Raw genomic sequence first — 144,179 nt, 5'->3', positions numbered from 1 at the left:
CATATGACTTGCAGATCCTGTTGTCTGCTGAAGAGGTGCAAATGTATTGATGTTTATTCAGGACTTAAGTGACAACTAAGGAAGCTTGGGCTGCAGAAGAAAAATAAAATAAAAGGACCACAGAGGATGGATACCAAAACATGCGATAGACTTCTCCATTGAGTCTGTGGTATAACATGAACTGTACCTGTTGGGGTTTTTTTTAAAAGCATTTTGTAAACGAAATGAATGTAGTCCCACGATTCCTCTGATTTGAAAGGAACACCTTGTATTTTTTATATGCATCTCTTACCCACTGTGATTTTTTTAAAAACCAGGCTCTGTGATTCCAGAGTTTAGAATGTAGAAATGATATTCTTAGCTTTGCCTTTTCTTGGGGAAGAGGACCCCACCAGAAATGTAATTATGCTGAAATGCATTAATTGAAGGCACTGTGCGCGCTGTTGGACTGCTGACAGTAGTTATGTTACCTTTAAAGTTCTATAACTGGTCATGGCACATTCATAATCACTGTATTTTTTTGACCCTGATAAAACTGAGTTATTTTGATGGCTTGTTGGTACTGTAGATGGTGTTCTTTTAATTATTTAATAACTATTTACTGAGGTTAGGTAGTTTTATTTAGTGGTGCGTTACATACTTTTATTCACATCATCTCTTACCATTTCCTATTTTCTCTCTTCCTTTGACCCTTTTTTTGTTTTTATTAAAATAAAAACTTTGTATCTCTTACTCTGTGTATCATTGTGAAAGGGGTTAAATAATTTAATGTCATAAATATCTAGGATTTTTAGAACATTAACTTGACTTCTCTCTTGTGTATTTTTATTTTAAAAGATTATAAAATGGTTTCTCATACTTCATTACAGACCCAGAAATATATAGTTATATCCTAATGTTAAACTCACTCAAACTAATTAATATTGAACAGAATATTTCCAAAGTATAGTTTAAAATCACTTTATTTTTTTAAAATTGTAACAAAAGATTCTTTGAAGCCATCTATTAAAACACTGAATTAAAGACTTAGGTAAATATTACTTACAGGAATATAACAAGTCATAAATTACTATGAAATGGGAGTTTGAGAACCAATTTAGGATTATTTCCCTAAAAATTCTTAGTTTAGGGGGAAAAACCTTCAACAGTCTGGTATGTTCAGAAAACAGAATTCCAAGGTACTTATGACAAGAGATGACTATACTGTCATCAAAAGCCTAAATGGCATAAAACTTAAGTACAAGTATAGAATCAAGCCTCTATTATGAAAGTTGAAAATAAATTTCTTCCTGGTAATCTACAATTACAGCCCAACAAAAATATTACATATCCCTAGGAGGAATGCCCTCTCTCCCTCAGTGATCTCTTGTTACCAACCTTCTCTCCCTCAGGAAGGCAGTTTTGTACAAAATTTTAGTAGACAAAAAAGAATTAGCCTGAATAACCTGAAAAAGGTCAAAGAGTGTCATTGCCTTCAGTAGTAGTCAGAAGTACTAATAGCTGCAAGAGGTTTGGGAAATAGACTTGTATTTTGATCATTTGCTTGTGAACCCCTTTGGCCCACATTTAACACAGAGTAAAGGCAAGAATAGTTGCTTATCATCAGTGGGGAGGTGTGTGACATATGAGGCTTTATGTACAGAAGTATGACTTTGGGAATAGACCAAGTCATTGAGAATCAATCTACAAGTCAGAAATACTCTACTGGTGATACAAACTTGAGAATGAAACAGTCCCTACTCACAAGTAGCTTCCTTCAAATGAAGCTTTCAGAAATCCTATCTGAATTCAAAGTGAAAGTTTTCATTCGAATTCTAACTGCCAACCTTCTTCAGAAATGGTTGAAGTAATAGTAAGTTGGAAGAGGCATTATAAAAGGTGTCCTGAGAAAAACCAAAAATGATTATCTGGTTCTTCACACCATGCTTCCTGTTCTGTAAAAGAACTAAAGGTTACAGGTGAGGGGACTGGAAAAAATAGAAATTCATTGGTTTTGCAAAAAAATCATCTTTTTATTCACAAAATTTGAGAAATTAATTTTTAAACTGAATTAATTTTGACTCAAACTGGAATCTTAATTCTAATGTTGGGATATGAAATCCAAAATCACGTGACAGTGAGCTGTGTTATAAACTGTTAAAGAAAGATAATTGGTAACTGGAAAATTACTTTTCACCAGAATAACAAAAACAAGTAATAACAGAACAAATTCTCAAAATGTATCCTACCTATGTGAGGTTTTCTTTGCTAGGTCATGAAGGAAGTCATTATGAAAGTTGATTTCTTTTCAGTAAAACATGAACCTCCAGGGAGTTTGATGGCACTAAGATATTTTCATGTACCTTTTTTGTCTTCTATAAATTATTTCTTGATCCTGTTGCCTTAGTAAACCTCATCCAAGCTGCTTGCTACAAAAACAGAAAACTATTGATTACTAATTTTATTTTAGTCACATTCAAAGCAAATGGCTAAATAGCTTAAATCAATTATAAACCAGTGCCTACCCCTACCAAGTGTTTTATGCAAATTAGAAACCAATTGTTAATATTCAGATATTTTATAAAAAATATTCTCAAATGAAATTTTTTTTCAACTGTAAAACGGGAATAATAACATCTGTGTTGTTATTGAGGAGCAAGGTTGTTAATAAGGAGCAAATAAGGTATCTGTAAAGCACTTAGGTGCTACATAAATTCTTACTTCAAATCAGAGCATAGTAAAGTTTCTGTAACAATATAGCCGACCTCTAGTCAAAGTGACACAGTTAAGCCTATGAAGAAATTTTTTAAAAGCAGTATTTAAAATTGGTAAACTTGTTTCATTGTCCTACTCCTTAGCCTCTACAACTATAAAAGGAGACGTGAAATGACTGGAGAATCAAAATACTAAATCTAACAATGGCCCCCTACCCAATGAAAAAACTCAGCAACCTCTGATGGTATGGGTTGAACTAGAACACTCCCTCTTCCAATATTAGCCATCCACTGTTCTGAAGTGAGAATCTTAGGCGCTTGGTGCGCTGAGAGGTGGTCAATTGCTCTGAGTAACAGACAGTATGACATTTAAAACTCGGTTTTCCTCATGCAAAGAATACTCAGTATCCACTAAAGATTTTATCAGGTTTTCCTTGTAGGTTTTTTTCCCCTGGGTAATTCAGTTAAATTAAAAGGGTATTTATAAAGCACCCATTATGTGTCAGGCACTATGCTGGGCACTTTATCACATTATTATAAAGAACTTACTGCCAAATATTAATTCCCAAACAGCTTTATTTGACTCCTATTTAAACTATCATTCTGCACTGGTTTAAACTGTTTTAAAGATGTTTTTCTCATCTTCACCAAAGAACTGATTTTGTACATTTGAATTGGCATGAAAATCTTTTGTCCAGTACACTTCCATTTTACATAGCTAAGATACTGTGAACGTTTAAGCACCTAGTATGGGCTGCAGTTTAGATAATAGTCTCTGCCCTCCAGGAATTAATCCTGGTAAAGGGATAAATCTCTATCACATTCACTGCAATTTACCCAAGTACATTAGAATTGCCAAATAAAGAAAAAAAAAGTGCTGAGAGGGAAGAATAATTGATATTCATGTAACATTTTACAGTCTGCAGGAGCTTTGTTCCACAAAACCCTGTGAGGCAACAGATGATATCAAGAAAGACTTCATGAGGTTTTCTTTAGAGTTGGGCTTTAAAGCACTTGAAATTAAATAAGCAAAGAGAAGGACTGAATAACAGGCGTTGGCAACATGGAAGCATATGAATGAGCCCTTTTGCAGGTCTGAGGGCAGAAAGATGTCAAATTTGATTCCAGCATATGGCTGCAAAGGCAGGAAGACACCAAGTTAAGAGGGACTTAAAGAGTTTGAATTTTACATGGGCAACGGGGGACCTTTGAAGATTTTTGATATAAGCACAAGAGGTCATTCTGGCAACAGCAGGGAGGATGGATTAGAATTCACCCTTTTATTCATGGATTCTGTGGTCTAAAAATCTTTATTGAAAACCAATGACTCTAAGTAAATATTCCTAGAAAAGTAGCCATAGCAAAAAAAAACAAGTTATTATTGAATAAGTGTATCAGTGTGAGGGTTATATTTAAAACAAAAAGATTTTATAATTGTAACTTCTGCCTTCTGTTACAGCGATTGTTAAGAAACATAAGCTACCTTCAGTTACGTTTTCTACTCAAAAAAATCTCTTTACAGTTTTTGCAAAATTAGCAACTATGTTTTTTAGGATAAGAAACTGGAACATAAAAGACCTCCTATCCGTCTCTCAATTCTGCTGCTGTTGTTCAGTTGTGTCCAACTCTTCCCGACTCTCCATTTGAGGTTTTCCCTGGCAAAGATACCGGAATGGTGTGCCATTTCTTTCTGCAGCTTATTTTATAGATGAGGAAATGAGGCAGACAGGGTTCAGTGACTGGCCCAGGGTCACACAGCTAAGTATCTGAGGCCAAATTTAAATTCGGGTCCTCCTGGGGCACCTAGAGAGCACCAGCCCTGGAGTCAGGGGGACCCAAGTTCAAATCCGGCCTCAGACACATAACACTCACTAGCTGTGTGACTCTGGACAAATCACTTAACCCCAATTGCCTCACCAAAAAAAAAAAAAAAAAAAAATTCAGGTCCTCCTGACTCCAGGGCTGGCACACTATCCACTGAGCCCATAGCTGCCATCTCCATTCTACTGTGTAATAAAAATCTGAACATGTATACATACAGAAGTCATTGTCCTCCCACACTGCATATAGCAGAGAGTACCAATGTCATAGCCTTTATAAAATAATCTAGGCCAGGATACATTATAGAAGCCAATAGTTGAGCCCAATGGGATTAGATGCCATTCTAGTCTTATAAATTGTTGGATTATTTTGTCTTTCTTTGGGAGGAGGGAGTACAGTTGAAATGGGGAATGTAGCAAATAATGATTATAACAAGTCTTATTCAAAAGCATAAGGCACTTAGGATCACTCCAAATCTCAGTTAACCCTCAAAATTTGTTCATTCAGGGTTTTATAACACCTGCCTCCATGACAGATAGGTTGTTTTATTTTTTTTTAAACTTCAATAGCTCTAGTTTTAATTTTAATTAGCATATGAGCAAAGATATAAAGAGGGGCCAGAGGGTGAAAGAAGGAATTGGACTTTCACAACAGACTTGGATTTGGCTTCTACAACCTTTCCTCCCTCAAGTCACTTTAGTTTCTTAATTAATAAAAATTTGTTAAATTAATAACATTCCTTGTTTTAGATACTGTTTCTTAAAAGTATGTAAAAGCATCTCTAAATCAATTTCTCCTGTGAAACCTACAACTGACTTTTGTAAAGCAAAGAATCCTTTTGCAATATTCACTCACTAAATTTCTAAGTTGTAAATTTGGTTTTTAGCAGATGGTCTTCTTAAAAGAACATTAAAGCTACTCAATTGTATTACATCAAAGTTCTTTTGATCTCCAAATTTGTTAACAGCCAAAGGAAGCCAGTTTTGGCATCTAAGTTGTTGGGCTACTATTAGGTTTTCAGTTATGATTAATAAAAACCCCTTCTATTCTGATTTTCTATATTCCATTTAATTACTTCATGTGAGCAGTATTTAAAAATAGAAGATCCTATAATTATCCCAATTATGGGTAAGTTTATATTCCACTTCACTGAAAGCAAGATCGCCTCATATCTTTGCCTTGAATGTTATGTCAATATGAAATTTAAAAAAGATGCATACTTAAATTTTCTTCAAGGTACCTGGTTAGATCACAGTCAACATCAAATAGAGCCAGAATTATTTTCTTCTTAGCTTCCAAAGGGAAATGATTTGGCTACTATCAACATAGCCAACTGACTTTAGATAACTGATTTTCAATTTCATGTTTCCATATGCACCAGAATAAATTTAGAGAAAAAGGAAGCTGGGTTTTTTTCCCCTTCCCCAGAAGCAAATTCTTACTTATTACATATATGTAATCGTACCACAAATAAGTAGCTTTAGATTTTTCTTTTAGATCTACATTCTGATCTCTAGAACACCATCAAGTAACTATCGCTGATGATTTGTTTCTGTACAAAAGCAGATTTAATTTCTGGAATCCATCTTGCCATATGAGTTACATGTTATTTTTTTCCCCCAATTCAATTTGTTTTCTAGGATGGAAAATTTTAAAAGCAAAAAAAAGGTAAGGCTTCAATAATGTATGGATTGTTTTTGCAATACATTTATTTAAAGGCTCTAAGTATTCCTGCTATTTTGATTAGTCTTTTCAGGGAAGGGAAGGTGGTAAGCAAAAGAAGCTCATTGCAGAAATTACATCTGTACTCTTTACATATTCATTCACTTAAATGATATATTTAAAGCTGAAGGTGCTGTCACAGGAGAGCCGTTTTCCTTTGCATCTCCCGCACAAATCCTGACGATGAGGTCTTTTGGGATCTACATGGCGAAGTTTCACTGGGCAGGAGCATCTTGTCTGTTTACAACTCTGAAAAAAATTTTAAGCATGCTATATGTACCAAAAATTGAGCCAGAGGATTATGCAGCCTCAGTAACGGGAATGTGGCATAGAATCTAGCCTTGTAACCACATAATCTAAGAACTGGAAGGAATTCAGAGACCATCTTTCTAGCCAAGAATCCTTTCTACAACATCCCCAGATAGCCTTCTTCTGGACCAAGTTAGTATCCAAATAAAGTTAGGACCCATGTTCTCCTAGCCTTCTAATCTAATGCCCTTGTTATTATACTCCTGTGATTCCATAACTACAGTCAAGGCCACTAGCTATCAAGTTAGCCTCTTTAGAAATAAAGTACATTAAGAAAACAACCCAAATCACACCTGCTACCTCCCCTACAAAGATCCCAAAAGCATGGAAAGACTTTTTACTTGACAGGCGATATCCTCCACTCGGTATGGGTTGTAAGACTTCTGACAAGTTCTGCAAAACTGCTTGAAGTAGACCTGATACATGAGAGATTTTAAAATAAGTGTGCCCTCTCCTTCCCCCCCCACCATCCCTAGAACCTTAACATAGAAAAAATGATCAGTTACATCATGTGTCTTACCTTATTGGTACCCTGCACGCACCACACATATGCACTTTCCCATCGAATGTTGCAGTCTTTGCAGTGATAATAGCCATATTTCTGCTCTAAGAACTAAAGAACAATATTATATAACAGGGCAAACAAGACATAATATCAATATCTTCTTTCTCATATTTCAGAGATGGTGATGGGAGTTAAGGTCAACTTTGGGACTAGGTCAATTATATTCTACAAACCAAAGGAAATGAGAATGTAAACTGTTTGTACAGATTCACTTCCTAGAACATACTAGTGAAGAAACTACTGATCCATTTAACCAAGCAAAACAAAATATAATTCCAAGGGCTCAAGGTAGACAAGAGTGGGCTAGCTTGAGAGGCAAGGTGACAGATGCCAAATGGGCATTCTCAAGGGCCAAAGGGGTCAGAGAAGCTCAAAAGCCGAGACTTTCTGCAGTTTGGGATTCCTTTTAGGAAGAGAAATGACGTCCTATATAAACCCAATAAGACAGAAGGGACCCTATGTTAGAAGATACTCTCCTATGCTTTTGAGATTTAGAATTTCACACTGAAGGGACCTCAAAGGCCATCCAACTCCATCTGTACCTGAACTAAAATTGCCTCTACAACATTCTCAACTAGTCACTCAGACTTTCCCAAAGTCCTCCAGGGAAGAGGAACAGTCATTCCCCCCAGGAAGTAGTGCACATAGATAATCCACAATAGTGACTAACACAAATGACTTACTCTTGACATTGGCTCAATGTGGTAGCAAGTACTAATAACAAAGAATCAAAATCATTTTTAAGGCTGAAAGAAGACCTAGAAGTCTGAGCTAACTGGAGGTCTAGTAATTTCAAAAGCTTAAGATCATAAAATTAAGGACAGAACCAACCCTAAAACACAAGAACCTTGACTCAGAGCAGGGCTTTTGGCATCACGTTAACTTTTTCTACAACACAGTTTTGCTCTCATCCAGTATCTTTCTTCCTCTTGGAAGGGGAAATAAATATAATGTGGAAGTTCTTAGTCTTCATTTGGCCAAAGTTTGTTGAGTATAATATAAGAACTAATCAGATCATTATTCTACTTCACAACAGGATGCTCCTCAATCTTTATCTTTGATTTTTTCCTACTTCCCCTGGGTTGTAGAGTTTTTCTCCCCATCACTGCATTTTGCCTTCAAGGCCTACCAGTAAAGTGGCCCAAAGCTATTATAACTGATTAGACTAACTGCTTTTGCAACAACGAGTTGTATAGGCCCCACACCTGAATTTCTTTTTTTAAATCAAAGAAAATTCTGTATAATCATTGATCCTTACACCCTTTTCTAAAATAGACCAAAGCTGCCTCACAGTTTGAATCTATTCCCCCCCACCAGAAGGAGTGAAAGGATTGTCTGTTGAAGGTAGAAATTTCATAAAATCTAGGTTGTGATCAACTTTGCCCCAGTTGCTTAGTAAATGAAGTTAGTTTAAAAAAAAAAAGCGTCCAAGCTGAGAGGACTATCAAAAGACTTAATACTTTCCATAGCATTACAATGAAAACATTACAGAAGTGGGTAGGGAAGGTGAAAGAGAGGAATGGAAACTAAAAGTCATAAAATCCTTTCTTCCACAAAAACTGGTTTTTGTCCCGCCTAAGCACACACCACAATTGGAAATAAAGTATGGCTAACCCTAATAATATTTAGCAAAGTTGGCAAACCAAATGCAGGTTAATGTTTTTTTTTTTCCCTACAGCATACAAGTCTGTAACAAAAGGTTGTTATTCTTTCCGGTAAGAAAGCTACAGGACAGTAGCTCATTGCAACCAGCTTGTTACAAAATGGGCGGGTTGTGGGTTCTGGACCAAAGGCAGGGTCAGGGTGCTGAGGCAGCAACATTTTCAGACCAGCGGGCTTCTTTGGCGGGGATGCTGAGGACGGGCTACTCCTCCTGCATCCTCCCGATTATCTGGAGGGCGGGGTCATCGACACTCCTGGGGTCAGGAGTCTGTTATTTGTTGTTTTTTTACTTCACCCAAGCAGTGTGCTCCGCAAACAGTAGGCGGCTAGTAAAAGTGTGGGGTGGAAGGAAAGGCTAATAGGAAGGTGAGTGGGGGGGGGGGAAGGTAACCCGGCCCGCGTCCCTCACCTGGAAGCGCAGCCGCGGCTTATTCTGCCCGGGGCTCTGTGGCTGCGGGGCCTCGGCCTCGGCCTCCTCCTCCTCCTCGGGCTCCTCGACCGGCTCTCCGTCCATCAGGCCGCCGGGCCGGGGCGGCTGATTCTCCCACGCAGCTCGCACTGCGGCCTGGGCCTGGCCGCCGCCCTCCTGGAGCTCGGGCCTCGGCGCGTCCGCCGCACCCTCCCCGCGCTCGTGCTCCGGCTCGGGCCGCGCCGCCGCCTCAGGCGCCTCCCCCGCGGGGCCTACGGCCTCGGCCTCCTCCACGAAGGTGGCGAGGCGGCGCGAGGCCACGGGCGAGTAGACGGCGACGGTGCGCGGGAACCGCGCGGGCCGCGGCGCGCCGGCCACGGGGCTGCCCTGCGCGGGAGGCCGCGGCGGCGGCGGCGGCGGCGGGGACGCGGCCGTGGGCAACGGGACGTCTCCCGGCTCCCGGCCCCGGCGGACCAGGGTGCGGCGCCCGAGCGAGCACTGCACCGAGGCGTCCTGGCGCGGGTTCACCTGCACGGCCGCGTCGCGGGTGCTGGCCTTGCGGAGCCGCGGGACGAGGCCCGGGTTCACCTGCGACAGGATGGCCATGAGCTGCGCCCGCTGGTAGCTGTCGAAGTACTCGGCCGCCGTCAGCTGCCCGTAGCCCGACAGGGCGGACGCCGCCCCCCCCCGGGGCCGCCAGCCGCCGCCGCCCCCGGAGCCTTTGCCCTTGGGGCCCGGCGCGTAGGGGAAAGAGTAGGGGCTGTAGGGCGTGTACACGTAGCCGTCCAGCCCGTCGTCCCCCAGGGCCGCCATGTGCGCAGCCCGGGCCTCGGCCCGCCCGCCGACGCCCTAAATAGACGGCCCTGCGGGGGCGGCCCGGGCCGCCCGCCCACTCCCTTCTTTAGCCGGCCTGGGCCGGCCGGAGGCCCGCGATGGGCGCCGTCTGCGGTCGCCTCGAAGGCCTGCGGCCCAGGTAAGCCTTTCCGGGCCGCGAAGCCGCGTCCCCCTTCCCCTCCCCCAGCCCCCAGGGGAGCCGGGGCGGGGCTCGGGGGTAGTTGGATTGTCTGGACCCCGAGGGGTGAATGAGGACTAGGGTGAAAACCCAGGCGTTAAGTGCCTCGGGAGCGGCCCCGAAAGGGGTCACTTCTGCATCTGCCAGGTCTAATGGCTGAAGCCCTGCTCAAGTAAATTAATTTGGGGCTCCCCAGATAGTGAACACGTGGAAGGTCTCAAGAACCTCCATGTTGTCCCTGGAAGGCAGGGTGAGATTGATTGCGAGTCAGTGGTACCTGGTGAGTCCCTGTTATGGGGCCAGGAAGGGGGCTGCAGGGAGGCTGTGGAAACATGTCAGAGAACCCCCGAATTGGACCAGCTTTTGCCAAGGCCCTTTTCTCTTCCTCGCCGCTGTACCCCTTAACCATGAGGGAATTTCTCAGTGGTGGACCTGTTTCTTATTCTTCTTGAGAGTGTTATAATAATGCAAGATTTTTTAACCAAATTCGAATGGCCCATAGATAAATGTGTAGCAAGGTGTATTTGTTTAAATTATTAATTTAAGAACCACTTCACTTGGGGAGAGGCAGAATCTTAAATAATTAGCTTTTAGTACCGAGGGATAAAGAATATCAGCTTAAGTAATAATAGGCATTTTAATGTCTTTACTGATTTCTTTAATGTGATGCATGTTGAACAGACTAGACATTGTTACACTGTTTTTATTTGACTGAGCTCAACTCTGAGTACAAGACAAATACTACATTTCTTTTACAATGAATACATATGATTTGATTATGTTCTTACTTATGTTTTTACTCACAGTGCACCAAAATTTTATGTTTGAGAGGTCATGGTTTCTAATAGCTTCCCCATTTTAGAAGAATAATTTAAATAGGCAACATCAAAAGCATGAACAGACATTAACTTCACTTCAACTTTGTGTTGGCAAACTGATGTATAGGTTATGACATTGAATGTACTTAAATTTTTAAATTTGAGGAAATGTTTGAGCTGACATTAGTGAAGCCATGATCATCTTACAATGGAAGGGGTACTATAGTTATAGTTAGAAGAATCCTGCTATATTAAAGCCATTTAATACTGCTTGAGCATACCACAGACCATAAATAGGAGGTAAGGATGGAAGCCCCTGTGTTGCTCTACATTAAATGTAATCTACAGTGAAGTCTGGGTGGGCTCCATCATTATTGAATTATGCTCATCTATTTTAACTGATCCATATGACGTATCTGCCATTTCTTCTTCCTTCAGTTTCTTATAAGAAATATCTGTATCATCTTCATCCAGAGGATCTTGCTTATGCACAATTTCCCTTCCATACATCTTATATACTAATACAAAAATCCCTGCTTCTGCAGACTGGAAAAGAGCATAAAGCAAAGGAAACATGTACATACTTCCTATGAGCTGTGGAGGAAAGGTTAGTTTTAGAATAGCAGTACAGAGTTGTACATTCTGACTACCTGTTTCCAGAGAGACAGTCCTCTTGCAGTTGGATGGAAGATGGAATAAGGTAGCTAAACCATATCCTGACACATATCCAGCCAAAGGCATAAATATGGCAACAATATAAACAGTTGCAGGAATACTTGCCAACAGTTCAGGTCCTAACATAGTGCCAGTCATAATGAAAAGGACCACCAGAGTCACTAGCAGAGACCACAGGGAAACCTTGTAATAGAAAATGGATAAATCAGTTTTAAAATCAGATAAAATGCAGGAAAATTAAATAAATAAATTATAGATATTAGCATATACAGCAAGTGAATAGTAATGGACTAAGAGTAAGGAAGGCCAGGGTTCAGATGTGCTTCTGATATTTATTAGCTTTGTGATCCTGGGTAATCACTTGACTTCTCCCAGGCTGACTCCTCATCTGTAAAATAGGAGTGGTAATACTTGCCTTACAGCGTTGTAAACTGCTTGGCAACTTTAGTCAGCTATTGTCAGGCTTATCCAGTCAGTTTGCTGTTAGTGAACAGAGATATGTTTTAGTAAATCCTTCCTTTATGTCGAACTGAACTTTCCCTTCTATAGTTTCTACCAGTTAGTTTTTGTCCTGCCACTTGAAGCAAAACAGCTTCTTCCATATAACTACCTTAAAATAGGCAAAGATCTGTCATCCTGTCCCCCCTCCACTCTTCTCCACACTGAACATCCCTAGTTTTTTTCAACTGTTAATCATATAACATAGTTTCTATATTCTTACTACCTCTTCTAGAGTTTCCTGGTTCATTTCACAAATCTCCATTGTCCCTCTTAAAATGCAGCACCTCGAATTGAACATAGAATTCCAAATGTGGTCTTACCAATAAAATATATAGCAAGGCTTCCTGAACATCATTGCTTTCTACATGAGAACTAGTCTTGTATTATGTCTGGGATTAAATGAATAAAATATTATAATTCCTTTTGACAAGCAATATTTTTAACACTTGGGATTGTATTTCACATTCCAAAGGATTTTTCATAATATTGAAACATGACATCTTTTAGGTTTTATGATGACAAGAATGTAAACGTGCTAGTGTCAAATGTAGATGTATTTCTTTTACAAAGTTAAATTGAATCTTCCCATATTCTGTTAATTCTTACCTGTTAGACTCTAAAACAGCTTCCTATGATATTTTATCATCATCATAATAAGCAGCTTGTTTATACATTGCAGCTAGCACTAAATATGTTTTTCTGTGTTACAGGACACTGTTGTCTTGGTATCTTGCCAGATACTGTTAATTCATTCAAGTAAAATAGACTGTATGATGAGAGTAGTGGGGAAAAAATCCTTTTGCTACAGACTGTTAGCAAAGATTTTAGATAGTGCCTTTGATGATCCATCAGATTCCTAGATAGTTGTGAAGAGAGTTTCATATGTGTGATTAGCATACTTAATATTACTTTAAAAAAATAATTGGGGGGCAACTAGGTGGCCTAGTGGATAGAGCACCAGCCCTGTAGCCAGGAGGACCTGAGTTCAAATCTGGCCTCAGACACTTACTAGCTGTGCGACGCTGGGCAAGTCACTTAACCCCAATTGCCTTAAAAAAAAAACTAATTGTAATTTAAATATATATATTTTAGCTAGTAACTTTTGAGTCAAATCTCAACATTAAAGGATTCTAAAAGTATGTTCAACATACTTTCAAACAAGATATAGGTAGAAACTAAACAATCATATGATCCTTATAGCTTAAAATATGAAAAACATTGTTCCATTTGAATTGTCAGTACAGATGGAAAATCAGTACAGAGAAAATAACTTTTGTTTACTTTGATATATTGAATTGTAGAGTTGTCTCTGCCTTCCAACTACTTTAATTCTTTTGGTAATTACTGAGATTTGGTGCTGATTTTAAAATTGTATAGGTATCTGACAATATTATTAAATATCTTACCATTACATTTTCCTAAACTAACTCACATTTAAGGAAATTTAAGAATCAACTCTGACATAGTAGATCAAGAGTTGGCTTCTGTATAGGGAAAACCTGGAGGTTCAAGTCCTGGCTCTGACTGAGCTATATCTGGTAGAGGGAGCAGCTTCACTTGAATTCCCTTACTGGGATGAAATCACAGATCTAGTCCCCCCAAACCCACTCACATTTCATTATCATTTTTTGAAGTTTGCTAAGTACCTTTAAAGGGGACTTCCTGCTAGTTTGGACTTAGCAGTCCATGTCCCTTAAGGCAAAGTGACTTTAAGGTTTGAGAAGTATTTCCTCAAAGCAGTCCTCTAAGATGTAGCTAGTTGAAAGTATTATCCCTGTTTTAGAGAAGAGGAATCTGGGGCTCTAGGAAATTAAGAGATATATTATATAGCTAGCTACTGAAAGTATCAAGTGAAATTCAGATCCATGTCTGCTGACCCCCAAGTCTGGCATTCTTTCTACCATGCCAGTTGGGTCACCAGCTTCACATTAATCTCAAATATATTCACTTATTTTTATTTAAGTGATTAAAATTGTTCTGTTTTTAGCATGCAAACTGCTAATTTGACTTTTGTCGATTAAGTTATGGAGAAAATTTAACCTTTTAACACTTAAAAAATTAGGTATAAAATCCATTTTAAGGCTATATATGTCTTCATAAGACTTTTGAGTTGAGTATATGTGCAAAGAGAAGACATAATTATTTTTGACAATAAATTTAGGCCTTCTATATAATAATATAACCTTAGGAAATAAAGACATTGCTGATGACAAAGCAAAACAAATGAACTATTCTCAAATGTCACATAATTGAAACTTTATCATAGAGTTTCCCATTCAATATCTTTGTTTTTGTTTAATATGTTGACCGTTTTTGTTGATTTGACTAAATATTGGTATAGAAAACTTTATTTATTTATTGGAAGAGCTGGTTCAGTAGCTCTCCCACAGAGAAAAGTACTACTGTTGGTGATTATTATTTATAGTTAGTAGATTGTGTCTCTGGATTTTTTTTTGTTGTTGGAGGAATACATTTTTTGGAATTCTTACATTTTTCTCCTTTTCTCTAAGGTATTAGAAAACTCTAACTACAACAGCCAAAAATAATGCAAGATTGTGTTTGGCCAAGAAGGAACAGCCAAGATTATGGCATAAGATATATTTCAAAAATAAAATTTTATTTTGTGTTCACATATACATATTTTGTGTTCATATAGTGTCCATTTGCTCAGTCATCATTTCTATTCCTTTAAGTGGTTTTAATGTCCAGGTTTGTTTCTGAGAATATTAAATCCCTTTATAGCCTGAAAAACATGAGAACTGGTTTAATTTTTTTTTTCAATAAGCTATGTTTAGATAATGTTCTTAAGGACAATTTTTGTGAGCTTTACAAAACACAGTAGATTGTTCCTAAGGTTTCATACAAACCATATTTTGATAGTTTTATTTGATCAGCTCTTACTGTTAGAGGGAAATAGTTTTGCTGTACACAGGATTTTCTTAATTTTTTCCAGCTGTTTCTGTTTTGTTCCTTCTATTTGTGCCTTGAAATATTCTTTTCAGCAAAGCTTTTTCTATAGTGATAATTCTCCTGTAGTGGAGATGATCTTTTGCTATATGGACTATGTAAAGAAATAGCTTCTTCCTTGTAGAATGTGAAGCAGATTCTCCCCCTTGTTCAGCCCAGTTAAGGGTCAAAGAAGTGATAAGAGAATAAGTGATAAGAAGTGATCTGAGGCTCTTATAAACAAGACTGAGTTTGGGAACAGAATCTGGACCATACCTTAAGGACATAGTCAGCAACTCGTGTATATTTGTAGCGGATGAAGACACCTACACCAATAGGAATCAGGGTGCTGCAGAGGGTCAGGGTCACTGCTCCCAGTGGTAATAACTGCACCAGAGCTGTATTGATCCAGGCCCGACTATAGATCCACAGGCACAGGGGCATCAATAGCAAAGCCAGAAGTGTGGAAGAAATAGTCATGATAATACTGTAGAGATGGAAGTAAACACAATAAGCATAAACACAATAAGCATCAAGTTAGCACTAACTCACCAACCAGCCTCTGTACAGAAGGGGAAGTGACTACAGGGAAAAGTGAATCTTAATTACCCAGTTTAAGGTCTGGAGAGGGGTCCTTAAGCATCTGAGGAGAGCTTCGGGGAGAAACCAACATATTTGAGTGATAGAAGGGCAGAGGACCCACACTCCTAATGAAACAGGGTAAAAGGAATGTTAAGAGTTATGTTCCACTACTGTCCCCTGTCTTTATTTTTCCAAGATTTTAAAGTAATCCATTGATCTGGGTTGGATCTAGTTAATTAGAAGGACAAAGATCTCTGATTGTTGGATTTTTTTTATATTTCTTTGTTTTTTAGTTTTCCTTGAATAAATACTTGTTGAATTGAATTCCACAGATATTTTGTGTGGTTCAGCTGCCCAAAGAAACTAAACATCATTCCTGACACCCCCAAATTACAAAGTAATTCCAGCTTTTAAACTCATTGAAGAGTTGGAGGATCACAGCTTATCATGTTTCCTTCCCTTTCTTCACTCCCACTTTCACAACTACAATCCTTTTTTCTAATGCTTCTATTAATTTGAAAGCTTCTCGCATTAAATCCTTTCTCTACTTTTTGCCCATTTCACATTCTTTTTCACAACCCCCTTTATTTTTCTCACCTTATTGTGTAGCTAATTGGGTTGGAGTAGCTACCTACAGTAGAGATAACTGAAGCTCTTACCTGAGGTTCATGTCGCCATTCACCAGCAGAGACATAAGATTGGAAAGGTTTCCACCTGGACAACAGCCGCACAATAATACTGCTACAGCCTCCACTTCATCCAGAGAGAAGATGAGGGCCAGAAGGAAGGCCAGTAGGGGCATGAAGACAAACTGGCAGATGAGTGCCAGCAGTACCCCTATGGGCCTGCGGATGTGAGCCCCTATGTGATTCACCTCCACAGTGCAGCCCAGACCCAGCATGGTAATGCACAATGCCACTCCCACAAATACATTCAGTCCATGGTTTAAAGGGGTGTCCCAGAACGGATTGTCTTGGGAACCCCAATCCTGTGGGAGGTGAGCAAAACCTTGTGGACTACTGCTGATCTTTGACTCCCAGGTGGTGGGGGTAGGATTCAGATTGGAGCTGAGACTGGGGCTAGGGATGAGGCTGGGGCTAGGGATATAGCTGAGGCTGGGGATATGGCTGGGGCTGGGGCTGGAGCTGGAGCTGGAGCTGGAGCTGGAGTCAGGGACAATGCTAGAGCTAAAATTGGGGCTTAGGCTGGGGTCAGCAATGATGCTGGGACTGAAATTAAGGCCAGGGCTTGGGCTGAAGCTGCTGATGTTGATTTTCTGGGTGTAGTTATCCAGCTCTGAAGGAGGCAAGAACAGCAGAGTCTCATTGTCTTTGCTATCCATGGCTGAGAATCCTTGGTGGATGAGTTGGTTTGATCTATGTCCTGCCTTTGCCGCTGATTCCTTTCTCAGTCCTGAAGGCTGTGAGCTGAGCTGCAAGTTCCCTGTAGCTCATCCAAACTCTCAAAGCAGCCAAGAAGGGAGCAGCAGGTACTGAAGAGACGTAGAGATTGAAGAGACTGTCGCTCTGCCGAGTGAGATTCACTCCCTGGTGCACTCGATGTATTCCCCACCCCCAGCTGCCTTACCCAACACCTTTCTCCTTTGCTGCTGTCAACCCATACACTGGGGAGACCCGGGAGCACCCTGTAGTCCTTGGTCCTTACAGCCACTGAAAAGCACAGACCTCCCAGCTTCCAGCAGACCCAGGATTCCTGAGATTTTCTGCCTCTTATGGGAACCCTTTCCTACTCCTCGTAGTCCTAAGTATGAATCCTCCTCCCACTGTGCTTGAGAGGGCTGAGATAAGTCCTTAAGTCAGGCTTCCTTGAATAATCATGGAATTGAATCATTTGAGAGCAAAGCCAGCTCCCAGACTTTCACTGCCTCTACTTTTGTGTCCCTAGTCCCTAGGGGCAGCACTGGCTCCTCCCTTTAATCGCCATTAAGTGGTTCTGTTAGAGTGTGACCTGAGGCTGAACAAAGACTTAACATAGAAGGGGGATGGGGTGGGGAAGAAAGCTTGGTTGGGCGTTTCTGTCAGCCCAGTTTTCCTTGATAATGATGTTTGATGGTAGTTTCTCCATATAAAAACAGACAGAATATAATGCTGTTCCAATAATCTATAACATTGCTACAGATGTGTCACAGGGTCAAGTCTGAACTGCAAATGGGTATGTGACAACCATTAGAACTATTGAGCAGAAATGCTGTTATTATTCAGGAATAATATCAAGGACTTTAATGTTATTGGTGTCTAGGAACTAGATAGGGTCCCTCTTACCAAAAGAGGTGTTGTTAATGAACTAAATAATGTTTCTAAATGTTTCACTATTTATTCTTGTATCTCTTGTACTTGGGTTTTTCAGTGATCTGTGGTAGAGAGAGTATATACAGATAAGAACTTCTTAATGAGAAAAATCTTTGTGGAGGAAATGAAATTTTGAGGGAGAGAAGAAAAGATGCTTTAATAAAGAGGAATGTTTTCTTTAAAGAATGATATCCAATTTTAAGTTTAAAATTTTTTTCTTAATAGAGTATTCTATTTTCTCTCCTTTGAAATTTACCACATGCCTACAGAATGATAGTTTGTTGCTTAATTTCCCTGTTATTGACACATAGCATCACAGGGTAATTTCCTTCCTAAAAATGTTACCAAGTGTGATGTAAGAGAAACAAATTTCTTGTCTAATGATTCAAAAAAAAGTAAGAAAATGATGCCTTTTTTTTTTTAGATAAAGACAGGTCTGTATATCCATTCCTAATTTAAAAATTATTCTTTCTCCTCGAAGTAATAATTTTTAAAATCAAATCTGTATTTATTAAGTGCCTACTATGTATCAAGCACTGTTCTAGGTCTTGGGCATAGAGGTACCAAGTAAAACAATCCCTACAGACAAAAATAGCTATTTGTAGAGTACTTAAAATTAAACATCTACAAAGTGTTTTATATTTTTCTATCTCATTTTGTTCTTAACTCTGCGGGAATTTATATAGTGCCAACTACATGCCAGACACTGTGCTCCGGGCGTTACGGATATGTACGTACATGATCCTCACAATCATCCTAAGTGGTAGGTGCTATTATTATAATTTTACATTTGAGGAATTATACGTTATACCATTATATAGTAGTATACATTACACAATTGTATCATTATACAGTTGAGGAAACTAAGGCAAACAGGGTAAGTGACTTGCCCCATAGCAACCAAATTTAAACTCAGATTTTCCTAACTATCTATTGCACCACTATCTAACCTCTAGATCCAGCCAGCCAACTAGTTCTGCATGTGCGTTTGATTGTATTATTGTCTAATTAATATTTCTCCAGTGTCTCTACAAAAATAGTATGAGATCCTTCATCAAAACCTTTGCTAAAATCTTGATAAAGTATATATCCATAGCATTCCCCTCATTTGGTTTAGGAATACTATTTTAACATGCCTTCAGTGTTGTCTTTATCAACTTGCTTTAGACTGGCAGCTTAAGTTTCCAAAAGGAAGGATACTCCACTAAGGATCCTATGGGTAACCTTAAAGGGTTGTGGTTTCTAATATTGTTACTCATGAGCCCCTATCCAGTATGCCTCTGGTCCCAGTATCATTCACCCAGGGGAACCCTATTCATTTCTATAATAGGATATTTACTGAGAAAGTATGACAAAGGCGAAGTTACAGAAATATTCCCCAAACTAGGAGCACATTGTCCTCTTGCATATGTAACACTAGGTACTAAGAATATAGGACAGCAAGGAGATGCAGTGGATGGAGTACCATGCGCAGAGTCAGTTTTGAGTTCAAATCCAGTGTCAAACACTTTTTAAGTTGTGCGATCCTGAGCAACTCATTTAACCTGTCTGCCCCCGTTTCCTTATCTGTTAAATGATGATTAAAAATAGCATGTACCTCCCAGGGTTGTTGTGATGATGAAATGAAATAGTAATTGTAAAGCACCTAGCACATAGTAAGTGCTGTATAAATGTTAGCTATTAAAGTGAAATGGTCCTTGCCCTCAAAGAACTTAGAATCTGGGTGTGAGGGAGACAATATGTGCATATCTAAGAATATGCAAAATAGATTAAAGATAATTTGTTGGGGGGAAAAGAACTATTTGAAAAGAGTTTAAGAAAAGCTTCTTGTAGGGAGTGATTGAGCTGAATCTTAAGGAAAGATAGGGATTCTCTGAGATGCAGGTGAGAAGGAAGTGCATTCTGAGCATGGGGGAAGACCACTGCAAAGACTGGGAGACAGGAGAACATGTGGAGAACAATAAGAAAGCAAATTTGACTGGAGAATAGAGTGGTAAAGGTAAGTAACATGTAATAAGTCTAGAAAGTTCTGATGGAACTGGATTGTCAAGAACTTTAAATGACAGAAAAGTTTACAATTGATTCTATAAGTAACAGGGAACCACTAGAATTTTTTGAGTAAGGGAATAGTGACATTGTCAGACTTGCACATTAGGAACATGACTTTGACAACTGTATGTAAAATGATCATAGTGGGAAGAACCTTGAGGTAGTCCAAATAAGAGGCCTTTTTCTTCAAAAAAAAAAAACAGGTTTTAAAAAAATTTCTTTTTCCCCAGTTACAGGTGAAGACAATTTTTATCATTCATTTTAAAAATGTTTTGATTTCCAAATTTTCTCCTTCCCTCATTTCCTTTCTCCCTGAGACAGTAAGCAATTTGATATAAGTTATACATGTTCAATCATGCAAAACATATTACCATATTAGTCATGTTGTGAAAGAAGACATAGACCCAGAGAGAAAAAAATACAGAAAGTGAAAACCAGTATACTTCTATCTGCATTCATACTCCATCAGTTCTTTCTCTGGAGGTGAATAGCATTTTTCCTGAGTCCTTTGCAATTTTCTTTGATTATTGTTTTGCTAAGAATAGCTAAGTCATTCATTGTTGATCATCATACAGTATTGCTGTTACTGCGTACAATGTTCTGCCGGTTATGTTCACTTCAATTTGTATCAATTCATATAAGTCTTTCCAGGTTTTTCTGAAATCAACCTGCTCATTATTTCTTATATCACAGTAATATTCCATTACAATCCTATACCACACTTGTTTAGCCATTCCCCAATTGATAGGTATCCCCTCAATTTCTAATTCTTCACCACTACAAAAAAGAAATAGTATAAATATTTTTTTACATATACGTCCTTTCCCACTCCCCCTTTTTAAAATTATGTCTCTTTGGGATACAGACCCAGTAGTGATATTGCAGGATCAAAGGGTAAGCACAGTTTTGTAGCCATTTGGACATAGTTCCAAATTGCTCTACAGAATGGTTGGATTAGTTTACAACTCCACAAACAGTACATTAATGTTCCAGTTTTCCCACATCCCCTCCGACATTTATTATTTTCTGTCACATAAGCCAATCTGGTATGTGTGAAGTGGTACCTCAGAGTTTTAATTTTTATTTCTCTAATCAGTAGTGATTTAGAGCATTTTTTTCATATGACTGTAGACAGCTTAGATTTCTTCATCTGAAGACTGCCTGTTCATATCCTCTGACCATTTATCAATTGGGGAATGACTTGTCTGCTTATAAATTTGACTCAGTTCTCTATCCATTTGAGAAATGAGGCCTTTATCAGAAACGCTGGCCATAAAAACTGTTTCCCAGCTTTCTGCTTTCCTTCTAATCTTGGTTGCATTGGCTTTGTTTGTGCAAAATCTTTTTAATTTAATATAATCAAAATTGTCCATTTTATATCTAATAATGCTCTCTATCTCTTGTTTGGTCATAAATTCTTCCATCTCCTTACATCTAACAGGTAAACTGTTCCTTGTTCTAATTTGCTTATGGTATTGCCCTTCATGTTTAAATCATGTACCCATTTTGATCTTATCTTGGTATAAAATGTTGGTCTGTACCTAGTTTCTGCCTTACTCTTCTTAAGCTTTCCCAGCAATTTTTGTCAAATAGTGAGTTCTTATCCCAAAAGCTGAGGTCTTTGGGTTTATCAAACACTGAATTATTATGGTTATTTAAGAGGCTTTTCTCAAGAGGCCAACCAAGAGGTGATGAAGGCCTGAACTGTAGAAAGAACTACAGATTTGTCAACTGATTCAATATGTGAAATGAGGAAGAATAAGTAGCTGAGGATGACAGTAAGTTTACAAACCTGAGTAACCAGAAAGATGGTGGTATTGTCCATAGATATAGGAAAGTGTAGAAGAATGGTGGGTTTTAGGGGGAAAATGATTTTTGTTTTGGGACTGCAGAATTTGAGATGCTTACAGGACATACAGTTCAAAATGTCTAATAGGTACTTCATGATGGGAGAGCAGAAAAGAGATTAAGACTGAATATATAAATCTGAGAGTCATCATTGTTGAAATTATAATTAAACCAATGAATGGAGCTTCCAGGGGATGGAACCAATATGTCAGAGTAAGGGCAGGGATTCACCTGAACTCTCTCAAATTCCCCTCCAAACAACATTAAAATAATACTGCAAATTGATTTCTGGAGTGACGGAATCAACAGAAGGTTAGGGTGAAACAGTATTCTAGCCCAATACAGATTAGGAGGTGGGTAGGAAAAGTCTCTCACCAGGGTACTAATTGGGCATGGAATACAGTACAGGCCCACCTCAGCATCACCAGTAGCAGGCCTTGAAGGCAGATGCAACAGCAGTAGCACCGCTTTAGGAGCTCTCAGCCCTTAGATGGTAAGTATTAGACAACTATTCAGAAAGTGATCACAGGAGATCTTTGGCTGGTGTTGGGTTTAGTACTCCCTTGCACTGCCTTTGCACAGTTCCAAGTCACAATTCCAAAACAAAGAGGTGCATTAGCACTTGCAGTCTCAGGAGAGGGGGTCCCTGATTACAATTCTAGGATGGAGAAGAGTGCTTATGGTCGCTCACAAAGGAGTAAGGCCCTTCCTCAGTTCCAAGGCTTTGTGATCATACTACCTTGGAAACATAAAAAGCTTACAGTTCTCCCCACCCAAAAACAAAAAAAACCCAAAAACCTAGCTTTGAAAACAGCAGCAAAAAATACCTGAACCCTATAACAGTGCTCCTGCCACCGTAGGAGCAAAGCCCAACTTTAGTATAAAATTAAAAGTCAAGAAATAGGTAGGTGAAATGAGCAAACATAAAAAAACAAAAAACCTAACCATGAAGAATTACTTTGGTGATAGGAAAGATCAAGATACAAACTCAGAAGAAAATAGTGTTAAAACAGCTACAAGCAAAGCCTCAAAGAAAAAAAAAATGAGTTGGACACAAGCCCAACAAGAATTCCTGGAAACACTCCAAAAGGATTTTAAAAATCAAATAAGAGACGTAGAGGAAAAATTGGGAAAATAAATTAAAGTTATGCAAGAAAATTATGAAAAGAGTCAACAACTTGATAAAAGAGGCATAAAAAAACACCTTAAAAAAACACAGACTAGACGAAAAAGTAAGAGAGGAACAAATATCTTCTCAAGAAAATTCCTTAAAAAGCAGAATTGGCCAAATGGAAAAAGAGGTGCAAAAGCTCACTAAAGAAAACTTCCTTAAAAATTAGAATTGGCTAAGTAGAAGCTAATGACTCCATGAGACACCAAAAAATAAAGTCAAAAGAATTTTAAAAAAAATAGAAGAAAATTCAAAACTTCTCATTGGAAAAACAACTGGCAGGAAAACATATTGAGGAGAGATGATTTAAGAATTGTTGGACTACCTGAAAACTATGATCAAAAAAGAGCCTCAATATCATATTCAAGAAATTATCAAGGAAAACTGCCCTGATATCCTAGAATCAGAAGGTAAAATAGAAATTAAAAGAATCCACTGACCACTTCCTGAAAGAGATTCCAAAATGAAAATTCCCAGGAATATTACAACTAAATTTCAGAGCTCCCAGGTCAAGGAGAAAATAATACAAGCATCCAGAAACAAATTATTCAAAAATTGTAGAGCCACAGGCAGAATCACACAAGATTTAGCAGCTTTCATGTTAAAGGATCAGAGGTCTTCAAATAGGATACTCTGGAAGGCAAAGGAACTGAGATTATAAATATGAACCACATACCCAGCAAAACTGAGTATAAACTTCAAGGGGGAAAATGGATATTTAATGAAGTAGAGGACTTTCAAGTATTCCTCATGAAAAGACCAGAGCTGAATAGAAAATATAACTTTCAAATAGAAAAATATGACTCATGAGAAGGATTAGAAGGTAAACATGAAAATCATAAGGAATTTAATAAGGTTAAAATGTTTACATTCCTATATGGACAGATGATATTTGTAATGACAAAGAATTTTCTCAATATTAGGGCAGTTGCAGCAAGTATACATAGAGGGTATGGGTGTGAGTTGAGTATGATAGGATGATTTTTTAAAAATAAAATAAAGGAGTGAGAAAGAGGTATGCACTAGAAGAAAGGGGGAAGAGAGAGGAAGAATAGAAAATTATCTTACATAAAAAAGGTACACAAGGAAGAGCTCCACTATAAATTGGAGGGAAAGATGGTGAAGGGGGAAGGTAATGAATAATGCTTGAACCTTGCTCTTATTAGAATTGGCTGAAAGAGGGAATACCATACACACTCAGTTGAGTATAGAAATCTATCATATCCTACAGGAAAGTAGGAGTGGAAGGGAATAAGAAGTGGCTGGGGGGCCATTAAGAGAGGCACAAAGTGTCAGACATGACTGAAATGATTGAACAACTGCAACAAAATTGTCTAATACTAAAGAACAAGTGGGTCAAAAAACAAATCATAGAAAACAATAATTTCATTTCAGAGAATGACAACAATGAAACAACATATCAAAATTTATGGGTGCAGCCAAAGCAGTACTTAGGGGAAATTTTATATTTCTAAATGCTTACAGCAATGAAATAGAGAAAGAGCAGATCAATGAATTGGGCATGCAATTTAAAGAACTAGAAAAAATAAAGATCTCCAATTAAACTCCAGATTAATAAAATTGAAAGTAAGAAAACCATTGAACTAACATAAAACCAGGAGCTGATTTTGTGGGAAAAAAAAAAACAAACTAATATAATAGATAAACTTTTGGCTAATTTGACTTAAAAAAAACCCAAGAAAACCAAATAACTAGTATCAAAAATAAAAAGGGTCAATAAAGATGAAATTAAACAGTTTGGTGGTGCAGTGGATAGAGAACCGGTCCTACAGTCAGGAGGACCTGAGTTCAAATCTGGCTTCAGACACAACACTTAGTAGCTGTATGACCCTGGGCAAGTCACTAAACCCCAATTGCCTCACAAAAAAAATTATTAGGAGCTATTTTGCCTAATTATATGTTAATAAATCTGACCAACAGTGAAATGGATGACTATTTACAAAAATATAAATTAGGTTAACAGAAGAGGAAATAAGGGGCAGCTGGGTGGCACAGTAGATAGAGCTCTGGCCTTGGAGTCAGAAGGACCTGAGTTCAAATCCAGCCTCAGACACTTGACACTAGCTGTGTGACCTTGAGCACGACATTTAACCCCAATTGCTTCAGCAAAAAAAAAAAAGCCAGAAGAGGAAACAACCCTCTCTTAGACAAAAGAAACTGAACAAGCTATTAATAAGGTCTCTAAGAAAAAATCTCCAGAATCAGATGAATTCACAAGTCAATTCTACCAAATGTTTAAAGAACAATTAATTCCAATACTATATAAATTATTTGGAAAAATAGACAAAGCAGTAGTCCTATCAAATTTTACAACACAAATATGATATTGATATCTAAAGTAGAAAGAACAAAAACAGAAAGAATACTATAGACCAATTGCCCTAATGAACATTGATGCAAAAATTTTAAATAAAAATTTAAATAGCAAGGAGATTACAACACTGTATCACAACAATCTTACATTATAACCATCTGGGATTTTTATCAGGAATGCAGTATTAGGAAAACTATCAGTAAAAATTAATCATATCAATTAAAAAAACATCATATGATTATCTTAATAAATGTAGAGAAAGCATTTGACAAAATGCAACATTCATTCCTATTAAAAATGCAACAAAGCATAGGAATAGAGTTTTCCTTAAAATGATAAGTAGTAAACCCATCAACAAGCATTTTCTGTAAAGAGGATAAGCTGGAAGCTTTTTCAGTACAGTCAGCAGTGAAACAAAGATGCTCATTTTCACCATTTTTATTTAATATTATACTAGAAATGCTAGCTATAGCAATAGATGACAGAAAAGAAATTGAAGGAATTAGAATAGGCAATGAGGAAACAAAACTATCACTCTTTGCAGATAATATGGTGGTATACTTAGAGAATCCTAAAGAATCAACTAAAAAACTAGTTGAAATAATTAACAACTTCAGCAAAGTTTCAGGTAATAAAATAATGAATCATCACATGAATCACCAGCATTTCTATATATTGCCCACAAAGTCCAGTAGGAAGAGATGGAGAAATCCTATTTTAAATTACTGCAGATAGTATGAAATACTTGGGAGTTTACCTGCTGAGATAAACCCAGGAACTATATGAGCACAATTACAAAACATTTCACACAAAGTCAGATTTAAACAACTAAAGAAATATTATTACTGATGGGTAGTCCAAGCCAATATAATAAAAATGACAATTCTACCTATATCAATTTACTTATTCAGTGTCATACCAATCAAACTACCAAAAAGTTACTTTATAAAGCTAGAAAAAATAATAATTCATCTAGAAGAAGAAAAGTTCAAGGGAATCAGTGAAAAAAAAAATGTGAAGGAAGGTGGCCTAAGCAGTACCAGATCTCAAACTATATACAAAGCAGTAATCATCCAAACAATCTGATATTGGCTAAGAAAGAGTGGTAGATCAGTGGAATAGATTAGGTACACAATACACAGTAGCAAATGACCATAGTAATAAAGTCTAATAAACCCAAGGGTTTGAGGGTAAGAACTCAGCATTTGACAAGAATTGCTGGGAAACAGTCAAAGCGAAAATATTGCAAGCAGCCAGAAAGAAACAATTTAAGTATTGTGGAAACACAATCAGGATAGCACAAGATGTAGCAGCTTCTACTTTTAAGGGACCACTGGGCTTAGAATATAATATTCCAGAGGTCAAAGGAGATAGGATTACAGCCAAGAATCACCTACCCAGCAAAACTGAGTATAATCCTTCAGAGGAAAAAATGGACATTCAGTGAAATAGAGGACTTTCAAGCATTCTTGATGAAAAGACCAGAGCTGAATAGAAAATTTGACTTTCAAATACAAGACTCAAGAGAAGCATGAAGAGGTAAATAGGAAAGTGAAATCATAAGGGATTTATTAAGGTTGAACTATTTACATTCCTACATGGAAAGATGATATTTGTAACTCATGAAACTTTTGTCAGTAGTAGGGCAGTTGGAGGGGAAAAAATTATATGGCTTGATAGACAGATAAATGACAGGGTGAGTTGAAGATGAAGGAGTGGTATCTTGAGAATAAAATTAAGGGTAAGAGAGGATTATATTGGGAGAAGGAGAAAGGGAGAGGTAGAATGGAGTAAATTATCTCACCTAAAACAGACAAGAAAAGGTTTTTGCAGTAGAAGGGAAGTGGGGGAAGGTGAGAGGGAATGAGTGAATCTTTTTCTCATCAGATTTGACTTAAGGAGGGAATAATATACACACTCAATTGGGTATGGAAATCTATTTTACCCTACAGGAAAATAAGGGGTAAGGTGATAAGAGAGCAGGGGGATTATAGAGGGGAGGTCAAATGGGGGGAGGGGGTAATCAGAAGCAAACACTTCTGAGGAGGGACAGGGTCAAAAGAGAGAATAGAATAAACGGGGATGGGGGATAGGAAATACAGTTTTTCACAGCATGACTACTATGGAAGTGTTTTGCATCACTACACATATATAACCTGTATTGAGTTGCTTGCCTTCTCAATGAGAGTGGGTGGGGAGGGGGGAAGGGAGAAAATTTGGAACCCAAAGTTTTAAAACCAATGTTACAAATTGTTTTCACATGCAACTGGGAAATAAGATATATAGGCAATGGAGTATAGAAATCTATCCTGTCCTACAGGAAAATAGAAGGGGAAAGGGATAAAAGAAGGTGGGGGGAGATAGAAGGGAGGGCAGATTAGGGAAAGGGGTATTCAGAATGCATGCCATCTTGGGGTAGGGAGAGGGATGAGATGGGGAGAAAATTTGGAACTCAAAATCTTGTGGAAGTGAATGTTGAAAACTAAAAATAAATAAAACTAACAAAAAAAAGAATTGCTGGGGAAACTGGAAAACAGTTTAGCAGAAACTAGGTATAGACCAACATCTCACACTGTATACCAAAATAAGGTCAAAATGGGTATGTGATTTAGACATAAAATGTGATATCATAAGCAATTTGGGGAAGCATGGAAATTTTTACCTGTCACATCAATGGATAAGGGAAGAATTTTTGGTCAAACGAGATAGAGAGTATTACAGGATATAAAATGGATAATTTCAATTACATTACATTTAAAAGCTTTTGTACAAACAAAACCAGTGCAGCCAAGATTAGAAGGAAAGCAAAAAACTTGGAAAAAGTATTTACAGCAAGTTTCTCTGATAAAAGCCTCATATTTCTCAGATATATAGAAAATTGAGTCAAATATAAAAGAAGACAAGTCATTCCTCAACTGATAAATGGTCAAAGGATACCAACAGGCAGTTTTCAGAACAAGAAATCAAATTAATCTAGTCATATGAAAAAATGCTCTAAATGACTATTGACTAGAGAAATGCAAATTACAACAATTCTGAGCTACGACTTCACACTTATCAGATTGGCTAAAGGAAAATGACAAATGTTGGAGGGCATGTGGGAAAATTGGGACATGAATACACTTGGTGAAATTGTGAAGCGGTTCATTCATTCTGGAGAAGAATTTGGAACCAAAGGTTATAAAACCGTGCATGCCTTTTGACCTAACAATACCACTACTAGGTCTGTATACCAAAGAAACTTTTAAAAAGGAGGAGGAAAGGAAATATATGTAAAAAAATATTTATAGCATCTCTTTTTGTAGTGGCAAAGAATTGGAAGTTGAGGAGATACCTATCAATTGGCGAATGGCTGAACCAGTTGTGGTATAGGATTGTGATGGAATACTATTGTGTTATAAGAAATGGTGAGCAGGATGGTTTCAGAAAAACATTGGAAGACTTATATAACTGATGGAGAGTGAAGTGAGCAGAACCAAGAGAACATTTTACACAGTAACAGCAATATTGTGTGATGATCATCTGTGAATGACTTAGCTATTCTCAGCAATACAATGAGCCAAGGAAATTCCAAAGGAGTAATAATGAAAAATGCTATCTACCTCCAAAGAAAGAACTGATAGAGTCTGAATGCAGATTGAAGAATACTTTTTCAACTTCATTTTTCTTGGGATTTTTTGGTCTGTGTTTTCTTTTGCAACATGGCTAATATGGAAATATGTTTTGCATGACTTCACATGAATAATCTATAGCAAATTATTGTTGTTTGTCCTTTGTTCTTGAAAAGGACCATGACACCAAGAAGGTGATGCCATGACTTGCAAGTGAATTAGATAAATAGAAAAGTGAGAAAATCTATGCTCTCAAGGAGGTTACATTCAATTCTAATGGGGGAGACAACACATAGTAGAGGTTTCATTCAGCTACAAGTCAATATGGTGTGAGGGATTGTCTGATGTTGGCTACGTGCCACATGGGGGTTGTGGCAAGATGGGGCAGGGACAAGATATTAGGAAGTAACCGGAGCTCATGCTCCTGAGGCAGGGGGCTGTGCCATGTGGAGTTGTGGTGAACTGGGGTAGGAACAGGATACGGAGAAGTAGCCGGAGCATGTGCTCCTAGGCAGGGGGCCACGTGGGAGTGGGACGGCAGAGAACAAGCTCCCTTTGTCACGTCCTCTCCCTTGGTGCAGCGCTAACCCCAGACATCTCCTTCCTGTATCCAGGCCTAGCTTCCTGTGTCACATACTCTCCCTTTGTGCAGCGCTAACCCCAGACGTCTCCTTCCTGTATCCAGGCCTAGCTTCCTTTGTCACATCCTCTCCCTTGGTGCAGCGCTAACCCCAGACATCCCCTTCCGGTATCTGATCCTACAATCATTCACCGGTAGGCGGGCTGAGGAGGAGGGGCTAGGAAGGTATATAGGGGCGGTAGGGGTCGGAGCTCGCTCTCTCTTGCTCTTGCTTTCCTGCTTGGCCTTGCTGTGATGGCCTCTGAATAAAGTTTGAGTGCTTGCACCTCCCAATCGGCTCGTCTCTATGTTTATCCGGGTGGGCTCCGAAGACTGGTAAGTATGACCTTGGCAGCCTGCTCCTGTTAGAAGGAGAGTGCACGGCGCGACCAGCACAATATGGAAAGGTCTAGTGGATATTAGGATGCAGAGGCAAAGCAAATGGTAATAAGTCTTCCGTATCTTTCTAATGTCAGTTTACCAATCCACAAGAATTGTTCCCTTCTATGATGACTTCAGGACTGGGCTGAAAACAAGATTAGTGGTCTAGGGAGCATTGTTCCTCTTGGGGTTCTTGGGTTGTAGGCCCCAAGCTGTCCCAAGGGATTCAGCGGAGGTAGTGACCAAGGAGGTAGCTGTGGTTTGACCCACCTGGCACAATTCACTTTCTGCCTCACCTTCAAGATGCTTTAGTGCTTTGGCAAGGCTGCCTTGCCTATGCAGTTGGTACCAGTTGGTCTACAATTTCAGTGGTGGGATGTGAACTCACAAGATTATCAACTGAGAGTGTTGAAAGAAAGAAGAGGTCCCAGAGTAGAGACTAGGGTCATACCCATAGTTACTTTCTTCCTTCAGTAATTAAATGTGAAAGGAAAGATTGCCAATTATTTCAAAATAAGACATGGCTTTTTAACCAGTATATGTAAAGTTGGTACTTTCATTCTTGAAACCAAAAAATTAGAGTCAATCCACTTACAAGAACATTATACAACACTAGACAGGTGTAGTAAGTTATTTCCTATGTTTGCGTTATGTATAATTATATTGTATTTTATGTATGAAAGAAATATACTTTAAAACAATAAGTAATAATCCCATATACCCATGTTATCTTGGTGTCATGTTATCTAAACAAATCTGACAAATTAATACTGTGCATTGAATGTATTATAGAGATGGGTATTGACTGAATGTCTTAACCATTTGATTTAATACCATGGAAGGTAATATTCAATAATTGAATAGGACCAGTTAAGGATAAGAAATAGCTACATGCTCAACATACCCCCAAACACAGTGTAAATTGAACACCTAAGTAGCTGAGGTTTACCAGATTCTCAAGAAACTTTATTCTTTGAATTTTATTTTCATCATAAGATATACCTGTCTTTTGAACATTAGCACCAAAGACAGAGCTAAAACCATTTTAGCTAGGGATATTTGAAATTTACCTAAAGCTTGTTGAAGTCTTGCTCAACCACTCATTTACTGATTCACTTAATAAATAAAGGCATACCTCATTTTATTGCACTTTGCTTTATTGCACTTCACAGTTGTGGTTTTTTTGTTTTGTTTTACTAAATTGAAGGTTTTTGGCAACTCTGCCTTGAACAAGTTTATTGCTGCCATTTTTCCCATGTGCTCAAGTTATGTCTGTCACATTTTGATAATTCTCATGGTATTTCATACTTTTTCATTATGATATCTGTTATGGTGATCTAAGATCAGTGATCTTTGATGTTACTATAATAATGGTTTTGGGGCACCATGAACTATGCCCATGTAGGATAGCAAACTTAATGTTGTATGTGTTCTGCCTGCTCCACTTGTCTCTGTCCATTTCCTCAAGCCTCCCTATTCCCTGAGACACAACAATATTGAAGAATTATTACATAAACTGAGTTGATAAAATAACAGCAGGGTTTGAAAGGATTGACTCCAATTTTAAAAGAAGTTCTACTGTGGGTAAAAGGCTATCAAACAACATCACATCCTATAGCAAAATCTTTGATGAAAGGAAGAGTCAATCAGGGCAAAACTTCATTGCTGTCTTATTTTAAGAAATTGCCATGGCCACCCCAGCCTTCGGCAACCACTACTCTGATTAGTCAGCAGCCATCAACATCAAAGGCGGGACCTTCCACCAGCAAAAAGATTATAACTCAGTGAAAGCTCAGATGATGGTTAGCATTTTTTTTTTTTAGCAATAAAGTATTTTTACTTAAGATATTCACATTTTTAAGATAATACTTCTGCACATTTCATATACTACAGTATAGTGTAAACATAGCTTTCACAGGTACTGGGGAACCAAAAATTGATTTTACATTTATTTTTATTTTTTTATGTTTTTATATTTGGTTTTCTAAGTTTACTCTGCTGCTAAATAGTTAATAAGGTAATTGATTGGTGAAATGAAAGGAAAAATACAGAATTTTTTTCAGCTAGTCTTTTATGAAAAGATCTTTCATATCAGTCATTATTTCCAGAATGGTTGTACCCATTCACAAACTCAGAAACAGTGTATCAGTATGCCCTCTTCATTTCTAATCAGTCTGCAGTCCATACTCCTCCGTCATGCCCCAGAAAACTTTTCATCCTAGAAGATCATTTCATCCCTGGAATTAATATCTTGCAAGTACCCTCACTCAGCCCCTGTGTCCCCTCCCTTTGATTAGATGGCTCCTCCTTGAACTTTCATTTAAGAAGAGAGCCCTTCATTCCTTCCTTTCTGTGCTGCAATCTGGACTCCTTCATCATTCACCTTCCCTTTCCTTCCTATTTTCATTCCCCACACCCACTTCACCATCCCCCACCTCAATTAGAATGTAAATTCCTTGAGGGCAGAGACTTTCTTTTGGCTTGTATATGAATTCCCAATTCTCAACATGGTACCTGGCATATAATAAACACTAAACAAATGCTTCTTGATTGACTGACTTTTTCATAGCTCCTCCAACATTTATCATTTTGCTTCTTTTGCCATCTTTGCTACTCTGATAGGAATAAAGTAGACTCTTAGAAATGCTTTAGTTATCTTTTCTCTTGTAGTGATTTGGAGCATTTTTTTCCCTATAGTTATAGATAGATAGCCTGGATTTCTTCCTTTGAGAACTTTCTGTTCGTATGCTTAGACCATTTACCAGTTGGAGAATGGATTTTTTTTTGTGCTTTTTGGCTAGGTAATGGGGTTAAGTGACTTGCCCAGGGTCACACAGCTAGTAAATGTTATGTGTCTGAGGTCAGATTTGAACTCAGGTCCTCCTGACTCCAAGGCTGCAGCTCTATTCACTGCACCACCTAGCTGCCCCAAAGCTAGTCATTCTTTCAGATAAATGTGTATGTGTTTGCACATATATATCTTAGCTATACTTTCCATGTGTATATACATATATAAATATGAAGATGTTTAGGTGTGTATGTATATATGTATAGGTATATATGTATGTGTATGTCTAAACATATATATACTCACATACCTGAACAATCTTTTGATTTAAGGATAGCTGTTATTTGCACTCTGAAATAATGTGTGGTTAACGTTTTAACTTTGGTAATTGAATAGCATATTTGATCAAAATAATGGAGACATGTTATAAAATTCTAGGATTTACAGCTAGCAGGAAGATTTAGAGATTTTTCTTAAACTCCTTCATTTAGTTGATGAGAATACTGATGCCCAGAAAAGTTAAATGACTTGTCCCAGGTCATGTATCTCTTCAGCAGTAGAGACAAGATTTGAGTCCAAGTCTGCTGATTCCTTATTCAGTACTCTTTTCTCAGTTATTAAACTATGTGGTGACATGTGTATATATGTTATGGTCAGTTGTTTTTTTAACAGCTGTTGCTTTCCAGTGTTCCAAAGCTAATCTGTATTGTTTAAAATTTTTCTTTTGTGTTCTTACACAAACCCTGTTTGTCCTCAAATTACTTTAGATCACTGTACAAAAATTTGAATATCCCAACATCCATATCTAGAAAATTAGCAAGCTCCCTAAGAAATAATCTCCAGGGCCAGATGGATTTACAAGTGAATTCTATCAAACATTTAAAGAACAACTAATTCCAATAGTATATAAACTATTTGGGGAAATAGATGAAGAAGGAGTCCTACCAAATTCTTTTTATGATACAAATATGGTACTGATACCTAAACCGGGAAGAGCCAACACAGAAAGAAAATTATAGACCAATTTCCCTAATGAACATAGATGCAAAAATGTTAAATAAAATATTAGCAAAGAGATTACAACTTATCTCAAGGATAATACACTATGACCAGGTAGGATTTATACCAGGAATGCAGGGTTGGTTCAATATTAGGAAAACTAGCATAATTGACCATATCAACAACCAAATTAAGAGAAATCATATGATTATTTCAACAGATGCAGAAAAAGCATTCGACAAAATACAACACCCATTCCTGTTAAAAACACTAGAGGGCATAGAAATAAATGGAGTCTTCCTTAAAATGACAGCACCTATCAAAAACCATCAGCAAGCATTATATGCAATGGGGATAAGCTAGAAGCATTTCCAATAAGGTCAGGGGTGAAACAAGGATGTCTATTGTCGCCATTGTTATTCAATATTGTGCTAGAAATGTTAGCTGTAGCAATTACGGAAGAAAAAGAAATTGAAGGAATTATAATAGGCAAAGAAGAAACAAAGCTATCACTCTTTGCAGATGATATGATGATATAGTTTGAGAATCCTAGAGAATCAAGTAAAAAATTACTTGAAATAATAAACAAATTTAGCAAAGTTGCAGGATATAAAATAAACCCACACAAATCAGAAGCATTTCTATATTTTACTAACAAAGCCCAGCAGCAAGAGATAGAGAAATTCCATTTAAAATTACTGTAGACATTATAAAGTATTTGAGAGTCTACCTGCCAAAACAAAACCAGGAACTATATGAACATAATTACAAAACACTTTTCACACAAATAAAGTCAGATCTAAATAACTGGAAAAATATCAGTTGCTGGGGCAGCTAGGTGGCACAGTGGATAGAGCACCCCCAGCCCTGAAGTCAGGAAGACCTGAGTTCAAATCTGAGCTCAGACCAAACACTTGACACTTACTAGCTGTGTGACCCTGGGCAAGTCACTTAACCCCAATTGCTTAAACAAAAACAAACAAAAAAAAATGAAGAAAAATATCAGTTGCTCATGGGTAGGCTAAGCTAATATAATAAAAATGACAATTCTGCCTAAATTAATTTACTTATTCAGCACCATACCAATCAAACTACCAAAAAATTATTTTACGGAGCTAGAAAAAACAATAACAAAATTCACCTGGAAGAACAAAACGTCCAGAATATCAAGGGAATTAATGAAAAGAAATGCAAGGGAAGGTAGACTAGCTGTACTAGATCTTAAATTGTGTTATGAAGCAGCAATCATCAAAACTGCTTGATACTGACTAAGAAATAGAGTGGTGATAGAGCTCTGGCCTTGGAGTCAGGAGGGCCTGAGTTCAAATCTGGCCTCAGACATTTGACATTTATGAGCTGTGTGACCATGGGCAAGTCACTTAACCCCAATTGCCTCACCAAAAAGAAAAAAAAAGAAATAGAGTTGTGGATCAGTGGAATAGGTTAGGTATGCAAGACACAACAGTCAATGATTATACTAATCTATTTGATAAATCCAAAGACTCCAGCTTCTGGGATAATAAATCACTATTTAACAAAAACAGCTGGGAAAACTAGAAAAATGTATGGCAGAAATGGCATAGACCAACATCTTACACCATATACTAAGATAAAGTCAAAATGGGTACAGGATTTAGATATGAAGACTGATACTATAAGCAAACTATAAGAGCAAGGAATATTTTACATTTCAGATCTATGGAGAAGGGAAGAATTTATGACCAAACAAGAGATAGAGAACATCATGAAATGCACAATGGATAATTTTGATTGCATTAAATCGAAAAGTTTTTGCACAAACAAAGCTAATGCATCCAAGATTAGGAAGGAAGCAGAAAACTGGGAAAGAATTTTACAGCCATTGTCTCTGATAAAGGCCTTATTTCTCAAAAATATAAAGAACTGAGTCAAATTTTTAAGAATACAGGTCAGGCAGCTAGGTGTTGTAGTGGATAGAGCGCCAGCCTTGGAGTCAGGAGGACCAGAGTTCAAATTCAGCCTCAGACACATAACACTCACTAGCTGGTGACTTTGGACAAGTCACTTAACACCAATTGCCTCAACAACAACCAAAAAAAAAGATACATGCTTTAAAAAAAAAAAAGAATACAGGTCATTCCCCATTTGATAAATGGTCAAAGGATATGAACAGGCAGTTTTCAGAGGAAGAAACTAAAGCTATCTATAGTCATGAAAAAATGTTCTAAATCATTGTTGATTAGAGAAATGCAAATCAAAATGATGCTGAGGTACCACATCATACCTATGAGATTGACTAACATGACAAAACAGGACAATGATAATAATGTTGGAGAAGATATGGGAAAATTGGAACACTAATGCATTGTTGGTGGAGTTGTGAAATGATCCAATCATTTTGGAGAGTAATTTGGAACTATGCCCAAAGGGCTATAAAATTATGCATACCTTTTGGCCCAGCAATACCACTTCTAGGGCTGTATCCCAAAGAGATCATAAAAATGGGAGGACCCACATGTACAAAAATATTTATAGCAGCTCTTTCTGTGGTGGCAAAGAACTGGAAATTGAGGGGATGCCCATCAGTTGAGGAATGGCTAAACAAGCTGTGATTTATGAATGTAATGGAATACTATTGTGCTATAAGAAATGATGAGCAGGCAGATTTCAAAAAAACCTAGAAAGACATATATGAACTGATACTGAGTGAAATGAGCAGAACCAGGAAAACATTGTACACAGTAACAGTCGTATTGTATAATGACTGACTTTGATAGATTTGGCTCTTCAGAACAGTACAAGAATCTAATACAACTCCAAAAGACTCACGATGGAAATTGCAATCCACATCTAGAGAAAGAACTATGGAATCTGAATGCAGATGGAAGCATACCCCATTTGCTCTCTTGTTCTTTTGTTGTTTTGTTTTATTGCTTCATTCTCATGGTTCCTCCCATTAGTCCTACTTGTTCTTTACCTCAGGACTAATGGGAAAATATGCTTAATATGAATGTATAAGTAGAGCCTGTATCAGATTGCATGCCATCTTGGGGGGGGGAGTAAGAAAGGGAGAAAACTTAAAACTCAGAATCTTAGGGAAGCAAATGTTGAAAACTAAAAATAAATTTTCAAGAAAAAAATAAATAAAAAGAAAATTAGCAGCCTTTCTTTCTCTTATTTTGCTGTGAATTTTTTTAGGTGCCAGAAAATGTTTTATCAGTGAGAGTCTTTTCAAGCCTTGGCATCCATCTTAAGCTTTCCTTTTCATTTTTATTTAACTTGCACCAAGGAATCTCCTTTCCCCCTTCCCCATTTCCTAAAAATGAGATGCAGTTCTCACCTCTCAAATTGCATATTTCTCATTGATTGATTGAACCACTTGATTTGAGACACAGGGTAATTTATACCATGTGGGGCTGCTTCCATGAAATATTGCTTCTTTTATGAACTGATTATTTTTTTCAAGCATTTATTTCTCTCCCTTCCCCCTTTCCACTCTGTAAGTGAACAAATAGAAATAGAAAACTCTTGTAACAAATATGCATAGTCAAGGAAAGCAAATTCCCTTATTCCCATGTCCAGAAATGTACGCATCATTCTGCATTTTGAGTGCATCACTATTCTGTCAGATGAGGTAGCATACTTCATTTATGGGCCTCTGGAATTATGGTTAGGCATTGTATTGAACAAAGTTTTGAATGGTTTCAGAGTTGTTTTTCTTTATAATGTTGTCATTGTATAAGTTATTCTGATTATGCCCATTCTACTCTGAATCAGTTTATACAGGTCTTCCTAGTTTCCCTCTGAAAATACATTTCATTATTTCTTATAATTCAGTAATATTCCATTACATTCATTTACCATAATTTATTTAGTCATTTCATAATAGGTGGGCACCATTTTAGTTAACAATTTTTTGCTACTAAAAAAAATAGCTATTATAAATATCTGTGTGTATATGGGGCTTTTTCCTCTTTCTTTGATATTTTGATATCTGATATCTGATAACAGTATTTCTGGGTCAAAAAGTATATATAATTTTATGACCTTGAGGCATAAACTAGCATTTTCTAGGAGTGAGACACAATGGGAAAAAAAAGGAGAGTTCAAACAAGATCTCTAAAGGCAAAAACAAAAGCTGGTCAAAAGAAAGCTTAAACCTGGTACTTCAGAAGCTTTAATCTCTTGAAGGCCAGATTGAAAAAAAAAAGAAGAAGAAGAAATAAGGATAGTCAGTGGATCAGAAAATAAAATTTAAGATATATGGTAAAGGAAGAATGGTAATAAAGAAAACAAAGTAAAGAGCAACATTTTAGAAAAAAGCATTGTAACTAGTCCAACCATTCTGGAAAGCAAAGTGGAACTATACCCCAGAAGTTGTGAAACTGTACATATACCCTTTGAGCCAGCAATACCACTACCCAAAAGATATCAAAGAAAGAGGAAAAGGACCTTCATATACAAAAGTATCTTTGCTCTTTTTTGGTGTAGAAAAAAAATTGGAAACTGAGAGGATGGCCATCAACTGGAGAATGTCAGAACAAGTTATGGCATATGAATGTGATGGAATATTATTGTGCTGTAAGAAATGATAAAGGGGATGGTTTCAGGAAAACCTGGGAAGACAACAATACTGTAAAGATAACCAACTCTGAAAGACTTAGTTAACTATTACTTGTAACTCAAAGGTCTCATGATGAAACATGCCATACACATCCAGAAAGAGAACTGATGAACTAAGAGTGCAGATTGAAACATATTTTCTTCAATTTCTTGCTTTTTCTTCTTGGAATATGATTACTATAAAAGTTTGTTTTGCCTGTCCATAAAAGAAAAGAAAAAAAAAGCACAGTAAAAGAAAATCAATAAAAGTAAGTGAGAGGGAAGGAACTTTGCACTTAACTGACTAGGACATTAGAAAACTAAATAAAGAAAAATAAATTAATATTTTCAGTAAAATCTAGGAACTAGGGAATATTATAGGCTTATGGGACAAGGGAGAGAGAGCACATATGAATAAAATAGCATCTAATTTTAATCAAAGCTAATTGCAAGAAAAAAAGAAAAAGCACTGACTTAAAAGAGAAAGAGAATTTTTTTTTAAAAGATGTCCTAAAGAGACAAGTGAAGTGAATACAAGCCTAACAATCATAGCTTTAAATGTGAATAGACTAAATAATCCAGTAAAATTAAAATGAGGGGATGGATAAGAAAATAAAATCCAACAATCTTATATACAAGAAATGTATCTAAAAAGTAAAGATGCATATAGAATTAAAATGAGATGCTGGGACAGAATTTATTATGCATCAGGTAAATTAAAAAAAAACTAGTAGTTGCAATTACATTTTCAGCCAAAGTAGTACTAAAAAATTCATAATATCAATAGAGAAGAATAAGGAGATGTTGTTATGCTTTAAAAACCATAGAAATGAAACGTTGTTAATATTAAATATCAATTCACAAAGAAAAACTTAATTGCCAAAATAATACAAATAGTAATTTAATAATAGAAGACATTAATGTATGTCTTTCAGAGTTGAACAGATTTAACAGAAAGACAAGGGAAAATAAAAGATTGTTGGAGAATTTTGCACTAAAAACTTTTGGCATCTTCTCAATGAGAACATTGAAGAGTAATAGATTCTCAGTACTACATGGTACCTTTATAAAAAAATTGATCATATGGCTAAAGTACAAAGAAAATATAAATAAGTGCAAAAATCCCCCACTAAACAAATATATAACAGACCACAATATAATAAAAATAATAATTGCCAGAGGAAGTACAAGCAAAAAATAAAGACCTAAATGGTGACAGTAATTAGTGTGTCAAAGACTATTCATATATGTAATAACTTTTCATATAAAGTGAGAGTAGGACATAGTAGAAGGTTGGTGCAGATTATCCCAAGGACCTAAGAAGAAATAAGAAATGTTATTAGGTAGTATTTGCATAAGGACTATATTGGAGGGTAAAGTAAATAAATAGGCAGTTCTCAGAATTGCAACTAACCAGCAACCACTTGACAAATTGTTCAAATGTTCTAATTTGTGGAGCAGCAAAAATTTTGTGATAACACATTATACTCATTAAATTGCAAAAGACGGTTTAAAATGATGTTGTGTTATTGATTGGGCCTGTGGTGAAACAGGCACATTATTACACTACTACTAGAACTACTTGTTCAGTCTTTTTGAATGGCAGCGTGGCAATATTAAGCATAAAATTTTGCTCGTACTCTGACTCAGTGATCCTGTTTTTAGGATTACACTTAAAGGATGTTATTGAAAAGGGGAAACTAGACAAAAATATTTATCACATCATTATTTGCAATGGCAAAAAACTAGGAAATGTGTCCAAAAAGGGAGAAATGACTAAACTCGTTGTACATAAACATAATTAAAAATTACTGTACTACAAAGTAGAGTACAAAGAAACATGCAAAGAATTACATTAAATAATGTAGAATCAATAAGTTAGAATCATAATGCTAAATTCACTGACTAGAATTATGTGAATAAATTAATAGTAAAGTCCACAAAGCCTGGAAAACTACAGAGACAAAAAAGATTTTCTGAAGGTAACATGGAAAATAGTATGTTTTCATTAGTGTTGTTTAAGTAAATACACGTAAAATAAACCAACAGTAGAGTTTAGGTTTAGTTTATTGTACAACAATTTTCTATTCTTTGTGTATCTGAAAGTTTGTTTTGTTGATAGTTACTAAGTTTAGAATAAACTTTAAAACAAGAAGAATGGATTGCAAGTGAGGAGAAAGAGTAGAAGGTTATTCAAATAATTGGGGCAAAAAATGATGGCCTAAATGAGGGTTGTGAATGACTGAAGAAATATTGAAGCTGTAGAACTAGGAATATTTTGGCAGCTGATTAGATATTAAGGGTAAGGAAGAGGAAGGACTCCATGATACTGAGATTGCAGGGATGGTTGACTATTAATAGAAAGAGAAAGACAGGAAGGTTTAAGTGAAGGATGATAAGAGAGATATCTTGGATTCCTCAGACGTGAGGGACAAATGTTACATCTGCTTGGAACTCTGGAGTTAGTGGTTGAAAATGCAATTTTGAAGCTCGTAGCTAGAAATATGACTTTGAAAGTCACCTGCATGGAGGAAATAATTTAAGCTGTGGGATTAGATAAGAGGATGATGAAAGATAGGACTTGGGTTTATACTAAGACAGAGGGGAAAGAATAAGAGGGACCAACAAAAGAGGCAAAGAAAGTATTGGAAAATAATCTGAGAGTTTAGTATCATTGAAGCCAAGGAAGAAGAAATTATCAATAAGGATGGTGGGGATGATCAACTGGATTACTTAGGATCTGGGTGGGGAGATATGTTTCCCATGCTTCTGAGAGTTCAAGGAGAATGAGTACTGAGTAATAAGTTGTTTGTTTTGGTGATTAGTAGGTGATTGTTGATGTATTTGACAGTATCAGCGGGGATGGAATCCATATTGCATGGGTGCCTGAAATGAATGGGTAGTGAGGAATTGTAAATATAGGGTATAGACTACTACTGCAATTAAGTTTTCATCTTTAAAACAATACAGTAATAAAACAACTATCTAAACAGAACAATTCCCCTCCCCACACACAAAAGAATAATTCATGCCAAAATTTAAATTTTGCCTCATTATCTATTAACTTGAAAACAGTTTTTACTGTGCTACTAAAAACCAAATTATTGCTTTGGTGGTAGATACCAACTATTTCTTATGCTGTATCTGTGACTCAACAGCAGGATGTTGCCAATCATTGCTACATAAAGCAGTTTCAACAGCTCTTTTTCAAATGACCTGATGTGAGTCTGTCTAGACTGTGGATTGAATATTAAATAACTTTGTGTTTTTGCACCTAACTGGGCTGCTTTAGTCCCAGCTGCATTAAGAATGTTTTAACAAAATTAAAGTAAGTAGGAGGTGGGGATTTGAGTAGGAACGGAGAGAAAAAGGGGGAAATGGAGTGGAGGAGAGAAAAAGAGAGAAAAAAGAAAATGAATGTGTTTGCCATATTATTGGAAAATACTGATTAAAAATGAGATTGTCTTAGGTGTTTAAAATTTTTAAAGTTATGTTTAGTATTTAAATGAGGAAAAAACAAAAAAACTCCAGAAGATATATGTTCTTAATTAACAGGAGCTACTAAGACCCAAGAAATAAAAGCTGTCTCCTTCATGAACAAATTGAGACTGAGATCAATTACCTCCTGTCACTTTCTATTTTCAAACTAATGAATTACATTTTTAAAAGCTGAGCTTTCAGAGCTTCTGGGTTTGGAGTAAAAGGGAAAAAATTCCAATGTATATTTCACACAAATTAAAAAGGATTAGTTTGAGCCAGTGCTGCTGCTGCTGCTTTTGAGAGCTAACATAAATCATACTCAAAAGGAAGCATTTATCTTTATTTGTTAATACAGCATATTTGGAAGTTAAAAAAAGCCTTGTACTTAGCTGTTCAATCCAGAGCACCTAGGAACAAGACAGATACGTTTATTTCAAACCTAAAGAATGCTTCAAATGTAATTCATAGTCAACTAGGCAAAAAACTGAACACTAAAAGATTGAAAGAACTCTAAAGTTAAAATACCATTCTGGTACATTAATTCTCCTCCGTCTTGAGGTGAAATTAATTCATCTGTAAATGTGACTGAAATTGGCTGAATGGAATAATTTAAAGTTCATAAGGTGATAATAATGTCACTCATTTATAAAAATATAAAAGGCTCAACACATTTTATTTATTATAGAACCATGAAAGTGGAGTAAGATTTTTAAATATCTCTGGACCTTATAAGCTATGTGCATATAAATCCAAAGATAAACAAAAATGCCTCTAAGAAGAGTCTTTTGACCAGACAGTTAACCCCAGACCATGCATCCATGTATAAAGCCTTCCTAGGCATCTGTTTCAACATTTGATCATGTTCCCATCTGACAGGTGAAGGACTGCAAAGAGGTGGACCTTCTCTCAGTGCAGGGTAAAAAGCAAGTTTGAGGCATAAAGAGAGAAAGAGATCTGTTTTTAGATCTGTTTGGATCCTTCTGGAACATTGGATGGCTATCTGGCACAGCAAGAAGAGCATGGGATTTGGTAGTCAGAGTCCTGACTCTGCTACTTACTCTTTATATCACTTTGGGCAAGTCACGTAAGCCTCTTTGAACCTCAATTTCCTCATTTATAAAATGAAGAGGTTGGAGTAGATGACCTTTATGGTTCCTTCCAGTTCTAAAATCAGTTCTTACGGCTCTTTCTGTGTTTCTCTGAATTCCTCACATTCATTATTTCTGACTATGCAATAATATTCCATTATATTAATACGCCACAGTTTTTTTTTCAACCATTCTTAAATTGATGGATGGATATTTGCTTTGTTTCTAGTTCTTTGCTACAACAGAGAATAATTCTATGAATATTTTCATATATATTGTAGCTTTGTTTCTGGCTTTGATTTCTTTAGAGCATATGTGTTGCATCTAAAGATACAAATATTGTAAATCATTTTTCTTGCATAATTCCAAATTGTTATTCAGAATAGTTGAACCAAATCAGAGTTCTACCAACAGCATTCCCATTGTTTTTGCCAGTTTATAGGATATGAGCTAAAACCATGAGAATTTTAATTTGCATTTCTCTTACCTGTAGTGATTTGGAAAATGTTTTTAATTGGTGATATGTTGTTATAATAATAATAGCTAACATTTGTATAGTGTCTTAAAGTTTGCACATCATTTTATGTATAATTAATTTAATCCTCACAATAACCCTGTGAAGTAATAATCTTTCATCATTTCTTACTGCAAGGGATAGGCTCAGAGAAACCTGGGAAGACTTATATGAATTGATGCAGAGTGAATTATGCAGAACTAGGAGAACAATTTATAAAATAATAAAAGTATTGGAAAGACAAACAGCTTTGAAAGACCAAGTTCTGTGACCACTGCAGTAACTAATCATGTTTCAAGAGGACGGGAATACTGTCAGAGGTGATGGACTAAAGATGCAAAATGAAACATATATTTTTTGGACATAGACCATGTGGAAATTTGTTTTGCTTGACTATATTTACTACAAGAGTTTTGTTTTTCTTTTAAGTAGGGTGGGGGAGAGGCCTTGTTAGTTAAAAAAAATTAATTAAAAATATAAGAAATAAAAGGGGGTCACAAAGGACTTGAGGCCGGCTTGAATTTTTCTTTGATTTATGAGTTGTAGCAGCTAATCTACTTATGATCAGCTGTTCTGTACTTTAACTGAGTTGATTCTCATAAAACAGAAATAAGTTGACTTATTTCTCAGTATCTCAAAAAGGAAGCACTGATTACAAAAAGCCACCATGGCTTCATCAAGAACAACTCATGCCAGACTCGCCTCATTTCCTTTTTTGACAGGTTTACTAAATTAGTAAGATTAGAGGAATGTTATTGATATAGTTTACCTAAATCTTAGCAATCCTTTCAAAAAGACATTCTCATACTCTTCTGCTGAAGAAGTTAGAGAGATATGGATTAGACAGTAAAACAATCAGATCAATTATCATCCAGTGTTAATGCGGCAAAAGGTCTGTTGTAGCGCGTATCCCAGGGATCGGTGCTCGCCCCTATGCTGTCTAACATTTTATTAGTGACTCGATTAAAGGCTTGGATGGCATGCTCACAGAATCTGCAGGTATCACAAAGCAGTGGAGGGAGCAGGGTAGGGATCACATTGGATAACAAAGTAGATGACAAGATCCAAAAGAATCTTGACAGGCGAGTTCCTTGGGCTAAATCTAATATAGTGAAATTCAGTAGGAATGATTGCACCTGGTCTTTTTTAAAAAAATTAATTCCGCAGACATAAGATGGGGGTGAAAAGGCATGGGTAGATAGCAATTGTTCTGAAAGGGATCTGGAGTTTTAATGGAGTACAAGGTCAGTGTGAATCAGCAGTGTGATGTGGCAGCCATAAAGGTTAATTCAATCAGGAGCTGAATTAGGAGGAGCATAGTTTCCAGGAAAAGGGAGATGATAATCCCATTGTAGCCTGTTGTTGTTAGATCTCATTTTGAATCCTGTGTTCAGTGCTGACACCATAGTTTATTTATGAAGGGCATTGATAAGCTGGAGAATGTCCAAAAGAGGCAACTAGCATGGTGAAGGGCCTTGAGCTCCTAATATGAGGATCATTTGAAGGGACTAGGCATGTTTAGCCTGCAGGGAAAAACAAAAAGGCTCAGAGAGCACCTGATGACTGTCTTCAGATATTTGAAGGGCTGGCATGTGGAAAATGGATTAGACACATGTTTGGCCTTAGAGGATAGAACCAGGAATTGTAGAAAGAAGTTTCAAAGAAGCCAGTCTAGACTCAATATGAGGAAAAACTTGCTAACAATGAGAGCTGTTCAGAAGTAGAATAATCACCCTCCAGAAGCAGCAGGTTCCCTCTCTTTAGAGGTCTCCAAGTAGAAGCTGGGCAGCTGCTTATTGGGCATGGTGTTGGGATGGAAGTTCCTATTGTGTGTCAGCTGGACTAGATGGCCAGTGAGGAGGCTTCCAACTCTCACATTCCGTGATTCTGGCCAGAACCACACTCATAACCCCTTCGTAGTGGTTTAAAAAAATCGACAGTGCTTGTGCTGTATGTGGTCGCATCACCTTCAAGAACTTTGTCACCTTCATGTGACATGAGGTGTCAGAGGGACATTCTGTAGGGGCAGCTTGTGACAGGATCGCAGATTTAGAGATGGAAGAAAACTTAGAGCTCATTTCATTCAACCCCTTAATTTGTAGATGAAACTGAGAGAAGTTAATTAACTTACTCATCTAGGATTTGAATTCAGGCCATCTGACTAAAACTCAGCACTTCTCACTATACCATGCTGCTTTCTCACTGTCTTTCCTAAATAAAATATGGTGCCCAGATTTAAGATTAGTTATGTATCAGAGGACATGGATATCAATTCAGAAATAATACAAAAGTAATCAAAAGTACATTTTGAAGAAAGCTATCCAGTATATACTGGGAGGCGCCCAAGGTTACTAATTTGGCTAATATGCTGTGCTCAATCAAGAGAGTCTTGCTACACCCTGGCTTCAGATGCCATTTTCCCCAGCCCCATTCCCATATTGAACCCTTCCCTTGAACAAAGAAAAAGCAATCAAGCAATATTTGATCTATAAAACTACCTTATCTGACCACAAATGCAACATTTCATTTTCATAATCCCCCACTTCTATAGCAGGGTCAGGTTAAATGTGTTTTCTCTGTTGTCTGGAACCATGATTTTTCATAGTAACTAATCTGTTTGGCTGCCCATTAGTGTTTTCATTTATATTATTGTAGTCATTGTATAATACAGTTTTCCTGCTTTTCTTTACTTCATTCTACATTAGTTAACATTCACTCTGCATCAATTCTGTGTCAGAAATCATGTGTGTGTGTATGTGTGTGTGTGAGAGAGAGAGATAGAGACAGAGAGGGAGAGACAAAAAGACAGACTGACAGACATGAACAGCTGGGGAGGCTGTAATCTCTCCCCTTCCCAAGGAGGCTCGTACTCTAGCTTTTGTAGGATCATAGATTTAGAGCTAGAAGTAGCCTACTAAGGTCATTGTACTTGTTTTATTGTTTTTATTTATTTTGTTGCATTTTTCTAAAATACATTTTAATCTGAGTGTTGTGGGCCACATGCTATGTGTTTGACACCTCTAGAAGAAAAACAGCTTTAAATACTGCAGAACAGTTGTGCCATCAGAAGAATGATGTTAAAACATTCCTCCTACCCCTTGGCAGAGTAGTAATGTACTAGAGGTGCAGCGTGAGGCATATGTTTTCAGACCTAGCCAATTTATTTGTTTGAATTGACTATCCTTATTTGTCTTTTTTTTTTATTAGAAGCTTATTTATTTATTTTTAAATACATTTATTTAGTTTTAGTTTTCAATATTCACTTCCATAAGATTTTGAGTTTCAAATTTTCTCCCTATGTCCCCCTTCCCTATCCTTATTTGACTTAAAGGAGAGTTAGGAGAATGGGAATCGGAATGAGTTAGTGGAAAGGCAAAGAAAGGAAAGAACGAAGGAAGAAGCATCAATAAAACATTAAAAATGTACGTGGTAGAAAACAAAAAATTCAGAAGGGGACCCAAATAGGGCAATTTTGTTAGTACTGTGTTAAATTTCATTTACACTTTTAAAAAAACTGCATGTGATAGCATTTGATGGTTTCGTTTATTTCTCTTTTTATTCTTTGTATGTTGGAATGTTTATATTTCTTGATTGTGAAGTTTATAAAAAAAATTTTTTAAGGGAAAAAGAAAAGTTGTGTAGAGCCAGATTGTGAAGTTTTATTTTCTGTAAGTTTTTATTGATATCTTTTTTTTTTATATCGTCTTAATTTCTGAATATATCCCTTCCCACCTCACCCACTGTAACATCAAGCTGGCCTTTGTACTAAAGAGTAAAAAAAGAAAGGAGGGAAAAGTAGTTGAGCAAAACTAATCAACATATCAGCAGTCTGCCCATCTATGCAATGTTCCACACCCATAGTCACTCACCTCTGCAAAGAATAAAGGAGATGCATTTTCTCATTTTTTTTCTCAGGGGTTGAGGTGTGGGTCATTTAGTTTAATTCATGTAATGCATTTCTTCATGTTAATTTTTTTCCTGCTTCGCTGCATTCTTCATGTTCATGATTTCTTAGGGTACAGTAATATTACACTACGTTTTTGTGCCACAGTGTGTTTATCCATTCTACATTGACTGGGTATCTGCTTTGTTTCCAATTCTTCAGTAGCATGAAGAGAGTTGCTATAAGTATTTTGGTGTCTTTAAGACCTTTACATTTTAGGAATATATGCCTAGCAGTAAGATCTCTAAATCAAAAGCTGTGAACATTTTAGTCATTTTCTTAGCATAATTCCAAATTGCTTTTCAGAATGTTTGGAATAATTCACAGCTCCCCAGTTGTATATTAATGTTCCTGTCTTTGTACCAACATGGGCTATTTCCATATATTTATCATCTTTGTCAATTTGCTAGGTGCCAGGAAAAAAACTCAGAGTTGTTTTGGATTGTATTCCTTTAATTATTAGTAAATTGAAGCAGTCTTTAATATGGTTGTTAGTTTGCAGTAGGTTTTATGAGAGCTGTTTGTTCATATCCACAGACCAACCATTGAGAAATAGCTTTTGATCTTGTCCGTTTGTGTTGGTTCCCTAAGTATCTTAAACATCAGAATATGAACTTTAACTGCCAACATGCTGGAATTTGATCCTGGGGCAAGAGGAAGCCATTGAAGCTTTATGAGCAGGGTATCAGTTCAGTCAGACAGGTGTCTTAGGATTATCAATTAGGCACTTATCTAAAGTATGGAGAAGGAAAATGTTTGATTAAGATGGGGAGAAAGATTAGGAGGGTGGTGCAATAGTCTAGGGGACGGGTCATGAAGACGAGAACTCAAACAGTTGCTGTTTGAGGATAGAGAAAAGGGTGTGAGAGAGACTGTACAAGAAGAATTGATAAGATTTGGCAGCTGGGTAAGTATAAAAAGTGCTCTAGCAAGATTAATCAGGTTGCAGTATATGAGATGCATTAGAATATTAGCAAAAAACTGGCATTTGAAAACTATGGCCAAGAGATTTGGAATCTTTATTAAGAATTCCAGGAAGCTAGAGGCTCTGAGTAGTGTATGAGTCATAGGAAAGAAATGTACCCAGTTGGTGTTTTTGTTGGGGGGAAAGGGACAGTTTGGCTCTCTTACATGATGTAAGTCATTTTTCAGTAATTGAAAAAAACCTGAGGGTTTTAACTGGCCTTAAGCTTGAAATAAGCCTGCAGAATTTCAGCTACTAACAAAGATGTCTTAATTTTAGATTATTGCATTGCTGTTATTGTTCTTATCATTGTTGTCATTCAACGGTAATGTGACGAGCCAGCCAAAGAGTCCAGAAGTTCAAGTGTTACTGTCAGTATGATCCAGGCAAATCCTTCCTTTAGTCTCTCCCATGCCTGAGACACCTCTCTTAAGATTGTAAATTGCAGATCAGCACTGATAGAGGGAATTTCCTCATCTGGAGTTCCTTGCAACAATGAAATCGCTGTGTGGGCCCCCAAAATGTTATCATTATTGATATTTCTCCTATTGTTAACCTCCACAAAAGCCCTAATTTGGTGCTGCAGTGTGGCATAGAGGTGACTCTGCATTCTTGAAGGCTACACCGGTGGTCACAAGCTCTGCCAGGCCCTATCATGCTGGAAAGGTTTCAAATATAGTCCCATAGACAGAATGTCTTTACCTACCAGAGATAAGTCTGGCCAAAATTTGAGAGACTCATCCCTCCCAGCGGTCAGTTACTTGGTGGTGAACCAATTTTTATGCAATGGTATTTAATAAAAGTTTAAAATACAGCATAACTCTCACCCTGTGCAGCCCCCTTCAATTTATGCAGTGCTTGTGATCATGGCAACAGAGAAGAGAGCAGAAAGGATGCTAGGAATCACATGGACAGTCTAACACTTGGTACTCTTAATGTGCAATTTTTGTCCAAAGATCCAGAAATTGACATAGTACTAAAAGAACTGAACTACATTCATATTAATTCTCATTATAATTGAAACCAGAAGACATAAAAAGGGTGTGGCCAAATGGAATGATGGTTCGCAGGTTCTCCTTGGAGAAGAGAATGAAATGACATTGTAAAAAATGTGTTTTAGGAACGTCAGTTTGGCAGCAGTACAGAGTATTATTTGGCAAGGTCAGAAAATTAAAAGCAGGGACTCCAATTAGGATGCAATTGTAGTAGTTGAGGTGAGAGCCCTGAATTAAGAGCAGAGTCTGCATGAGTAGAATAAAGAACTATTATTCAACAAACAGCTAATTAAGTGCCTACTATATACTAGGCACTTTGCTAAGCCTGAGGAGACAAAGAAAGACCCTCCTCCCAAACCACTCGCCCCAAAAATACTCCTTGCTTTCACAAGGAGATCACAGTCTAATGAAAGAGAGAACATGCAAAAAAAACTACCTTCAAACAAGATATACACAGAATAAATTGGGGATAGTCTTGGAGGGAAGGCACTCAGATGTAGAACTGAGAAAGATTTCTTGGAGAAGGTAGGTCTTTAGCTGAGACTTGAAGGAAACCAAGAGACAAAGATAAGGAGGGAGAGAGTTCCAAATGTGAGGGAGAGCTAGTGAAAATGCCCAGTCAAAAGATGGAAAAAGAGTGTAATGTGAGAAAAACATCAAAAAGACTAATTTCATTGCATCTCAGACTGTGAGGGGTGGGAGCAAGGAACATGGTGAGGAGGGGGGATGTAAGACTGGAAAGGGAGGAGGGGGCCAGGTTATGAAGGGCTTTAAACATTCAAGAGAGGATTTTACATTTGATCCTGGAGATTATAGGGAACCAGTGGAATGTATTGAATGGGGGAGGGGACAAGGTGATGCGGTCTGACCTATGCAAAAGGAAGATCAGTTTGACAGCTAAGTGGAAGATGGGTTGTAGTGGGGAAAGACTGGAGTCAGGGTGACCAACTAGGACGCTATTACCGCAATTGTAGTGTGGGGTGGTGAAGGCCTAAACCTCAGAGGACGGAAGAGAGCATAGAAAGGAGATAAAGGGTTGGGCTTGGAATTAGGAGGACATAAACTGCTAACCTTTACTAGCTGTGCGGTTACTCAGACCTTTTAGTTTTCTTCTCTATAGAATGAAGACATAAATGCCTTTAGTTCCTATCTCACCGAATTGTTACTATCAGGCTCATCTGATCTATATGTCTCTGTGTATACACAGATAGATATATACACATACACACACATATATATGTATAGGAAGCCCTTTGTAACCCTAATTCACTATACAGAGTCGTGCTAGTAGTGATGGAGGTAGTAATAATAGTAGTTGTAGATGAGATTGTTTCAAATGTAAATGTAATGACCAAAATCTACAGTTAAATTAGCACATATTGGAGAGGACCCAGAGTCTGAGGGGTTCTAGATCAGTGCTGTCAAACTTAAAGAGAAATGGCTCCCTGAGATCCTGCCTATTGGCTTATGTTGTGTTCCTATTTTTATTTACTTCACTAAACATTTCCCAATTACATATTAATCTGGTTGGACTCCACTAGGGAGTTTTGACCAGTGGAGCAGGAATTTGACGGGTCTGTTGTAGAATATTTCCAGGCTCTTGAATAAAAGCTTTTTCTACCTCAAGAGAACAGAAGGACTCCCCTTACTGAGTAATGAACACAACTGAATGGAAATCTCATCCTGGACTAATCCATTTGTGTGTCCTCAGCAAGACTGGAAAATCCCCATATACTTCTCCCATATTTGAAGAAAATTACACTTCTTCTATGTGCCACAGAAGTTTTGTACCCCCAGCATAACATAGCAATTTGACATCACAGAATATATACCTACATGGAAAGTGGAATTTCCTGGCATTAAAAATCATGTGCATTTGTTAAAAGTAATGCTGAATTTGCAGTTTTGTTAAGTTTTTAGTACAAAATGTCCAAACCAAGTGAAAATATGCTACTGTATATAGGATTTTCCAAGTACTCTCTAATGTTAACTTGCATAAAAACTGATGCTTAACAAACACTATATTTGCAGAGAACCCAAGGGGAAGGGATGCTGTATAAACGGGCTATTTAGTTTGTTCCAAACCAACGGCACCTAAGAAGGTATTATATTTCTATATCTGTATTTCAACTTAATTGTATTTGATTGAAACATTAAAAATTTGACATTTAAAAAAAGTAATGCTGAAAAATATCCCTTGTTGCACACCTACCTAATGACACAAAGGTAGAATGTCCCCTAGAAAACCACTGTCTTCCCTATTCTTAATCCTGGCTGTATTAAAATACAATAGTTGTTGAGAAAAATACATTGATAACGAAGTAATATATTTTCTATTTCACTTAGAATTTGATGATCCAAGTGGATTTAAAAATGATTCAGAACTTGGGATTTGAGTCTCCTTTTTATTCTGCCTCTAAAATTCGTACTTGTAGCTGCACTTAGCAGTATCACAGAGCCTTGCAGGGTCAGTAATAGCACAACTTTTATTAAGCATTGCCAGTTCTGGAGTCTGCAAGCCCATTTGGTAGAAATGCTGCCAAGAAATTCTGTTCTAGTCTTAAGTGAATTAGTATGAACATTGCTGTGGTAGGATTTATTAGCCTGCATTATGCAGCAGGTTTAAATATTGCCAAACAAATAAATGCAGAGCAAGTTACATTTATATCAGCAAGTTCAAGAGAATTCACATTTAACATTTGAAAGATTTTTTTCTTCCACTTAAAACAATGTAGACTTATCTTCATTTTGCTGTATTTTTGAGGTTCTACAAAGGGTTTCACCAATAATAAGACACTGATGTCTGTCCTAAGTAAATTTTGGTTGATGAGATGCACCAGCTGCCAGATTTTATTTACTTACCATTTCTCTTGAGTTGGGCAATAACTGTGTGCTCAGCCAGGGTTTGGGTTGAGATAAGAATCATGAGCGTCATATATTACAGAGCTTATCCTAGGAGAAGCATGAACCCATAGTCTACTTTGGAGTGATTTGGAGTTGTTTTTCTGGGGGCCCCACGCATGAGGGGTACTGGTGCCTCAGTTTTCTGACCTCAGAATGCCCCAGGCTGAGATATGTGGGCAAAGATAAAAGCACTCAGTTACATACACTTAATCTGACTTGGGAATGGATGCTCCAAGAATCTGTCTGGCTCATCATGCGAGTCAATAAATGAAATCAGTTTGAGCTAGAAAGGTTAAACGGTATTCAGCAAAGGCCAAGTACTCCTCAGGTGTAGCCCACGTTCCTGTCTTTAGTAGAAAATGTATGTCAGCATCAGGGCCAGATTGCTTTGGTGCTGTATTTTGGCCAACTGGAAAATCTTTCCTTTCCCTACACAAAAGATGTACAAAGTAAACACAGGGTATTGTGAGAATCAAGAAAGACCAAGGAGTGTGTGAAGGAGAGTAATATGTAATAAATCTGGAAAGGTGGTTTTGGAGCCATGTTGTGAAAAGTTTAAATGCCAAGCAGAGAACTTTGTCTTTGAATCCAGAGGCAATAGGGAGCTTACTGAGCAAGGGAAGGGCAAGGGAATAAGCATTTCTGTAGCACCTACGCAGAGGCAAAGTGACTTGCCCAGGGCCACACAGCTAATAAGTAACAGGCTGAATTGGAACTCACAACTTTCTGACTCCAAGCCCAGCATTCTATCCACTGCACCACCAGCTGCCTCTGTGCAGGGAATCAAACTCTCTCCAGAATTCCGCGCCACTTACCCCCTTTAGAGTAAGAGTTGGAGGTGGCAAGGAGACCAACTAGGAGCCTATTCAAGTAGTCTAGGCTTAGGAGGATGAAGTTCTATTCTATGTATTTATTTTTGTTTGTTTGTTTTGTTTTTCTTTTGGGCAATGGGGTTAAATGACTTGCACAGGGTCACACAACTAGTAAATGTTATGTGTCTGAGACTGGATTCAAACTCAGGTCCTCCTGAATCGAGGGCCAGTGCTCTATCCACTGTGCTACCTACCTGCCCCTGTACATATTTATTTTTAAAAGATTATTATGCCTAGGGACATTTAGGTGTCGCAGTGGATAGAGCACTGGCCCTGGATTCAGGAGGACCTAAGTTCAAATCCAGCCTCAGACCGAACACTTGACATTTACTAGCTGTGTGACACTGGGCAAGTCACTTAACTCCAGTTGCCTAAACATTAAAAAAAAAAAAAACAACCCAAGATTATTAACTTAATTCCAATTGCCTAAAAATAATAAAAAAAATTATTATTATGCCTTTTCATATAGCTTGATTCAAGGTTGGTTACGTTATAAATATAGTCTCCAACTTATCAGCTCCCCAAGATACTTTGAAATTCTCTCTAGAGGGGTGGCCCTGGAGTCAGGAAGACCTGAGTTCAAATCTGTCATCAGACACTTGACACTCCTAGCTGTGTGACCTTGAGCAAGTCATTTAACCCCTGTTGCCTCACCAAAAATAAATAAATGAATAAATAAATAAAATTCTCTCTACAAAATAATAGACACACAATTTTGTGAGGAGAAAGGGGCTATCTTTTTAGCTAGATGACTTATAACAAAACAGAATTTAGGATTTTTGCCCAACAGTAACTAATAAATTGAAGTCATTTTGCTCTATAAGGGGGTAGGAGGTCTGGCTCCTTGCCCCATGTCCACTTTTGAATTTAGGAAATCAGACAAAATCATGACACAGAATCCTACAGGATATACCAGGAAAACCTACTGTGCTTTTGTCTTTTCCTCTTCTGTAATTTTCCTTCAGTCTTTACCAGGAGGATGAGATCTGTTTTTCTCATTTGACCTTGTAGAGAAGCAAGATTTTTAAAAAGTAGTAGGTCGTTGGGTCGTTGCTACCATGTTCTGGTGCTTCAGGATTTGATAACATTGTGAATCCAGATTTAACAATATGGGCCTTGGTTGAGTTGGGTTCGCCGGTAGGCTTCAAACTTCATTCAGGGTTCAGGAAATGGGCACAAACAGATAGGAGATTGATGTGGCTTCTGGAAGTCTGTCTTTCATACAGACAAGAAGGTTATAATATGGGTCATTTTATTTATTTTTAGATGAGAAGGTTTGAATGGACTCTGGACCTGGGTTTGATTTTTGGTTCTGCTTACTACCTGTGTGATCTTGATCAATCATTTAATCTCTCTTAGCCTCAGTTTCTTCAAATGCAAAATAAAAAGGTTGGACTGGCAAAGTCTCTTGATCCAAACACTTTTCTTTTTTTTTTGTGGGGAGATGGAGTAGTAGGTAACCGGGGTCACACAGCTAATAAGTTTCAAGCGTCTGAGGCTGAATTTGAATTCAGGTCTTCCTAACTCCAGTGCTGGTGCTCTATCCACTGCACAACCTACCCTGATCCTAACACTCTTAAAAGAAGTATGTACATCAATGGTACAAGTATGAATTTTGTCACCTGTTTGACTAAAGGACATTTCGATTTATGTATAAGTGGTGATTCATTGTTCTGTCCCATACCTTTTCAAGTTACAGTAGTCAGGATTTCAAAAATCTATAAGAGCAAACAATATCTCCCTCTAGTGTTGCACTAAGTAATGACATGCCCAAGTAGTGTTAATGCCCATGTGATCTAGTTGAAAACGAATTTAGCCATTGAATACTTTGCCACTTAAAATAGATTCATAGAGCACAGGTTTCATGGAGGCATGAAGCACGCTTTGTGATAAAGAGGACTTGGGAAAACTTCCGAGGTGTCATTTATTTGTTACCTCCATTTTCAGATCTTTGCTTTGGATCTTTGAGCAATATAATTGATTAAAGGGGCAAAGGCAGGAGAAAGGGAAGTGGGTAGAGAATTTGACTCATCCCATGGCTGTCCTTGGACCTGCTCTCACAGGTGGGAGTCTGCTCTGAGTAACTCTCATGCACAGGTGTTCATGATCTCATGCAAAGAAGATGGTGCCAAAGTTTACTCATGGACCAAATTTCTGATTTAACACTTATTTTCATGAACCAGTCAGTTCTCCTAGATACCCTCATGACTGTTTTTCTTTTCCAGTCCTTCACACATTGGGGTATCTTGTGTCTATGAAATAGTCCAGTAGCAAATTGCCTAGGGTTTCACTAGGCCCTTACCCACTTGGCCTGTTGCAGTAGCCTCCTAATTGGACTCCTAGATCCTAGTCATTCTCCCTATCCAATATAGTAAATACTTCCTAAAATACAAAACTGTCCGTATCACGCCTTGATCAAAAACTTTATGGATTCCTACCACCTATGAGATAAAATACAAACTCCTTGGTTTACCTTTGAAGGCTCTTAACAGTTTGGCTCTGCCTACCTTTCCAAGCTTATTTCCTGTGTACTTGATATTAAGTACCCTTTTATGTATACAACATTCCAGTTCAAGTGGCCCACCTGTTCCACAGACTGTGCATTCCATGCCTATTGAGCTTTGGTATAGGCTAGCTCCCATGTCTGTAATTCATTCATTCCTCACCTCTGTCTTTTAGAATTCCTAGCTTCCTTCAAGGCTGAACTCATATGCCTCCCCCATTGGGACCCTTTTCTAGTTGTTAGTGTTCAAATGATAATGTGTACATGCGTATACACATATATGTGTGTATGTATGTGTATATATGTTTACGTATAATCTTATGTTGTATTACCTCAAGAAAATTATAAGATTTTTGAGGGCAAGGGATGTTTTTACTTTATCTTTATATCTTAAATGCTGAGCACGGTGACTTATACATAGTAGGCTTTTAATAAATGTTAGGTTGGATTGGATTGGAGTAGGCAATAAGGTAGAGATTCAGCAGTTCAAACTTCATTGGGGTGACCTCACAATGTTGCACTACAGTGGGAAGAGAAGCCAATTGGCTTGGTAATAGGAACAGAGAAGCTATAGGGATGGAAATTAGCAAGGTAGTAACAGCAGAAAGCTGAGGGTTAAAGATTCAAGAGTATACTACATCATATATACATAGTCAAGGCTATAAATGAAGTGAAGTGAAAACAAAAGGAGGTGAGTAGGATGAAGAGAACTAAGGTTGTTGGAGAAATGGAAAGATTATGATCAGAGGATAATTTCAGATCTTGAAGGTGAAGCAGTTTGGAGTATTTGTGAATTTCATTGTGTAATCACTACTGTAAATGACCAAAGATGGATACAGGCATGGGAGCTAAAATGGGAGAACTGGCAGACCAGAACATTAGTATTTTTGGTGGTGGTGATAGTGGTGGTGGTCCTTCATTCTTGGAGGGGACCAATGACATCACAAAGGTGGTGTCTTGACTTACTGTTGAATTGGATTTAAGTGAGGCATTGCTGCACAGTCTTCAGACTCACTCTCTCCTCCAGAGTCATTGAAGTCCAGAGGCAAGATAAAAGTCAAGGTGATTAGTATTGGCCCAGGATGAAAGGTTCCAATCCTGAAGAAACCTATGAACCCAACTGGGAGCATCACCACGACCTGGAAATTCAAAGACAGGATTTCTAGACTCAGCCCTGCCGTTCTTACCTAGCCTTAGTTATTGAATGGATGTTGCCTCAGACAAACTGAGGCCATGAAAGACCGTCAGCATAAATATTGAAGTTATAGGGAATGATAGCAAGGATTGAGATGGAGAAGACTTTAAAAAAATATTAAAGTTATTGAAAAAGATGGGAACATATCCTAGAAGTTGCCAGATTATGGTGAAAAGGATCTGGATAGGATGATATAATAGGATGGAGTGCATTTCAAATGAGATATAAATAATGATGGCAGAGGATGGTCTAGAAATGTCATTAGTGAGCTCAGGGGTTGGAGACTCTTTCTCTTGGCTCTAAGTTGGTGCAAGATAGAGAATAGGGCTGAGACGGATAGTAATAAAAATGTGAGATATAGAGGGGAAAAGGGATTTAACATTTTAAAGGGGAAACCATTGTTAACTTGGAGATTTTCAGGTAACATCACTAGTCATAGTTTACAGAACACAGTTTGAGAAAAGCTTATTTCCTATGTGACCTAAATAAAGTCAGTGTCAGTAAACATTATAGTTTTTAATAGCCTTAGTTGGAAATTTAGTAACTGGAAGTTGTTAGCCTAAATGGTTTTCTTTGGAGATAATCTGAAGTGTGTGTGTGTGTGTGTGTGTGTGTGTGTGTGTGTGTGTGTGTGTGGATTTTTTTGTTGTTATTAAAGGCAGTATAACATTGTGTAAAGAACATTAGACTGGATTTTAAATCCTGACACCTACTGGTCAAGTGTGCATGAAACTGCTTCACTTTTCTGAGTCAGATGAGAATAGTAATCCTGGCAGTGCCTACTTCACTGGTGCTTCTCCCCCCACCAAGAGACTATAACCTACTTGCAAGTAGGGACTGTTTCGTTTTTGTCTTTGATGGAATGGACCGTGTCACATGTGACAGGAGCCCCTCTGTTAGTGCCAAACCTAACAATGAACTTGACAGGAGGAATCTTTGCAGCCACGACTTCAAGTCGGAGCCCGCTCTTCTCAGACGGAGGTGGCGCATTTAGAGTTTTCAGCTTTGGTCAAGTTATTCCTTTTTAGTTTAATATCCTTTGGTAAAAGTTAAGGGATATTAAATGGTTGTCTGTGATATCGAGGGGATATCAATGGACAAATTGAAATTAGGATGCTAATCGGTAGAATCAATGATGTTGAAGGGGGGGGCAGTGAATGGGGCCAGTAAACGATAACATTAGAAATGTTAAGAAACCTCTTTCTTAAAGCTAATTAAATCTGGCTTTTAATTGACATCAACTATCAATGAAGGGAGAAGCAGCCTTTCTCTGGGGACCATAGGAATTTGGGGAGGAAGTCTTTCAGTCAGTAAGCATTTATTTATTAAGAACATACTCTGTTCCAAGCACTGTGCTAAGTAGTGGGGATAAAAAGAAAGGCAAAAGAGAACCCTCTAGGAGCTTACAATCTAAGGAGCACCATTTAAAGAGGCAAACAATAGGCAAACAACTATGTACAAACAAGTTATAGGAAGGATAAATTTGAAATAATCAAGAGACGAAAGGTGCCAGCATTAAGAAGGATTGGGAAAGATTTCCTGTAGATAGTGTGAAGGAGAAGGCCATGAAGTAGAGATGAGGAGGCAGGAGAGTATTCTAGGCATGTGGGAAATCCAGAGGATTTCCCAGGTCAAGAGAGGAAGCCGTTGTCACTGCATTGAAGAGCACATGGAAAGGTGTAAGAAGATTGGGAGGGAAGGGGAGGCTAGATTTTGAAGGGCTTTGAACTCCAAAAAGTATTCTGTATTTGATCCTGGAAATGGCAGAAAGTTTATTGAGTAGGGGGTTACATGGCCAGACTTTCACTTTAGGAAAATCACTTTGGCAGCTAAATAGAAAATAGATTAGAATAGGGAAAGACTTGTGGCAGGCAGAGGCTGTTGCAGTAATCCAGGCAGGAGAAGGTGAAGGCTCATACCACGGTGGTGGCAATATCAAAGGAGAAAAGATGTTGAAATGTTGCAAAGGTGACGTTAGGGATGAGAGTAAGTAATCATGGATGATATCTAAGTTGTAAGGCTGGGGGACTGAGAGGATGGTGGTACCCTCAATAGTAATAGGGATTTTTGGAAGAGGGGAGGATTTGAGAGGAAAGATAAATGAGTTCAGTTTTGGACATGCTGAGTTTGAAATGTCTACTGAAGGTAAACAGAGATGTTAGAGCTGGATCAAATGTATTTGAGAATCACAAGCAAGAAGCTAATAATTAGGGGTAGCTGGGTGGCACAGTGGATAGAGCACTGGCCCTGAAGTCAGGAGGACCTGAGTTCAAATCCGGCCTCAAACGAAACACTTGACACTTACTAGCTGTGTGACCCTGGGCAAGTCACTTAACCCCAATTGCCTAAAAAAAAAGAGAGAAGAAGAAGAAGAAGGTAATAATTAAATCCATGGGGAGCTGTTGAGATCCTCCAAGTGCAGTAGTGTAGAGAGAGGAGAAGAGACGGCCCAGGACAGAGCCCTGTGGGATACCCATGGTTAGTGGGTATGACCTGGATGAAGATCTAGAAAAGGAGACTAAGAAGAAACTGTCAGATACATAGAACAACCAGGAGAGAGCAGTGTCACAAAAACCTGGAGAGAAGAGAGTGATCAACAGGGTCAGAGGCTGCAGAGAGGTCAAGGAGAATGAGGACTGAGAAAAGGTCGTTGGATTGGCAACTAAGAGATCATTGGTAACTTTGGAGAGAGAAGTTTCGGTTGAATGATGAAGTCAAAAGCCGGATTGTAGAGTTAAGAAGAGAGAGAAGTGGAGGCAGCTATTGTAGATGGCCTTCTCAAGTTTATCTACAAAGGGTGGCAGAGATAAGGGGCTTTATTAATCAGAAATTGAAGGATCAAATGAAGGTTTTTGAGGATGGGGAGATATGAGCATGTTTGTAGGCAGTAGAGAAGCAGCCAGTAGGCAGCAACTGCAGGTGAGTGAGATAGTGGCAATGACAAGAGGGGCAGCCTTTTGGAGGAGACAGGATGAAATGGAGTCACTTGGACAGGCAGAGGAGTTTGCCTGGACAAGGAATAGAACCACCTCTTTGTGTGAGGCAGGGGTGAAGGAAGAGATCATCACAGAAGGCATCTGAATGATAAGATAAGGAGGAGGTCTTTCTGGTGGTTCCTCCTATTAGTTCTAATTCTTACAACATCACTAATGTGAAAATATGTTTAATAGGAATGTATATATATAGCATATATCAGATTGTACGCCGTCTTGGGGAGTGAGGTGGTAAGGGAGGAGGAGAAAAATTTTAAACTCAAAAGCTTATGGAAGTGATTGTTGATAATTCAAAATAAATTAATTTAAAAAATAAAATAAAATCCCACCTTCTTAAAAAAAAAGAGAAGAGAGAAGAGGGAGCTCATACCAAGTGGCCTTAATATTTTCAGTAAAATATGATGCAAGATTCTCAGCTGAGAGGATGGAGGGCCGGGGAACCATGGAAGGTTTAAGGAGGGATGAAGTTTTGGAAGAGCTGCTACAGCAAGTGGCATATTAAGTGGTTGAGGGAAGTTTTAGAAGGATTGCCTAGCAGCAGTGAAGGCCCACTTGACATTATATAACATAACTTTCCATGATTTTCACACAACTTCATTCCAGCAGCACAGGTGTGAAAATGAAGACAGTTCAGTTTGGGGATGGGGTAGTAATCCAAGGCTGAGGCTTAGCTGGGCATAATATGATAAGGAGGCAAGGGACTTGAGAAGAGGTGGACAGTGTAGAGCTGAACTGGTTCACCAGTGACTAGTGGAAAGTTGATGGCATGAGAAGTAAGAGATTGGAGGTCATGGTGTGGACAAAGAGCAGGGTTTGGTACGGAAAGGCAGAGGGAGAGAATTTCAGAGTTCTTGAACGTGGAAGGTGGTGTGTTTGCCGATAATGTCAGGATCAATAGTGTGATCAATCTTTGTGTGACTGAGGTGGGTGAAGGTCATGGGAAATAAATAGGTTGAAAAACTGGGAGTTTAAGGTGTTTGAGGCAATATCAATATGTATGTTGCAGTCCCCTAGTATGAGGGAAGGAGTTGGCCAGGGGACAAAGACTGTGAGCCAGATACTGAACTCATTGAGAAAGGAAGGGGAGTTTCCTGGAGATGTGGCAGGCAACAGCTACCAGGATTGTGATTGTGTGGAAGATGTGGATTGTATAGACCTCAAAAAGAAGAGAAGTTAACTGAGTGTTGGTGGTAGGGAAAGAACCTGGAAGTGGCAGTAAGAGCAAGGGTCATATACCTCCCTCACCTCCACCAGTGAGTCTAGGGGAATGAGTGAAAGAGCAGCTAATGCTGAAAAGGGTGGCCAGGCAGGCTATGTCATCAAGGGTGAACCAGAAGACAGGAGGAGTAGGAGAGGGAAAAGATTTGAGATGAAAGCACGTTTGCTGCCTTCGGGGTAGACATTCCAGAGGATACAGCGGGAGGGGGTGGGTAGAGCTTGGTTGGGATTTTCAGGTGGCTGGATTAGGGGAGGGAGGACAACTGGATATAGACACATGCGTGTATCCACATATCTTTGTTGTTTCCCCCTTGAGTATGTAAGCTATTTATCGATAGGAATTGTTTAATTCGTTGTGTTTTCATCTCCAAGAACCTAGAATGATGCCCACCACAGAGTGGGTACCTAATAAATTCTTGTTGATTGACTGGATGACTTCCAAGAAGCATCTCACTCTGAATATTTGATCTTGTGAACCCCAGGAGGGGTGAGAACCACAAGTACTTTATTCTTACTTTACACATAAGGAAACTGAGACTCACAGAGATCAAGGAACTTGTCTATGTGACTAGTAACTGTCAGAGATGGGATTTGAACCCAGGTTTTCCTTACTCCCAGTCCAGCCCTCTATCCCCAGTTAAATACATTAGCTTTATAGGATCATCACTCTAGAGATGGAAAGGCGATAAGAGGCCATTTAGTTTCAACTCCCTCCTTTTACAAATTAGGAAACTGATGCCCAGAGAGTTTGTGACCTTTAGGAAGCACCAGTGACAATCATAAGTTCTTTCCCTCTTTCTAAGATTTTGGAAGGTCATGTGACTTGCTTGTTCTGTTGATTGCTGGGAACTCCAAGGGCTGTATTTTATTATCTGGTATTTCACATAAGTCTCCTTTGGGGTTTCTGCCAGATATAGAGAGGAATACAACAGGTGTGAAATGATCCACAGTGCTTCATTCAAGGTGGAAAACAGGTTGGTGATAAATTAAGGTGCTCTCTCATTGCTATGAGACTGTATAATAGCAACCAGTAGATGGCAGCCCTGAGCTTAAAGGATAAGGGTGAAGAGGTTATCGATTAATAAAACCCTAAAAAATTAGTTGCCTTCCAAATCACAAGGATGTAGGAGGAATTTACTAATGATCATGTCCACTAGTATCAGCCTTTCATTTCAAAACTGACCTCCAAGAAAATTTCTCTGTGCTGTGTATATAATGAACAGAAGGGAAATAAATAGGAGAGGATGTTGGCAGATGAAAGCACTTAAAATAAAGAGGGCTATCAGGTGTGAACAGACCCCTAACTATTGCATACACTTAGTAAGGGGTAATTGTCTTATCTGACCTAGAAAGATAAAATGCTCTGGAGCTTTGTTTTTTGTTATGTTGTTAGTGCAGTGCAATGCAAGCTAAACAGAGATGATGATCTTTGCCTTCTTGTGTTGCTGTCTAGGGGTGCTAAGAACTCTGAAATTCAAGGGCAAAAGGTGCAGGTCTGCTTAGAAAGAATTCGACCATTCAAGCCTTGTTTCAGTCAGAGACAAGGTTTATTAAAACACTGGTTGGGGTGGACCAGACTCCTAGTGAGTCTGCCCTATTTGCGACACCAATACAAGCAGGCCAGATCTTAAGAATCTGAGCAATTTAATAGGTGCAAGATTTATACCTTTATACAGAGACTGTGGGAAGATCTGGATGGGATTAAGGAGTGGTGAATAGCCTGGGGTCGGGCCAGGTGCAGACAGTTAGGGCTACAATGAAAGGGCAGTTAAAAGGATTATTGACTCGGATGGGCAATACCTTAGGGGAACACCAGAAACTTGGTTCAGGGGCTTTGGGGTCCAGGTCCTAAAGACATGGTCTTCCTTTAAGGGATCCAGTGTAAATCCCATCCCCATCTATGATCAAAAATAAATTATGTAGATTTTTAAAATATTTAAATTAAATCATATTTACATTGCAGCCAACTGACAGTTACTCCCATGAATACTATCTACTTTGTGTGGTGGTTGATGGAAATTTTAATCTTAGAAACATAGATATAGAGCTGGGAGGTACCTTGGAGGTCATCTGGTCCATCACCTTTCACAGATGATGAAATGGAGACACAGAAGAGGAAATGTCCTGCCTACGGTCACACACTTAAAAGTACATGGTAGAGCTGAGAGTCAAATTCAGGGCACCTGACTCCATGTGAAGCATCTTTTCCACAATCCTAGGTGACGTTACCAGAGTTTTATGAGATATCTTTTCCCAACATGTACTCAGGAAGGCATTTATTTTCGTATTTGCTCAAGGATGGTTGTACTGTACTACAATATATTCATCCAGTGAATTCCAGAACCAAATACAATGTATATAGTTTGGGGATAATTGTTCCATTCACCTTACTGTTTATACCATCAAAAACTGACTATCTGTATAGGAAACATTCTAAGATTTAAATTGTATGTTAACAAAAGTATAGCATACATATCTACATAGATGTGTATAGGTATGTATGTATGTATGTGTGTAGAATTATAAACCTTCCCTTTAGCCTTATAAATGCTCCTCGATAGATCCTTTGAGAAAATGTTTTTAAAGTATTTAATATCCCTTCTGTTAGTTCCTATCCTAAATAAAGAATAAGCATTTCTCTTACTGGAGTAAAAGCAGAAGAGTCAAAGTTAAGAAAGTCTTCCTAAGCAAATATTTTGGGGATTCCCCTTCCCCTATAGTAGTATAATCTTATTCAGGGAACTTCTATTTGTTTCAAGTTTTATGTTTAGAGGTATAGGTGCCTGACAGTAACAGAGGAAGTTTATCACATGCCACGCCCTTGACCTTTTTTTTTGTTTTTAATAGTTCAATTCAAACAATTATTAAGAACTTCCTCTTATGAAGAGCCCTGTGCTGGGCACTGAGGAGAGATAACAGAGTTTAAGATAGCTATTATCCTGTTCCTGTGGAGCTTACAGCCTCAGTAGAGGTATGACAATACAAATTACTCTGAATTACAGTAATAACATCAAGGCTGCCTTTCTATGCCATGGAGACTGGCATCGCAGGAGTATTACTTATTGAGAAGCTTCATATATCGCTCCATACAAGTCTTTTCCGTTACAGCTTATCTTTTCAAATAGCTGGTACTCCCATCATCCTCTTATACCATCATCAGTTTTCTCAATTAAGAGACCATCCCTTTAAAGACCCACTACCAGGCATTTCAGTCACTATAAAATAGTCACCCAAGTACCTATAGGAAGTAGCCAGTCATGAAGATAATACTCTGAAGAATAGGGCAACCCTGGAGAGGGATGACTTCCCTACAGATCTGATGAATGGCAATATAACTAGGCCTTACACATTAGGACTAGACTACAAACTGTATTGTTGGGGGAAATAGTTTCACTCTTCTCCATCCCCAGTTTGTCTGGTCACACAGGCAGTTAATAAGTAACTGATTTTAACAATAGTACTAGTTGCCAGGGCCCCCCAGATATCTCTACTTGGGTTTTCTGAATGACAAAAAGATTTTGAGCTAGGATTCACCAGAACACATCTGTCAACCACATTCAAATCCAGTTATGTCACTCAGTACAGTGGCTGTCCAAATCTTTTCTACCGTGGTACCCCTCCTCTCTCCCTCTCTCAGCTTCATACTTTAGTGATAATGCTGAGGCTCCTTCTTCTCCTTTCCTCTTCATCTCATGTCATTCCCGATGTGTCCCCCACCTCCCCACCCTTCTTCACCCCTGTATGACGTGAAGAGGTGGCCCTCCTCAAAGTGACATATTTACACCTTCGGTCATAGGAAAGGCTTTACAGAGTTATGGCTTTCTTGGTTTACAGAGAATTTTTTTTCCTCCAGAAACTACAAATAGGAGAACAAGGAATATAAATATTATAAATTTAACATTTTAATTGTTTTATTTTGCAAACAATTTTTTTAAAAAATGAAGCATAGAACTAATTGATCACCTGGCTCTTTCTCTACTTCTCTCCTCCAACTTCAGAATGTTTATATCTCTTCATGTCCAGCTGTACCATTGAAAACATTCAAGCCTTAGTACAATTGTCTTTGTTGTTCTGGCCTTTAAAAAAAAATTTTTTTTTTGTTTTGTTTCTGGTCAGTATAGGTACTGACTGAGCCAAGTCAAAGCACCTTTTCCCCTGAGCACATAATAACAATAATAGCAGCTAATATGTATAACTTTTAAGGTTTGCAGAACACTTTGCAAATACCAATCTCATTTGTCCCCACTACAACCTTGGGAGTCAAGCGCTGTTATTATCCCTATTTTACAGATAAAGAGACTGAGGAAGACTGGAGTTAATTGATTTGTCCAGGGTCACGTGGCTAGTAAGTGCTTGAGGCTGGATTTGAATTGAGGTCTTCCAGTCATCTCCACTGCTACTATGCCATGTGGGAGTCTGTGCAGTATGAAACCGGTTCTGTGGATTGGGGGGGGGGCATTCACAAAGCTGACAATGATGTCAGCAGAGCCCTCTTTTGTTTATTGCTCTTTGATCTATTTTATAAAGCAGCCATTCACTTTACATAACTTTTAACTATAATTCACTCCAGGATGGCTGTCTTACCTCAGTATTTTTGGCAGTCATTTAAGGCATTAAGATAGAAGCAATTTAACTAGATCAACACAGTCTGATCATTAAATGAAGTAATGGTTTCTAACCTTTCAAGTGTCAACATTTTGGAGTTAAGCCCTGCTTTCTTAGTCACTGGGAGTAATATCTCTATATAGAAACTAAACACCAAATACTCTAATTAGATGCCAGTGTCTATGAATACAAAGGCAACCTTGATTCCCTGATTACAATGTCTTTCTTCTATTTTTCTTTGTTTTTTACCTCTATCTGCACTATAAAAGAACTTACCTTTTCACTTCCTAACTTTTTTTGTATAATAGGATAAACATGATTTTATTTTTAAAGAGAAATTGTTTTTGCTTGCTTTTTAATAGCTTTAAACTGCACTAAAACTCTAGGGGTATCCTTTATAAGTAAATTTATTTTATGTATACCTTATTATACAAGGAAGTGTGTGATATTTAAATAATTGTTCTTTTAAGACTTTACCCAAAGCTTGCCTTTCATGGCCTAATTCTGAGCGTAGCTAGTTATTTCAGCATTGGAGTCCTCCCAAAGTAGAAATCATTCTCTTTAGCCACGAGTATCCTCTCTGGGACCCCAACAGTGATTCAAGCTAATTGAGTTTCTGCCATGTACAATGACTCTGATCTTCATGTTACAGAAATTTGTTAATAGTTGGAAAACAAAGGCTCTTGGGAAGTCTGGTATTTCCATTCTGTAGATCTCTAACAGAAGAAATTAAATGAGGTCTCTTCTTTAGTTTAAGTAATAAAGATTAGCTATTTAGCTGGTTACTGTGACCTCATTGTTCCTTATACAGCTTAAGACTTCTTTGCCATCATAACCTGAGCAGTTTATGATGGTCAAACTCTCATGAATCATCTCTTTCACAAGAGAAAGGGAGCTAGCTCCTGGGAAGGCAGCACTTTGAATACCTAGCATATAACAGGTGCTCAATGTTCAGCCCAGGTTCTCAGTTGTTACACCAAAGCCAATTTTTACAGTTAATCTCCCAGGATTTATTAAGTATCTACTTAATAAATAAACAGCAGCTGGAGTGGGCAGTGGAGCAGTAGATAGAGTCTTGGGCCTGGAGTCAGGAAGACCTGAGCTCAAAGCTGGCCTCAAATGCTTATTAGCTTTGTGATCCTGGGCAAGTTACTTGTCTGCCTCAGTTTCCTCAAATGTAAAATGGGAATAATAGCACAACCTCCCAGGATTGAATACTAAATGAGATATTTGTAAAATAGTTAGCATAATGCCTGTAAGTGCTTAATAAATGTTTCCTTTCTTCCTTTTTTTTTTTAAATCTACATCGTTTACAGAAAAGAGTGTTATTTGCTAGTGAATTTGGAACCCTATTTACCTCAAATATTTTAAACTATTTTTTCAAATTCAGTTAAAGGGATACTCAAGTTTTGTAAAACAGCCATAAGAATGTCAGTTACCATTTTGTAGTGCTTCAGAGAAATGAACCCCTCAAACCCTGGCCAGTGCATAGAGTAGTTCCAGCTGAACCAAGGTAGTTGATAGTTAAGTATTAAAGGACTTTGGAAAAACAGTTTTAGTTTCCTTGTTAAAAATGCATGTTGGTCTCATCAGGTAATCCTTGTCTTACTTTGCTACCCTAATAAATAGTAATTAAGGTGCTCTTGTCCAGTGTTCCACAGAGTTGCAAATGTGATGTGTAGAGTGAAATATTGCATTACCTTTATTTAGAATGCCCTCAAGCAAACTGACACAATAAACTGAGAAACATTCATTCAATTCCAGAAATATTTACTGAACCCCTATAAGGTGTGAGGCACTATAGAATGAACTATTTTCACCCAAATGCTGGCTTAATAGTAAGTTTAAAGTGGATGTAAAGTCCAGATTAGGGATCAAAACTGTACCTCTGATTTTGGTCTTGAGAGAACTTTCTTTGAGGAAATTCCCATCTACTAAATGGGTCAGCACCCTTCTCTGCAACTTAGAGTGCTAGCTGCCCAGAGCACAGAGTTTTGTTTTTATTTTGCCTCTCTTTGTATCCCCAGCACTTAGCACAGTACCTGGCACACAGCAGGCACTTAATACATGCTTTTTGACTTGACTGAAAGGTTAAATGACTTGCCCAGCCAGTATGAATGGAGACGCAGATTTTAAAACAAGTCGCCTTGGGTTTGAGGCCAGCTGTCTGTCCACAACTGACTGCCTGTAAAATTGTTAACACTATGAATTATGTGTTGTTTGATAGTCACTGATTTACATCCTGCCCTCTCATACCCATTTTTCAAGCTCATTGTGCTTATTGGAATGGGCTTCCCCTGTTCTTGATTCCTTGTGCTCCTTGTCCCATCTCTGCTCCCACCTTGCCCTCTTGGATTAGGTGTGCCTTCAGCCTTCTCTACTGCCACTCACTGCAGAATGCAGATGGAAGAAGTGGAGGCGCTATTCTGACTGGACACACTACAAATTTTATGTTATCTAATCCCATCTGGGCCCTCACTGCTGCAAGACAGTTCTTGTACTTCTACCCAGCTGATTCAGGCCTCTTACACCACTTCTTCTAAGCAAGATTTCACTTCATACTTTACTAAGAAATTGAGACCATTTGCTCTAAGTTCCTTTTTTCCCTTACTCTACATTTCAAAACTGTGACATCTACCCTCTGTTCACTTGTCCTTTACACCAGTGTCTCTGACAAAGAGACTTGTACCTTCAATCCATCCTCTCCCATATCCTTAGGCAGCCTGCCCCCCACAATCATCCCCTCTTTCTAATCTTAACTCTTTCCCTGTTTAAAGATTCATTCTCTCCTATCTACAAACCATGCCTAGGCCTCCCCCATGCTTAAAAGCCCTTCACTAGATCTTAAAATATTCTACATCTCTCCTTTTCACATCCAAATTCCTAAAAGACTCTTCTTTCACTGCCTCTCCATCCTCTTCTTCTATGTATACTCAGTCTCTTGTAATCTGGCTTCTAACTCATCTTTCTCTCCTATCACCAATAAGATCTTAATTGACAAACCTGAGTCTTAATCCTTTTTGACCTCTGTGCGGCATTTGACCCTGCTGGCTACCCTGGATTCTTCTCTCTGGGTTCTCCCTACACTGCACACTTCTGTCTCTGTTGCTAAATCCTCAACCCTAACCCACTTCCTGTGGTTGTACTCCACACTCTGTTGGGAGCTCTCTTCTCTCTGACCTCACAGCTCTCACATGCTCAATTTTCATCTCTATACAAATGAAATCATCCAGCCTTAATCTCCCCCCTGAGCTCCAACCACACATCACCAATTGGTGCTGCTTGGACGTAACTGGATGCCCTGGAGCAGTCTCAAGCACCTTGTCCCTGTAACAAATCATCAGTCCTCCACCACTCTTCAAAACTTACCCTTTTCTGTCAAGGCCACTGCCCTCCTTCCAGTCACACAAGTGCAAAGTCAGTGTTATCAACTTCTCATTCTCACCTCATTTGTTCAAATAGTAGCCAGTTTTTACCTCTACAACTCTTAAATCCTTTCCTTCCTTTCTGCTCACCATCCAGTCTATACTAGTAGATTCCTAATTGGTCTCCCTGCCTCACATGTCTTTCTCTTTTTTTCAAACCATCCTCCACTAAGTGATAGTTGTAAAGGACAAATCTGTCCATATCACTCCCTTACTAAGTAAACTCCAGTGGCTCCCTGTTACATCTAGGATCAAAAATACTGTGTAAACTTCTCTTCGGCATTTAAAATCCTTTATAATCTGGACTCAACCCACTTTGCTGGCTTTGTTACTTGTTATGCCCTTTCATGGTCCAGACAGATTGGCCTTCTAGCAGTCACAAGACATTCTCTCTTCTCCCCTGCTTTTGCACTAGCTGGTCCTTGTGCCTAGAATGCACCATCCTCACCTCTGCCTTCTAGAATCCCTTAGTTTCCTTCAAAGGTACAATCAGGCACTAGGTAGCCTTTTCTGATCACTCCAACTGCAAACCCCTCAAAATTACCTTTTACTTGTCCTATCTATCTATATATTCATGTTGTTTCCCCACAGTAGTTTCTTAAGTGCAGGGACTTTCACTTAGGTCCCTAATACAGTGACTGGCCTGTAGCTTATTAATAAAATCTTACCTTTTGAGATCCTTCAGCTGAGTTTTTGTGTTCAAAAACAAAAAAAAACTTAGGGGTCTGGCCAGAGCCTCTCAATGGGCTCTTTGTTTTAGTGTTCTTATCTAAAATACAGATAAGTTCACATTTGCATCTCTTGAGACATCAGTGTTTTTTTAAAATGGCCTTTTGCATTTTTTTATACTTAATAAAAAATATCGGGAACTGGCAGAAAAAGAAAAGAATTTCACAGAATTGGACATAACTGACGCAAAAGTCTGACTGAACCTGGACATAAACTAATGCACAATTTCCTCAAATACTGCTTCTATACTAGTCCTACTGAACCCCAAGTTTGGGGATCTATCCTCACTCAATGTTTCCTCTGAATATCATGTTTACAAAAATTACAGGTAGCAGGTCACTTTACTCATTTCTATCACCTAAGTCCCATGAGTATATTCCATACCTAAAAGTGTTTATGGCCAGCTTAGTTTAGGAAAACTGTTCTAAACCGAAAGCTCTCTCTTCCTCTATTCTGCAGTTACTGATGATCTCCACTTTCCCCTAAGCACATGTTCTGAGTGAACTGGAAGACGCCAAGACATAAGTTAAAGCACACACCTTCTTGGGCCTTCAGTGGCATCTGGTCTTAACAGCTGTCTTCTAGTCACTGATATACTGATAGTAATGTTGAAATGTAGAAATACATAATCATTTCTCCTAAGCATCATTTTAAAAGAGTTTCAACCTACTATAGTAGAATGCTCTAAGCCAAACTATGTCTTTGTGAAGTCTCTCAAGACATTTCTCAAGATGTCCAAAAAATCCATCCTGCTGCCTGTCAGAATGTAGTAAAACTGAATGACATTTCTTGAATTTAACCTTTGTCAAGATACAGATAATACTAAAGCGAATGTTTTTCTAATTCATTGTTGCATTTTCTCCCTTAGAAGTAGGTTTTCCTTTATATATTATTTCATTTGATAAAATAAGCTTGCAGCTCTTAAGCAAACAAGTATATACTGCAAAAAGGAACAAGCCACTCTGATAATCCACATGTGGAGGAGCTTTCTCAAGGGATTTGAGAGGATCTAGTCCAACCCTCTACTTTTACAGATGAGGAAACCAGGCTGAGAGAAAGATCTTGCTGCTCCACAGTTACTAAGGTCATCCAGCTACCCAGTGGTGTGGCTAGGACTAGACCCCAGGCCTTCTGACCTCCACTACAATGTTCTTTTCTACTGTAGTGCATCACACCAGTAGGACATCAACTATTAATGACACAGAAAACTAAAGATAGCATTATCTATGAAGCCTACAAATTAAATGGACATAACTTTTGTTTGTGTTCAATTCAAAAAAAAGTTATGGAATCTTACCTGTTTTAAGGTACTGATGAAACACTTGCAAAAATGAGTATAAATTTAACAGTAAACATTATGGTCAGGCTGTTTATTAAGGAGACAACCACATATACAAGTTAATCTATAGAAATGTCTGCAAATCAAACTTCATGTGATCTAAAAGGACCATGCATAATGTCAAAAATGGACACCTGTACAGTTAATTCGATAAAAAGTCAATTTAAACATACAAAGTCTAGGATCATACTACAGATACACATATCCAGGGGCCACATACATATCCAATCAGACTTTTTGAAAACGTTTGTTATAAAAGTGATAAAATCAGTATGGAAACTGGCTGAGATATTAACGTTAAAAATTATCTGTGACAATTATGAATGGTCCCCATTTTTTTTTATTTTATTTTTTTTACAAAATGTGATTCCAGGGTCTGATAAGTGAAGAAAATGTCAACCCTTAAGAGTGTTTTATATTATACAAATAGGTTTTATAGAAAAATGATCCAGCAAATGCTTAAGAGTTAAGAATATTTATATTTTCTAATTTTTACAATTTTATTAACACACTTACAAAAAATAACATCCAAACACTGGAAAAATTAAATAACTTTGGAAGCAGAACTCAAAGCTTTCTGCTTACATATAAGTGACAATTCAGAGCTGTTGGCACAAAAAAAAAATCCACATTCATAAAACCCTACTATATATCAAACATAAGTTAAGTAAATCATAGGCACTAGTTTATCAAATCCACATTTCTTCCATAAGTCTAACCACAGAGAATCCTTAGATTTCCCCAAACAGAAAAATTGGCAGTGCACAAAGGCTTCTTAGTAAAAAAAAAAAAATCAATTTTTCTCTTCAGGAAACCAGAAGCCAAATGTCTGTGGTAGTAGAACAGCAGGTAAAAAGGCTGCTTTGCCAAACCCAAGTTCAGAATACCTTTTTAATAAATGATGAAGTAGTTGAATTTTAAAAATATATATTTTTTTCAGATGCAGCCATTTAAAAACAAAGTTAAATAACCTGAATATTCCTTTTGAAACTAATTTTCAAACTGAAAGATTTTTTTCATAATAGCTCAATAAAAATTCCTATTAGACTGCAGCATATTTTTTGCAATGTTGCACTGAAAACAGGCCTGTTTTTATGGCAATAGCTAGTTCTTTCACTTATATGCTATATTTAAGTGACATCACCCATGTAGATGTTCTGCTACAGCTGGCCTATGTTAACAAAGCGCTCAGAGGGAAAGTCATCTGGTGGTAGTACAAGGTTGTTGAGCTACAGAAAGCCTTGCTGCCATTTGTCCTTGAGTATTCAATACTGAAATAGATCAGGTGGCTATGTTCTAGGAAAAGGTAGTCACATCTACCTAAGTATTAGAAGTAATTAGTGGGTTTCGCAGCAGGACAAACTGCATGAAATCAGTCTGCAAGTGTGTAAGTATCATCTCAGCTAGAGTCTAGTACTTTCTAGTTTTCTTATCTTCCTATTTTCTTTACCTCTGGCACATAATATTTCATGGCTCCTCATCTTATGGTGTTCCTATGTTACCATGGTACTCTACCACTATTGAATTCAGTATTTCACTAGAATTAAAAGCATTAATTTATTCTTGTTTTAAGTGATTGAAGATTCCCACTGATATTGTAGGTATTATAAAACGGGGATTTTTACTGTGTATTTTGTCCTTTTTTTAATCCATAAAACTCAAGGCTCCACCAAAAGATTCCCCTGCCTACCAATCCTCCCACTCCTATTTCACTTACTTTGGCCAGCTTATTTCTTTGCTTAATAGACATTAGAACTTATGTTTGGTTATCTAAATCTTTTTTAGGCTCCCAAAGTCCCAGTCTTCTAAATCTACTGGGGGGGAAAAAAGCTTAAAAAACAAACAGAAAAGTTTCCTGTAAAGCAGAGTTCTGTCTGACAACCAGGTGGGTGAAACCAATGAAAGTGTAGACAAAGGTAAATTTGATAGCCATTATATGGGAAGAATTTAACAGTTTGTAAACATATGCAGCAGGTTTCAAAATGTTAGAAATAAAAACAGATATAAGGCAGAATACATCTTCTAAGGGACATCTCCCAAAAAAATTTATAACATAAAAGAACAGGATTCATTCAGCAAGCTATTTTTCATACCATGAAACATAACTATATATGTCATTTGGTATCAACAGTACAACTACCATGTCCAGAGATTTTGTGTAAGTGCATAGATTTTCCTTCGCTGTTACTGTATACAGTTTTGTTCCAGGCTATAAGCACTGAGGTGTGATAATCAAGAGTGAATAGACAGTACAACTTGCTCTTTTTCTATCAAAGAAACCTGCTAATACAACTACCAAAATTACCTCTCAATTCTGCAATAGTGAATAGCATGTTAACAAGCTGGCTTCAATAGCAAAGGTCATCTTTCCTGAGCCAGAAATTATGAAGTTTGGAAAGATTGTACAACTGATACTAAGCCCTTTTGGCAACAAAAACAAAATTCTGATATGTCAATGCAACATGCAGGATGCAGGCTATAATACTAACTCATGTTGGTGATTTATATTAGCTACATCCATAACTTAGGATCAGATAATGCCATGTCTACTAGGGTAAACCATTTCTTTAGTAAATCTCCAAAATAATTGCTGCAAGAGTTCTTTAAATATACTTTTTTTTTTTTTAAAAACCGAAATGTTTTTCAATTTGTTGTTTTGAGTACTAGGGAAAACACCACTTTAGACAATTGTAGTCAGAATATTAGTTCTCATTAAAACACATTTATTGGTGGGAAAAATGTATTTTTCATACAGCTAAAGTAGGCTGAATGTTTTGGATAGCTTGAATATACCATATTTCTTTTGCACAGAGATGCACTCTTGGATGTAAATGGGCATTTCTCTTTGGCATCTATTAAGGATTTTGCCCAGACATTGGCCTCTGTCAAACTCAAAAATTAACTGGGTTTTCTAATAAACAAAACTAAAAGTGATTCGATGGATAATGATTGTATGATTGATTACCAAACATAGCTGATGTTAAATGTCATTAAAGTGCTGCTTGATCATCTCTGTCAGTTTGTGCTAATTAAGACAGAGAGGGGCTGGGATTTTACAAATCCCAAAGTCACATCTGAAGAGTCTGCATATAAAGTTGTCTTTTAGTCTGCTGAAGAGATGTCCATAAAGCCGTGGACCCTGTATTCTTCTCTGCTGGTCAGTAACAGCCATCTTTCCAACTATCATCTTTCATGCTACCATATGTTTTAGGAGCTGGCAATGATCTGAAACAAAACAGTTACATTACTGAAAGTTGAAAGGCTATATATTAGACTTTTATTAAACTACTAGCCATAGGACCTCTCCCAACCCCCAAAGTTTTCCACATTCATAAATATGTCAGTTAAGGCACTGGGCATCATTTTCCTAAGGGCAATTCTCAGGTTTCAAGGTGGAAAAGCCCAGAACTACTGTATTCTGAACAGCTGTTTGATGGCAGAAGAAGTGTAGTGGGTTCTGAACTACCTTCCACAAATTAAATTTTCCTATTTGTAGCTTCCCCAGTCCATCTATAGTAACACCTCCTAGAGTCCTAAACCAGAGGAAGAGTAAAATAAAAGGCTATGTTTTCCAACAGCCTAGAGATTCTACCAAATTTATTAAAGAGAGGAATAACGTAAGTTAAGACATTAAGAATCAGAATCAGAGAATCACTAGGTGACAGTGATAAATAAAACCAAGTAAAACATTGTGATACATCCTGCAGGTAAAAAATTCTTGATACATTACTTCGATCTTTTTATGAAATAAAGTGAAATGATTTCAAAACATTTACTATGTGCCAGGCATTGGGCCAAGTGCTGGTGATGAATACAAAGCCAAGAGAAAAGGCTATAGTCTCTGCCTTCCATTCTAAGGGGAGGGGGAAAATGTGTGTGTATGTGTGTCACGGGTAGGGGGGTAGGGAAGATAAGGAAACTATCCAAAATAGAAACAAGGTAAGCTTAGACATAAGGCACTAACAACAGGAGAGATCAGGAACAGTCTCCTGCAGAAGGGAAGGCTGGAGCTGAGTCTTGAAGAGAACCAGGGATTGTAAGAGGAGGGGAGTGAGAGCATTATATGCATAAGGAATAGCCAACACAAAAATAGGTTGACGGGTGTGGAGGGGAATAATGTATCAGAACACTGGAGTGGTAGAGCTAGTCTGTAAAAAGCCTAAAATGCCAAACAGGAGTTCATATTTGATCTTAGAAGTTATTAAGAAACTACTAGAGTTTGAGAAAGGGCAGTTCCAGGGGCAAAGAGTGATACTATCAGATCTGTACTTGAGGAAAATCACTTGATTGGAGTGAGGAGAGACTTCAGGCAGAGCTACCAAAGTCTAGGATAAAGGTCATGAGTGCCTAAAGTAGGGAGAGTTGTGGTTGTGAGTAGAAAAATGGGGATATATATGAGATATAGAGACAAATAAAAAAGACTTGGTAACTGATAAGGGGGGGTAGAAGAGCGAGGAGTCAAAGATGACAATGAGACATACAGACGGTGAGGTGCCCTCCACAGTAACGAAGGGGTTTTGTTTGGGACATGCTGAGTGTAAGATGCCTATGGAACATAGAGTTGTTGATTTAAGTCCTAAAGTTTAGAAGAGGGCTCAATGTGATACATATGATACGTATTAATCTACATGGGGACAGTAATTAAATCCATGGGAGTTGATGAGATAAAATGAGAAAGTATAAAAACCAGGACAGATTGAGTCAAGGAGACAAAGAGGAAGATCAAGATAAATCATTAGTGTCCAAAAAAAAAAAAAAAAAAAAAAAAAACCCAAAAGAGAGAAATCCTGCAGAGAGGACAAGCAGGATATTATTAGTAAATTATTATGTAATAAGCATTCATATATAACACTTGGCATATTATCTCATTTGATCAATAAAAGGCAATTAGAATTGGCAAGTAAGAGATCATCAGCAGTTTGACAGGGCACAAACATTTTTTCAAATAAGTAAGCACTAAACTGGGGAAATATTTAATTGCAGTTCTTTAATTGAAACATCATAAACCAACTGAAAAACATCATTTGTTCTAACTTTTCCAAAGTAAACGTGTAGAAGCATCACTTTTTCCAGGTTGATGATCCAATACTCATCATCTGGAGCATTTTTGACAATTTATTCTGAACCACCCTGGTTTAAATTAACTGTCAAGAATCTTTCCCAAAGCCTTTTTAAAGCAACAAAAAAAAACTTTACTAAAGCTAGACCCAGACTCGTATCAAAAGGTCTTGCCTGTGGCTGGGCATTTATACTTTAACAGGTTGAATTCAGTCCCAACTTTTATGTTGCATATTATATGGACCACTTACCTGCGAACAGGCTGTGCAAGTTTGCTGCGAGGCACTGGTATTCCCCCAGCAGAAGGGGCACTAGGTCTGGGCAAGCCACTCCTCATTCCTGTGGTCCCTGCCGGTCTAGTGAGAGTAGTGCTATTGATGCTGCTGGCAGGACTTGGTGAGACTACATTCTGAACCAAAGGTGGCCCAGGTGAGGAATTAGTCTGAGTGAGTTGTGCTGCTTCTTGACCACCACCAACAGGGCCAGATCCGTGATTATTAAAAGCTTTCACTGGCTGTCGGAGAGCCAAAGGAGATGGTGCTGCAGGGGAGCGGAACTTACTTGGAGAAGGTACTATAGAAAAATTTAAAAAATAGGATAATTTTCCATGTAAATCATTTTAACTCAATATCTTTAACAATTTTAAATTACTACTTTGGTTAATGCTAGGAAGTCTTTATTTTATATTATATAAATAAATTATTATTACAATTTGTTCACTGATAGTCCATAACCTAAAGTATAATGTAGGAGAGAAAAAGACATAATAAACATCAAACAGTGCCTTAACATAAATATATTTATTATGTGGTAGGTAATATAGGAAATTACCCAAACCATACTTGCCCAGGGTCACAAAGCTAAAAGAGCATAGAAGCAGGACTTCAGCCCACATCTTCCAGATCCCAAGTTAAGTACTCATGATACACATTCCTCCTTACTACATACATAACTGGTTCTGACACTGAATGTATTCTCCACAGGTGGAAAAAAAAAGGAATACCCAGACTTGTTTCAAAGTACCCTATTTGAATAGTTTCTGTAAAAAATTGTATTCACCACACCAATTCATGATGCCAGGAAAGCACTAACATTAAAATGGAGTCTCCATCCCTAAGTCAAAAATGGCTACAGTCATAAGGGTCCAAGTACCCCCCCACCACGCACATTTCTACTTTTGAAGTCCCTGGAGCGGCCATTACCATAGCTACCATAGGGCAGTTCTCTGTTAGTGTTCCTGCAGCTCTGTTCCTAATCCAGTTTTCTTTGCATAGCAGATATTGGTGCTGCCTAGACTAATTCAGGTCCTCTCCTTATCATGAATTAAGTCTTTAACAAATTAGCCTGGATTTCCTTATTTGTGATAAATACTCAATTCTCAAGTGTAACTGAGCTGTATCTTTGTTCTATCACACCTCAGGAACTTCTTTATTCTGCAAGGTCATTTAATCGCTGAAACTCACACTTTGTCAGTATTCTGGATAGAGAATGGACAGCTTCTCCCAGAAGTTCCTTTGAAAGAGGAAGCTGCTGCCACTCCACCCCTTTCCCCCACTGAGGGCAGGGACTGTCTTTAGCCTTCTTTGCATGGCACATAGTCATATATAAATGGATCTGTGTTTTCATCATTTTGGGAGTTTACCTCCAAAATTTCCAAGGATCCAGTGAAATCTTGATGACTTCCCCATCCCTTAAATTTGCAGCAGAGAGGGAGGTGTCATCTATCTACTCAATATGCTGGAAGCCTTTCCTCACTACCTGTCACCCTAAATAATTCTTGCCATGTGTCCATTTCTGTTCTGCAGAGTTCCTCATTGCTTACCATTTGTAATTTTTTGGAAGAGAGCTATAATCACTCAAAGAAGTATTTCATAGCCTATCAGCCACAGAAGAAAGACCAAGTGCATGAAGAATGTCTATTACCCAGATTTCAACATGCATCTCAGTAGACACCCTATAGAGCTTACCCAGCAGTATGTATATCTGGGTCAGACCGTCCAGATGGACAATGAGTTGGGCCCAGAGTTGAACAAGAGATGGAGAATGGTCTGAACTGTTTTCAGAAAATTAAAAACTCCTCTATTGACCCCGAGCTTCCTGTAAAAGGAAAGGTCCATCTTTTTTAATACTAACATGTTACTATATGGCAAGATATAGAATACAACTGTCTCTAAAAGAGTTAACAATGAGTATCACACACACCAAGGACCATGGAGAAGCACATGATGGGTGTGAACAGGCTGCAACAATATCATCTTCAGATATATGTACGAACAGGAAAATAACTAGACAAGAGATTTGTCTATAAGATAATCAGACAGAAAGGAATTAACTTTGAAATAATAACTACTTATGTATATAAACACTTATTTTTAATAGTATACAGCTGATGGTGATAAGATAAAGGGAAATAGGAAATGTTTACAATTAATCTAAAGCACACAGCAAACTGAATATTCATTTCTTTGCCCTTTCTACCTTCAAATGAGAAAGTTACTAAGGGAAATTTATATAGGTATAGATTGTCACATAGGTATACACATACATACACATACACACACACACACACACACACACACACACACACACACACACACACTCCCCTTTAAAACAAGTTTTATCAACCTGTGGCACTTGACATGATTTGAGATGGTACAATTCTACCTCTGAATGGTTTCCAACCAGAACCATCTAAAATTCCTTTATCTTGGGCAGAGTGCAAAGTGGGTAAACTGTTTGCAATGTACAATTAAATCCAGAAGTTAAAGAGAAAAGGATGCTTTTCAAATGAGGTCAGATAGTAGATTTGGGCTATAGGAGTCATTTTCCAAAGCTGCCAGAATTAGCTTGTCCAACCCACTGACCCCTTAAAGTAAAACTCTGTCATCTCACATCCTTCAGATTGGCCAAATGACAAAAAAGGAAACCGAAATTACTGGATGGGACAGGCACACTGATGTGCAGTTGATAGAGCTACAGATCCACTCTAAAAAGCAATTTGGAACGATGTTCAAAAGTCACTGACTTCCATCCTTTGACACTTCATATGTCCACTGATCCAGAAACACAGTGTTTGTTATATATTCCCAAAGAAATTAAAAGAGAAAAAGGACCTATATGTAAAGTATTCATAGCAACGTTTTTGTTGTAGCAAAGAACTGGAAAATAAGAGGGTGCCCATCAGTTGGGGAATGGCTAAACAGTCTAAGAACGTAACCAAAGAAACCTGAAAAGACTTATATAAAGTCAATCAGTGAGGTGGGGGAAATCAAGAACAATTTACACAATGACAACATTGTAAAGAAAAATTACTTTCAAAAATAACTTTCAGACTTAACTGAACAATATAATGATTAACCACCACTCCAGCACAGCATTCCTCTTCCCATCTGTTAACAACGGAAAAGTGATGGAATAGAGAGGGTATGTACATTTTGGCCAATATGTGGATTTGTTTTGCTTGGCTATACTAACTTCACTCCCAGCTCAACTCACTCTCCTCCCATCTTCAGCTCTGTTTTGTCTTCCTCATTAGATTACCCTAATACTAGTCTATCCATTCAACATCTACTCTTGAGAGTAAGAAGACTCTTGTTTTTTTTTATTTGTATCTCTAGCACTTTGCAGATTGATTAAAGCTTCATAGCTTTAATATATTTTATAATCTAATATCATGAGAGAGTCATGGTTTTCCTGTGGGAGAGGAGATTTCAGACATAGAAGGACTAGTAATAGTTATGCCTCCCAAAGGAAATAAGAGTTACAAGATTTCCTATTAATCTGGGTTACCAAGGAGGCAGAGGTTAAGCACAGCTGCAGTACACTAAGCCAACTGGGTTTCTACACTAAGTTTGGCACCCACACTGTGAGACCCTGTTAAGGGGGGGAAGGGTTGGAGATGCATAACTGGCTGTCAAAGGAAAGGCGAACCCCACCACCCTCAAGTTGGAAACAGAACAGATCAAGGCTCTGATGCCATTGTGCCAGTGACTATCCACTGCCCTAGATTTAATAGGGAGAACCAGTCTCCAAAAAAAAAAAAAAAAAGAAAGAAAGAAAAAGAAAAAAAGGAAAAGGGGGGAGGGGGTGAAGAGAAGGACAGGGGCCATGGATGAGATGCTCAAGACATCATCAAGAGACAACCTAGACAAGTGAGAGAACTCAGGAACTAACATGCTGAATTGGCTGTAATATACTTTCTTTAAAAAAACCAAGCAGTTTGAAATGAGACTGAGTTTTATATATAATCCTCTTTTTGGTCTTTGTAAATGAAAATGTTTATTGGTGGTTATAAAAATAGTAATTTAAAACACTAAAATATTCAAAAAATGTTTTAATTTGCAAAAGTTATACAGATAACTAAGAATCCTCTCCACCCCTCCCCACCCTTTGCATTTTAAAAGCCAATAGTCCCCCTCCTTCAGAAAAAGGAAAAGGCAACCAACTGCTGATTCTTCCTTTCCCACCCAAATCCAAGCAGGCCAAATTCAAATCACATTCTCAACAGTATCAGGCCTACCCTACCCTAAAGCCAAATCAAATCCCCAAGACTACAAATCTCCTCTATCTGTATATATCTATATATAAAATATCAATATTTAACAACCAGAATACAGGCCTTTTTGTCAAAAAGGTAGGGCCAACTGGCTTCCCTTAGGCCACGGATCCAGATGCCTTCACTGTAAGCTTTTTTATTCCATCTAGACAAATCTACCTACCCCACCCCCAGCTGACTAAGATTTTTCATCTTAGCTTTAGCATTCCTACCCTACATACATCCTAATTCTCTCACTAGTCCCAAACTATCCATTATTATTGCTGTTAATCCTTCCCACTAGAAGAGTACTAGGAATTCCTGACCTGAGTTCAGATCCAGCCATAAACATTTATTAGTTATGTGACCCTTGGAAAGTCTCTTACCAGTTCTCTGCCTCAGTTTCCTCAACTGTAAAACAGGGATAAAAACAGCACCTACCTCACAGGTTATTGTGAAAGTCAATTTAGCATAGTCTTGGCACATAATAGGTGCTTAGTAAATGCTTATTCCTCTTCCTTTCCCCAACTCATTCATTAAGATAGTATGAAATGGTAGAAAGAATAAGTATTCACAGATGGACTAAGGAGAGGAATATCTTAGATTAAGGATATGACACAGGCATGCTGCCTGACCTAGTCAGACCAATCTAGAATATTGCATTCAATTGCTACGAAGCATGAGAAGCCTGGGCAGCTAGGTTGTGCAGTGGATAGAGTGATGGGCCTAGAGTCGGAAAGACTCATCTTCCTGAGTTCAAATCTGGCCTCAGACACTTAACTAGCTGTGTGACCCTGGGCAAGTCACTTGCCTCAGTTTTCTCATCTGTAAAATGAGCTGGACAAGGAAATGGCAAACCAGTCCAGTATCTTTGCCAAGAAAACTACAAATGAAGTCACAAAGAGTCAGACATGACTGAAAAATGGGACTAAGGGGAAAGAGGTAGCTGTTTTCTCATGATAGCTTTTTTTAATTATTGAAAAGCCTGTCCCCACGGAAGAATGGATTCTCGCAGTAAATGGCATGGAAATGTGCTACACCTGGAGTCAGAAGACCCAGGTGTGAATACTGGTTCTGCCATTTTCTAACTGTGACCTTAAGGGAGGAGAGAAAGGGAAAAGATGATAAATTTATTTCTCAATCTGGGGAGAGATTTCAGGAGATATGTGAACTTGAATGAAAAAAAAAATCCTTAACTTTAGCTAACCTCTAACTTGAAATTTAGCATTTTCTTCAATTATTTAAAAACATTCTGAGAAATCTATAGGCTTCACAACAAAAAAAATTAAAAATATCCGAACTAAGGCCTCTCCTAACTCCAAATCTATGATCTCTAAATTGCTAAGAGATAGATCTTAGCTGAATTCAAACAAAAATTCCTAATATGTCTGCTACTTAAAATGGGCTTCCTCAGGAGGTATACCTGTCACTAGAAGTCTACAAGCAAAGGCTAGATGGACCATTTGTCGATGAGTTTGCAGGTAAGTCCACCCGAAGCCTAAAGTCACAAGGTACCTGGAAAATTTCTATGAAAAAAAAACTATTAAGATAGTTCTATCTGCCCCTACAATTCTCATGTGGTTGGGCACCCCACTAAAAAAAACAAAAAACAAAAAAACAAAAACACAAAAGCACTGAAATCCCTGGCCATTGTAATCTTGACCAAAGGCAGAATTTCAAGCAAAGTAGAATAAGGAAGAGCTTGATAGGATAGCTATTACAGAAGAGTCAAGGTAAACAATTATAGCAGATCAAGAGCTATGTGCTTAGATTAGTGGAGAGAATAAAGGAAAAAAGATCTTCCTTCTGGGGATAGACTCCAATTATGTCCAGAAGAAGCTTCCCATAACACTTTTTCTGAAGCCTACCTATTATTCTTTTAAATGCCCTAATTTCTAAGGTTTTAGGGGACAGTAGGAAGGATAGAGGTAACCTTTAGACACATTTTTTTATGGAACTTTGTTTTACTGACAAAGGGAAAAAGGACAAGGAATAAAAAGTTTTCTTCCTGTGCAACACCCATATTTGCTTTTTATTCCATGAGTTGACAGAAAGTTTAGATGTTGAGCAATGTTTTTCTACTAAATGATCCTGCACTAAAGGATCAAAATTAAATTTTAAACTTGCAAAACTACCACATAATTACTGTGACTTCTTGTGAAGTCATACTCAGAATACATAAGTGTTCCAAATATAATTCTCCTGTGTAAGAAAAAAATAACTACCATATGTATGCAAATTTGCAAATACAGTTTTTAATGAAGAGAAATATAATCAAAAGTTTAAAATTTCCTCGACACTAATTTGCCCTTTAGGAAACATGCTAAGAATTAGGGCAGCATAAAAATGAGTTACTTTAGGTCAGCAATTCTTGAAGTGTGGGTTCAGGAACCCCTGGGAGGGGGAATCATTTTTCATGTAACTAAATAATCCCCTAATATTTGTATCTTTCCTTGTCTCCTACATAACTCTGTATGTATATTACTCTTTGAGGAAGAAAGATTGCTTAGAAGGGTATCAATAGGATTAAGAAATAAATGTGGAAAGGAAATTTATGGAAGTCAATGTTCTTATACAATAGTTAGCAAGAGTCTATGAAGGAACAAGATGGGCACTTACTGAGGGAAGTGTGGGAATGTGAAAAGTAATCTAAACATATTGGTAGGGGAAAGACTGGAGCATCTTTCAGAAGGCATTTTCAAATATGCATTTACTAATCATATTAAAAACATGACTAGGAAAATAAGGTCTGAGGAACAAGAGGATGTCAGCTTTTCAAAACAACAACAAAAAAAATCAATCCAGATTTTTGTGAGCACAGGATATACGGGAAAAGGCAAAAATTTCCTAGAAAACCAAGAGTCCTACGCCAAAGGTAGATAAAGAGAAAAACTATGTTAATCCCATACCAAAAATGTATCTGTGGAATTGGCAATTTTGTATAGAAGGCCACTGTCAACCAATATAACCCTTAAAAAGTTTGGTATGTAGGGGCAGCTAGGTGGTGAAGTGGATAGAGGACCGGCCCTGGAGCCAGGAGGACCTGAGTTCAAATCCAGTCTCAGACCAGACACTTGACACTTACTGGCTGCGTGACCCTGGGGCAAGTCACTTAACCCCAATTGCCTCGCCAAAAAAAAAAAAAAAAAAAAAGTATATAGTCCCTAAACCTAGTTTCCAATGTTTCACATTATAAATCCATGACTCTTATAATCTCTTTACAATTTTCCTTAATTTCTTTTAACTCTATGTAAAGTGGTCTTTTAAAAAAATTACACTAGATTTCTCTGAAATTTCAATTTTTCACTGAACCTCACTAAAATTGTTCATATCCTTACATATACACGGTCATGATTTTAGCCTTTATTTTACCCAGACTTAAATCTGAATCATTTTAGGATTCTTTAGCATACAAACTCTTTCAAATCAATTTTCCTTCAGCTTCACCTTTTATTTTAATTCACTCATTCAACAAGCATTTACTGAGTGGCTGCTATGTGCAAGGACTGCTCCCAAATCATACTTTCCTCTCTACACTGCTAGAATGTTCTTATATAGCATATTGCAATAAGAGAATAATCTCATATACAAATGTACTTTTCAACACCTACTGGTTTTCCAATCAAAATCTTCTGCCTCTGCTACTTCTCCTTCGCCCTGAAGTCCTTTCTCAGTGTCCTATTCTTTGATTTGCTCCTCCTCTCCCATCCAGTCCCATTGTTCACCTTTCTCTCATTAAAAGCAAGCTGTGGTGAAAGTTTAATAGGAGGTTAAGCAGACCTGGAGTCAGGACCTTAGTTCAAATCATGTCTCTGCTACCTGATATAACCTTGGTTAAGTTGCTATAACTTTCTAAGTCTGTCTCAACACCTGTAAAAGATTTTGGACAACATTACTTCTCAAGTCTATATACATATATATAAATCTTTCTTAGCTGACCAGTACATCTAACTTACTTCTACCAGTCTGGAATGAAATTCCTTGTCTTTAACTCTCATCAAAACTCAATGCTTTCAGAAAGTTTGGAATAAAGTTTTTCCAAAGATGACAATAGTTAATAATCAAAACACTGATTTTGGCTTCCTGTTTTCTACTCACTTCCTCCTTAAACCCATTCTTATTTTTTTCCCCCTCTAAATATAAGCCCAGTTAGTCGAGACTCTTTTTAAAGTGTACAGAATATCACGTTATGCATTCTAAAATGTTTGATGGAACATCTATCATCAAGTGAAAAGTTAATGTGAAGTGCTACATGTCACAATGAGTAGCAACAATACATACCTCTGCAGAAAAATACTCCTTCCTCTGGATTTATCCAGTTAACTGAGAATGGATCTCGCAATATTCTTTTATTCAACAAAACCTTTGTAATTTGTCATTATATTTATTACTGAACTTAGTATGTAAAAAAGTATAATATTTAATTACCATATGTTGAAACTTTAACTTAAGAAGAGGCTGTAGTTACCTCTTTTTGTAGATGAAGTTTGAAGCAACTGTTTGGCTTTGAGAGAAGTACGAGGCAAATTTTTCAGCCTTTGGGAAGCTGTTGAAAAATAAGGAACTGTAATATTTGTCTGGAAGGACAAGATAAAAGTGCATAGCTTCTGTAAACTTGAAAATTCAAAAATAAACTTGAAAATTTATCAAGGAACAGAAACTATAAGAAGCATTGTTAGAATTCTAGAAGCAGGGTGATTTTTAATTGATGCTTGGTGAATTAGGTTACAAAGGAATGAGATTGAGAATCTTAGGTGCAAAATGCAGGTTTTTAGCAACAGTTTCCTCTGGATCAGGAAAAAACCAATATGCAAAACACCCATGGGAAAACAAATCACCAGCAGACATGCTACAGAATGCAAAGATACAAACACAAGACTAAGTTTAAACAAACAAAAAAAAAAAAAAAAAAAAAAGAGCATACAGACAATATAATGTGGCCCAAAACAAATGCAGTGCTTGTTCAATGCAAAAAAAAAAAAAACCAAAACATACATACACCAAAAAAAAAAAAAAAAAAAGCAAAAAACAAAAAAACAAAACAAAACCCTGTCACTTGCAAAGCAATTACACAGATAAATTTCCTTAAGGGGAAAAAAACTGGGGAATTTTTGTAGTTAAAAAAACAAAAACCTCTCAGCCAGATGGGCTCAGTCACAGGAAAGTCAAATAATTGTTAATTCTACTTCCACAATATTTCTTGCATTCCATTTTATTCTTTTGACTCACACTGCCAGCACCCTGGTACCAGCACTCCTTGTATACCTGGACTTAAAATGACTTCCTAATATTTTTCCCTGCCTCAAGGTTCTTCCCCCTCTAATCCATACTCAACATAGCTACCAAAGTGACTGACTGACTTTTCTAAAGCACAAGTATAACCACTTCCTTCCTCAAAAGGATCCACCTTATCGCCAAGATCAAAAGTCAGGCTCCTCTGATATTTAAAGCCCTTCAAGATCTGGCTCCAACTTACTTCTCTAGCTTTATTATACGTTCTTTCCCATCATGGACCCTCTATCCAACCAAACTAACCGTCTTCATACAACCTCCCATCTTAGTCCTTTGCCCAGGCTGTTCACCATACCTGGAACGCATTCCCTACTCACCTCAGGCTACATTCCCTTCAAAGTTCAGCTCAAATACCACTTCTATACATTAGGCCCTATACTCAAAAATCACCAGCTACCGCTACCTCTTCCCAAAAATTATCCTTCATTTATTGTGTATATTTATTTCATATATACTAATATGTGTACATGTTGTCTCCCCACAAACAATGTAAACTCCTTGAGGGCAGGAACCATTTCATTTTTTCCCCCATGCACAGTAGATGCTTTTAAATGCTTGTTGAAGAATCCTACAAGTCCATTGTCAAAACCTGTCTGGTTATAGATTACTGCAAATAGCTATCTATGCATTCTAATCCTGACTAGAGTTTCCAAAATTCTGTAAAAGGAAAGGTTCTCAGGTGAAGAGTTCGAAACTAAACCAGAGTTCCTCCTATCTAAGTGATATGGAATACTCAGAACCAAGATACAAGAAATAATCTAGGGTTCCCCAGAATAAAAGATGACTCTGCAACATATTAGGACTCTTCTCTCTCCAGTAAGACCACAAGATTCCTATTCCCTCCACAGGCTTAGGACATGCTGCAACCAATAGTCTGGATAAAGTAAACTGGTAAGTATTCCAAAGTTGTCACAAGGTCCATTCAACAAGGGCACTGGTTTCAAATCTATCCTATTAATAAAAGCAGCACAGGACAATGAAAAGAATATAGGCCTTTACATCAAACAACCTGCACTATTAATCTCATAAGGTTATTGTAAGGAAAGCACTTTGTAAAACTTCAAGGAACATATGAACATGTTGTTTTTATGCATTTCAACAACCCAGTCCATAGCTTCATACCAGGAAGCTTCCTATTGGCACTTACCAAAACAGAAACAAAAATAAATGCCAAAAAAACACTATCTGTGTATCTGCCACAAACATCTAGCCAGACAACATTAATGACCACAGATTTGGAATAAGGAAGAAACCAAAGCATAGCTGGAGTTTTGGTGTTGTTTTAGACACACTACTTTACTTCAACAATTTTCTCAGCAGAAGAATAATTTGGTAAATCAACCAGATACCAATACTAAATGTTACAGTTTAACATTTTCAACACAGTAGACAAGCCTATGTATCTAATTTTAGATTTATTTAATGGCACTAAAAGCATCAGAGGCAGTGGGATGCCATGGAAAAACTAATGGGCATAAAACCAGAATAGACCTACCTCTGGCAATTTACTATTTCATAGGGGAATCATCAGCTCTCTGACTCGGTTTCCTCATCTGTCAAATGGAGGAATAATATTTGAAGTACCCACTTTGTGGATATAATTATGTACTTCAGATGAAATATTATATGTTAAAGCCTTAAAGCACTATATAACTTCAGATGATTATCATTATGATCACCATCAATGATGTTTTTATATGGACCTGCGATATCACTGGTGTAACTCCAAGTGTGGAAAGTATTACTGCTGATTAAATTTTAAGCAACTGTTCCCAAAGCTAGTCAAAATGACCTCAGTGTCAGCCAGGTTAGCACATACTTCAACTGCTCTCCTGGTTTCTAAATCAGTTTCAGAATGTGCTGCCTTCTAGCATATCAATAAACTACAGGTAATAGACAGTAATATTTGGGGTATAGAATAATTTCAGCTGCTACTTAACTGTTGGAATAGTTCAATGACTGATTTCTAAACAAACATAAGAAGCTTCTGCTCTCCCACTGCAAAGTGCCTCAACCAATTACCTTCTTGGAAGGGCACGTGAGGCATACAAGTACTAGCCCCTGAAACCTTCCATACAATGAACATGACTTCACAAAGCACATAGAAAAGACCACACCCCTTAGAATAAATTCTGGGACAACTTATTTGAAAGGTACAGTTTGGACACTTTAAATCTTTTCAAATGTAAATCAACTATCATTTCTCCCATTTCACTAACTCTATAAAGGGTTCAACAATCAAAAAATCCAATGTGGTATCCTCACACACAATGCTCATTTGTACTTGAAAAGTTTCTAAGTATCCAATTTCTATCTTGTAGTTTTCCTTATACTGAGGCAAAAGCTTTTTTGACCAGCCACTAGGAAATTATCTTCGGTTTTGTAGAGAAAGCCACCTTCACTAATATGGTTACTAAATAATTTAAAGTGTCCTGTTCTGGGAACAGCAAGGAACTATTATCACTAGATTTAAGAGCACATGTGAGTTTTCGAGGTGAAAAGGACTGGAAAGGTGAGGTAAGGGAAGGCTGGTTTTGAAAGGCTTTTGAACACCAAATGGGATTTTATATTTGATCCTGGAGGTGATAGGGAGCCACTGAAGTTTACTGAGCAGGGAGGTAACCTAGCTGGACCTGAGTTTTAGGAAATTCACTTTAGCAGCAAAATAGTGACTGGACTGGAATGGTAAGACTTGTGGCAGGCAAACCACACCAGCAGGCTATTGCAGTAGTCCAGGTGCAAGGAGATGAAGGCCTGCGCCAAGGGGATGGCAGTATCAGAGGGAAGAAGGGGGCTCTATTTGAGAGCTATTGCAAAGGTGACATTGACAAGCCTTGGTAACAGACTGGATATAGCAATGAAGGGCTGAAGATGACAACTAGGTTGTGAGCCTAAGGGACTGGAAGGATGTCTACAGGAGTAGGGAAGGTAGGGGGTGGACAGGGCTTCAGGAGAAAGAGACTGAGTTTGGTTTTGGATTTGTCGAGTTTAAAGTATCTTAAGATACACTTAGAGCTGTGTGAAAGGTAGTTGAAATTGTGAGGCTGGAGGTCAACAAAAAGCTTGGAATAAGACAGGTAGATCTGAGAATTATCAGCATAGAAGGTAACTAAATCCATGGGCGCTGATAAGATTACCAAGTGAAATAGTATAAAGGGATTAGAGGGCCCAGTACAGAACCCTGTGGAACACTTTTATGGTTAGAGAGAGTGATCTGGATGAGGATCCAGCAAAAGAGACTAAAGGTGGAGTCAGATAGAGTAGAAGAGAACCAGGAGAGAGCGGTACCCCAAAAACCTAGAGAGAAGAAAATACCAAGGACGAAAGTGTGAACCACACTGCTACACAGAGATAAAGGAGAAGAAGAACTGAGAAAAGAGTTTAGAGCAAAGAGGACCGGGGTTCAAATTCTACCTATTTGTGTGATTTAACCTCTCTGGGTCTCAGTGTCTTCATCTGTAAAAAGAAGAAACTGGACCAGATGATTTCTAAGGACTACTACAAGCTCTCAGTCTAGAATTCTAAAACATTTTGCTATGTGAGGACAGTTACCCTATTACCCTATTTTCCTCTTAATTATTAAATTCCCATTTCTTCAACTGATTTTTTTTTAAGTGTCGTGGCTCCAAGTTGTCTCACTATCCTGACATCCTTTGAGCTTCTGTCTTCTAAAATGGGGTGCCCATAGAGCACCAACCCTGAAGTCAGGAGGACCTGAGTTCAAATCTGGCCTCAGACCAAACACTTGACACTTACTAGCTGTGTGACCCTGGGCAAGTCATTTAACCCCAGTTGCCAACAAACAAACAAATAAAATGGGGTGCCCAGAACTCGGCACAATGGTCTGATTAAATCAGAATACAGTAGAGCTTCCAGGTTCCCCCATTCAGACAACTGTGCTTCTATTCATGAAACCACAGGACCGAATTGGTTCTTTTGGTTTCCCTATCACGCAGCTGACTCACTGAATTTGCAACTCACAAAAATCTCTATACATCTTTTTCATATTAACTTTCTAGCCATGTCCCATTTTGTACTTGTGTGGCTGAATTTAAATTTTTCTTTTGCCTATTCTTCTTGCCTGATATATATTTTTTGGATTCTGTTATCCAAAATAAGTTTCTATTCCCAAATACAAATTTGATAAGCATGATATGTGTCAAGTGTCCCAAAGGCTTTAGTGAAATTTTAAGTTTTAATATAAGCTTTAAGAGTTTAAGAGCTTAAAAGTAGACTAAGACTTTTAGGAATACCCTATACATACGACCTCATTCAAATCTTTGATAGAAGAGTTGACTCAAAGGCCACAGGTAATAATGTCCCTTATCTACTTTCTAGACTAAGCCTGAACCCTAGCTGTGACCTTAGGTAGATTGCTTAACCTCATCAGGAGATTGGATGTGACCACTGGTTCTCAAACTATGTTCTGCAACACCTGGCGATTCAAGACCATATTAGGGGTCTTGACCACAAAGTGAAAACTATTTTCATAATAATACTAACATGTTATCTGCCTAGTTCTGATCTCACTTCTTCCCGAGATATCAAGTCTATCCCCTCATACAAAGTTTCCTATGAAACCCAGATAAAATCTTGAGTTTTTCGTATTGTCAAAGGAACCTACCATTAGCTATGGAAGCCTCTGTTTTTCACCACAAAGATTTAGAGCTGATTTGTGATAAGCAATATAAATCAAGTTTAAAAAATCTAGAAAGAGCTCTATGTTTTTTATTTTACTTTTAAGTACAAGAGGGTAGGAGATAAGTCATATTACATTGTTCTATATTCTATAAGATGGAGAAGGTAAGAAATCTTGGTTGTGAGCAAAAAGTGAAGACAAACAGAAAGGAAAAGAAAAGGATTGTTTCCTGGGGCCCTACCACAACCAAACCAAACCAATGACTAGGAAGCTAGAACAGGAACGGAAACAGTCTGACCTCTCCCAGTTATCATACCTTTACAGAATCTCGGAGGCCATCTCATCCTACCCATATATGAACTGTAATTATGATTTACCCAACGAATAATCATTCAGCCATTACTTAAAAGCATCCATCAAGGAGGAACCCACTACAGTTCATTCCACTTGAGCACATCAAGAAGTAAACTGTATCTTTATAACTTCTACCCAATGTTTTGCTCATTTGCTTGAAACTCATGCAAAATAAATCTACTCTCTTCCATAAGACAGTATTTCAAAGACAGTTAGATCCATGTCCCTTCTAAGTCTAATAGTTTCCCAAGATAAAATCCACAGTTCCTTAAAATGTTCTTCATATAGCATGATCTTTAAGATCTTCATAATCCTGCTTTCCTTCATCTATTTGCTTCCCAGTTTTATCAGTGTTCCTACTAAAATGTGGTGTCTAATACCTCAGACGTCTTACCAGGGCAAAGGACAGTGGACTTATCATCCTCACCCCAATCCTGGAAACCCTCTTTTTTTTAATGCAGCCAAATATCAAATCAGCTTTCAACACTGCAACATCTGTTGATTAACCCTTAGATCCTTTTTCAACCAAATTGTGTAACAAAACTTCTCCATCTTGTACTAAGGTTCACAAAAATCAATTCTGCAAGTATATAAATATAACAAATATATAATTTTACATTAATCCCCATTAAATTTCATACTATTGGACTGAGCCCAATGTTCCAGATATCCAATGTACTAGCTATTCCTCCTAGCCTTATCATATGCAAATATAAGCATACCACTTTGAAAAGCATGGCAAACTTTATTGAATGTCACTAAAACCTAGGTAGGCTTTTTGTCTGCAGCATGCCCAAGTCTGCTTGTCTTGAAACCCCTTCAAAAGAGGAAATTAGTTTAGTCTGGCATGACCTGTTCTTTCGGCAATTATGTTAACTCTTTATGATTAGTACTATCTCCTTGATACATAGAGCTGTCTTTACTCCTAACACCTCTTCACACTCCTATTCAAAGCTCTAGTTTATATAGCATAAACTGAAGAAAATCTCAGTCTTTTCTGGGATCTAGGTCCAAGTTATAAATTCTTTTCAATCAAAACAGTTCACAGGTAAATCAGGTTCAATAATGTACCTACTTGCACCTACTTGCGCCTATGATCTTGCTGATTATTGAGAAATAAAAATAATAACCCACATATCATAACTATATTATAAACTTTTGCTTATGTAGAATTTTGTTTAAATGAGAGAAATCTTCAATGTTTCTGATGAGTTTTTGCAATATAAAAATAATCTGTTAATTACATTATTTTAGGTTTTAGTGCAAGCCCATCCATTATCCCTCCACAAAGAATCATCACAAGGTTAGCCACCAGCTAATGCCTTCTGACCACAAAAACTCACCAACTTATCCACACTGATAAAATAAATATTTTCAAGTACATATTTTTTTAAATTAGGGCTTAGAAGATAGAGTTGTTGAGTCATTTTGGTCTCGGAACACTATATGTGATTCACCTAAGTGAGCCCAGCAGAACCTAAGGGGTAAACATAAAAAGATACAGGGAAATCTCTGATCAGACTGGGTTCCACAACGGAGTCTCCTGACCCAACATCTTCTGTGCTACAGACTCTGACAACTCACGTTTCTCTATTTTATGAAACATAGTCTATGCTATGAGGAAAGAAGAGTTGCAAAATAAATAATGAAGTACTATGGTCATAATTTTTTTAAACTCAGACACAATATTTCACTAAATAATTCATTTACGGTTTATTTGACAGTTTGGCCCCATGATATAAATCCAATACAAAATCTACCACAGAGGGTATATGTTAGGACATCTAGCCATGTAGGATAGGGAATTTTACAAATAACTTTATCCTTATGTAAACAGCACAGAAAATCTTTTGTTTATGCCCTCTTCATTTTACTTTTTTTTCCTTTGCTTTCTTACTAGAAAATTCCTACATATTTTCTGAAAAGTGAACTTTCTGTAGCTCATTACTAGTAAGGATTTTTCACTCAAATCTGGCCACACTGGCCAGCCTTTTCTCCTTTTTTGTGTGGAAAATTATAGCCTATTTCTCATAACAGAGCTGGTTAATAAGGAGTTCCAATGTTCTTAGCTATATTACTTTGGAAGCAAGATACTGATTTACTATCCTTCTCAAAGACACCTTACTTGAATTGGAAGAATTATGGAAAATTATACATATACCACACCTTATAGCAATCCATGTTCCTCTGACCTACTTTGCTTTCTAAAGGCTATTTACTTTTTCCAGTTGTACTTTCAAAGTATTACAAAATGCCTAAGATTAACAGGTTTTAAAAATTAAATGTAACATTAGAGCTTTTGTTCCACTCGGATTTTAATGCCAACATCCACAATATTTCAGCCACAGCATATTGAGCATATAAAATTAGTGGAATGGCATAGCATAGTAACAAGGCAAAGAAGTAGTTCCTTAGATAGAAATGACAGCATCCTTGCAAAATCAGGCTCATGCAGCCCAGAAGAGCCAAAGCTTTACCACTTACGAGCCAAAAGTAAAAATAAAGGAAAACAAAAGCAGCATCTATTATGCTAGCGATTACAGCAGTTTATGCAAAAAAAAAAAAAAAAATTAGCATTTGATGAAATAAATTTGAATCAGCAGCAAACCTAATGAATGCAATAACATTTAAGTCATATAACATCAAAATAGGAAAATTCATATCCAACAGTACAGTGATAATAAAATTATATAAGATACTATTTATTTATATAAAATATAGACATGACAAAAATCTGAAATCCTGGGCAGAAAAACTCATTTTTCTCTAACATCAATGTGCTTAACTTAAACAAAGAACAATATGAATACTTTAACCAAGTTAAATTTTTATAAAGCATCAATTACTTTTCTAATTAACAAGTTTACCTCTAGCACTAGATTTCTTACTACTCAGACATGTTTTCCCCCAATTTAATTTCTTACTAAAATACAGTAGTTTAGTTTGTTTCTATTTTAGCATAAAGGTGCACAATGTATCCAAAGAAAAAATCAACTAGGTCCTACTGAAAACAGAAACAATGAACAGGCCAGTTCAGTTCTCCCCCCTCCACCTCTATAAAAATGTGAAAGTGGAATTTTAAAATAAAAACTAAAGCAAATAATGTTCTTCGCTAAAATTGGAATCCTGTCCCTTGTATTTTTTCTAGGAAAGTCTTTTACATATATCTAGATAGATAATGAAATTATGGTAAAGTAGATAATACTGCCATCATATATAGGGCCAAACAACTTGTCAAGTAAAAGATCTGGCCAGTATTTAGTATCATAATATAATGAAACGTCTATGCTCCTGAAATTTTAAAACATATGAATCTCCAAATAGCATACTTTTTTGTCCTGGCTATCCATTTTTAGGAAATGTGAAAATCACAAGGATGATGAAAAAAAAAATCACTCAAAAGGACAAAATCAGAACTGAAAAAAATACCACTTATTCAGAAAAGTGGTCCATTTAAGGTCAGTATTCAATCCCTGATGATGGCCTCTTATCTGTCCCCAAAGCAACACTAAAACATTTTAAAATTAACTCCATTTTTAATGGAGTGTGAACTCCCAGATAAATGTACAAAGTTCCAGATGCGTGTGTGTATAATTCAAATAGTTAAAATTTCTTCAAAAAACAAAATCACTTATGAAGTATCCTGATTTTGATTTGAGTTTAGCATATGTCTTACATACAACAGTCATTCAATAGATATTTATTGAATAAAGGAATGGAGTTTCATTGTGACTGCTTAAGGCATAGCTAATCAAGAGTTGACTGTAACATAGGTAATCTTTACTGATCTTTTGTATTATTCAGTTTTCTTTCCTGTTCAATAATGAATAAGGATACATGTTCAATAATGAATTAGGTTTTAACAAACCTTTCAAAAAATACACAAATTATCAGGCATAAATTTGAAATTACATTTGAAGTACCCTTTTCTGTACCAGAAACTTTATAAATACATAAATGCAAATCCTCATCCTTCCCTTATTTAAAAACTCACATTAGTACATCCTTTTTTTCTGTCCAAAATATTTTTAAAATACTGTAATATCAATATTTATTACATGGTTTGCATTATCATGCAAAAGAATAGAGCACTAATTTGGTACCCAGTTTGTTATATTTCAGAGATTTAACTGAGCAAGTGAATTCAATAGAAATATTTGAATTGTCTTCTCTGAACTTAGGTGTTTAAAAATTATTAGAATGATTTATGTCATGCCTATTGCTCACAGAATCTTAGACTAGTAAGGAACCTCAAATGCCACAGAAGAATCTACCCTACAATACACCTGACAAAGTAGTCATTAAGTCTACACAACTGGGTTCGTAAGAGGGAAAAGCCATTAAGTCTGGAAATGGTCTACTCCATTTTTATTAGGTATCAAGGTACCAAAACCTATCACAGAAATCATTTGTATATATAATTCTCTTCCTTCAATAATTACAAAATCCATGCCCTTATTTTGCAGTCCAAATTTACTATCAACATCTTTTCCAAACCAAAAACAAGAATTTTGGTCTTTTCCTAAAGAATGACAGTAAAATTTGAGAATGAAAATAACTTAAAAAGCAGAAAATCAAGTTACAGTATCAAAGCATGGACTTAAAGTACATTGAAACTCTTTGAAAACCAGGTATTAGAAGAACAAATAAAAGGAATAAGGAACAGTGACTTCTGACAACTAGTAGGTCAGAGCCTCAGTAAAATAAAAAGGCTGAACATGACGATTTGAGGTACCTTTCTGGTCTAAGATTCTATAACTGACTCTGCGATTAATTAAAATGTGACAAATAATCAAAATAAAGGATCAAGAAATAATGAAACTAAAAAATGCCTGCAAGGTTACAATTCGGCAAGAGTGTGCTAGATTTTAAACTACATTATTTACTTTGTTTTTTTTCCAGAAAGACAAAACCATGAATTTTCATGTTGGAATGGTGGAATTGTGCATTTTGATTACAAAACATTACAAAAATAAATAATAGCCATAAAAAAACACTTTTAGAAATCCTCAACTAGAAGATTACTAATGAAAATAAAGATATTTACCCATAGAACTATTTTCTATAATGTGATTTTTGAGTTCCTTAATGGAAGAGCTCCTTCCACTCATTAGCAAGCTACATTTGCTTTTTTCCAGTCAAAATAATGCCTTTTAAAGGTACTTCTAAGCAAACTATAAAGTTTAAATATATTAAATAACATTATTCTCTTTAGCACTCAGAAGTAAAAATGCTGAATCAAATCTTTTCTAGTTTAAAACTTTTTTTCAAAAAGTTAACATAAACCAATTAGTATACATAATTTTCATTTTAATTTTCTGATAACTAATTATTTTTCTAGAGCTATCATACTTACTGGCTGATGCTTGAGACTGAATTCGAGGTATTCCTCCATTTGGCACTTGAAAATTCGAGTCACTTCTGCTGCTTTTCACAGAGTCAACTTGAGTATTAGAGGTCCGGGACAGGTTTGGAAGACTACGTCTTAGTTTTTCTGCGTCAACAAATTAAAAATGAAAATATTCTCTCTGCTGCAGAAAGAATTAAAATATTGACATACTTGAAAATTCATGCTGTTTAAACTTAGAATGCATATAATAGGGGAACTCTGTAGCAAAGGAAATATTTCTTTAATTTTAAATGGTTTTAATTTAACTCTAAAGTTTTACCGCATTTCCCCCAAATGCAAAAAAAAAAGCACAACACTTGTGTTAATACTTCCAAAGCTTAATTTTTTTAATACTAACATAGCAAAAAACATTCTAAAAGTATTATTTAAGGAAATTTATGCTTTACCTTCATTTTTAACATTGTTTGTTTGTAAATCTGAAGGATGGCCTTGAAGAGATAGACGAGGTTGTTGTAAGCGGCTTATCATAGGTTGCGGGGACACTCTACTGTATTCCATCCCCCGAGCAGGAGATCGTGAACGAGGAGAATTTCTGGGTGATTGTTTGGGTGAAGGCCGTGGTGAGTTGCGTGGTGATGGGGAAAACCTGTTAACAGCAGGGTATACTGCATGATGCATATTGTCATCTTCATCATCTAAACTTTGAGCATCAAGTTCCTGATCACTAAATGTACCCCGTCTTGTAGAATTACAAGATGAACCAGAACTGCGCCGAGATGTAGTGGCTGCATATTCTTGCCGGAGACCTGGCAACAATGAAAATGTTATTTTCTACTTAATTTATAACAAAATAAATGCCTAACATAACTACCCACAAGAATAAATGCCCAAACTAACTGCCCACATTGAATATCTTTCTGAAAATTAAAGATTCATTTTCTAAGGTAGAATCATAAATTAAACCCCTTACTCCAAAAGGCAGTAGTCTCACAGTTTGGAATAATAGTACATCAAAAGAATACTGATGGAAAATTCCTGTATTATGTTGTGCAAGGAGAAACTCAAGGAACAAACAATCCACTTCAACACCTGAGCTTTTTCCTTATAAGACATAAGGTATATGTCAAAGTTTTTCCTCCCCACACCTTAAGGAAGTAAAGGTATATTTAAAACATTGGGGAGATTTCCAGTGGAGGATTTATGGAAGACCATGGATAAGAATCCTTCCAAATGAGAAGGCAAAAATGGATTATGATATGCACTAGGGCAGAGGAACTTTACATGGATTGAATCAAGGATGCATACAAACATGCTCACAGACTCTTTCTGAACAGTAGTTAAGTCTGTAAGTCATATCCATAGTGAACCTTGAGGAAACTACTTTTTTTTATTATGGTAAAAGTTGTTAAGTATATTTTGCTTTAAGTCACACTTAGCCTGTCTAGGACTAATTTCCCATTTCTCTCTCATATTTAGTAATAAATTAAGTTTCTGAATTCATTAGCAATCGGTAAATAAAAAGAACCTAGGAAAGAAACAATACTCCGATTATGGCTCTTAAGCTGCATTTAGCTTTTTCACATGTAACCTGTGAAACTTCAAGACAATATACTGTATTACACTACACTGAACATGGCACAGCTGTCATTAAGTTTAATGTAAACTGCAAACCTGGTTTTAGTCTATTAACAAATATCATGATATGGTATTGTTTAAAAAAAAAAAAACAAAACACTAGATCAAGAGACATTTTCTAGGCCTAGCACTGTTAATACCTATGTGGCCTTGCATCAAGTCACTCAATATCTCTATCCTGTTTCTCATCTGTAAAATCAGTAAGAATAGGTAAATCTTAAGATCTTTTCCAGTTTTGTTTCTATGATGATTGTAGAGAAAAGAAAATGAGAAAATAAACCCTTCCTTTCAAAGTAGTACTACCTATATATGCCTTTGTTCCTTATCCTCCAAGCATTACTAGATTTGCATTTATGGTTGTGATAGACGGTTCAGGAAGAGTTGTTTTGTTTTTGTCAGGTTTTTTAACGGAATTTGAGACAGGGAAGACCAACTGAAGGATAATTGCTGCTTCTTGGTTGTTCTGAAGTACTATGAATCTCTCTACTTCTGGTATCTTACATGAATTTGGAATGCAGACAAAATCTAGGTTCATAAAAAAATAAAATGGATGAATTCACCCTAAGGTGAAAATCTATAATAGCTAGCATTTATATAGTACTTAAAGGTTTCCAAAACACTCTACATATTATTTCATTTATCCGTACAACATTGTGAGGTAATTATTTTTATTATTCCCATTTTACAGATGAGAAAAATGAGTCAGATTAAGTGACTCGTATAAAATCAAATAGCCAGTAAATGTGTCTGAGAGTGGTCTTCTATCTCTTAACCACTTCTGCCCATGTTACATCTTATTTCTTTTATTTTTGTTGACTAGTAAGAAATGTAATAGCTCAACTAGTAATGAACTTTCTATAATCTGAAGAAAACCTAAGGTAAGCCATGTTAAATTTCACTGAAGATTAACATATAGTATATGGATTCATAAAAACTAGAACAATATAGTCTCCTCTTGTCTCCCTTATAACAACACCTCACCCCATCCCTCACCCCAGGAGCACCTATCCTAAAAATAGGCCCACAATGCCATATGTAAATATTTGCTAAAAAGTTTGTGAAAGTCAGTTTTAAAACTCTCCTCTAAATGTTATTTCTCATGGTGCTTTTATCTATATTTAACACTCCCTAGAAAATTATGTGATACTAAAAAAAAACAAAAACAGAAAAAAACAAACCCTAAACTTTCAAAAAGGAAATACTTACTTTCCTCTTGCATCCGAGCTAAAATCTGCACATCTGTTACATCATTTAGCTTATAATTCGATCCAATTGAGTCTTCATCCAATTCTGAAGCACTTAACTCACTATCTACAGAAGACTGAGGACTGAGCGGAGGATTTTTATCTGTAGAACATTTAAAATTACCTAAAAACAATTTAAAAAATTAAAATAAAAAAAAATTAAAATTTTGTGAAACAAAAATCAAAAAACACACTATTAATTTCCCATTGGATCCATCTTTGATTCAGTTTTATTCTGCTGATAAGGAAAGTTATTTTTTGTCCCACATTTTCAAACCTTTCAAGTTAACTCTATTAAAGCAAAACGATGTAAATACCTTTTATATGGCGCACGAGAAAAAGCAATCCTGTTATTTCACAATTAGACTGTCAGCCTTATCAAATAACAACCAGAATAAGACAATATTGTTTCTTCGTATGTGTGTGCCTGTAAAGTGTGTGTGTGTATGCACGCGCACACACACACAAAATCTTCTTTTAAAAAAATTAGAAGGGGCAGCTAGGTGGCACAGTGGATAGAGCTTGGGCCTTGGAGTCAGAAGGACCTGAGTTCAAATCCAGCCTCAGACACATAACACTCACTAGCTGTGTGACCCTGGGCAAGTCACTCAACCCCAACTGCCTCACCAAAAAAGTGGGGAAAAAAATTAGAGGTAATTATTATCAATTCCTAATAAGTAAGCACTTCATTTTAAGTAAGTTTTGTCCTTTTTTTAGTTTTCATCAGCACCTCTCCCCTACCTCTCCCCGATAATCATACCATATAACAGTATTTTTAAGAACCAAAAAAAGAAAAGAAAAAGAGGGAAAAAAAACAGCACAACTAATCAACATATTGGAAAGGTCTGAAAACATGTGCAATGTGATATGTAACACCTGTGGAACTCCTTCCACAAAGGGGCCGGTTTCATCTCTCTTCATTTGAATACTGCTTTTTTACATTTACTTTTGATTTTTGTGTTTTTGCATGTATGTGGCTGTCCTTTCCATTTACATTGCTGCAGTCATTGCTGTAATACTGTTTTCTTGGCTCTGTCGTGTAGATATTCCCAAGCTTCTCTGTACTCACCACATTATATTCACGTGCCACAATGCGTTTAGCTGCTCCCCAATCACGGGTAGCTAATCTGTTTCCAATTCTTCGCTATCACAAAAAGTGCTGCTATACAGCTTTTTTCTGTGGTGGTAAAAAATGGGAAATTGAGGGGATGCCCATCAATTGGGGAATGGCTGAACAACCATATAGTTGAATATAGTGGAATACTATTGTTCTATAAGAAATGAAGAGCAAAACGGTTTCAGAAAAACCTGGACTTACATAAACTGATACAAATGAGCAGAACCAGGAGAATGCTGTACAGTAACAATCAACTATGAATGACTTAGCTCTTCTTAGCAATACAATGATCCAAGACAATTCCAAAAGGCCCATGATGGAATATGCTAAGGATGATAGCTCTTTCCCAAGAAACAATCTTATTGGCAAGGAACTGTGGCTTCTCCAGATATAAAACTCATTTATCTGGTAATGCTGAAGATGATCATGATTGCCCTGATAGTCCTAATAACTAGGAGAAACACAGCTATGTTGGTTTGTTTCTTTGCTTATACTTCTTGTTACAAGCTAGGGCTCTACTTAAGGGAAAGGAAAGGGAAACTGTCATTGTGAAATAACAGCAATATTTTTAAAGCACTTATAAAACTATATTCAAGTAAAGAAGAAATAAGACCAAGGCAGATGAATAGGATGATGATAAATGATGAAAGAGAAAGATCCTTGGAATGGAAAGGACAGAACAAAAATGGCTTAGGAGGGGGTTGGTAACCAGATAGGAAAAGAGTTATTAAGATAGCACCTACCTGCCCTTGATGGTTATCAAATCACCTAGTCCATAAAAACCACATCCTAGGGTACTCAAAAAACTAGATGTGATGAATGAACCACAGTCAGTGATCTCTAAAAGATAATGGAGATTGGGAAAGGTACTGTCAAGTTGAAGACTGCCTTATTTTCCAAAAAAAAAAAAAAAGAGAGAGAGAGAGAAAGAGTCTGTCCAATATAAGCTGGTGAGGGCTTAACTTCAGTTCCTGGCAAATCCTAAAACGTATTATTAAAGTGATAATTCATGAACATACAAAAAAGGAAGAAACGATTGCAACATATGACTTCACCAAATCATGAGGGCTACAGAAAAACAATCATTTTCATCAAAACTGTGGTTTGGTTCAACCACTGTGAAAAGCAATTTGGAATTACACTTCTTAGACTGTAACTGGAAATAAAGTGAGTGCCTATCAAATGGTGGAAAGCTAAACAACATAATGGGGACAGGTTAAACATGGTACATGAATTTAATGAAATACTACTGTACTATAAGATATGACCAAAGGCATAGATTCAGGTAAAACTGTGAAGATATATGAACTGATGCAGAGCGAAGGGAGCAGACTGAGGACATTACAATGACTATAGTATTATAAAGTAAAACAATGAAAGACTTAAAAACTCTCTAGCAATAACCAATCATGACTTCAGAACATTGATGATGAACCATGCTTTCCCACCTCTTAGCAGAAAAGAGATGGACTGTGAGTTCAGAATTAGAAATATTTTCAGACACAATATGTGAACTGTTACAAAGGAAGGCTTTTCTTTTGAGAAGAAGGAATTGTTGGGGGGCGGGGGGTTGTGGTAGTGAAAGTAGTACCCAGTAAAACACTTGAAAAATATACATAAGAGCAGAAGGAAGTTCAAAAGAGAGACACATGTAAGCAGGGCAATGTTGATACAATTCAATGAATGAATCTTGAATTCCAGAATTGGAGAAACTGATGGACCTAATATATGGAAGGGGGCAAAGGGAAACAGATCTGGGGGAATTAGGGCAAAGAAGGGAAATGAGAATGTCTTTCCCAAGGTGGTTATAAAAAAAGACATCTGGGGCAGGGCTAAAAGATTTCTAAATACATGTCATTTTAATGATTACTATATAACAGGTTAATCCTTTCATTTTCTAAATAACTACTTTTCACAAACATCCTAGAGTTCTAAAAAATTCCCCTTAGTTCATTTGGGATGAAGGAAGGTAAAAGAGTTCCCTAGAGTCAGACAGCTATTTATTCAGCACTTCCAGCTTTTAGAAAGGGGTTCTCTTTTGGTCTCTAAATTTTTTTGTGTGTGTGTGAGGCAATCAGGGTTAAGTGACTTGCCCAAGGTCACACAGCTAGTACGCGGCAAGTGTTTGGTCTGAGGCCGGATCTGAACTCAGGTCCTCCTGACTTCAGGGCCAGTGCTCTATCCACTGCACCACCTAGCTGCCCCTCTAAATTTTTTAATCACAAACCCCTATCATTAAAAACAAAAACTTGTGAGTGCATAACCTCAATATATATTATTATTAGACTGTGAACTACCACGAGAAACTGTGTTTTGTCTCTCTTTGGGACTTCCTAGGACTAGGACTTAGCACAATGCCTAGCACCTAACAGGCAAAAAACAAAAATCAGAAAGGTCTAAGATTAAAAAGAAAAATTCTTGAAATAACAAGGATTCAAAAAACTCTTTTACTAAAAATATTGTGTATTAGTAAAAACAATGTGGCTGAAATGTTTAAAAAAAAAACTTTTGTTAAAAGGCATTCCGAGGCAAGGTGAGAAGGGAATGCACTCCAGGAACAGGAAGGAATTAGGAGTTTAAGTGTCATGAGTGAGGAATTCCTCAGAATTGACTTCCATTGACCACTAGATGGATTGTTACTAAAATTCTAGGTTTTTTCATAATTTCCCTTGACTTCTGTAAGAAAAGAAGCTATGGCCATGAAGAAGTTTCTCCATACCTTCATTTCTCTCTTCAAGCCTCCTACACTTCCATCCCCTCTCTCTGGTAAGGACTTTCACCTCTTACTTTTCTAAGAAAAACTGAAGACATTCATTATGAGCTTCCTTCTTTTCCCAAAATATCTGACTCTCTCCTCCTTTCTCCCAATATCTGACAATGAAGTGGTCCTTCTTAAGGCCAACCCCTCTACATGTGCTCTTGATCCCAAACTCTACCACATCTTCTTCCAGCAGATTACATAACCCCAATCATCCCCTTTCCATATATATAACCTCTAAGTTTTCTGTATCCACTCACCTTTGTTACTGCCTTTAAACATGCCCAAGTCTCCCTTATCCTTAAAAATAATCTTCTTCAGACCATACTATTCCCTCAAGCTATAAGGCTATATCTCCTTCCTTCCCTGTCCATAACCAGCTCCCTCCACTTCCTCTTCTCTCATCCCTCAACTCTGCAATGTGGCTTTTGACCTTGTCATGCAGAGTGAAACTGTTCTCTCCCAAGTTATCAACTATCTCCTAATTGCCAAAAAATAAATTATGGGATGAGAAAGAGAGATGCACTGGGAGAAGGGGGAGAGAAGTAGAATGCGGCAAATTCTTTCACATAAAAGAGGTGCTAATGAGCTATTACAATGGAAGGCAAAAGTTGGGGGCAGGGGTAGGCAACGCTGGAGCCTTACTCTCATCAGAATTGGCTCCAAGAGGAAATAACACACACACTTAAGTATAAAAATCTATCTTACCCTATAGGGAACTAATGGGGAAAAAAATGTGAAGGAAGGTGGCCTAACCTTACCAGATCTCAAACTGTATAAAGTGGCAATCATCCCAAGAATATGGTACTGGCTAAGAAACAGAATGGTGAGTCAGTGGAAGAGATTAAGTACCAATAGTAAACTACCATAGCAATCTAGTGCTTGATAAACCCAGAGATCCAAGCTTTTGCAACAAGAACTCATTTTCTGACAAAAACTGCTGGGTAAACTGGAAAACAGTTTGGCAGACATTTCACACAGTATACCAGAGAAGGTAAAAATAGGTATGTGATTTAGACATAAAGGGTGATATACCATGGGCAAATTAGGGGAGCATGGAATAGTCTGCTTGTCAGATCTGTAGATAAGAGAAGAATTTGTTATCAAACCAGAGAGAGGATTAAGAGATGTAAAATGGATAATTTTGATGATATTAATTTTAAAAGTTTTTTCACAAACAAAACCAATGCAATCAAGATTAGAAGAAAAGCACAAAGCTGGGAAAAAAATGTTTTACAAGTGTTTCTGATAAAGGCCTCATTTTTCAAATATATAGAGAAATGAGTCAAATTTATAATACCAGTCACTTTCCAACTGATAAATGGTCAAAGGATATTAACAAGCAGTTTTCAGAAGAATAAATCAAAGCTATCTACACAGTTATATGAAAAAATGCTCCAAATCACTGTTGCTTAGAGAAATGCAAATTAAAACAACTCTAAGTACCACCTCTCACCTATCAGATTGGCTAACATGAGAGAAATGGAAAAAGATAAATGTTGGAGGGAAGGTAGAAAAACTGTTACACTAATGTACTGTTAGTGGAGTTGTGAATTGATCCAACCATTCTGGAGAGCAATTTGGAACAATACCCAAAGTGCTATTAAACTGTGAATATCCCTTTGATCTATCAATACCACCGAAATTGAGGGGATATTCATCAATTGGGGCATAGCTGAACAAGTTGTGATACATGATTGTGATGGAATGCTATTATGCTATAAGAAATAATAAGAAAGATGCTTTCAGAAAAAACTGGAGACTTACACAAACTGATACAAAGTGAAGGGAGCAGAACCAGAAAGACATTATATACAGTAACAATACTGTATGATAATCAACTTAGCTATTCTCAGAAACAAAATGATCCAAGACAATTCCAAAGGACTCATGCTGAAAAATGCTATCCATCTCAAGAGAAAGAACTGATGGAGTCTGAATGCAGACCAAAGCATAATTTTTTCCACTTTTTTTGGGGGGGAGGGGGGTGCCTGTGTTTTCTTTTACAATACAACTAATATGGAAATATGTTTTGCATAACTGCACATGTATAACCTATATCAAACTGCTTACTGTCTCAGGGAGGGGGAGAGAGAATTTGGAACTCAAAATTTTAAAAAATACTGTTAAAAATTGGTTTTACATGCAATTGGGAAAAAATATTTTAAAAAAGGAGAAAGCTATCCAGAGTCATATAAAAAAATGCTGTAAATCACTATTGATTAAAGAAAGGCAAATTAACAACTGTGAGACAGTACCTCACACCTATCAGAAATGACAAATGCTGGAGGGGATGCAGGAAAATAGGTACTTTAATCAACTGATGGTCCCACCACTCTGGAGAACAATCTGGAACTATACTCAAAGGGTGATAAAACTGCGTATCTTTGATCCAGCAATAAATCCACTACTACGCCTATACTCCAAAGAGATTAAAAAAAGGGGGGGGGACCTACATGTACAAAAATATTTACAGCAGCTCTTTTTGGGGTGGCAAAAAACTGGAAATTGAGGGGCTGCTCATCAATTGGGGAATGGCTGAACAAGTTGTGGCATATGATTGTGATGGAGTACTACTGTTCTATAAGAAATGATGAGGGATGTAGTTTCAGAAAAACATTACAAGACTTAAATGAACTGATGCAAAGTGAAACAAAAGCAATCGGGAGAGCACTGTACACAATAACAGCAGTGTTGTAAATGATAATCAACTACTAAAGAATTGGTTACTCTGATCAGTACAATGATCCAAGACAATTCCAAAGGACTCATGATACCAAAAAAAAAAAAAATGCTATCCACCTCCACAGAGAGAATTGATGAGTGAAAACTGTGTATAATTTCCTTATTTCATTTTGTTTATTTTATGACAAGGCTAATATGGAAATATGTTTTAGAAGATTTCACATGTATAGTTGAGATAACTGTTGCCTTCTCAATGGATAGGGAATAGCTTAGAGAGAGGGAGAGAATCTGTAACTCTTTAAAAAGAAAAAGGTTAAAAATTTTAAAAGCTTTAAAAAAAAAAGAAACAAAGAAACTAGTAGCCTTGACTTTAGGCAATTTAAATTTCAAGAGAAAGATGAAATAAACAGTTAAATAACTCTAAGGCTGGACTATTATCTGTATCATTACTGATAAGGAAAGAAGTGATTCACCCAAGCTGACAAAAAGTTAGTTGCAAAAAGTGATACAGACTGTTAATTCAGGTGAGGAGTCATCATGCCAGGTCATCAGATAAAGGGAAATGAACTATGAATGCATCATGAGTACTAAATAAAATAATGTCAAATGTATATATGACATGCACCAAGGAATCTTGGCAAAGAGTTTGTTATCCGAGGGAGATAGGGAAGAAATGTTTATTTGGGCTTAGAATAGAAATCTGAAAGAACCTGAATAAAAGAGAAAATCCAAATAAAAGGGGAGGGGCCTCCTGGTTGACCTCTGCTGTAGTCTAATATACTACAAAGGTCCTCTATCTTCAAAAGTTTGCAGGAGTAAGTCTAAAACAGCTGCAGAAAGGCCAGCTCATAGCACATATTCTCTAGGAAAACGGGGAACACAACAAGAGATAAGAGAAATACTGAGGATCCTTTTGCCCTCAAACATATTCCTATCTGCTTACTGAAAGCTTTCTATTCTACAATCAGAGAGAAAAGCTTAAAATGCAAATTAAGGTTGTGGTAACACAAACTGATTTGCACAAAAATTAAATTAGTCAAAATAAAAAAATTAAATAAAGCCACAAATGAACTCTGCATGTACAAAAAGTCAGAACCAAATGGATTTACAAAATTAATTCTAGCAACAATGAATGCTAATTTCTCTTGTAAAAAGAGAAAAAAGTGGGATTCTTCCAAACTCTATGCAGGAAATATGATCTTGATACTCAAGAACCATGAAAGAGAAAGCAAACCATAAACCAACAAGCCTAATAAACATTACCCTAAAATTAACTTAAAAAAAATTAGCAAAGAAGCTACAACATACGGAAAGATTACACACTAATACAAAGTAAAAAATACCAAGCATGCGTGGTTTGTTCATATAAGGAAAACTAAGAACATAATAGACCATATTAATAACAAAAATAATTAAAACCAATTATTATATCAATAGATAGTTTAAAAGTTTGACAAAATTCAAAACCCATTTTAATTTTTTTAAAAAAACTGTAGGATTAAATGGCCCTTCCCTTCTATCTCAAGCCAAGAAACAATATTATATGTAATGGAGAAAGGCTAAAGACCTTTCCAATAAGATTGGGGTAAAGTGTGGATGTTCATCATCACAATTATTATTTGACGTAATTCTAGAAATAATAGCTACAGCAATAAAATGAGAAAAAGAAATCACAGAAATAACTACAGGCAAAAAGAAAACAAAATCACTGCTTTTTGCAAATGATATGACAGCGTACTTAGAGAACCTTACAGAGTCCACTTAAAACTAAGTGAAGCAATTAACAACTTCAACATGTTTCAGGATATGAAATAAATCCATATAATCATCAGTACTTTTGTATATTACCAATAAAATCCAACAGGAAAAGAGAAGAAATGTTCCCTTCAAAATAACCACATAATGTGTGAAATGCCTGAGTTTCTTTCTAACAAAACACACATGGGAAATATATGAAGAATATAGCTACAAAACATCACTTACATAAAGATAATGAGGACAGCATTAATATGGAACTTTAAGGCATTCAAAATACTTTAGATAAGTTATCTATTTTGAATTTCACAACAACTCTGGGAGATAGGTGTTATTATCCCCATTCTGAAGCAGACAGAGGTTAAATGACTTGCCCAGGATCAAGAAGCTAAGTGTTTAAGGCAGGATTCGAACTCTGATCTTCCTGTCTCTTCCTGCCTCCAAGCCCATTGTTCTATTTACTATGCAACCTAGCTATTACACATATCAATAATAATAACAACAACAACAATAATAATTCATTGTGTCTCAGACCTCACTGTCAACATCACCATGGCTGGTGGAGAACTTCTCTTTTCTTGGTGGTGTTATGCAAAAATTAACACAAGCAGAAGAGAATCAATCCATACTTTATTGCATTTTGGCCTCAAAGGCTGCAGTGAATGCACAATCATCCCCCGTGCTTAGCACCAATACCAATATAGTAGGCACTTTCATGCTTATCAGATCAAATAAATGAGAAACAAACAGTACTCATGAGCACAAAAGTTTTAGACATACATGGAACCTTATTCTATAGTTAAACCAACTATTCTAAGAGATTACGCTAAACCCTTATCAAAACTCTGACAAAATAAAACCAACTATACCATACTCAAGTATAATTCATAACTCAAAACGCAGATATTCTTTTTACCTGAACTTCCAGGAAGTATAAGCTGTTTGACCACAGGAGGTTTCACTGGTGTGGAGGAAGGAGAATTGAAACCACTGCTGTAAGGGCTACTTGCATTTGGGCTGTATGAATTTGTATAACTCACAGAATTGAAAGAATTATTGTACAAACTCTGCCTCTTGATGGCTGCATTGAGAAAAGATCATAATAAAAGATTATGAAAATACACTAGCTATCAAATTTTTCCCAATAAGTATTTAAGTCATAGTACATATCTCAAAAAGAAAAAAACTCAGGATTATGGTAAAAACAAAAATTCTAATATTTTGAAAAATGCTATATACATCTTCCCCAAAGCAATGAAAACACAATATATACACTATTTTCAGGGCATCTTCAAAACAGATTTTTAGCAACAAAATACCTTAACTCTCATTTGGTATAAAGCTGGTGCCCTTTATCAATTTATGGTAACATTAAAAAAAAAAAGACATACTTTTTTTTTTAAAGTTTGTTGATACCTTGTTTCTAAACAACCTACATCTCCCAATTTAATTTTATACCCCTCCCTGAGTCATTCTTATAACCAAAAAAGGGGTGCAGAAAACGTCATCAAAACCATACACATTAACCGAAGGCTGACATAATACTCCATGTTCTATATCCACAGTAACCCACCACTGCAAAGGAAGGAAGGGACATATCATCTTAATCATTACAATTTCACAGCACATCTATTTTTAAAAATTGTATGCTCAACAGCATGCATGATTTACCTTCTAAAAGTTTTTATTGGTTTGAAAAAATTTAGGATAATGCCAGATTATAAGATCATATATTTGGTTTTGGCTTTTTCATTTGGAGAACTGTTTTCCCTGCAGTGGTTAGTAATTTTCAAAAATTTTGCTTTTTCCTGAAAAGGTAAAAAATAAAACTTCATGCTAATGTAGAAGATTCTTAAATGCTATCATATTATACATATACACTCAAGAAAGATATATGTTAAAAGCAAATCTTTACCTGTACCCTCCTACTTTTCATTATATGCACTGACCTGCATCAACCTATAGTCTAATCCCACATATAATCCTGAAATTAGTTTCAAGGTTATTGACAAAGAATTTAAAAATTTCCTAGGTCTACATCAGAAAGCAGCTAACAGTGTAGTAGCTGTCTAAGAGTCACTGGTATATAAATCAATACAACTTACTCTTATTTTTTAAAAAAAATTACTTTGCAGGGCAGCTAGGTGGCACAATGGACAGAGCTCCGGCCTTGGAGTCAAGAAAACCTGAGTTCAAATCCCACCTCAGACACTTGACACTTACTAGCTGTGTGACCCTGGGCAAGTCACTTAACCCCAATTGCCTCACTAAAAAGCAAAAAAAAAAAAAAAAAAAAGATTACTTTGCCCAGTTAGTGTTATTGCCATTACCAACTATACTAAAAGGCAACATTATACAGTGGAAAAAACACAATGACTCTAGAGTCAAGAGTACCCAAGTTCAAATCCCATCTCTAACCCTACCACCTGTGTGACTTTGCACAAGTCACTTAATCTCCCTGGGCCTCGTTTCCTCATTTGTGTTTTTTAGGGGAGAAAAGGGGGGCGGGGGGAAGCTGGACTACAAAACCTCTGAGACTCCTTCCTGCCCGAGATTCATGAACCTATGTTCCACTGAGTTCTCACTTATTCGCAGGGATAAGTTCCCCTGCTGCTCGTGGACGAATCTTTTGTGCCAATGTTCCCTGTCTTTAGCAATGACAATTAAGAGTTGAATTTATTGTTTTTTTTTTTTTTTAATCTGGCTGTGAAAAAAGCAGGGAGGGATTCTTCTCTCTACCCAACTCTACCCGAATTCCAAAAGAGACAGGCCTAATTTCTAAAAGGGGCATGATCAGTAGAGAAGATGTGGACTTGTCTGGCCTGAACCTGACAAGTTACCTGACAGAATGAAGGTGTGGTAATAACGCTGTTACTGCTCAGTCACATGTCTGTGGATGTTCTTGGCAAAAATACTAGAGCGCTTTGCCACTTCCTTCTCCAAGGAAGAAAGGAGTGAAGTGACTTGCCCAGGGTCACACAGCTAATCTGTGTCTGAGACTGGATCTGAACTCAGATTTTTGTCTCCAAGCCTAGTGTCCTATCCACCATACCACCTACCTAACCCACAGTAAAGCTATACCTTTCCACAAAGAAAAACCGTTCATGACATCAAGGGGAAACTGTGCTATGTTACCTAAAATGCTGCTGCTTCTTCCCTTGAGAAATGTAATAAGCTTTGGTGATCAACTACAGGAAATGAAAGGTTCAAGGGCCCAGAAGGTCCCTCTTCCAGCAATTTTTCCTGGGTATGGAACCCTGTGGCATTCATGAGACTACTTTAATTCTATCATGAAAAGTGATGTCGATATCATCTGAAAAGAGGTATGAAATACTCAGAGACTCTCAGAATTTAAAGGACTTTCAGAAGTTATTTAGTCCAACTTGTACCTAAACAAGAATCCTCTGCACAATATACCCAAGGTCATTCTGCCTTTGGCTGAAGACCTCTAGAGAGGTAGCTCCCATCATCTCTTAACGCAGCTCAAGTCAACAAGTCAACTACAAGCATTTATTAAGCACTTCCAGTACCATGTGCCAAGCACTGTGCTAAGTGTTCGTGACCCTGTGCTAGTCACTATTTTTATCAATGACCTGAATAAAGGCATAGAGGCATACTTGTCAAATTTGGGGAGATGAACAAAACTGGGAAGGATAACTCACTCACTGGTTTACAGAATAGGTATTCTAAAACACCGCAACAAGCTATAACGACGGATCCAAACCTAATAAAATGAAATTTAAGGAGTGTTTTCCCATAATAGAGTCTTAAAAAAACTTCAAAAATAACAGGATGGTGAAGGCAAGGTTAGAAAGCATTTCATTTGGAAAAGATTTATGGATGTTACTTAATATACAGTACTCCTGATACGAGTTAAACAGTATAATATTGTCCAAAAAAAGCTAAAGCTATTGTAGGCTAAATTAAGTGTGACATCTTCTCCAAAAAGAGGAAGATAAACCTTATCTAGTTTGAACAAGCAGTTTTCAGAAGAAAACATCAAAGCTATCAAAAGTCACATTTAAAAATGCTCTAAATCACTACTTGTCAGAGAAGTGCGAATTAAAACAACTCTGAGGTATCATCTCATACCCATCATTAGATAACATGACAGAAAAGGAATGTTGGAGGGGATATGGAAAAATTGGGACATTAATGCACTATTGGTAGAGTTGTGGACTGCTCCCACCATTCTGGAGAACAATTTGGAACTATGTCCAAAAGGTTATAAAACTGTGCATACCCTTTGACCCAGCAATACCACTGCTAGGGCTGTATCCCAAAGAGATCATAAAAATGGGAAAAAGACCTACAAGTACAAAAATATTTATAGCAGCTCTTTCTGTGTTGGCAAAGAACTGGAAATTGAGGCGATGCCCATCGATTAAGGAATGCCTGAACAAGTTGTGGTATATGATGGTCTTTCTTCATTTACACGTATGACTCATTCAGATTTGTAATCAAGTCCTAAGTGTCATTTGCCTGTAAAACTTTGCTGAAATATAACAATAAAAAAAATAAAAGCAATCTTATTTACTACTAGACTAACATAAATTTTTCTTTGTTCTACGTCACAGTATCTCCAAAGCTAATTACATTTCTCCCCCTAAGTTTCATTTTACACTATATTCAGAATAAATCCACACTCTATCACGTGTATTCAACGGTCTCTACAATATGGATCCTACATAATTTATTCAGCCTTAAATCCAATTATTTCCTTAACAAATACATTTTTGATCAAACAACTTACAATTTCCTAAATAAAGAATTTATTTTCTAGCTGCAATATTGCTGCTCCCTCTGCTCTATGTTTTTCCCCTTCCTCCTACTCAAAATCATACCTGTATTTATATAATCACCCTCATGAAATTTTCCAAACTGGGTGATCTCTACTCTGAACCCCTATAATGCTTAGCTTACATTCCTTTTATTACACATCACATCTTGCCTATTATCATAATAGCTATTTGTATAATTATGTTATTTCTCCTTCAGACTTAAAATCACTAAATGTTTGGTCTGGGGTAAGTCACAACACCTTTCTGGGCCCCCATCTGTAAAATGACAATATATCCTCTGTCCTCTCAGGCCCTTCCAGCTTTAAATCTAAGACCTTTAATCATAGAAGAACTGCCTCTTTCACATTTCTGTATCTCTTTAAGTAATTTACATGGCAAATGCACTTAACACTTGAACTGAACTAAAAATGTCAAGGTATAAGAAACAACAGATCCTACACAGGTTCTAAGTTAATCCAAAGACAAAGGTAAACCTCTACAAAATTTTTATGCAAATTACATTAGCATGCACAGAAAGTAGTAATATCACAGGATCATGATTTAGACCCAGAAACCAACTCAAAGTCTATCTAATCCAATCTTCTTATTTTACAGGGCAGGGAACTGAGGCCCAAAAAGGTTAAGTGACTTGTCAAAAGTTGTACTTGTAGTAAGCAGCAAAGCTAGAATATGAACCCAGTTCCTTTAACTCCAAATCCACTCTTTTCACCACTGAACTCTGCTTATCATAACTGAATACAAAAAAGATCGAATAAATCAAGGGAATATTTTTTGTATGATCCTCTCAACATGGAAAAATCTGTGTTAAATGACAACAAAAACAGGAAAACAAATCAAAGTAACGTATTTAAAACATCTGTCTTATAAAACTTCAGAGTAATAAAAAATATTGTTTTAAAAATTGCTAAACATTAGTTTTAAAATTAAAGTTCAGTTAATTTATACACTTACCTGTCATAGTTTGATCAAGTTTGTGGATCAGAGATTTTTTAGCACATTCAACATCAGGACTTGGGTAATCCAAAACCTGCCTGCACCAAACTAAGGGGCTAATTGCTTTCTGTGATGGAGTCAGTTTCTTCTTTGGTGATGAATACAGCCTAGAAGGAAAATATATGTAAATATAAAATTATTTATTAAGTACAATATTCTAAAACAGAGATGCTGATTGCTGTTTTTCCTTTGCAGAAGAGGGTGCACCCAAAAAAAATTTTTTTTTCAATGAGCCACATTTACTTTTAAATACCCAAATCATGTGACAGTGAAATACAATATAAAATAGTATTTAAGAAATTAAATTCTCCACCCTTACTCAACCCTATAGGTCTAACTACTACTTCTCTTACTACCATTGCTTAAACTTGATGAAACACCTGTCTTCGCCACAGTTCAGTAATTTTAATTTACTAATAAACTGTCAGCTGTGGGAAAGGGCAAGGATTGAGTTTTATCTAAACATTTTTATTTCTTCCAGGCACTATCACAGTGTTCTGTACATTATGAACACTTTTTTGTTTTGTTTTTGTTATTTCCATTATTATTTCCAAAATGAAGTATACTGCACTTTACTTCCCAAAACAGGTTTATCTATCCATCTACCCACTCACAAAACATTATGTAGTCATACTACTTCTACTGGAAGTGAATATTATGAGTATATATTAAGTATGTATATCCATCGTGTGTGTGTGTATATATATATATACACACACACACATGTATATATATAATAGTATATACATTACATAATGAATACATATTAATACTAATATGACAATAGAAAATACAGTTAAGTTATGATCTCTGATTTCTTTTAGTTTACAAACTAGAAGAAAGAAATATACAAACAGATATTTCGTGATAAGCACATTAGACAGCAGTTTTGTAAGGCTATTACTGAAGTAGAAATAAAGGAAAGTTGCCTAGAAAAGGTAGTATTTCAAGTGGGTTTCAAAGGATGAATAGAAATTCAGCAGGAAAATAGGGACACAGTATTCCAGACATAGAAAACTGAGTGAATAAAGGCAAGGAGGTGGGAGAACCTATTACAACAAAAATTAAGTCAGTTTGGAATCACATGGAACAAAGTAAAATGACATAAAGCCATAAAGTAAGCTAGTTTAAGAAGGAAAGGAAGAAAAGGCCTCAAATGCCAGATGTAGCAATGGTCAGGACCAGTCAGGATAGAAAGAACAAACAAAAATACATCTTCACTCTTTTGTACTAAACTTTGCTCACTCATTGTTTATGATAAAGGAAAGAAACTATGGAAACTGTCTACACTTCATGATTTTTCACCGAACTAGCCTGATTTTTACATAAGGTCCTTGGTACCATTAGTCACTTGAAGCACATTTCAAAGCTCTAAAAACAAAAATTTTTTTTTTAACTTTTTCTTTTTTCTCCAAACAATTATCAAGGAATCAAAATCCATCAATGATTCCATACTTCCTGAGAGATGCTGTGGAGCACTCCCCTACAATGAGAGAGATTACAATCCCTCTACAGTTTGACAGAAAATTCTGAGTTTCTGAGTCCCAAAATTCATCAATCATTTCTGAAAAACCTAGTGATAAAACCCTTCCAAAACTCAGAAAGGTTGGTCCTTGGGCAAGAGACATTACAGTTCATCCCTGGGCACGTAATCAAGCCTTTACTACAGGTTACTAACATCGTGCACACACTCTGACACAGCCTTTTGATCCATAGCCACCAATGATGAGGTATCAGAATATGATTTTAGTGAAAGAAGTTATTACACTATATGCATAAAAATGAAGGAGAAAAAGGCTGCAAGGCTAAAAGAGCTATTGATGCATATTCTCAACCAGTGGTTCTCAAAATATGGTCTCAGAGCTTCCTAAGACACTTTCAGAGTATCTGCAAGATCAAAACACTTTTTATCGAAATATTAAAATGTTTTAATTTTTAATACAGTGTTGACAGACATAACACATATAAATAAAAAAACTCAGAAGGACTCTTGATAATTTTTAAGATTGTAAAGGTGTTCTGAGATTTAAAAAAAAAACCTTTTTGAGAACTGCTGCTTTAAGTAATAATCTCTTACCAACCATCTCTTAATTGCCAAATCTAATAAGCCTTTTCTCAATCCTCCTCCTCTCTATAATATGTCATTTTCTCCCCCTGGATATTCCCTCTTCTCTGGGTTTCTCCTCCTTTCTGGTCTCAGTGTCCATTGCTAGATTTCCATATATATCAAACTTACTAACTGTGGGTATCCTCTAAGACTGTCCTGGATTCTCTTCTATTTTCTCTCTATACTTTCTCACTTGGTGATCACTTCAGCTCCCACAGGTTCAACAATCTCTATTTAGAGGATTCCCAGATCTATATACCTAGTCATAATCTGTCTCCTAAACTTCAATCCTCATCACGGAATTACTTACCCTTAAAGTCAAATGCAACCTTCTTTCAATTTCCCTACTACTGTCAAGGTCATCATTATGCGTCTAGACATCCAAGCTTGCAACATCCCTGTCTCCTCACCCCACATATTCAATTAGTTGTCAAATACTGACTGTCATTTCTTTCTCTGCAACATCAGATTACCCCTTTGGTGTGCTCACACAGTCTCCACTGTAATTCAGGCCCTCCTCACCTTTTACCAGGACTACTGCATTAGCCTTCCAATCTCCTTCAAGCCTCTCCCCACTCCAATCCTTCCCCCACAGAGCTGCGAAAACGAGTTCCTAAAATACAGGTCTGATCATGTCACCCTCCACTCAAAATCCAATGGCCATTATCTCTAGGATCAAATTTTTTCTTTGCATTTAAAACTGTTCACAATTGAGTGAGCAGAAATAGGAGGATGTTGTACACAGTAAAAGCAGTATTGTAATGATAATTAACTGTGAAAAACTTAACTATTCTGATTACAACGATGATCCATGACAATTTTGAAGGACTCATGATAAAAATGCTATCCATCTCCAGAGAACTGATGAAAGTCCGAGTACAGATTAAAGCATAATATTTTTTCACTTTATTTTTCTTGCTTTTGTTTTTGCAACATGGATAATATGGAAATAGGTTTTGCATGATTTCACATGTATAACTGATATGACATTTCTTGCTTTTCTGAATGGGTGAGGGAGGGATGGATGAGAGGGAAGGAGAGAATTCAGAATTTTTTTAAAAAAAATTTTTAAATAAATGTCCCTAAGGGTTACAGAGTTAATAGCACATAAACACAAGGACTAAAGAGTGGTCCTGTTGGTTTTAACAGAGAAAGGAAATAAGTGAGAAGGGAATATACTAGAGAAGAGATGAGGAGGAAGACTTTAGTATTTTGCCTAATTAGAGTACATGAAGAGTACACAACTATAGAGGAAAGAGTTGGGGGAGCAGGCATATCATAAGCCTCACAAAGAAGGGTTGAACCCAAAAGTGCCAGCTCACAAATTTACTTCAGATATGCATTAAAACTCAACAAGGAAATGAAATGGAAAAAAAAAAAATAGAGCAGAATCAGGGAGGGAAGTCACAAATAAAATGTATGTCAACTTCAGATGGTAGATCACAAAGGGGGAAACTGGAAAGAGAAAAAGAAAGTATAAGAACCAGAGATCAAAATCTGGCACTGATGAAGAGAGAAGCAGAATAAGAATCCCCACTCACCCCCCCCCCCCAAAAAAAACCCCCAATATTTTTTCTTAATTTCCCTATTTCTGTCAGTAGTACCACTTAATACTAGTAATTCAAAATAGTTGCTTCTCAGGGCAAAAGTTCCATAAAAATCTACATTCCCCCATATTCTAATCTCCATCCACTCCTATTCAACCATTCCTCTGCTACCTTTTTGTCTACTGTTCTCCTTTGGAATGTTAACACTTTCTTACGTCCCTAATCTCTTCCTTTCATACCCTTTCCATCTTCTTACATTCACAGCACACTGGTTCCCAACCTTTTACAATCTGGCTTCCCAACTCACCATCTCTTCACAGGTAAAAATAGTCACTGCCTTACTGGGTATTGTTGACCGCTCTCTCTTTAGTGATATTCTCTCCTCTCTGCACTTTTATGACACTTCTGTCTCCTGGTTCTCTTTCTATTTGTCTAATCCTTCCTCTGCTTCCTTTTGCTGAATGATCATTGAGCTCATGCCCCTTAACCATGGGTACTCCTCAGGGATCTGTCCTCAGCCTCCTATTTCTTTAGGAGCCACATTCTACATAAAACTTTTCCCAAATTCCTCAATGCTAGTGCCCTCCCTCCCAAATCACCTTTTATTTAACTACTTTGTATTAATTGTATAATCTCTTGATATTTACTCCACTACTTTGTTAAGCTGACTTTTTTCTCCTTATTCTGTAACACAGTTATTCTCTAGGAAGGAGAAATACATTAGGAAATATAAGTGACATAAAAACAAGAGATACTCAAATGGATGTGATCTCTTCCACTGGAGAACTCTCTCCAAGAATGCAAATCATAATCCATCCATGCCTGTCTTTCAGCCACAACCTCCCCAAGTTCACCACCATGCTGCTAACTCAAGCCTTGATTGACACCACCTCCCTCAGCCTCCTCTTCCCTCTGAATGAAGGGCTGGAGGGTAGAATACCAAACTCTTCTCAATGCCTTCCTTTATAGAGGGCAGAAACTGGACTTTCAGCTCCTCACTCTCTTCTGCATCTCCCCAAGCAGGGTACATCTCCCCTTCCCCACCCCTTTTCTGCCTCCTTTTGTGTTGTCTCCATCCATTAGACTGCAAACTCCTTGAAGGCAGACTGTCTTTTTATAAACTGTATCCCTGGGGCTTAGCACAGTGTACATAGTAGGTGTTGATTAAATGTTTGTTTATTTAATAATTGGATTGGATTAAACTGGAAGCTAAGGGTCAGTACAAGTTCTTTGTTATTTCCCAAAATAACAGTCTCCTTTTCAAGAATGGACCCAGAGACCAGTGCATCAGTACTGTCTGTTTCAGATGTACATAGAGTTGGACAAATTCCATAAGGCTTTGATTTAGATGCACAATGAAATCTCAGCAACTCTTTATTCATTTGATCTTTCTTGTGTGGAGGGACAGGCCAAATTCCGTTGAGTGATTACATAGTTCTTTCTGGAGGCTCTACAATGTCAGTGGCTAGATTCAAGTAATACAATGTTATTCATAAACAGAAACATAATGCACAGAAATACCTTGTCCACCTGGACCCTGCTTTGAATCTCTTCCATCATAGTGGCTAATACTTTTGGTCAACATACAATTCCCTGCCTGATATTTATTTTCAGAGGATTACTGAACCCACGTTTCTGCATGTTCCAAGAAATCTTCAGTGGAAGATATTTTTTTATAAAAAAAAGCCTATATAAGGCAGTCTTTCATACTACTGAATCAAATGCTTTTTTCATAATAAAAAATAATTAAGCACAACAGGATCTTTTTTTTATACCTTTCTGTCAATTGTGATATGGTAAGGATGTGCTGAATACAGTTCACTAAGCCTACTTGTACATTAATACTGTTATGTACAATGCCATCAATTTGTGTATAGATTATCTTTCTAAAGATTCTGTATAAACACAGGTTGGCACAGTGGTTGCTAATAACCTATCACCTTTTTTTTTTTTAATATTAATAAGGTCCAAGATTTTTTCAACCCTTTCTGTATCCTCTTATCCTCTTGATGCCTTGTAAATCACTTCCTCAATGACCTCAGAATTGTATCATCTCTAGAACAGATCTCCTCTCTCTATATATTTGATCCAAATTGGTAGTTTTTGTTCTCTTTAGTGCCACTTCTACTTCTTCTATAAGTGCCTCTGGGCTCATGATGTTTAAGTATGATGGTTCTACAACATTTGGTGCGGAAACAAAAAGTTTGTTGTAATTGTTCTTGTACATCTTTTCCATTTTTTTTTCCTGTTTATTGTCCCTTTTGAATGATCTTAGGCATTGGTTATCTTGCTAAAATTTCTTTAGCTTGGTTTCACTCTATAGTGCTTCACTCTACTTTATGATACTGTTCATACTCATCCACCATTCTTCATAGTATTTTACAGACATGTCTATATTTTATTCCAGAGCTGCTTTTGGCAGCCATCTCTCTCCATGTGGCAGGTAAATCAAATGTTCGCTAAGGCTCTTTCTGAGCTCTTTTAGTCTCCTTGTTGCACCTATTATTTACATTGGTTTAACCTCTTGATGAAATTATATTATAGTCAGTGTTGATGTCATTTCTATTTCCCAATACCCATTTTGATCTTCAATAACTTGTTTAAATAACTCCAGGTAAAATCTTCTTAATTGTATACTATTTATTTTTCTCATTACTGTTTCTTGTATATTATAAATTCTTATCTAAATTCTGTGGAGTTTGTGGTATGAATGTGCAGACAGTTCATTCAGGGAAAACTTCTACATCCATAATAAGTTAATGCCTATCTGTTAAAATAGTCACTTTCATTCTTTGTGATGTTTTTTTTTTAATACTCATTATGTCCAGAATCTATCAGGTTTTGTTTTTTTTTTAAACAAAGGGTTCGTGATAGGAGTTATGAGGCTTTGTATAATCAACAAATCACAAGCTGTCTCATTTCTTTCTCTTGACCCATTTCTCATCTTCACCTATTCCGAACTTTCCATCGGAAGTCACAAATAATCAGAGCATAGCTTGATTTGATATAGAAGGTCTTATCAAGTTCTGATAGAATTTCTCTCCAACTTCATCCTGAACAACCAATATTTGTGCATAAACTGCAATTATTTTCATGGTGTTCTTTGTGCAAATGCTTATCAAAAGTACTGTAATATCTGACAACCAATAATATTTCTTGTAACTTTGGGACAGAGAAAAAAACACACTTTGCCAACACCTTTCTTTGCCTTTCCAAGATGTAGCTTCCATTAATAGCTGCGACTTCCATATTTCTTCAGGTTTTATTCATTGATGTGATTTCAGCCCTTCCATCAATATAGCCATTTTTTGGTCCCCGGACAAGGACCTAACATTTAGAGGACCAAGAGTCAAATAAAAGTTTGTTGGCAACCTAAAAACAGATTTTTAGCATTCCCTGCCTTCTTTCCTACCACTTCACCACCACCACTGCAGAAGCAGAAGAGGATCCCTCAGGATTGCGAGTCATTTTCATTTTTTTCTTTGTTTCATGGGTTGCCAAGGCTAAAAGTTTTCAGCACCAGGTGGCCATACTATATTAAGAGAATCTGCCAGAGAGATTGCACTCTGCTGGCACAGCCTTCTAGAACTAGAATTGCCTCCATCCCTGAATGAGGTATCAGAATAGATTTTACTAAAGATATCAATAATTTTTTTAAATCTGAGAAAGGTCTGATATGCCAAATACATATGGAATTTAACATAAAACACATAACACTAAAAGTGATTCCCAAAAAAAAACCCAGATATTCAAAGGTGATGAACAGTCCTCAAAAGAACTGCAAACTTAATACCAACCATATAAAACATGCTACAAATCTTTAATTAGAGAAATGCAAATTAAATAACTTGAGATTCCATCTCACAACCCAACAAGTTGGCAAAGACAACAAAAGATTTAAAAAATAGGAAGGCATACTATATGCCCTGCTGATGGCACACTGTGAAATGGTCTAAACATTCCGGAAAACAACTTTTAATTGTATTTAGAAAGTGACTAAAATGAAAACAACCTTTAAAGATTTTAAAACTGATCACAACTACTAAAGACCGATAAAGCACACTGATGGACTATACATAGAGTGAGACTACTTTCAGATATGAAAAATGTGTGAATTTATTCTACTTCACTATTACTGTTACAATGAGAGGTGTTCTTAGAGAGAGATGCGGGTAGTAATGATACCAAAAAAGTGTCAATATAATAGTACAGTTACCCTTCCACATTGCAACTTTCCCCATCCTGGTTTAGCGATATGGGGACAGCATAAGAAATTAAATGGGAATTTTGGGGGAGTTCTGTGGAAGCCACAGATGACACGCAAAGGCCAGCAGATGACACAGAGCCCATGACCAAATACTTCACCCAAATTTTATAATATGGTACTGTAAACACCCCAAAAAGGAAAAAGAAAAAAATCCAACTTCTTCTCTGGCATAAAGGGAAGAGTCAAAAAATTTTACACAGATTTTCCAGATCGCAGGGGTGCCACACCCCTAACCTCCATAATGTGGAAGGGATAATTATATTTACAAAGTAGTCAGAACAGGACAGAGACAAGGAAGGCAGTGTTAGTATTACCATGTCATAGTCTAAAAGACTTATAGGCTAGAGATTTACAGTTTCATACAGAAGCATCTTTTTCTGTTCTTTACATTCGTTGATGTTTTTTTTTTTATTACTCCAAGAAGGTCAACGACAGAAAGAAAAGTTAAGTATAAATGTGTGTTCATCGTAGTATTTTTGAGGTGACAATGAACTAAGAACAACATGCGTACCCTTTAATTGAGGGATGGCAAAATAAATTGTGGTACATGAAATGAAATATTGTCTTAAGAAAAAATAAGGAGAATATAAAGAATTCAAAAATAGCTATAAGGATTATTTATATCAATTGATGTAGATGGAAGGAGACAGATGCAGAAAAACAATACATACAGTATCTTGAACAACATAAACTGAAAGAATAAAATAAAATGGACAGCTGGATAATTGTTATAACCAAGACTGGCCTCAAAGAAAAGATGAGAAAATACACCTCTTTCCCCAACCATGATGTGAAACATGTCATGTGTTGTCAGACAGCTGGTTTTGTTGAACTTTTAAAAAATTATGTATTTTTGTTACAAGGGAACTCTTGCACTTAGCAGGAGAGGGGTAGATGGGGCACATGTGGAAGTGAATGGGATCTAAAAGCAAAAATCATCAAACAAATTTTCTTAAGCAAATTAGCAATTTTAATTACATAAAATTAAAAAGATTTTACAAAACAAAAATCAATATGGCTAGAATAATAGAAACTATCAAATGGGAAGAAAATATCTATCTCCAATAAAAGCACGATATCCAAGACATTCAGGAAAATCAAGCAAATATATACAATTTCCCAATCACTGGTCCAACAACGTGATCAGTTTTCAAAAGAAAATGCAAAAAAAAAAAAAAAAAAAGGCCATTTGAAAAATTGTTCCAAATCACTAATAAGAGAAGTGTAAATTATAACAACTCTGAGGTTTCACCCCATACCCAAAGTGGCAAGATGGAAAATAGGAACTGTGGAAGAAGTTACGGGAAGATAAAAACACTGTTGCAAAGCTGCACTATTGATAGAACTATGAAATGGTCCAACAATTCTAGAAGAATCTGAAATTATGAAACAAAAGTAACTAAACAATCCCAAATACTCAGCAAAGAGGTCAAAGAAACAAAGTTTACACGTGTTCTAAAACCATGCATAGCTTCAATTTTTGTGAAGGGAAGGAAGAAAAGCGGAAAAAGAGGGAGGGAGGGAGGGAAAAAGGAAGGAAGGGCTCTATTGAGGAATGACTATATTCATGTAACTATTCATATAACAGAAATTACAAAAAAAGGAATTCAAGGAACCACAGGAAGATTAGTAAGAACTAAGGCAAATGTCTATCGATTGGGGAATAGGTAAAACAAAAACAAAAACAAACCTGTGATACATGAATGTACTCAAGTATCACTGACCTGTAAAAAATAATGTGAGGAATACAGAGAATGGAAAGATCTACATAAACTGATGCAGAGTATGCCCAATATATGCTATAACTACAACAACGTAAATTGAAAAACCACACACCAAAAAATTCAAAAGTGAATGTAACAAAATTATAAAGATCAAGCATTACTCAAATGAAAAGAAATGAGAAGACATCCTCGACCCACCCCTTTATGGAGATGAGAGTAACATGTGTTAACATATTACACGTGTTGTTGTTTTTTTAAAATTTTTTTCAATATATCCATCAGTTGAGCCGATTTTTATTTCCTCTTTAAAAAAAAATACTATTTGAGGGGCAGCTAGGTGGCGCAGTGGATAGAGCACTGGCCCTGAAGTCAGGAGGACCTGAGTTCAAATCCGACCTCAGACCAAACACTTGACACTTACTAGCTGTGTGACCCTGGGCAAGTCACTTAACCCCAATTGCCTTTAAAAAAATATATTTGAGGGGGGCAGAGTCAAGATGGTGGAGGGAAAGCAGTGACTTGCTTGAGCTCTCCCTCAAACCCCTCCAAATACCTATAAAAATGGCTCTAAACAAATTCTAATGCAGCAGAACCCACAAAAAAACAGAGTAAAACAAATTTCCAGCCCAAGACAACCTGGATGGCTGATCAGAAAGGTATATCGCACTGGGCTGGGAGAGGTGCACAGTTCGGCATGGATGTGCAGGCCGCAGAGACCATGGAGCAGACCTCAGAGGACTGAATCACAGGCAGCTGTGGCAGTTTCCAGACTTCTCAACCCGCGAAGGCCAAAGACAACTTAGGTCAGTGGGAAAAGTCTGTGACTGCTGTGAGTGAGAGAAGCTAGGTCTCAGCCACAAGTCCCGAGCATGGCCTGGGGCAGTGGCTGCCTCCTGAGTTTCCAGACCACAGACTGAGGGGGAATCAAGTGGCTGATCAGAGGGGGATGACAAGGATCTCTTTGCCAGTACTGAGGCAGGAGTCTCTTGCTTTGCCCGTGATTGGATCTGGATCACAGTTTTGAGGGGAGGTCCTGGGGCGAGGAAGAGTACTGGCTTGGTGGAGCTTGTGGCAGTGGAGAGGAAACACCTCGCCCCTCATCATAGCACCTTGGAAGAACTGAAAATTTACAGGTCCCTAGAAGTATTCCTGAAAACAGCTGTACAAACCCCTGAAGCTTGGGACAGTACACTCTTCACATTGGAAGCAGACTTTTACTAACAAAGAGTTTAAAACTCAAGTAATTGGCCAGGATCATGAGCAAGCAGCGCAAAAAGAGTCAGACTATATTATCTTACTTTGGTGACAAAGAAGATCAAAACATGCAACCAGAAGAAGACAGCAAAGCCAAAGCTCCTACATCCAAAGCCTCCAAGAAAAATATGAATCAGTCCCAGGCCATGGAAGAGCTCAAAAGCGATTTTGAGAAGCAAGTAAGAGAAGTAGAGGAAAAACTGGGAACAGAAATGAGAGTGATGCAAGAAAATCATGAAAAGCAAGTTGGCAGCTAGCTAAAGGAGACCCAAAAAAATACTGAAAAAAATAACACCTTAAAAAATAGCCTAACCCAAATGGCAAAAGAGGTCCAAAAAGCCAATGAAGAGAAGAAGGCCCTAAACAGCAAAATTGGACAAATGGAAAAGGAAGTTCAAAAGATTACTGAAGAAAATATTACCTTAAAAATTAGAATAGAGCAATTGGAAGCTAGTGACTTTATGAGAAATCAAGACACTGTAAAACAAATCCAAAAGAATGAAAAATTAGAAAACAATGTGAAATATCTCATTGGAAAAACAACTGACCTGGAAAATAGATCCGGGAGAGAGAATTTAAAAATTATTGGACTATCTGAAAGCCATGATCAAAAAAAAAAGAGCCTAGACATCATCTTTCAAGAAATGATCAAGGAAAACTGCCCTGGTATTTTAGAACCAGAAGGCAAAATAGAAATTGAAAGAATCCAACAATCCCCTGAAAGAGATCCCCAAAGGAAAACTCCTAGGAATATTGTAGCCAAATTCCAGAGTTCCCAGGTTAAGGAGAAAATATTACAAGCAGCCAGAAAGAAACAATTCAAGTATTGTGGAAACACAATCAGGATAACACAAGATTTAGCAGCTTCTACATCAAGGAACTGCAGGGCACAGAACATAATATTCTGGAGGGCAAAGGAGATAGGATTATAACCAAGAATCACCTACCCAGCAAAACTGAGTATAATTCTTCAGGGGAAAAAAAATGATCATTCAGTGAAATAGAGGACTTTCAAGCATTCTTGATGAAAAGACCAGAGCTGAATAGAAAATTTGACTTTCCAATACAAGACTCAAGTGGAACATGAAGAGCTAAACAGGAAAGAGAAATCATAAGAGACATATTAAGGTTGAACTGTTTACATTCCTTCATGGAAAGATAATATTTGTAACTCATGAGACCTTTGTCAATATTAGGGTAGTTGGAGGGAAAAAATATATGTATGAATATAGATAGATAGATAGATAGAGGGCACAGGTTGAGTTGAAGATGAAGGGGTCATATCTGGAGAATAAAATTAAGGGGCTAGAGAGGATTATACTAGGAGAAGGAGAAAGGGAAAGGTAGAACAGGGTAAATTATCTCACAAAAAAACAGAAAAGAAAAGGCTCCTACAGTGGAGGGGAAATGGAAGGAGAGGGAATGAGTGAATTTTATTCTCAAAGGATTTGACTTAAGGAAGGAATAACAACATACACACTCAACTGGGTATGGTCTTACCCTACAGGAAAACAGTAGGGGAAGGGGACAAGAGAGTAGGGGGATGATAGAGAGGAGGGGAGATTGGGAAAGGGGGTAATCAGAAGCAAATACTTCTGAGGAGGGACAGAGTCAAAAGAAAGAATAGAATAAATGGGGGGAGGTGGGATAGGATTAAGGGAAATAGAGTTAGTTTTTCACAGCATGTCTACTATGGAAGTGTTTTGAATAACCTCCCATGTTTAGCCTATATTGAGTTGCTTGCCTTTTCAATGACAGGGAGTGGGGAGGGAGGAAGGGAGAAAATTTGGAACCCAAAGTTTTAAAAATACATGTTTAAAAAAAATGTTTTCACATGCAACCGGGAAATAAGAAATATAGGAAATGGGTTACAGAAATCTATCCCACCCTACAGGAAAATAGAAGGGGAAGTGGGGGGGATATATCAGGGAAAGCAGACTAGGGGAAGGGGTATTCAGAATGCATGCCATCTTGGGGTGGGGGGAGGGGCGAGATGGGGTGAAAATTTGGAACTCAAAATCTTGAAGTAAATGTTGAAAACTAAAAATAAATAAATTTATTAATTTAAAAAAATACTATTTGTTGGTATGGCTCTCTAGGAAGGGAAGAGAGAAGGATACTAGAGATAACCATGATAACAAAAAACAGAAAACGTCAATAAAAAAATTATTTTTAAAAGGAACTAATGCAGTGTGAAAGTGGTAGTGGTGGTGCTGATATGAAATAAGCAGAACTTGAATAATATAGCTGTAATAATATAAACAAAAAGAACATCAAATGTAAGCTGAACTGGAACTGAAATGACCAATCTTGGTGCTGGAGAAGAGAGGGATGGGGAGAAGAAGAGAAAGGAGACACATCAGAGGTACAAAATGTTGCACTGATTATATTGACTGATGAAGTCATTTTATCAGTTGGACTACCTGCTTTTTAATTCCAAGGAAGAACTCACTAGGGAAATGGGTTATTTCTGGAAATAACTATGATTTTAAAAGCAAATGACTTTTAAATCTTATTTAAAACAAATAAAATAACCTTTCAGTTACTCTATTGCTCATGGATAAAGTAAAATACAAATTCTTCAGCCTGGCTCTCTAAAATCTGGCTCCAACCTATCTTTGCCAACTTTCTGTCATTCTACTCCCCATCACACTTTTACATTCAAAACTTGACTATCAGATGTTTCCCAATCTTGCCTTCCATTCTTTTACCTTCATTCACACAAAACAGTATTACCCATGTCTACTAACACACTCCTTCCACATCACCTACTGAAATCCTTCTTTTCAGAACCATATCAGGTGCCACCTCTTCCAAAAAGCTCTGTCTAAAACTACCAATCACCTTTTCAAAGAATGCTCCAAATCACTAATAAGAGAAATGCAGTATTTAAAACTTTAAAGTTCTAGGACAGCTAGCTGGCACAGTGAATAGAGCACCGGACCTGGAATCAGAAGGACCCGAGTTCAAATGCGGTTTCAGACACACTCGCTAGCTGTGTGACTCTGGGCAAGTCACTTAACCCCAATTGCCTCACTAACAAAAAAAAAAAAAAAAAATTACAGCCACTAAACTATACATATTCTTTGATCCAGTAATCCCATGATCAGGAATATACCCTCCAAAGAGCTCAAAGACAGAGAGGGAAAGGTCAATATATGCAGAAATATTTATAATAGCAGCTAGTGTTTATATAGTGCCTACTGTGTGCTTGACATTGTGCTACAAATATTATCTCACAGGACCCGTACAAAAATCCTGTGAGGTAGGTACTATTATCATTTTCATTATACAGTTAAGGAAACTGAGGTAAATACATCTGACTTGCCCAAGGTCACATATCAAGCGAGAACTCAGGTCTTCCTGACTACAGGTTCAGAGTTTTATCCACTGAAGCACCTAACTGCCTGTACTTTTTGTATTTATCAAAGAACTAGAAGGAAATGGATGTCCATCAACTGGGAAATGGCTAACCAAATTGTGGCAAATGAATGTATTGGAATATCTGCGCATCGTAGGTGAAAAAAATATAAAGAACAAAAAGGTTTTTATTATCTGATGGAAAGTGAAGTAAACAAAACCAGAACACTCAAAGGCTTCAAAACTCTGATCAAGGAATGTGGTGAACAATTACGACTTCAGAGGTTTTATGGTGAAGTATGCTGGCAACTTTTCAATTGAAAGGTGATGGATTATAGAATTAGGAATATATTTTCTGGCATGGCCACTGTGCTGATTTGTTGTAACTAATTTTGCTTCTTTGTTACAAGAGAAAATTCTCCTGAAGGTGAAAGTCAGCAAGGGCAGTAACTGGAAAGGTATGGCAAAGTAAAAAAGAACATAAACAAAAAAATAACAATTTTAAAATAACAATAAATTACAAATTAAACAAAACCTACATTATACCCTTACCCCCCAAAAAAGAGGCATAATTAGCAGAAGTTTCTTTTTTTAATTTTTGGCATAAGTAGCAGAAGTTGTTTTTTAAGACAATTAAAGCTACAAACTTAATTATTGATAAAATACTAATGATTTCAATTCTTTCTCCAACTCTATCAAATTCCTTTCTCATCTCCTCTGAATCTAAGTCTCTCCTTCTGTAAAAAGTAATCTTACTAGATTCCAGTATCACCATTCATCAGTTATAAAAACCATTTTTGAATAGTATGATTCATTAAAAAGGCACTGCCATAGTAAAAACTAATAAAAAGTAACATGACATTTAAAACAAATATCCTGGAGCCAAACAAGTATTGTCCCTTTAAAAGCAGTTACCTTATGAAGCTATTCCTTCTTTCACAGATGCTGCCAGCTAAACTTTTTTTTTTTAAATTTCTCTTCTATAAGATCTTGTTTGAATCACAGAAGAAAAGTGGTCTCATCTGGATTTTTACCCAAAGTATTCTGCAAACAATAAGCATTCCATAAATCTTTGGTGAATTCAATTATTCAGCTTTAATAATTCATCTTATTCAGGAACTTGGCTCCAAATGACTTATATTTATTTCTAAAAAATCTAATTCCTCTTTAAAGGACAAAGGTTTGCCACAACCACAGATGTCTTTAAAACAGCATTAGGATCCAGAGAAGGCCTTTCAGTTTTCTCCCTCTTCTCAACTGCACTTTGAACCTTTCAACATTTATCACACAACACTACAAATTATAGTTATTTGTATGCAGCCTCCATGAATACAAGCTCTCTGAATAGAGAGCAAAACTCCAGGCTGAAATGGACTTTTAAGGATTATGAAATCCAGTTTACTACATAAAGTAGAATCATTATCATCATATTAACTGGAAGGAATCTTTAATGCTATCTAGTCCAACTCTTTCCTTTTACAGTTAGGGAAACTGAAGCACAGAGAGGGAAAATAAAGGTACTTGCACAAGATCATACAGGCAGTAAGTGGGAGAGATTGGATTCAAACATGGGTAAGCTGACTCCAAATACCCCTTTTACTAAAATACTGCTTAAACAACATTTCTTGTGACCAAACTTTAATACTTTACAAAGGAAGCCCATTACATTTTGTTTTGGCTAGGTAATGGGGTTAAATGACTCGCCCAGGGTCACACAGCTAGTAAGTGTTATCTGTCTGAAGACAGATTTGAACTCAGGTCCTCCTGACTCCAGGGTGGGTGCTCTATCCACTGCACCACCTAGTTGCCCCCCATTACATTTTTTGACAACCAATAAGCCAGACAGACAAACCTACTAAATTTAGGAAGCCCTTCTACAACACCCTTATAGAAACCCTGCTTGAAAATTTTCCACTACATCACCGAAAAGGCTGTTCCACAGCTCTAAGGGTTATGTTTTTCTTTATACTAAGCCAAGATCTATTGCTTCCATCCACTGGTTCTAGTTCTTTCACCAAATTACACAGAAGTCTAACACTTCCTCAGCAAAGATTAAAGTATTTGAGGAGACAGCAACCCTCTAAAAGTTATTCTCTCTAAAGTCTTCTCCTGCCAAGCTAAACATATCTAATTCTTTTAACTGTTCCTAATTAATCAATCAACACCTACTATGTACCAGGCATTGTGTTAAGCACTGGAAATACAGAAAGAGGCAAAAGACAGTCCCTGACCTCTAAGAGCTCACATCTAATGGGACAAGCATTTATTAATAATGCTACTGTGTGCCAGACAATGTGCTAGGTGCTGGAGAGAAAAAACAAAAAAATCTAACATAATGGGGGTGGGGGGTTAGGAGGAAGGGGGAGAGGAAGGAGAGAGGGGAATGGAGAAAGAAGGAGGAGGAGAGGGGGAAGAAAGGGAAGAGGAGGAGAGGGAGAGGGAGGGGGTGAGAGAGGCAGGGGGGAAGGAAACTAGATTTATAGATCTTGGAATCATCTACATCTGTAAGTGAGCCCAAGGAAACTGATGAAATCACATAAAGTACAAAGAGAATAGGCTACCATCAACAGTTAAGGAATGTGACATGGATGACATTCCAGTCAAGGAGATTTAAGGAACAGTCAGACAGAAAGGAGAACCAAGAGAAAGGTGTGTCATGAAAACCCAGTGGATAATATATTCAGGAAGAAAAGAGTCAATAGTGTCAAATGCAGAGAAGGAAGGAATGAAAAGGAGCATTTATTAAGTACCTGCTATGAGCAATACACTGCATTTTTACAAATATTATCTCATTTGATCCAACTTGGGAGACAGGTGCTATTATGATCCCTATTTTACAGATGACAGAGACAGTCAGAGGCTAAGTGACTTGCCCAGGGTCACAAAGCTTGTTAAGAGTCTAAGAATGGATTTGTACTGTGGTCTTCTTGACTCCAGGCCTAGTGCTCTATCCACAGTGCCACCTGGCTATCTCAGGATTAGAAAAGGCCATCAGCTTCGGTAATTAAGACAATTTGTTAACTGCAAAATGGGCAGTTTCATTTGAGTACTGCAACTGAAAGTCAGAATGGAAAAGGTTAAAGAGTGAATGAAAGAAGACAAGGAGACAGCTAGTATAGAACACGTTAGCATTTTGGCTGTGAATGGGAAGAGAGATAAGGATGATAGTTTGAAAGGATGGTAAGGTCAAGTGGTTGTTTTTTAAGGATAAGAGAGACCTGCACATATTGTAGGAAACAGGGACTAATCAAGGAGACAGGAAAAGATCAAAGATTATGGAAAGAGCTGCTATGGCACTTCTAAAAAGTTCTCCCAGAAGCCAAAGAGCACAGAGAGGCCTCCAGTGCAAGCCCCTCTTAATCAGCTCAAAGATTCTCTGTCTTTCAAATCAGACTACAGAGCTGCCAAACATACCTATCCATGTGACATTGAAGTTTCTCAGAATCAACCAGTAAAAACAACTAGAAAAACATGTAGGAAGTTACAGAATAGAATGGAAAGTTTACAAAATCTGGTAGACTAAATAGACAAATGAAAAACCAAGCAATGTCTTCAAAAGGAATCAAGAAAAAAAGATACAAAAAGTGAAAGACCAAGAGAAAATGCTCCTGAAATGAACCATCTCTTGCTTCACTTTTACATATGGACTATGCCTAATTAGCTGTCATGTTAAATATACATATTATTTTGTGGAAGGTTTTTTTCTGTGAGTGTTTAATAAGAGTCAGGGGGAAGAAAAGATTATGGAAAAAAGGAAATGGTGGGGGAAATCTACTTGAAGAGATGAGATCATGTGGAGAAGTTGGCTTTATTGAGAAGGGTCAACTTTCTATCAGATACTGGAAAAAGGAAGGAAAGAGAATGGAGGATGTCAACCCCCTGATTTTTAAAACTGATACCTCTTGTTCATACATAATCATCACCTCCTGAATATACCCTCCCATTCTTCCCTATTAAGCCTTCCCTTTTAGCAAAGATTAAAAAAGGAAAGAAAAAAGTTCATTTGGCAAAATCAACAAACATCACATCAACTCTATGTGATAGCATATGCAATAGTCCATCACCATTCCAACTTCCAAGCCAAGTTTAGTCATTATATTTAGAGCATTCTTATTTCCTTTTACACTATTGTCATCAGTATACATATTTACCTGATAAGGTTTATTTTACTGTTTCAGGACATCTAAGTCTATATCCATGTTTCTCTGAATTTTTCATTTCTTATGGTATAAAAATATTCTATTATATTCATGTTCCATAATTCCAACCTCCCAACTTTATAGATGGATAAGAGAATCAAGATACAAAAAGATCCCAACATGAGGGAGGGATGGGTCAAAATTAACAAGGTGAAATTTAAGAGGACTAGCTAAGACCTAAATTAAAGCCCATCAAAGAAAGAAAAAGACACAGCTGACAAAAGTACAAATTTAAAAAAAATGTTAACTATAACCTAAATAAGCTAGAGGTATGACTCTAGTATAGTCTAAAAAACAAAAATAACAATATTAGATTCAAATAATTGAAGTATAATAAGAGTATCTCGGTCAAGAGAAGTAATAATAGTCCCAACTGTATTCTCTAAGACTATACCTGCAATTTTTGTTGCAGTGCACTATGCATTTTAAGGTCACTGAACAATCTGAATTTATCCAGTGAAAAGGATGGTAAAAAAGATTTAGAAACTACGTTATTGGGGGGGCGGGACCGCCCCCCTCCCCAGAGAAACAGCTGAAAGAAATGAAGATGTTAATCCTAGAAATAAGACAATTTAGGGCAATTTAAGATAGCATTTACAAATATCTGAAGCGCTGTCATGTACAAGAGGATTTAAATTTGTTTTATTTTGCTGTACAGCACAGAACTGGAACCAATCCTAGATCTTTAAGTTTACAATAAGGCAATTTTTGTTCAATATGACAGAATAAAGAAAGGAACAGTGTGGCATAATGGATAAAGGGCTAGACTTGGGATCAGGAAGATCTGGGTTCAAACCCTGCTTCACTCATATACTAGCTATGTAATGATGGGTAAATTGTTTAACTTCTCAGTACTCTCAGCACCTAACACCAGAAATTACAACTTGCCAGTGAACTCTAAAGAAGGGAGTTTCTACAATGGGAGTTGCCTGAATATTGCAGAAAGGATTCCTGTACTAAATGGATAGAAGTTTTGACCACAGAACTTCTAAGATCCCTTCTACTTAAGATTCCATGATTCCACAATGTATTTATTATGAATCAAATCTCCCCCAAATCCCACTTCTCAATACAAATAAAACATGTTATTTACAAAACTTTAAAGTGCAAGTTAAGGATTTACAGTTCCCAGAAATGGAAAGGACTAAAGTATGTGCAGGATAATGTATGACTAAAGCATGTTATAGGTGGGTGGTCACAGGAACTAAGAAGGCAGGTAACTGTGTGGTCATATTAGAGGGGTCATTAACATGAAAAGTGAGGTCCCCAAAATGATGGAAAACTATGGGATAGAGAATATTATAATGGGGCAGCTAGGTGTCGCAGTGGATAGAGCACCGGCCCTGAAGTCAGGAGGACCTGAGTTCAAATCCGGCCTCAGACCAAACACTTGACACATACTAGCTGTGTGACTTTGGGCATGTCACTTAACCCGATTGCCTCACCAAAAAAAAAAAAAATTATAAACTAGGTATTCAAGTGATTACAGATTACAGAGAGAGTGACCTGGAACATCAATAAATCACTATACTGAAACATCAATATATCACTATACTGGGAAAAAAAAAACAACAAAATTATTTATACCTGTACAATTCTACTTTGTAACAATAATCCTAATAGTAAACTGGGTACCACATGACCAAAAGAATCTTTAGGCATGCTATCTAAATAAATGCCATACTAAATAACTAAGGCCAGTGCAGCCAAAGTCAAACATTCAGTCAACAAACATTTAAGTGCTTACTTTGTACCAGGCATTGTGCTAAGCTGGTGATACAAACTGAAAACAAACACAAACAACCCCCCCTCCAAAAAAAAAACCCACCATGGTTTCTGACCTAAAAGAGCTCACATTCTAATGGAGAAGACAACATGCAAATAAAGTCTAAGGTCTTTACTGAGTCACTGCTTATAAAATCAAGTATTATCTTTTCATATATACATCAGAGAGTAAAGTCATCAAGCCAAAGTGCCTTGCACACTGAAGGAACCGAAGATATTTTGCCAATGACTTCTGTGCCTGATCTCATTATACTTTATACTCCTCTTATGTGTTTATCATACTATAATTTGTATCATAGTTTTGTTCTCCCTTTTGAGACTGTAGACTAAATTCCTTAAGGGCAAGGATTATGTATTTTTTATCTTTCTATTGCCAGCACCTTGCATACAACAGGCGTTTAATTTTTTAAACTGAAATTTCAAGTACTTGATAAGAATTTGTTAAATGTTATATGTGTGCTATACATATATTTAAAAACTATTCTTTTAAGGTTCAATATACACTCAGTCATATATACATCCACTACTCCCATAGACAGGCATGGTTTTAAAATTACACCAAAAAAAACTAGTATTGTTGACATTATGCTGTCATTAGGAATGTCAATCCCAATAACATTTGGTAACATCCAGTGATAAATAAAGACTTGACATTACATATCCAAATGTATCTCTGACATTTAAGTCTTTCTCAATTAAGAGTTCTAGATAGCTCAGCCTTTATTCATGGCTTGCCTGAAATACCCCCTACTCTTCTTCAGGAGCCCATATCCCACTAAGTCCTGTTTCCTAAATGAAGTCAGCTCTAGAGCCCACCCCGATCTCTCCCTACTATGAAGTATTCTAGGCCAGGGTTTCTTAAACCTTTTTTTTTGTGTCACACACTCCTCCTCTTTGGTAGTCTGGTGAAGTTTATCTCAGAGCCCTTCTCAGAATAATGTTTTTAAATGCACAAAACAAAATACATCATCATCATAACTAGCTAGCATTTACACAGCACCTATTATGTGCTAAGTACTTTACAAATTACTATTTTATTTAACCTTCACAACAACCTTGGGAGGTAGGTACCAGTATTATCCCCATTTAAAGTTCAGGAAACTGAGGCAAAGAGGTTAAGTGACTTGCCAAGGTCATACATATAGCATGTGAGCAAGACTGTATTTGCTCTCAGGTCTTCCTGATTCCAGGCCTGGCACTCTTTACACTGTGTCAGCTAGCTGCCTCCAGCTAGGAGTCCAAAAGTTTATGAAAACAAAGACGTAAATTTTTTCCTCATCCAAGTTCAGAGATGCCCTGAAATTTATCCATGTGCTTTGGGATCTGTGAATCCAGGAGTTCCGGTTTGTGGTGTTTATTATGTGAGCCATGCATTTTTTTTCCAATTCAGTTCAATAAACATTTGTATTCAGCATGGCATAATGAATAGCGCCGGTTTCAAAACCAGTAAGACCGGGGTTCAAGTTATGCCTCTGTCCTTGTGTCCAGCTGTAAGAGTCTAAACAAGTCACTCTTAGCCTCTTAGAATTTTAAAGAGCTCTCTAAGACCATTAACTTGCATAGTAGGTGCTGGACTGCATTGATAGAGGGAATTTTCTTGGCTGGAAGTTCCTAATGCCAATGAAATTAAAAGTCTAGCTCCTAACATGTGTGCATTGGCACTGGGAAGGAAAAAGGGTACAAATACAAGAAAAGGGGGGAGGGGCTCAGTAGCTTAAATGTATAAGGTTCCTTAAGGTTTAGGATTATAGGAGTTAAGGTTGGAAAGAACATTAGAGGTCATCTAGTCCAGAGAACACTTTGCTCACAATAAAATAACTCTGTGAGGTAGGTAGTACAAGTACTACTACTATCTTCATTTTACAGCAAGGAAAACTCAGGTGAAAAAGGGAAGAACTTGCCCAAAGTCATACATGTAGTAAGTCTAGCATTCTTTCTGTTGAATACAGCACACTAACACTCAGTTGGATTTTTAAGAGCCTTAAAAACAGGAACCCCTCTCCCCTTTTCACTGGCATTAGGAATCTATGGCGTAGCTCAGTAAATAGATGCTTAATCCCAAACTTCTTTCAACATACGCTGCCTAATTCTGTCAAACATTTCACTCACTTAGAAATCTCTATTTTGACAAAAAAGAAGAAATTTCATTTTTAAACAGCACAAGTTCTAAAGTGATGAATTCATGAAGAAAAGTTCCCCTATCTCCCTGAAGAGATCCTTTCAAGCGTTCTGGATGGAAGTGATTTTTAAGGTGTGGGTCACCATTTTCCTTGAGGGATACTGGAACAGGGGTTTGTTTAAAGACTTTCAGCAAGCCTCTCCTACCTCCCCTAGAATAACACGAAAGTGAGGAGTCAGTGTGGTAACTCTCTTCACACAACCTTGAGAAATGCCAAAAACCCAATTCTTGAGTAAACACTGAAGAGCAAGCAAAAGAGTAACAAGGAGTATGCCGTCTCCTCCCTACGAGGGTAGATCGTCTTTTTCCAGCTCTTGGCTCTCTGCACAAAGCAGCCCCATCCCCTGCCCCCATCACACAAAGCGAAGCGAAGCTCGGAGTCCCCGAAGGGGAGTCCTATTTCACACCATCTTCCTCCCTTTCTTGCCACCCACACTAGTCATTCTAAAGCCTCACGTCCCCAACAGAACTGTGCCACCCTTTCCACGCGGACTTAGAAACTAGAGCCTTTCGAACCAAAAGGAGAGGGGGCCCAGTTCTTCCCCAAGAGTCAAGTTCAATGACTTCCCACCGAGCACGCCCCTCCCCAAGTTCCTTGCCGACACCCAAATTCCCAGGCCATCCTCCTTGAGCCACACAAAGCGGGTACCCTTCCCGTCCCTCCCCGGCTTGCAGCACTGCTAGAGGCAGGCAGGACCGGGACCCAACAACCTTGTCCAGGTCTACACCCGCGCCCCCTCCAGCACCACACGTGTGCCTTTCTTCTCCTTCTAATCTTTTCGCCCAGGGGATCCTCCCCCCCCCCAGGCCCCCCTCAGAAAAAAAAAAGAGGAACGACCACCGGCTCTCTGACACAAAGCCCGGGCTGGGCACCGCAGGCAGTTGGATGCACACTCCCCCGCCCTCCCCACGAGCGCCCCGGCTCACCAGCTCTCCTCCTCCTCCCAGCCCAAGAGGCGCTCCAGCTCGTCAGGCCGCAGCGGCTCCACCTCGTCCAGCACGCTGCCCTCGCCGGCCGCCAGCAGGGACGTGGCACCGTCCCGCAGCTCCTCGCTGCTCGTCCGCCTCAGGCTCGGCCCGGCTCCGGCCGCCTTGGAGGTCAGGCCCAAAGGGAAGCCCCGGGGAGACGCGGTCCCGGAGGCGGCGGCCGAGCCGCGGCCGGGGCTCCCCTGCGCGGCGGAGGTGGCTGCCTGAGCGGCCCCAGAGCGGCTCCTCAGCTGCTCGTTCTGCTTCTCCAGCTTCTTCACCAGCTCCTGCAGCTTCCGCACCTCCTGGTCCGCGTTCACGTTGGAGTTAACGTCCTCCATCCCGGCCCCGCGGCCCCCGCCGCCGCCGCCCTCCTCCGACACCAGCCGCCAAGGGGAGGAAGGAGCAGGAGGCCCGACGCGTCGCCAGCACCGGCCCCGGCCCCGCCGCCGCTCTTCCGCGCTCTACCCGAGGCGCCGGCACATAGCAGGGGCGGGCACCGCCGCCAGGGTCGCCCCAGCCCGGGTACCGAAGCGCCGCTGGCCCCGACCGAGCCGCCTCATCTGCGCCGGCTCAGGACTTGGGGGAGGTGGCGCCAACATCCGGCCCCCGCCGCCATCTTCCATCCGTTCCTCCGCCCCCTCGGTCACGTCGGTGACTTCAGCACGCTCTCGGACGCGGCCGCCGGCGGCCCTCAGCAGTTGCCCAAATACAGCTCAGCTAGGGCCGAGGGCGGGGCTGCCAGACCCTCCGACCCGGATGGGGCGACACACGCATGCTCGCACCGAGTTCCCTCACACCCGCCCAGCTGTGGGGCGGGGCCGGCAGGAGGGGAAGGGGCGGGGCCTGAAGGCCAAGGGAGGAGGGGCAGCCCTACGAGGGGGGGTGGTCCAGGCCAAGTAGCAGTGGAGGCGGATCTAGCTAGCGCAGGGCGAGTCACCTCGCGGAAGCGCTGGGGGGGGCCGCCTCAACTCGAGCTCCCAGATCTCTGGGGCGGAGCCCAGGCGAAGGAGTACCGCCCATTGTGACTGAGCGGGCGTGGTGGTGTGGAAAAGGCCCCCCCAACTCCAAAGGGTGGCCTCAGTTTCCCTTCTATGAAAAAGAGCGGGTTGTGGTTTTAGGGAATCCTAGGAACACCTGTATGAGCTGATGCAGAGTTGAAGGGGAGTAGAACCAGGAGAACAATCATGCAACAGCCACATTGTAAAGAAAAACAACTTTGAAAGACATGGGAACTCGGATCAGTGCAATGACCAACCAAGATTCCAGAGGGGTGATGGGGAAGCATGCTCCCATCTCCTGAAAGGGAGGTGAGGGACCCAGGGTGCAGAAAATCACAAACACACACACACACACACACACACACACACATTTTATACTGGACCAGGGTTGGAATTTGTTTTGCTTGACTGCACATTTGTGATAAGGGTTTTCTTTTCCTTTTTCCTTGGCACAGGGGAAAGGGGGAAAAAAAAGATTTGTAAGTGAAAAAAAGAATTTTTAATTAAAAAAAATTTACAAGTTTTAAAAATGAACGAGTTGAATCAGATGGCGATCTTTGGTCCATCCATCCCCAAAATTCCTGTCTAATGTGATCCCTGGAGAGTCTCCAGTTTAGATGAGGAAATGAACAAAGAAAATCCCCTTCAAACGCTATTTTATTTTTCCTAGATATTTGTTGAAATGAGTTTCTTTTTGAAAGAACCTATTCTTATAAACTGGATTCCACGCCCAAACACTGTACCCAATGGAGAAACTCTCCCCTTTCAATAACACCCCCACCCTCAACTTTGTTGCTTGAATGCCTGGCACCTCCCAAGCCATGTTTGTCCTACTTACCATATTGCTGGTCATGCTCACTTTTCCTCTCTCTAACATATGAGTCCCTGTTGTTTGGACCATTACTTTGACTGCATTCAAGGGTTGTTTCTGTAAAAAAATATTTTTATGAAAATTAAATGTCAATATGATACACAAATTGTTATTAAACTGATAAAAAGTATTTTGGAAGTTAGAGTCTCATTTCTAAACTGCACTGCAGTTAAGGATCCTTTGTTACTAGTCCAATATGCAAATATGTTACTAGCCTAGACTTGTGTCAGAGACAACTGGGATTTTCTTAAATTTTTTTAATGTTTTGATTTTGTCATTCCAATTGGAGAGGTAATCTAAACTGCTGACAGTGGGTGTTTCCAGGCAATTGAATCAGCTGCTCCACTACCCCCACCCACTTAACAAACCTCGATCAAATCCTATTTCAAATGATTTGGACTTTTCACTCCAGGCAGGTAAATATACTTTTCTTCTGCAACCATGCAAACATGCACGTCTTTTCATGTTATTTCCTCTGTCTCCTTAACTTTTCCATTTAAAACTGGACTGAAAACTTGCCTATGTTAATAACTCTATTAACTGGTAGACCCTTTACTTATTCTAGTATACTCTGCATCCCAGAAGGCCCCTTCTCACAAGGAACATAGATCAGAATTTATCTGGGATTTTTGTCCCTGACCCTGTGCTGAATATGGAGAGATCTCTTAAGGCCAAGGTAGGTAAGTAATGAGTGAGGGTGCCCTCCTTAGTACGTGCACAATATGTCCTGCCTGGTTCTATTCCAACGCATGGAAACATGCCTAAAGGAAAAAAATAAAAACCAAAAAAAACCTTCTCTTTCCCATCAGCACAGTGATGAAAAATCTTTTAATTGACTCCTGACTAGAATTGAATGTGCAAACAAAGGTTTGAGCTGATGACTTGTACCTTTCTTCCATGGCATCTTTGATTGAGGAGGACTTCTAAGATCTACCAGGGAGGAGAACAATGACCTCCCTTCCAACCTAGTACTATTCATCCCTGAATTCTTGACACGGTCCTTCTGTTTCTGTTTCTTCCTAATCTTAGAGAAATGAAAGAGAAACAGAATTGAACAGGTAACCTTGTGAGCTTTGAAAGGTTGGAAGAATTATCAGAGATCTTCTCAGCCATCAGAATAGATAGCAAAGACCCCTGAGGCTGCTAGTAGCAACAGCAGCTGAGTCCAGTGAGGAGCCAATTTATCAGACGTCATATCTCTCAGCGCGAAGAATGAGTACAGCTGCTGCCCCATCCCAAGCAGATTTGGTGGGGACTCCTCATAGAGAGAAAAGGACTCCCAGGGCTAGAAGTCTTGAGATGCTCCTTGGTCCTACATGTTGTCTACACGTGTGCCTATGAGGAAAATATTATGTATTATTTATTAATTTTGTTGGAACCTAGCTTTATGTGGCTAGAAAACTTTCTAACCCCAAAATACTGTAGAGGTCAGAGCTCCTCCAGGGAAGATGAATGGCTGAAGGGAATGCTTAGATCCCACCCAAGTCTTGTTTTGGGTCCACTCAAAGTTTGTGTTTTGAATTTCCCAAATTTGAATGTTTATACTTGCCTGCTGACATACATTTCAAACTACTCAGTTCTGACAATTGCCTAACAGTGGCCAATCAAAGGCAAATGTCCTAACACCCTATTCTGAACTCTCTGTATCACGTAATGTCACAAAGAATTGAGGAAGAAGCTACACCTTTTCCCAGCCCTCTCCTTTGCCAAATGACCTAATAAAATTCTTTCAAAAACTATTTCAGGTTTTGGGGTCTGTTCTACGGAGATTTACTAACATGCCTCACTAATATATCATTATATAGAATTTGAGCCCACTCTGCTCATGAACCAGTGTGTGCGAGAGGGGAGAGTCTGGCCCCTATTTAAAGGGGATATTTTATAACGTGTTCTTACCATACCTTCTCAGTAAATTCTCTTTTGTAAAAATTAATTGATGAATTTATACTCGTTCAGTGCTATGCCAATCAAACTACCAAAAAATTATTTTATAGAGCTACACAAAATAATAAAATTCATCTAGAAAAACATAACGTCAAGAATATCAAGAGAATCAATGAAAAAAATGTGAAGGAAGATGGCCTATCAGTATCAGATCTCAAGATGTATTACAAAGCAGTAATTATCAAAACAATCTGGTATTGACTAAGAAGTAGAGGGGTGGATGAAAGGAATATGTTAGGTATACAAGACACAGTAGTCAGTGACTATGGTAATCTACTGTTTGATAAACCCAAAGACTCCAGGTTCTGGGATAAGAACTCACTATTTGACAAAAGCTACTGGCAAAACTGGGAAACAGTATGGCAGAAACTAGGCATAGACCAACATCTTACATTGCATACTAAGATAAGATCAAAATAGGTATCGGATTTAGGCATAAAGGATGACCATAAGCAAATCTGGAGAGCACCAAATAGTTTACCAGTCAGATCTATGGAGAAGGGAAGAATTTATGACCAAACAAGAGATAGAGAATATTATGAAATGCAAAATGGATAATTTTGATTTAAATAAAAAATGTTTTGCACAAATAAAGCCAATGTAACCAAGATTAGAAGGAAAGCAGAAAGTTGGGGAACAATTTTTACCGCCAGTGTTTCTGATAATAGCCTGATTTCTAAAATATATAGAGAACTGAATCAAATTTATAAGAATACAAGTCATTCCCCAATTGATAAATGATCAAAGGATATAAACAGGCAGTTTTCAGATGAAGAAATTAAAGCTATCTATAATCATATGAAAAAATGCCCTAAATCACTATTGATTAGAGAAATGAAAATTAAAACAACTCTGAAGTACCATATCACACCTATCAGATTGGCTAATATGACAAAAAAGGAAAATGATAAATGTTGGAGAAAATTTGGGAAAATTAGAACACTAATGCATTGTTGGTGGAGTTGTGAACTGATCCAATCATTCTAGAGAGCATTTCAGAGCTATGCTCAAAGGGCTATAAAACTTTGATTCAGCAATACCACTTCTAGGTCTGTATCCCAAAGAAAGCATGAAAACAGGAAAAGGACCCACCCACATGTACAAAAATATTTTATAGCAACTCTTTTTGTGGTGGCAAAGAATTGGAAATTGAAGGGATGCCCAACAATTGGGGAATGCTTGAACAAGTTGTGGTATATGAATGTGATGGAATACTATTGTGCTATAAGAAATGATGACCAGGCAGATTTCAGGAAAACCTGAAAAAACTTACAAGAACTCATGTTGAGTGAAGTGAACAGAACCAGGAGAACATTGTACACAGTAGTAGCAACATGGTTGGATGATCAACTTTGATAGATTTGCCATATTTCACCACATAATTGTCACATATTTTATGCTAAATTTTTTTGCAAAAAAGTAGGGTGCAATCATTATGTTAAGCTTTTTTTAAAAATTGTGCCGGCATTAATTAATAGTCATTTATTACTAAACTATCTTTGGTGCAAGATTAGGGTACACAGAATACTCATGAATGTATGTTAAAATTGGGAAGATGCAAGTCTTACCATATCATGTGACTTACTGAAAGCAACTTCACCTGCCAGACTGCTCCCAAAGAGCCAATGGCTCTTCATTGGGTTGAATGACAATACCATTAGTACTGCAGGACTCTAAACAAACCATACAGGTCGTCTCATGCAGAATTCTAGTCTCATGGCTTGCAATGCAGGAGACGTAAATGTGTAACCATATGCCACTAGTGAATACATTGCTGCTCTGGTTACCTTTTAAGCAGCGTGACTAACAGAATTATATCATACGATGATTACATGATGAAAGGTTACAAACCAAATTTTGGATTGGAAAAAAAAACCCCACCACCCACCCCCACTCCCTCCCCTCCAACCCCCCACTCCCTCCCTCCAGGGTTCCACAATTATGTAGTGAAATAAGGTGTCTTCTCAGTAATACAATGATCTAAAACAACTCCAAAAGACTCATGATGGAAAATGTTATCCATGTCCAGAGAAAGAACTATGGAATCTGGGTGTAGATGGAAGCATACTATTTTCTTTTTTTTTGTTTTTTTTTTCTTTCTCATGGTTTTTTCTTTTTGTTCTGATTCTGCTTTCACAACATGACTAATGTGGAAATATGTTTCATATGATTGTACATGTATAGCCTATATCAGATTGCTTGCTGTCTTGGGGAGGAGGGAGGGGAGGAAGGAAGAAGGAGAGGAAGGGAGGGAAAGAGAAAAAAATTTGGAACTCAAAGTCTTATAAAAGCGAATGTTGAAAACTATCTTTACATGTAATTGGAAAAAATACAATACTATTAAGTGAAGAGGAAAAAAGAAACTTCCTTTTGTGAAAAAAGAATGGGAATTTTCCCTCCCCCTTATCTCCATTTTCCCCTAGTTTCCTTATCTGGTTCTCCTGTCAATGGAAATTTGAATATACTTGTCCCCTTGGCAACCAGCAAGTTTTACAATTATTTTAAGACACAAAGATACTCTATACAGATTTTAAGAGTTTGAATGAACATCAGGGGCCTTGGAATCCAATTTATACTTGAACAGGAATTACTTCTACACCATCACTGACAAGTGCACATCCATCCTTTGCTTGACAACTGCTGCTAACATTTCATAAAGGGATTTGAAATAAAAAAGCATTTTAGTCAATATTAAAGAAAGAATATATGTATTATAAAAATAAAGTTTTATCACAGAAAAAAAAGAAATAATGGGATGGATCAGTGGAATAGATTAGGTATACAATACACAGTAGTAAATGACCATTGTAATCTAGTGTTTGATAAATGCCCCAAATCCAAGCTTTTGGGACAAGAACTCAGTATTTGACAAAAATTCCTGGGAAAATTTGAAAGCAATTTGGCAGACACTAGGTATAGACCAATATCTCACATATACCAATATAAGGACAAAATGGGTGCATGACTTAGACATAAAGGGTGATATAAGCAAAATAGAGGAGCATGGAATATTTTACCTGTCACAGCTTTGGACAAGGGAAGAATTTATGACCAAACAGGAGATTGAGAAGAACACAGGAAATAAAATAGATAATTTTGATTACATTAAATTAGAAAAGGTTTTGCACAAACAAAACAAATGGAGCCAAAATTCAAAGGAATGCAACCAAGATTAGAAGGAAAGCAGAAAACTGAGGAAAAAAATTTTACAGCAACCTTCTCCAATAAAGACTTCATTTCTTAAATATATAGGGAACCAAAACAAATTTATAAAAGAAGAGCCATTCTCCAATTGTTAAATGGTCAAAGGATATGAATGAGTTTTCAGGAGATGAAATAAAAGCTGTCAATAGTCACAGAAAAAATACTCTAAATCACTATTGATTGGAGAAATTAAAATTAAAACAACTCTGAGATATTACCTCACCTATCAGTTAGGTAACATGACAGATAAGGAAAATGACAAATGCTGGAGGGCATGCAGAAAACTTGGGACACTAATGCTACCATCTTCTGATTGGTCCCTGTGACTGGAGAGTTGTTCTGAAGATGATTGGACATTGAGAATTAGGAGGATATACTCTTT

The 144,179-nt window shown here is 37.5% G+C and overlaps 4 protein-coding genes across 15 annotated transcripts in view; 1 reads left to right on the top strand and 3 right to left on the bottom strand.

Annotated features, from left to right (window-relative positions):
* The window catches only part of FRYL (FRY like transcription coactivator), a 290,501-nt gene extending 289,949 nt beyond the window's left edge, over positions 1 to 552 (top strand). For all 11 annotated transcript variants that reach the window (XM_027835975.1, XM_027835982.1, XM_027835981.1 and 8 more), the window contains one exon: positions 1 to 552. This exon is cut by the window's left edge and continues 1,398 nt beyond it. The gene's annotated coding sequence lies outside the window, so the exon portion shown is untranslated.
* A 5,685-nt stretch (positions 553 to 6,237) lies between these two features.
* Positions 6,238 to 9,994, bottom strand: ZAR1 (zygote arrest 1). The gene is made up of 4 exons (XM_027835997.1): positions 9,182 to 9,994; positions 7,066 to 7,158; positions 6,887 to 6,961; positions 6,238 to 6,485 (listed from the first exon to the last, which is right to left on the bottom strand). The coding sequence occupies exons 1-4, from the start codon at positions 9,992 to 9,994 to the stop codon at positions 6,342 to 6,344; spliced, it is 1,125 nt and encodes a 374-aa protein (XP_027691798.1). The 3' UTR covers positions 6,238 to 6,341.
* Positions 9,995 to 10,880: 886 nt separating this feature from the next.
* SLC10A4 (solute carrier family 10 member 4) lies at positions 10,881 to 17,523 on the bottom strand. The gene is made up of 3 exons (XM_027836452.1): positions 16,375 to 17,523; positions 15,410 to 15,620; positions 10,881 to 11,869 (listed from the first exon to the last, which is right to left on the bottom strand). Exons 1-3 carry the CDS (start codon positions 17,055 to 17,057, stop codon positions 11,354 to 11,356), a joined length of 1,410 nt encoding a protein of 469 aa, XP_027692253.1. The 5' UTR covers positions 17,058 to 17,523; the 3' UTR covers positions 10,881 to 11,353.
* A 53,666-nt stretch (positions 17,524 to 71,189) lies between these two features.
* Positions 71,190 to 137,142, bottom strand: SLAIN2 (SLAIN motif family member 2). Of its 2 annotated transcripts, XM_027836430.1 has the most exons (9): positions 136,739 to 137,142; positions 113,348 to 113,496; positions 108,511 to 108,675; positions 99,242 to 99,403; positions 96,847 to 97,206; positions 96,407 to 96,544; positions 85,234 to 85,311; positions 76,483 to 76,804; positions 71,190 to 74,398 (listed from the first exon to the last, which is right to left on the bottom strand). In XM_027836430.1, the coding sequence occupies exons 1-9, from the start codon at positions 137,116 to 137,118 to the stop codon at positions 74,332 to 74,334; spliced, it is 1,821 nt and encodes a 606-aa protein (XP_027692231.1). In that variant the 5' UTR covers positions 137,119 to 137,142; the 3' UTR covers positions 71,190 to 74,331. The 2 variants fall into 2 exon arrangements, with proteins under 2 accessions (XP_027692231.1, XP_027692232.1); XM_027836431.1 differs by lacking the exon at positions 85,234 to 85,311.
* Positions 137,143 to 144,179: the final 7,037 nt, after the last annotated feature.

The sequence above is a fragment of the Vombatus ursinus genome, unplaced genomic scaffold (genome assembly GCF_900497805.2).
Source record: "Vombatus ursinus unplaced genomic scaffold, bare-nosed wombat genome assembly UNPS02014818.1, whole genome shotgun sequence".
Classification (NCBI taxonomy): Eukaryota; Metazoa; Chordata; class Mammalia; order Diprotodontia; family Vombatidae; genus Vombatus; species Vombatus ursinus.
This window is presented reverse-complemented; position numbering and strand designations above follow the sequence as displayed.

Coding starts and splice junctions, on each gene's coding strand:
- ZAR1 (XM_027835997.1), bottom strand. CDS start 9,994: ATGGCGGCCCTGGGGGACGACGGGCTGGACGGCTACGTGTACACGCCC. Junction 6,962..7,065: donor GCGTGCAGGGTACCAATAAG/GTAAGACACATG, acceptor CTCATGTATCAG/GTCTACTTCAAGCAGTTTTG. Junction 6,486..6,886: donor TGGAGGATATCGCCTGTCAA/GTAAAAAGTCTT, acceptor AATTTTTTTCAG/AGTTGTAAACAGACAAGATG.
- SLAIN2 (XM_027836430.1), bottom strand. CDS start 137,118: ATGGAGGACGTTAACTCCAACGTGAACGCGGACCAGGAGGTGCGGAAG. Junction 113,497..136,738: donor TGGGAGGAGGAGGAGAGCTG/GTGAGCCGGGGC, acceptor TTTTCCTTCTAG/GCTGTATTCATCACCAAAGA. Junction 74,399..76,482: donor CTTGCACAGCCTGTTCGCAG/GTAAGTGGTCCA, acceptor GTTTTGTTTCAG/ATCATTGCCAGCTCCTAAAA.
- SLC10A4 (XM_027836452.1), bottom strand. CDS start 17,057: ATGGATAGCAAAGACAATGAGACTCTGCTGTTCTTGCCTCCTTCAGAG. Junction 15,621..16,374: donor AATGGCGACATGAACCTCAG/GTAAGAGCTTCA, acceptor CCATCTCTACAG/TATTATCATGACTATTTCTT. Junction 11,870..15,409: donor TTGCTGACTATGTCCTTAAG/GTATGGTCCAGA, acceptor TTCTATTACAAG/GTTTCCCTGTGGTCTCTGCT.